The sequence below is a fragment of the Pempheris klunzingeri genome, chromosome 17, assembly GCF_042242105.1.
Source record: "Pempheris klunzingeri isolate RE-2024b chromosome 17, fPemKlu1.hap1, whole genome shotgun sequence".
NCBI lineage: Eukaryota > Metazoa > Chordata > Actinopteri > Acropomatiformes > Pempheridae > Pempheris > Pempheris klunzingeri.
In genome coordinates this window covers 8,559,902-8,680,663 of record NC_092028.1, presented here as the reverse complement: position 1 = coordinate 8,680,663, position 120,762 = coordinate 8,559,902, and the positions used below count along the sequence as shown (strand labels likewise).

At 41.5% G+C, this 120,762-nt stretch overlaps 10 protein-coding genes across 14 annotated transcripts; 6 read left to right on the top strand and 4 right to left on the bottom strand.

The window, feature by feature from the left end:
- Positions 1–1,341: 1,341 nt before the first annotated feature.
- LOC139217001 (phosphoribosyl pyrophosphate synthase-associated protein 2) lies at positions 1,342–11,684 on the top strand. The gene is made up of 11 exons (XM_070848257.1): positions 1,342–1,429; positions 2,996–3,156; positions 4,729–4,781; positions 6,455–6,521; positions 6,622–6,794; positions 6,968–7,083; positions 7,788–7,843; positions 8,743–8,891; positions 9,054–9,124; positions 9,893–10,039; positions 10,135–11,684. Exons 2-11 carry the CDS (start codon positions 3,074–3,076, stop codon positions 10,291–10,293), a joined length of 1,074 nt encoding a protein of 357 aa, XP_070704358.1. The 5' UTR covers positions 1,342–1,429; positions 2,996–3,073; the 3' UTR covers positions 10,294–11,684.
- A 4,589-nt stretch (positions 11,685–16,273) lies between these two features.
- LOC139216406 (neurabin-2-like) lies at positions 16,274–38,878 on the bottom strand. Its single transcript, XM_070847504.1, has 15 exons — positions 38,832–38,878; positions 32,395–32,796; positions 31,980–32,188; positions 31,495–31,899; positions 30,640–31,365; positions 23,995–24,127; positions 23,393–23,513; positions 22,504–22,608; positions 21,932–22,067; positions 19,921–20,064; positions 19,730–19,783; positions 19,413–19,544; positions 19,139–19,236; positions 18,954–19,050; positions 16,274–17,758 (listed from the first exon to the last, which is right to left on the bottom strand). Exons 2-15 carry the CDS (start codon positions 32,711–32,713, stop codon positions 17,705–17,707), a joined length of 2,733 nt encoding a protein of 910 aa, XP_070703605.1. The 5' UTR covers positions 32,714–32,796; positions 38,832–38,878; the 3' UTR covers positions 16,274–17,704.
- A 2,928-nt stretch (positions 38,879–41,806) lies between these two features.
- On the bottom strand, positions 41,807–64,741 carry carhsp1 (calcium regulated heat stable protein 1). The gene is made up of 5 exons (XM_070847850.1): positions 64,587–64,741; positions 47,528–47,673; positions 45,891–45,999; positions 44,376–44,498; positions 41,807–42,651 (listed from the first exon to the last, which is right to left on the bottom strand). The coding sequence occupies exons 2-5, from the start codon at positions 47,616–47,618 to the stop codon at positions 42,489–42,491; spliced, it is 486 nt and encodes a 161-aa protein (XP_070703951.1). The 5' UTR covers positions 47,619–47,673; positions 64,587–64,741; the 3' UTR covers positions 41,807–42,488.
- A 3,995-nt stretch (positions 64,742–68,736) lies between these two features.
- Positions 68,737–75,511, bottom strand: naa60 (N-alpha-acetyltransferase 60, NatF catalytic subunit). Its single transcript, XM_070848406.1, has 7 exons — positions 75,315–75,511; positions 73,617–73,732; positions 72,147–72,276; positions 70,982–71,078; positions 69,653–69,887; positions 69,238–69,403; positions 68,737–69,132 (listed from the first exon to the last, which is right to left on the bottom strand). The coding sequence occupies exons 2-6, from the start codon at positions 73,724–73,726 to the stop codon at positions 69,247–69,249; spliced, it is 729 nt and encodes a 242-aa protein (XP_070704507.1). The 5' UTR covers positions 73,727–73,732; positions 75,315–75,511; the 3' UTR covers positions 68,737–69,132; positions 69,238–69,246.
- Positions 75,512–78,024: 2,513 nt separating this feature from the next.
- On the top strand, positions 78,025–82,746 carry dnase1 (deoxyribonuclease I). Its single transcript, XM_070848063.1, has 9 exons — positions 78,025–78,156; positions 78,874–79,012; positions 79,638–79,726; positions 79,879–79,965; positions 80,774–80,889; positions 81,468–81,580; positions 81,720–81,874; positions 81,967–82,060; positions 82,503–82,746. The coding sequence occupies exons 2-9, from the start codon at positions 78,875–78,877 to the stop codon at positions 82,560–82,562; spliced, it is 852 nt and encodes a 283-aa protein (XP_070704164.1). The 5' UTR covers positions 78,025–78,156; position 78,874; the 3' UTR covers positions 82,563–82,746.
- Positions 82,747–82,788: 42 nt separating this feature from the next.
- Positions 82,789–87,307, bottom strand: eci1 (enoyl-CoA delta isomerase 1). Its single transcript, XM_070848060.1, has 7 exons — positions 87,108–87,307; positions 86,376–86,501; positions 85,933–86,060; positions 85,677–85,823; positions 85,398–85,519; positions 85,027–85,205; positions 82,789–84,194 (listed from the first exon to the last, which is right to left on the bottom strand). The coding sequence occupies exons 1-7, from the start codon at positions 87,148–87,150 to the stop codon at positions 84,028–84,030; spliced, it is 912 nt and encodes a 303-aa protein (XP_070704161.1). The 5' UTR covers positions 87,151–87,307; the 3' UTR covers positions 82,789–84,027.
- Positions 87,308–88,500: 1,193 nt separating this feature from the next.
- LOC139216317 (growth hormone secretagogue receptor type 1-like) lies at positions 88,501–93,528 on the top strand. Its single transcript, XM_070847410.1, has 7 exons — positions 88,501–88,627; positions 89,782–89,957; positions 91,439–91,967; positions 92,001–92,276; positions 92,513–92,594; positions 93,081–93,192; positions 93,520–93,528. Exons 1-7 carry the CDS (start codon positions 88,501–88,503, stop codon positions 93,526–93,528), a joined length of 1,311 nt encoding a protein of 436 aa, XP_070703511.1.
- A 2,962-nt stretch (positions 93,529–96,490) lies between these two features.
- LOC139216189 (uncharacterized) lies at positions 96,491–99,889 on the top strand. 3 transcript variants are annotated; one of them, XM_070847255.1, is made up of 6 exons: positions 96,491–96,572; positions 96,727–96,901; positions 97,214–97,408; positions 98,352–98,486; positions 98,860–99,015; positions 99,517–99,889. In XM_070847255.1, the coding sequence occupies exons 1-6, from the start codon at positions 96,514–96,516 to the stop codon at positions 99,757–99,759; spliced, it is 963 nt and encodes a 320-aa protein (XP_070703356.1). In that variant the 5' UTR covers positions 96,491–96,513; the 3' UTR covers positions 99,760–99,889. The 3 variants fall into 3 exon arrangements, with proteins under 3 accessions (XP_070703356.1, XP_070703358.1, XP_070703357.1); XM_070847257.1 differs by lacking the exon at positions 97,214–97,408; XM_070847256.1 differs by lacking the exon at positions 98,352–98,486.
- A 1,863-nt stretch (positions 99,890–101,752) lies between these two features.
- Positions 101,753–108,249, top strand: LOC139216191 (NACHT, LRR and PYD domains-containing protein 3-like). Its single transcript, XM_070847258.1, has 10 exons — positions 101,753–101,770; positions 102,031–102,336; positions 102,438–102,471; positions 102,882–104,759; positions 104,862–105,035; positions 105,889–106,062; positions 106,222–106,395; positions 106,673–106,846; positions 106,960–107,006; positions 107,167–108,249. The coding sequence occupies exons 2-10, from the start codon at positions 102,036–102,038 to the stop codon at positions 107,727–107,729; spliced, it is 3,519 nt and encodes a 1,172-aa protein (XP_070703359.1). The 5' UTR covers positions 101,753–101,770; positions 102,031–102,035; the 3' UTR covers positions 107,730–108,249.
- A 2,371-nt stretch (positions 108,250–110,620) lies between these two features.
- LOC139216188 (NACHT, LRR and PYD domains-containing protein 3-like) lies at positions 110,621–116,669 on the top strand. 3 transcript variants are annotated; one of them, XM_070847254.1, is made up of 10 exons: positions 110,621–110,638; positions 110,899–111,204; positions 111,306–111,339; positions 111,750–113,627; positions 113,730–113,903; positions 114,671–114,844; positions 115,004–115,177; positions 115,422–115,595; positions 115,709–115,755; positions 115,916–116,669. In XM_070847254.1, exons 2-10 carry the CDS (start codon positions 110,904–110,906, stop codon positions 116,476–116,478), a joined length of 3,519 nt encoding a protein of 1,172 aa, XP_070703355.1. In that variant the 5' UTR covers positions 110,621–110,638; positions 110,899–110,903; the 3' UTR covers positions 116,479–116,669. The 3 variants fall into 3 exon arrangements, with proteins under 3 accessions (XP_070703355.1, XP_070703353.1, XP_070703354.1); XM_070847252.1 differs by lacking the exon at positions 111,306–111,339 and having other exon boundaries at positions 111,758–113,627; XM_070847253.1 differs by lacking the exon at positions 111,306–111,339 and having other exon boundaries at positions 111,758–113,627; positions 115,472–115,595; positions 115,916–116,040.
- Positions 116,670–120,762: the final 4,093 nt, after the last annotated feature.

Below are 120,762 nucleotides of genomic sequence, written 5' to 3'. Positions count from 1 at the left end.
TCCACTCTCCTCTCTATTGTGTGTGTGTGGGCAGTGTGCAGTGCTTGGATGCTGCTCTCTGCCTCCTCCACATATCCAGTGAGTTATGTAAGAACATTGAAGAGCTGCCCATATGGTAGTGAGAGCATATTTATAAATCTGTCTCTGTTAATGCGAATGTAGCTCACCGCCCTGGAGCTGTGTTATAACTAATGCTCGATATACAAAAGCTTTGTCTTCAAGAGTTTACCTGCACCGCTCCACCACCTTCTTCCTCTTTCTGTGGGTCTTTCCTGCGGTATTATTAAACGGGAGCAGCTGATCTGAGATCATGAGCCATTTATCTGTATCTGCTACATCCAAAGAGACTCTTGCTCTCTCTCGCTCTTGCTCGTGTGTGTGTGTGTGTGTGAAGGATGCTCAGATTCACATTTTAGCTCAGTTTTCCCACTGAATTTAAATTCTCATAACTAAATGAGATTTGTATATACCGTCTCTTTTCCTGTCCTCTATTACTGCAGTGACTCACCCTGCCTACGTGCTGTTCTCTAATTGATAAGGGATTAGAATAGCTTGTTTTATGTGTAGCTAAAGGGAAAAGTCACATTTTACGAATGACAGCATGCTTATCTGAGACTTGACAGTCACTTCATTTAACAAAGACTGAAGCAGGGATGTTGTGTGAAGCATCCACAAAAACACACTGCCCTCAAGTGGCGTGTCACAGAGCATACACCTGCCAGGAAGGCTTTCAGTGTTAAGTCTGGGTGTTAAAATAATTAAGTCACTGAGAGAATGAACATAGGTTAGTAAAAACATTTGTCTTTTGTGCCTATTTTGATATATTCAATGGCTGAAATATGGATCTATGTTTACATATAATTGTAGGTAAATAGACTGTCACAGTCAGCACGTCGACATGAACACATAATAAAAGACAAAAAAGAAAATTAACTAATCGACATAATAACACTTTATTGCACAACAATGTGCAATTGGTGCCTTTTCACTTTTGAAACACCAGAAGGTTGAGTTCAGGGTCTTCGGAAATTGGACGAACTAGCCAACATGAAGACAATAGCAGACTGCGTTTGTGATTTAAAACTACATTTATTGGCTAAATGCTGATAGGGAGAACTACACTTGCACAAAATTAGAAAAAATAGCGTTTTGCGATTTAAAAGTGAGGTGACATTAGTAATGACTATAATGAGTTGCTTCTGTCTGAAAGATCTAGTCGTTTACGGGTTTGCAAAGGTCCCTGAATGCATCTTAAGTGCGTCCCTTTCTATTTTCTAGCCTGTGATTGGTCGAGCTGGCGCGTCCATCACAACTGAACATCGCAGGCACTCGAGAGTCGAAGTGAGGGGAACAGGTTGAAAAGAGCAGGAGGCTTGAACATTCAAATACTGTTGGTTGCTGATTGTAACCGGATCTAACACACAAGCTGGTGAGAAGCATTATTGTGCTTTGTTTTAATCAGTATTCGCTGTCTATTTTTTTTACTCGGTGCGTAGAAAGACGTGCTTTCCGGTGCATGAAAAATCAATTCGCGCATTCAAGAGCTAACGTTATGCCATGACAAGATTATTTCATGTGAGCTATCGCGTTAGTACTGGCGGGTCACCGTTAGCTAGCGCTATCTCATGATGCTACAGCCAAACATTTAATATTTGCTGACGTTAAATTGACTTTTATTTGTCTAAATGCTTTTATACATTAGTCATAGCAACCACAACTTCAGCACACGTCTTAACTTCTTAATACATTAATTACTGAATAATATATGGCACCGTAAACGGCTAAATCCCGTGTTGTCCTGCTAGCTTAGCAAGAGGAAGCTAATGTCGTGACTGTTGATAGTTGGGATGAAAGATACACGCGATACAATTGACCTATTAAATGCACGAGCGAGGCCGTTACACGTCACTGATCCGCTGAAGGAAACTCATCATGTTAGGATATACATTAAATGTAATAATTACTCATCCAGTTATTTTAAGTCGTGCATAGTCTGGTTGCACATGGTTGCATATGGCACTTGGGCTGCAGCCCAGCCTTTGTGTTTGCTCAGTGTATGCATGTGCAAGCAGATTCACTAAAACCAATGCGTCCTGTAAACAGTACACAAACTATATGACTGTATAATAAGATGCAGAGTAACCTAGAATTCAAAGAAGAGAGTCAAAATCGTGGCAGTAAAATAACAAACTGAGTAAGAAATGTGTCAATCAGTACAGAGAGAAGTAGCATGCATGAAAAGGAAAGTTTGTGAAAGATCAGTAACTATCCTATGATCGGTGTAAGTGGGTAAATAAAGTCTTTACCAAATCTAACTATTGCAAATCCCTGGTCCTACTTTTAGGCTCAGGAGATCAAGCATTTTTATGAGTTCTCTTGAATCTCCTGCAGGACTTAGGACACACATTATATTAGCTGTGGAAATATATAACCCCTTAACTGTCGATTTATTATAATGCAAAGCTTCCTCAAAGATTGTCAAGATTTTTGGATTGTCGCTTTAGTGAAAAAGAGAAGAAATGGCTGCCAAAGTGTGTAGTCAGACAATGCTGTCATTCAGTCTAAAAGGAGACCTCCTCCTTGCTGTTTGCACGAGGTTCATAAATAACTCAGTGCTCAGATATGAAGTCCTGGTCAAACTTGTAGATGGAGGTTCATCCCATGTGAATAGAAATTTTGATTAAACAGGTAATTGCTTTCCACCTCCACACGCATACCAGTGAACTGTACGTTCATTAGGTTCGTCAGCTGTGGTTTAGTTTTATTACACTCAAGTTTTATGCTTTAACTTTTATGATTACGTGTTAAAAGAAAACAGAGGTCTTACAGTATTGACTAAGCCTTCCCTGAACGGCTGATTTTTAAGAAAATAAATTCTGTTCAGGGGCTTATGACAAGTCTTCCATGACTAAGTGAGACCTGTTTCCTGTTCTTGAGTTATTGGAGCTGACACATTGACATAAAGGAAGTAATCGCTCTCCCCTCTTCTCTGCAGGAAGGGCTCAGCGCAGCGTGGGTGCCCAGGGAACCACTGCCAGAGTGTGGGGAGAGCAGCGGCCGAGATCCCAGAGACATGAACCACACCAAGGGTGGCCTGGTCATCTTCACCGCCAACTCACACCCCTCCAGCCGCGAGCTGGGAAAGAGGATTGCAGAGTGAGTACAGGAGGCATGGATGACGTATTACACACACAGACAAATGGAGCATAGTACTGCCTGCAAAACTGGTTATTTTAAAATAAACAACCCATACAAGTTCTTCCAGAACAGATCTGTCATCATCTTTTTCTCACATGAAAGTTTTTTTTTTGTTTAAACTGTTTACTGTACCAGGAATGTGTTAAGACACATGCTTTTCATTTGTGCTTCCAGAAAACTAAATTTGGATGTGCAGTGTTTCCCTCTGAATCGATGGTTATGCACGCGTTAACACGTGCAATATTTACAATATGACCGACTGCAATCTAAAGCATGGCTAAGCTACAGGAAAGACACTAATAACACAGCAAAATCTCTTTGCAAAAATAATTTTGTGCAAAGGAGCAGTCTCTTTCGCAATGACAAAGTATTTCCTGCAGCTTGGTTCCAGAATGCACAATGTTTTTTTAAATTTTTTTTTTTATCTTAGTCAAATTATTTTTGCGAAAAGATGGCTCGTTGGCTCTGCAACTGTAAGTTTGTCTGTGCATGTTTGGGAGGAAACATTTTAAAGGATTGCTGCAAGACCTATGGAAACCTCCTAACTCCAGTTTTGGAAATGGAGATGCCACGGTCATTTCAGTAGCAGGGTTACTTTGAATTCTGCTCTCTATACTACTACACATATTTTTTTACATAAATATTTTTGTTGGAAATATGAATATTTAGTTTATACTTAAGCACTATATGCAGTACAAATACACATTTTACTTATTATTTTCTGCCATTATTCACCTACATTTAAACACAAAACCATTTGACTCAGCCACCCTCACCATCCCCCGCTGAACCATCACATGTAACCCAACAGCTGTGTGACTCTCCTCCCTCAGAAGATATACGCCTTAAGATAAAAAGTCAACAAATAAAAGGATAATTAAATACAAATATATTATAAATATATACAAAATAAGGGAGTAAAATAACAATTATAATTTTTCTGTAAATGTGACACAATGTGAAATAATGTCTTCACCATTTAGTGGCAACTGCAAATTTGAAAAAAAATTGTCCTTGCAGCTAAAAAATAGGAATTCAATGTAACTGCTTCACTGAAAGGACCATCTGTAGTAGCTGGATGGTGTGTTGCAGCACTGTTTCTTGTTATGTGTAAACAACACTCGACTGCAAAACCTAGTTGAAATGCACATGATGCATTCCTGGATTCCACAACGACATAGCAGTCTGTGCATGTTTCTAAAACAAACAGAGGCGGCCTGGCTTATCTGACTGGAAATTCCACGCTCTGTGTGTGAGAGAAGAAATAAAACCCAGCATGATAAGAGTGAGCAGGTCAGGTTGTCTCAAGATAATGTAACAACAGATGCTAGTGTATTATCACGTGTGTGTTCCCTTGTTATTGAGAAAATAATACAGTTGTTGTTGGGTTTTTTTAGCATTCCTTTGTATGAATGTGAACAAACATCCAACTCTATTAGTTGTAACAGCAGTTTTATTCCTGTCATGGCAATAAAAGTCGTCTGATTTTTAAAATACAAGCTGAATTTGTCTTCTTCCTTTCTCTCCCAGGCGGCTAGGGGTGGAGCTTGGCAAAGTGCAGGTGTATCAGGAGGCTAACAGAGGTAAGATGATGTCTGAGAGGGAACGACTTCTTGTTATTACCTCTGACAAGGCGGTTATGTTGTGTGTCTGTTTGACAGCAGGATTACAGAAAAACCCACTGGCCTGATTTTCATTCAACATGATAGAGGATTGTAGAATGGGAAGGAAGAACCCGTTTAATTTTGGAGCAGATCTGGATCTCACTTATCAACAAGCAATAATATTGACCAAATTGTATGATCAGTGACTGGTGTGGTGCAGCTAAACACACAGCAAAACATTAATGACATAATTCCTATAGTTAATATATCCAGACATATATATACAGGTTGCATGTACAGATTTGCATATCATAGAAGATTGGACTGTTGGCCTTGTAGGAGGTCTGCTGTCTCACAGTGCCCTTCTAGTTACACAGCTGTCACACGCTGTCAATTAACAGTTCAATCAAAACATCGCCCAGGCCTACAGGGCAGGACTGCACAGAACACTACAGGCTGCCAGACTGATGGCGGTGGAGTGGTCTGAAGACACATGGACAACAAGGCCCACAGATAAATGATTAACATCGCTGTCTCACTGTGTATTTCACCGGGTTAACAGTTTGATGGTTAATGTGAAAGTATGTCGCTGTAATGAGAGCACAGGCTGAGCGTGTAAAAAAATGTGTTGCATAACAAGTCAGTTTGATGGTTCTGTGTTTGTACATGTCCAGGGACTTTTCATTCTTCTGCATAGTTTTGACTTATTTATGAGTTTGTTGCATTAATATTGTCAACAAACTGTGCACAAGTCCGTGTCGAGTAAATATCATGGAGCACCCGCTGCTTTAAGAGAGCCTGATTAAAACCAAGTGTTACATAAGCTTTCAGGTTGATGTCCTACCTGTCACCATGGCAACAAACAACTACTCCTATCCAGGAAACTGGACGTCATCTTTTCCACAAAGTCCATACGTGTTTATGGTTTGTTTCGCAGACCTGACGTTGTTGCAGTATAGCTGCCTGTACAATGCGTTTGCCAGCAGACTGCCTATTCATTGGAAGGCTTTTTAGGCTCTGCTTGCACCTGCTGGAACACACAATGCTGATGCAAGTTGGACAAAACAAAGAGCAAATATTCAGCGTGGTAAATTACATATCGCAGGCAATTCTAAGCACATGCAAGATGACTCTCATGGTGTACTGTGAAATTTGAAAATCTATCTAAAATCCCATGCTTGGGAAAATGGCTAGAATATTCAGTAGAATATACACATGAGCAAAATTGCAGAGATTAATATTCCACATCATGAATATTCAGAGCTAGCCAAAGTTTCTTGGCTCCAAAACTGCTGCTTGCATTAACTGTCAAACTCAAACCCACACAAAACACATTTGGATCGATGTCAGTTCTGACTGCGTCTCCTCTGTTTCTGCTGGACATTTGGCTCCGCATAGGAAGGATTTTGTTTTCTAATGTCTTTTCCGTGGGAGGCACATTTTTGAATGCTAGTATCTACAATTTCCCACAGTGGGGGGGTGAGGGGGTAGGGGGTTGTGTGAGAGGCACAAAGGGCTCAGATAGCCCTCTAATGATGCTGACATGCCATGTAGGCTTTGCTACAAGGTAGGAGTGCACGTGTGAATGTGTGTTTAATGCGCGCACACTCTCTCGCTGCTCCCTCGTTCTCACATCCTGTTTGTTTCCATAGAAACGCGGGTACAGATCCAAGAGTCAGTGCGAGGCAAAGATGTCTTTGTGATCCAGACAGTATCCAAGTAAGAATGATCACACACACACATAATAGAAAGTTTCAGCACAATTGTCCCCGACACATCTCACTCATTATGTTTTCTCTCCATCCCTCGACTGCATCAGAGATGTGAACACCACCATAATGGAGATGCTGATCTTGGTGTACGCATGCAGGACCTCGTGTGCCAGAAGCATCACAGGCGTCCTCCCCTACTTCCCCTACAGCAAGCAGTGCAAGATGAGGAAGAGAGGCTCCATTGTCTCGAAGCTTATTGCCTCTATGATGTGTAAAGCTGGTAAGAGAGGATTGGTGTGCGGCTCAAAACAGGAAGTGAGAAACTAGAAAGAGTCACTTTTGTGTGTCTCTATCAGAGTGAAACATCACAAATCATAACATTTTATTAATAGAATGTTGTCAATTGCTGCAAAACTGTAAGCATTCACGTTCTCAAACTGACTGTGTGTGTAGGTCTCACGCACCTGATCACCATGGATCTCCATCAGAAAGAAATTCAAGGGTTCTTCAACATCCCAGTGGACAATCTGAGAGCCTCCCCCTTCCTGCTGCAGTACATACAGGAAGAAGTAAGAACACACGCACATGCAACACTGTGATCACATCACTACATTGTAAAGTTTGCTATCATGTGCTAGGCTATAATAAAATTAGCATTGGTTGTCTAATACCAGCCAGGAGTGTTGCTACTTCGCCATAACAGACAGTAAGGCGCTAGTAGGAGCTTGTATCGTGTCTCACAGTGCCTGAGATTGCTTCTCATTTGTGCAGAGAAGATAATCCTCTGGTCTAAAATGAACACCACAAAGAAACACAGTTTTCCTAACGGATGAAGCAGTGGAGTCCCGTTTCCTCTCCTGCACTGAACGCACACATGCACAAAGCCAGCAGCTCTTTTTCCTGCTGGGAAAACTGTGGACCATGATGATATGTGGTGAAAATACCACTAAAACCTACTGAAAACACACCAACTCACTGTAACAGATCGCTCAGACTCACTACCTCCTCCTACTGCAGCACGCAGCGACTCCCTTATGTTACGTCTTATGATGCGTTTCTGGGGAAAAAATTTTTAGGAGCTTTGTGGAAAATGGACACTTTGTCCTACGAGTTTCTGCATTATAGTGTTGTAAAACATATTAAATCCTGCATTACTCTTAAGGTAATGCTTAGCTATATTTAGACAATGGCTGTTCAGGAGAGGGGTTTAGCGAAGTGTTGTTGTCTGCAAATCTGATAAAAAAAAAATCTTTATTTTCCATGAATCCGTCAGATTCCTGACTACAGAAATGCTGTGATTGTGGCCAAATCTCCAGCCTCTGCCAAAAGGTAAGCTCTCCTCACTCGCTATACTCACCAACACAAATGTGCCGAGCCTGAGAGCTGTGACTCATTATATTATAGAATTAACGACCATGTTAATCATGAACCCATGTTGTTCTCCCCTCACCACTCTTTCCTTCCCTGGGGAAGTTAAATGGTAACTGGTATTTTTAAACCTGGGCCCTATTTTTACATATTTTGGGTTTGAAGTGACTGATGGGTACAAAAAGTGTTGGAATTGGTCCAGTAAATCACCTTGACAGCAGCCGGCAAACGGGCTGCGATGGCTGCAGCGTAATCCCTTGGGGCAAGTGCTCAAAGTAGGTCCACTAAAAGTGCTTATTTTTGCCACTGACAGGCTCAGATTGTTATTCTAAGTGTCCCCCACAGAAAAAGACCTCTATATAATCGTTCTCTTCAAAGCCACCACAGTCCACTGACAAAAACAGCATTTTACCTCGAAGAACACAGCAGTTGCTGCCTTGATTGCTTATTTTGTTTGTGTTATTGTGTGTAACACAAATATCATGTCGGGTCCAAATGAACCCTTTTAAAACACCAAAGTCATAAAATAAAATAACATCTGTTTCTCAGCTGCTGGCTGCGGCAACCTGCTGGACCAGTTCCACTTCCTTTTTGTATCTACCAGTCATTTCAAGCCCAAAACATCAAAGATTCAGGGTTAAAAATGGCAAAGTCACTCAGACACAGGCGGACCATTTATAATGTACAAAGAGTTAAGGTCTATAATTGTATTCATGTAGCAGCATGCATTGCTGTCAGTGTCATGTTTTGTACAGTGACTGTTAAACTTGAATGGTTCTGTATACGCACCACTTGGTCCTTACTTGTAAGTGCTTATGCACTGCCGTCGCATTTGATTTTTCCTCTGTCTGCGTGCGCAGGGCTCAGTCATTTGCAGAGCGTCTCCGTCTGGGTATAGCAGTGATCCACGGGGAAGCTCAGGACGCAGAGTCAGACCAGGTAGACGGACGACACTCCCCACCCACTGTGAAGACCACCGGAGCCATTCATCCCAGCATGGAGATACCATGTAATGCAAGCACACACACTAGCAATGCACAGGAACTCCCATGTAACACAACATGCTGTGTTTGGGCGTAGCATAAAGAAGTATTGCTGGGTAATAATGATTTCAGATACAGCACTTCTCACCATTTCTCCATGTGTGTCCTTTTTTCCTTTCTGTTTCCAGTGTTGATCCCCAAAGAGAAGCCACCTATCACTGTGGTCGGAGATGTAGGAGGACGCATCGCCATCATAGTGGTGAGAGCATACAGAGTGATTAGTTTTAAGACACCGTGTAAATGTACATGTATGGGTGGAAGTGACAAATTACAATTACTCTTGTTACTGTACAACATGTTTCTTTTTTGGGGGGACACTTCTGCTTAAAGTATTTTTAAGAATCAAAACTATTTAAGTAGAATTTTAACTCGCATCAATTACTGAGTCACACGAGAAAGTCACAATAAACTAGAAGAACAAAAGAAAGGTACCAGATCAGCAGCGGCAGCAGAGAAGCTGCTGGTGTGTCTGCAGCTGCAGCAGTGACAAAAAAAAGGAAATCCATTGTGTGAAAAGGCCGAAGACAATAGCTCATTCTTTTACAATATTTTGTTGTGGCTTTTGGTAGTTTCAGTAATGACTGTTACTATAAAAGCAGCTGGATCATGATTTAACATCCATTATAAGAAATAAAATAACCTCATTCCCTGTGCTCTATGTAGGTTACTATACAGGTAACTCCATTCAACATTTAGTTCAAGTTAAAATCGTGGAGCATTGTTTATCATTCTCTTGTATGTGCTCTGTCATGTATACATTGACACGTTAATGCTGTACATGTGAGCTGTGCTATTTTATACTGAAATCTATTCCAAGTGAACAGCATGTTTACTCGAGTGAAATATTCCCATCAGTAACAAAAGACTAAATGTTTGTGGTGGCATGTTCACACTAGAGGGTGCCATGTTGCCTTTACTATGCTGAGAGTTGATTTTCCTGACTGAGATGGGTCCGTTCGTCCCACAGGACGACATCATCGACGATGTTGACAGTTTTGTGGCAGCAGCGGAGACTCTGAAGGAAAGGGGGGCCTACAAGATCTTCGTCATGGCAACACACGGCATCCTCTCCTCCGATGCCCCCAGGTTCATAGAGGAGTCGGCTATTGATGAGGTGAGTGCGTACTCCGAGATCCTCTCTTCAACATTAACTGTGCTCAGTTACGTCACACCTCACACACGTCACCCACATCTCTTTTCCTCCCCCAGGTGGTGGTGACCAACACGATCCCCCACGAGCTCCAGAAGCTCCAGTGTCCAAAGATCAAGACAGTGGACATCAGCATGATCCTGTCGGAGGCCATCCGCCGCATCCACAACGGGGAGTCCATGTCCTACCTGTTCCGTAACATAGGAGTGGATGACTGAACACCCTGTCACACACACACACACACACACACACACACACACACACACACACAGAAACATACATACTATTTGCCTTTTCAGATCTCTCCAGAAACACAGGGGTGAATGTTAAACACTGAAATTTACGCACACAAAAATATCTATTTTCCGACTTGTATCATAACATACAAATAGCAATGCTAACACTTTCCTTTGAGTGCAGCTTAACGTAGACGATGACCGAATGCACACACACACTTGCACATAGATGACTGAACACACACCTCGTTCCATAGCTGTGACGGAACACTGATCTGTCCTTACTGGGTGTTAATGGACTACTGCTCACCTCTCCAACGGCTGCCCTCCCGTCAACAAAACTTCAGCTTTTTGTTTTGTGTGTTTTCTCTCTTTCTGACTACCGTCTTTACTCACCTCTCCGTCTCGTCTGTAATCATTTCCATCTTTCCATAATGGACGCGTCTGCGTGTAGGAACATGATGTTAGTTTGCATTGAAAGTCTCTTGCAGTACCATCTCCTTTACTTATAATACAAGAAAGAGTGCCAGTGCCTTCTGCAGGACATGCTCACAACACACAGGCCTTCGTTAGTCCGCCTCACAACTGTGTCTCAGCTCATAGAACTAATTAATCATTAATCCAGGAATATGCAGGTTCCCAGCTAATTAACTTGTGTAGAGTATCGGCGTGCATGTTTAACCCTCTGTCAGATTTTTGTTTGTTTATGTGGTGTCTGAATGTGCTGCTAATATAGTTAGTTTAGACTCCCATCAGTTAGCCATGTCTGTGTGGTAGCCATAACACTTAGATACTAACCTGGTGTCAAATCTACTAATTGCTAAAGATGAACTGGAATTAACACAGGAAATGTTTTCTCAGTCTGGTTAATTGGACGTTACAAACATTTTATGGCGGTGCACTTGTGAAGCATGTATTCATGAGTCATCCATTGTAACATTGGGTGCCATCATTTCAATGCTTGCTCATATTTTATATTTTGTCCACGCGCAAAGGAGCAGTTCCCTTCAAGCTGCAGGGCTCTGGATCTGGAAACTCACAAAGAAACCGTTTTCCTAAGCTAGCAGGTCCAGGCCTGAAGTTACTGGAGCCAGAAGGCTGCTCTTAATCATTTGGAAATGGGTACGCGAATCCTTGCTCCTTTAGGTCATTATGAAAGAGAACGATGAAGTTTGCTTCAACACAATCTACCTGAGATTCCAAAAAAAAAAAAGTTACAAACTGCAGCTAAAGCTGGAAAAGTAGATCGAAACTTTTTCTGACTAGCAAAACTTGACTGAAGCAGGTCTTTGTCACTTTACCAGATGTGTTCCAAAAATGTTTTGTATTTATTTTCAGCACTTAATATGAATAAATATGACCTATGAAAGTAACCAATGTCTTGTTTTGTGGTGTTTGCTAGCTTCAGGTTTAGATATCTTGTAAGCATGCTGATGTTTCAGCAATTCAAATGTTTACTGCATCTTAGTTTAGACTGTTGACACATTTAGCAGACAGCTGAAGTAACTTATGATACTAAACTTATGACATTAAAATACACATTCTTAAAGGTTTAACGTGGCTAAGCAGTATGTAGTGTGGGTCACATTCTCCACAGTTTCATTGAAGCAATTGTTTAATTCTCAAAGAGGGGAAATGTACAGTTTATGCAAAAAAGTAAAAAACAAAATAAATACAATTTTGCACAACACAACTTTGTTTTTTCTTCTTTCCCACCTCATTAATCATCTCCTATGTTGGGACTAAAATCACCTTGATGTTAAAACACTGATTACACATTGATGCATCAGTATTAATCAGTATGATCATGTCCTAGAAAATATCAGCCAGGAGTAGTTTTTCTGCTCACTTATACTTTGAATTTGGAATGAAGGTGTTTCATTTATGGAATATTTTTACATGAATGTTTAAGTAAAAAATGTCAGTACTTCTTCCATCACTGCATGTAGCTATCCTGTCCTGGATACAGGTGTTTCTGTTGAAGACAGCAGGCTGAGATCACTGTATTGCATCTCTTTCTCCTCCAGTGCTCTCTATAAGACAGTTGGTTAGGCTAGGTTAATAAACACACACACACACACACAGTAAGAAAATAGTACATTTGCCTTGTTAAATCAAGCGTCCCCTCTTGTTTCTTCGACATATTTCATGTTTATTTATTAATGCTGACAGACAGGTATTGGTTCAGACAAACGTGGTGGCATCGACTAAAGAACAGAACCAGGCTGAGAAGGAAATCTGTTTCAGACCCAAGACACACTCAAAGGTCAGCTTATACGCTGTCAGATTGTCCTGCTCACACTGTTTGGCACCGCTCCGTCCGCGATCATTCACCTAGCATACCACATGACGCCTCTCTCTAATTTCATGAATGTATTGGAAGAAGTTAAGCCAAGGGTTAATTATTATTATTAATTCATATTATAAAAAAAGGACTGAAATTGCTCCAAAATGCCATGAAATGTGTGTAATAGAACACAGCAGATGGTACCACAAATACTGCCACGTTTGCAGTAGTACTTTTGTTTGCAGTTTAAACCTCTTCCCTGTTTCTTAAAAGTTTCTGTGCTACACATTATGCGATCTATGCAACAGGCATCTGTTCTACAAGTTCTATGTGTGTTTAAAGATTGGTTACCAATGGTTACAGGACAGAATTTGCCAGTTAGTTTTCCCCCCCTGAGCATCTTAAATGGTATCCGCATCAGGCTAAAAATCAAGGTCAGATTTGACCTGCAGACATGTTTAATAGGGCCCAAACACCTCGTGCAATTCAGACCCGGAGAGGTCATCGATCCAATGCAACTGGAAAGTGGACAGCATCAGTGAAAACGAGCTAAAGAGGCGTTGGAACAAGAGTTTGTATGTTTGGGTTCGCTAGGACGCCCCCACATGGTGCACGGTGCTGGGAGCTCAGATGCGGAGAGCCGTTGAGTCTGCACGCACCAAAACTTTTCTCAGTGAATCAGTTTTCATCACAAGTGATGAAGTGTCAAAGACCGCTTAAAAGGTGGCCTGTGGGGCTTGAGTGGCCCACCTGGAGAAAGTCGGGCAGCTCGCCCCACTCTCAGCCACCATTACTGTCAACCCTTAAGCAAGGCACTACACCCCGTACACCCCAGAGCTGCTCAGAGATCCCCAATGGGGTAATGGATTTGAAGTTCGGCTCCCAGAATGTGAAGCAACGGGAAAGAGCTCATTTTGATTACGATTTAATATAAGAGGAATAATGACAAAACACTTATGGAGAAAGGCATCCGTCTACAATCTGGAACAATACTTAAATGCTGTACTATTACAATCTGTTTGTCTTCCAACAGGGCAGTTTGTCTGTGCTGTGCTCATTGGCAAACACTCTTTAAACACTGGGAACAGCACAGTTTTGTTTTTTTTTTGGTTTTTTTTTTTTAATGCAGGCATTAAGTGGCGGGCAGACAGGATGGGTAACAACTGTGATAGTCAGCTACAGCTAGCACACATCTGAAGGCTTTGTAAAGGCAAAAGCAGCATGTTAACTAATACGAACAAGTCATACCAAGGCAAAGTGATCACTTCCTGCGTTTAGACTTCAAACCCAAAGTGACCACGACTTGATTTGATGATAAAACAGCAACTGTACAGCTCACATTGGTTTGACATAGAGATGAAACTGTAATAAAAATATTTAGAAAATAAAAATACTCAAGTGAGTTGCTTATGGCTGATTTTCATTCCTTTAAAAGGGGCTCTCTAGCTCGAGGACCCTTGTTCCTGTCCAACAGGACTACAATGTAAATATACTGCGGGTTCTGAACAAATACTTGGTGCCTTTAAAAAAAAATGATTGTACATGAAAACATCAACCTTATACTGTGAGTATGGAGGCGCTCCCCCTTGTCCAAATACTTCCATCATGATATCCAATCAATCCATCATTCAAACAGTTGTTGTGGGTCTTCAGTTGCTAGTACAGCACAAGATGACACACGTCACCATATATCAGAGCAAAAATGAAAATGTCAGTGTCAGTTAAAGTTTCTCATACTCCTTTTTGACTGAATAATTCTTGAGCACGACTTGGCTCCCACATGTCACTGAATATGTTAAAATTATTTCTTGTAGGTCAGAGGTCAAGGTAGGACGCTGGCACGGACTGTAATGCTCCGGTTTAAACACAATCTAGCCAGGGGGACTTGCCATTTGAGTGGGTGTAAAGAATACAGGGACAAAGTGGTCAACACAAAGCAAGTTTTAAGAGCAGACAAATGATTTAAAGGCGGTGAACCAGAGGATGTTGGTCTCCTCTGCTCTTTTGGAGCTGTTCTAATGGGCCACCGTGACATGCATCTTTGAATAACAATTAGCAGTTTGGAGGGTTGGAAGTGCTACATTAGATTTTAATTTGCATGACAAGCAGGACTGCTTTGTCCAAATATCTGTGATTCTGTGTTTGCAAGAGGGAAAACAAAATATTTTTCATATTTTAGAACAAGACGAAGAGCCAACAGCCACAACGGTGGCTCTGTTAAGGCTGTTCTTTTGAGTTAAATGCTAATGGTAACATGCTAACACATTCACAGTGACTATGTTAATATGCAGATGTAATGTTTCACATGTTCATCATTTTAGTTTAGTATGATAGCATGCTAACATTAGCTAATTAGCAGTAAATATTAAGTATAGCTGAGGCTGATGGGAAACGTTAGTTAATTTCATAAATCAGTAAGTTTTTGACAAATTAAGATTTTGGCAGGAAGATGGCGCCAGAGGAAAGACGAGGGATCATCAGAGTTATTACAGTTCATCCACTGGGGAGCATGAATGTGTGTGCCAAATGTCATGGCAGCCCAGCTGATAGTTGTTGAGACATTTCACCGGAAGCCACAAACATCAACCACGTGGTGGCACTGGAGAAAAGTCAAGAGATCATCAAATCAGTAGGATTCATCCTCTGGGGACCGTGAATGTTTAAAAAAAAAAAAAAAAAAAAAAATCCATCGAATAGTTATCAAGACATCTCACTGGAGAATTTGAATTTGAACCACTTGTCTTTTTTTTTTTTTTTCTTCTAATTCCATGTTTTCAATTAATCCAACCTAATCAGAGCTTGCCAGCAAGCTGTATGATCTATATAGACACATACATGAACTCATAGTAATCACCATGACAACATTAGAGCAGCAAAACACACAATCTGCCCTCTCACGTGCGAACGCTGTCTTACTGAGCGTTCGCAACCCACACACAAATATGAACCTCATGTTTGGAACATAAAACGGTCATCATCAGCCACTGGAAAATAGTCAAATCAGAAAAGTTAAATATATAATCATTCAACAAACAGTCATGTAACCAGTGTCACAGGTTAAATACTTGACAGCCAATTACTCAATTTTTATCCAAATATCTTAATTTGTTCTTTTATGATCCTGATGCACCTCCAGTGGTTCTTGGGTTCCATTTTTGGACGATGTCAGGCACGTATCACTAACCGAAGTTCATTCTAACGTCATAATACTGGCACCGGGACCTTCTACTCCTCTAATTCAAGAGATGTGCGTTTACATGCACACAGTCTTGTTAAATACGACTGCAGCTCATATCCAGGTGAAGGTCTAGTTTCACAAACATTTCTCAGAGGCAAATCATATCAATAAAACAATGTAAATTAAAACTTGATTTTAAGTTTTGCCATTTTTGCCATTAATATGTTTGAGGTGATTTGAAAAGAGTAAAATGTTCAACACATATCTTGGTCACTATGCCGTAACCAAATTTAAATGTCTTCAATGGATATACTTGTCTTAGTTTTATATTTATGTAAAAAAAAAAGAATATTGGCTAATGTATTATTCACATTTTAAAAATAAAAAAAACCCCTGAACAATAAAAAAAAATAATAATATTGACTCTATTATCTATCTGCCTCAAAAAACTGTCACTTTAGCTCCACTCACTTAGGTTAACATTAAACATATTTGTAGAGCAGGTTTGCCTCCAAGAAATGAACAACTGACAAGTGCAATCTCAGTTTCCCATGCATGAAACTATGCAGTGAGTGCAAGTGGAAGATGTACACAAAATAGCCTCAGAATACTAGCTTATAGCAGCATATTCCGGTTTTCTGTGACCCTGGATACGATATCTGACCCTGCACCAACACACCAAATCAAGACTATAGCAGATGATCATCATGACTGCCAGGATAGTTGGTGTGCATGTAAACCCACAGATACTGTAGTAAACACCGACAAATATACACCATTAGACGCTCTATAAGCACATATAAGACTATTCACACCCTGTTTGCCATTGATGTTGGTAAAAAAGAGATGAAACAGACTGAATCTGGAACCTTTCCACCCTCCATGGCGAGACGTCACCGTTCGCTCATTGCGCTGTCTTACTCTCAGATGTTAGACCCATGTAATTGCTTAAGCCATTTAAACACTTTTAAATACACGTATAGAATATATACAAACTTTATGCCACCACAGTTCAGACCTGAAATGCACGCTTCTGCCTGATCCCTTCCATCGCTTGCAGAGAGTTTACGCTAGAAAAAAAAAAACTAGGCTAGGGTGGGCGTTATTTCACAGTTTTTGTCACAGATCAGATATTTGTTGGCCATTTTGTTTTATAGTTTTTATTACTTAACGATCAGCAGGAGGTCTCTTTTCAGAGTTTGATGTGTGTTACTACCAAGGTTCCCCTCCAGAGTTTGTCGAGGTGAAAAACGAGGTGAACATTTCTCCTTGTAGTTTTTGTTTCCAATGATCAACGGCAAACGACAGAAAACATGTTTTTCCTCTTCATTAGAATTCAGTCCGGTCCCAAACAAAAACAGGGAATGGTTCAGCAACCACCTAGATCAATAGTAATGACAATCCAATCATCTTTGTCCTTTCTTGTTTGTTCTGTTTTATTCTGCATTTTTGCCCTCTGTCACTCAATAAAGCACTTTGTGACGAGCTTGTTTAATTAAAATAAATTTGATTCAATAGAATCCTGGTAAGATACTGTTTATGAAGGGAGGAGAAGCCAAAACAGCTCATCCACAAATAAAAGTACAGGTTTGTTGAATGTCGTTTCCGTGTTGATTGCCAAGCTGGTTGCCAGGAAGACACACGAGGAGGAGTGAGGGTGTTATAGAGGGAGCATTCTGGGATTGGTTATTGACTGACAGAGCTCTAAGCTGCTGGAAGATGTCAGATGAGAGGTTGCTTCTTTCCTCTTTGTATGTTGCCCTCCTCGTCCTCTCTTTTAAAATTGTCATCCCTGTTATTCTTTTTTTCCCCCGTACTACCTGCCCGTGCAGTAAATGGTTGATTGGAATAAAATACAGCCCAGGTCAGTATGAAAGCAGAGCTCCTCCACTTCCAGTCACAGACAGGAGGTAGGAAGTAGCAGCAGTCTAAGAGGGTTTGGGGGTCTTCAGGGCATCCACTTTGGTCTCCAAGTCTGTAATCTGTGGAAACAACAACAAAGTGAGGGACAACTAAATACATTACACTATACAATTAAAAAAAATAATTTAACAATTAGGATTATTTCATAATCAAAAGTTCTTTTTCTGTCAGAGCACATTTGGTCATTTCGAGGCCGGGCTCGCCTGGCACACCTCTGGCACACTTGAATACAAGATGAGATCAGAAAGAATACATTATCATACATTATACGTGGGCATGTTGGAGGTTATGAAAATCATGGTCAGTTGCTTTCAGCCACTTTAAGCACAGAGGTCTCCCCATTAAGGCACACTGACACTTGGGAATCTGGTGGAGATTTTTTTTCTCAGAGGAAATTCTTAATTATTTGGGACGTGCAGAGTTTCACAAATAAACATACATTCAGCAGCTCACATCTACTGCCTAATACTATTTGAAAGTTACCTTCACATTACGGGCATGCTGAGGTTTCCTGTGCTTAGTAGTGAATGATTTTATTTGTCATCACAGAGATCCGTGCAATTACCATCTGCAGTTAAATACCACCATACCGCCATTAACAAAATAGCAATTAAGTTTAAAAATGTGGTCTCATGTTTTTCATGCTGATTTTTTTTATTTCTGGAATAACATATTTAAGACTCGACTATTAAATGAACCCAAACAATCTCTATCACATTATCCCCATTGCACATTACAGCCACACTTCTACCTGTATTTTAAATAAAAATGCAGAGCTTCAGACCAGGCTGATCAAAAAGAACATGACGCACGTTGTTGTCCCGGTTACACTGTTTTGCAATGGAGACACTGGGGGCGGGCTGGCAGGAACAGACAGTCTTGAGGGAGTTATCAGCAGAGATAGAAGTTCTGCTTGGCCTACGATTTGTCGTGGGACAGTCTCCAATACGCTTGTGAATTTATGATGTATAAAGATATTTGCAATGTGCAAAAATAAGTGTGCTGAGGATGGAGCCCTGGGGAACACCAGGGCCACAGAAGGGCCACTAAAGATGAAGCATCACCAGCGACTACTGAAAGTTCTTTTGACCAGTGTAATGCAGTATCCTTTTACTTGTGAAAATGCAAATATAAGCAGATTAAAATGAAATGTGAAAACATGGCAGAAAACATATTTTCTGCATGAAGAGCTGACACACAGACAGACAGCTCATCACTTGAGACCAAATGTGATTACAGTGAGATTTTGCTAACCTTTTCCTGCAGGTTGTCCGTCTCCTCTTTGTGTGTTGCCTCACTCTCCTCTTGTGCTCGACGCTGAGCTGTCTCCTTCTTCAGGTACTCGATCTCCCTAAACACACAAAAATGCACACACACATTAACATTTTGGTGTCTTTTACTACTTCTTTTAAACCTTTAGTGCGTCCATACTTCCTTACTTCTGCTGGTACTCTTTAATCAGTCTCTTGGCTTTGCTGTATTTCCTCTCTAGGGTTTGGTACTGTGCCTGGGTTTCCTTCAGATGTTCATCCACTGCCTGAAAAAACACAAAAACACACCCAAACATGTTTAGTAAATGGAAAAAAACTAGTAGGGGAGACTATAAGCCAATTAGTCAATTAACGTGTGAAGTGACAAGAAAAAAGTACTTCATCCATTTGTGACCGATACTTTCCTCCTTGCTTTTAATGTTAATTCTCTCTAATCGTTTACCTTACACAGGGACTGTGCCTCCATCCAATAGCCCTCCAGTTTCTCCATCCTCTCTTTACTGTCCCGGATGTTTTGCTCCAACTGAGCACGCTCCATCCGCCAACGCAACTTGTCCTGCTCCGCATGAGCCAGCTGGAGGTGAGGGGTGGGAGTGTGGCAGGAGGAGGTGGTATGTGGGAGGTAGAGCCAGCATTAAGTCATCATTCAGCCAGCGAAGGAACTGATGTTATGTTGCTGTATACTGCAGTGTAAGCTGGATATTGCATCTATTTCATTTCTGCATGCGGAAGAAGAGACTGAAAGTTAAGTGGTCTCACCTTCCTCTTTAGGAGCTGGATCTCCGCCTGGGTTACTGCATGTTTAATCTGGAGCTACAGAGACACATAGACTGGGTATTAAAAAAAAACACAATACAACAATACCTGATAAAATTGGGGGACAGATTCATGAATAAAAGTATTACTATTATTATTATTATTTGTATCCAAATGATTGAAATCACATATACCTCCTTGAATTTGTGGGCCAGCTTCTCAGGGTCCAGCTCCACTGGAGACAACATGTCCTGGTTCTCCGCCAGGTCAAATACCTCAATAGAGTTTGGGAACACTGGACTCATCTCCTCCTCTTCATCTGTTGCATATTCACCTGTCTGTGGTCAACAGAGATATAAAGAGATATAATATTTACAATATCATGTTGCTCTGTTGAGCGAAAACATGCTTATCTGTTTTGGGGCTGGTTGGCTTAGCTCAGCCCAGCCTGAAGACTGAAAACAGCTCGTCTGGCTCTGTCCAAAGGTTAATGTCCACCTACCAGCACCCCTGAAGTTCCAACTCATACAACTTATTTGTTTAATCTCTGCAAAAACCAAAATGTTAACAACAGGTTGTGCTTTTATGGGGGGTTGTTGTGGCTTTTGAGGTGCTGGTAGGCATACACTGTTACCTTTGCACAGAGCTGAGGTAGCTCTTTTACCCTTCATTTCCCCTCTTTGTGCTAAGCTAGGTTCAACTACTATGATAGGCCTGTCATATTTACCGTAAGGCTACAGGAGTGTTATTGAGACAGCCAAAGCAAAGTTCCCACAATGTTCCCAAAACAATATAATGTTACTGGCGTTCACAATGATACCACAGTTCCCAGTTCCACCTTCTTGTTGCTGTATAATTTCATTCGGAGGAGTTGCGGGTGATATAAAATGGTATAAATCGCAACTAGCCTGGGGCAGGCCGCATAAGTATGAAATTACAAATTAAGTGAATAAAGTGATCCCTCTGACACTGACAGCAGCCGCTGCCTGTAACAGTCTCCCACTAATAGGATTCAAATAATCAATGGCAGGATGGCTAAGCATTTGTCTTCTCTTTTATTACATTGCAAAGTAAGTTAGCTTCACATCAGCTTATGACTATCATGTCTTTACTTTAAATGTGTATATGCATCCTTCAAGATACACAGTGGTTTATAATGACTTATTACCTACTGTGCATCTGACTGAAAACAGATGACTCTGCAAACGATCCAAGTCCTCCCCCTGGCAGAATCCCAAACCCATATATATTATTCACAAGCCACCAACCAAACCCTGTAGTATTTTCTGCGGATTTAACATATATATATACATTTATCTAACAATTAGCTGTCATTTCGACCTCCCCACATAATGGTCTGATGTAAGATATGTAATTCGGGTGAGAAATTAATTTGATTTGAATTTTTTTGCCCTTAAAACTTACATCAGAATCAGCCACAAAAAAAAACTAATAACCTTAATAACCAGCAGATATATACAGTATAACTCCTATTTATGTTATTATCATACCCTACATTTCCTGATATGTTACCAAGAGCATGATCTTGACATCTTTAATGGTAGCTTTGGCCCTAGTGATGAGTAATGGAAATTTTCAGTCATCAACGTAATCAAACTAGACAACCTAATTTACTGTCTGGTTATGGTGTAATTACAGAGAGAATTTCCAATCGGCCCACTGACCCCAATGTTACAGAGAATGGAGCGTGCCACTGGAATAATTAAATACATTTTTCATGGTTGATTCTAATTTGATTTATTGACACCGTTTTGATACACAGTTGTTGTGAGTGCCAAACTGGATGTTACCATCTCTGACCACAAGGTGGAGAGGCTGGACTAGCACTGAAACAGGCCACGTGGTGATGGCACTGAGAAGACATTTTGTCGCGCACACACACGCACACACACACCACAAAGTAACAGTCCTCTTTCTCTTGATCTCACTGGTGTTGTCTTTTTCTCTCTCCCTCCTCCTCCTCCTCCTCCTCTCTCTTTTGATTTCCTGCAGCTAACAAAGGCTCATAAGCTGACAAAGCAACATTAGCTGAAGAGCTAATAAATGTGGCTATAGAAATCCAGCTTTATGCGTATCAGGGCACATGGGGAAGTAGTTGGAGTGATCATATGCAGATGCACTTCTTCAATTCTAGTCTTGTTGTAAAAATGTCTTTTCTATATTTGTGATGTTCCTGGCACGTACCTCTTCATCGTCATCCATGTACTGTTTGTATCTCTGCTCCATCATCTCTCTCTGCCATCTCTCCTGTTCCAGAGTCTGCTGGATAAGCTGAGCCACCTCACTCTGCTCCCCCGGCTTCTCCCGACCAATTATAAACCTGGAAAGCATTCAGGATCCATCAGTCGAGCTAATGATCTCAAAGACAGACGATCATAAATGTGAGAGATTCAAACACACATCAACTGCAAACCTGTAAACATTTCACACACACACACACACACACACACACACAAACGTGAAAACGTTCAAATGCACAAAACATGAATCAGCAAAGTTCACACCACACCAATTGCAAACCTGAAAACATAGGCTAGTAAAACGCATCCATCACAAACCTGAGAATTTTAGCACATACCGACCAAAAACCTGAACAATATTTATATCACAAATCTGCAGGAAAAAAATAAGCAGAATAAGCAAATCCACAAATATTGTGTGAGTTAAGCAGAACAAGAATCTAAATTTGTTCTAATAGAGTGTGTGTGCACAGGATGGACAGAGTGTGTGTGCATGTGTGCGTGTGTGTGCCTGACCTGACGGTGCCACTGGTGTTGCGGAGGACGGAGGCAGCGAGGCTCTGAGTGACGCCGACCAGACTGGTCCCGTCAACCTCCACTATCAGATCATTTACCTGGATCCTAAACACACACAGAATATACTGCAAGTGTGAAAATGAACAGAGACAAAGGACAAAACCCACCCGCACCCCCACCCCAACCCCCAGCCCCAGCTGTGCTTTCCATCTGTGCTACTGTACTATCATTTCACTGTTTTTTTTCTTACTCTACCGTCTTCTATTTCATTTAACTTGTCATTCTGTCTTACTCTAGCTCTTATTCTATCTTCCTATCCATTACAGTGGAGCCAATTACACGTCACACTGACAATGAAAGCACAGATAACATACTGTAACCCTGTAACATACTGCTTCTGTCAGGGCAGTGTTAGCTGATTAAGCCTGGCTGGAATGTCTTGCCATGTTGTGATTTAGCGAGCCGCTCTTACTGCAATCGGAACATGAGGATTTGGAGTGAATGGAGATTTATCAAAGTAAAATTGATGTCATGGAGATGTGGCACAGACCAGCAAAGTGTCTAGCCATCTGATAAAGCTGGACTGAATATTGTTGAAAAGTTTTGTTATCTAAATCTTATTTGACGGCTATATTTTCACCATATAACCAACTCTATAGGACCTACTGGACAGTTTTCTCAGCCGAAGCGCTTAGACAGTGAAAAACCTTTATATATATTTACATATTTTGTTAAAACTAGAATTTTATATTTGTGCTTGGGGCGAGGAGCCTCCGACACAGTGGAGAGGTCTTGAAACAGATAACAGAGCGTGAGCAGCACCTCTATCACATATTATAAATGAGACACAGATGAGGACAGATGCATAAAGAACAAGTGGACAGGATACCTGCCGTCTCTCTGCGCAGCTCCGCCTTCAGTGACCGTCTTAACAAAGATCCCCAGTTTCTCCAGACCCATATCAGCTCCTGCACCCATGCCTATGATACTGATACCCAGACCATCACTGTCTGAGACACACACACACACACACACACAAACATAATGTAAATATCATCAAAATACTGACATATATCTTAAGAATCTTCATAGACACGAGTGTTGGCATATGCAGCCATAAAGTTACATCAACTAATCTGAAGTATGAGGTGACCCCATAAAAGATTTAAATGTAACATCCACTGCATATACTGTATGACAGCTTTATGGTTATTGTACAGTGGTGAGAGCAGCTGTCACGCATGGTTGCTGGTTCAAACCCATTACCTCCATAATTACTAGCTGCTAATTAGGCTAATCTGCGCTAAATTTAATCCCATTATGGGATAATGGAGCTGCTAGCAGACAGTGTATGCCCACTAACAGCAGCACACTGTCACTTATCGTGTGCATGTGTGTGAGTGTGTGTGTAGTTACATAAGCGGATTGACTGAGTGACTCTCAATGATTGTAAAGATGTGTGTACGTATGCACGTGTGTGTGTGTGCGCACCTTTCTCCAGCTCGACAGGAAATAAGTCCAGCTTCTCAACCCTTTTCTCCAGCTCGTACTCAGCCGAGGCTGCCATGGGGTCAACATCATCATTGCGGCGATCGTAGTCCTCGTTAGAGTATGTGGTGAAGACCTGCACACAGAGCAGAGGTCAAAGGTCAGACAGCCTCCTCCTCTGGCTGAATGCCACGTCAGTCTTCAATAACAGTCTGACACAGGGGGGCTTCCCTGAAGACTTGTGCTTGCTTTTAACATGTTCTGATTGAGATTTCACTCGTTTTCTGTGTTTTTCTAGGTGAGGACCTGAGGAGGAGCAGCTGCTACCACGGTGGCAGCTAATGGGGATAAATGAACAAATGTTTTCATAAAAGTGTCAGCAGCTATTTTTGTCTTAAAACTTCTAACTCTGTTAAAATTTAGAAACTTGTGAAATCATGACATCATGAAATCATGAAATCTTTGAAAGATTTGTGGGGGTATGACAATAGCTTGGAAGTATCCACACCGACTATTTGCTACTGTAAAGCAGCATTAATTGATATTTCATACCAGTTGGGGCAGAAGAGCAACCTATAATATGGTCCACTGCACTTTAGGTTTTTGCTGCTCACACAGCAACTGCAGCAAGCTATGACACAGGGTGCCGGCTAACCATCGGTGTCATGCCCAAGGACAGTTTGGTATGCGGACAAGAGGACGAGCTGCCACAAACGTTTACACATTCAGGAGACGTGGAGAAACATTAGCATGTATTTGGAGTCATGTTCCTGTCCAAAATTCACTCTCCTCTTAACTCTGGTCTTGTCTTGACTAACTCCTGAGGGAAATACTCGGCTCTTTGGCTGCGAAACATGCCACAGTGGAAACAATAGTGGAGCTGAACAGTGAGAGTGTATCAAAACAGTAAAGTTGTGGAAAGAAAAACAGTGAGCTGAACAGCACTGAACACATCTACAGCGCTGAGGGGAACTGTAGAGTCAAGTGATAATTCTGTGTGGGCTACAAGCAACTTCTTTCACATTGGAGTCATCTGATCCATCGTTAATATGAAAACACTGATTAGTGCAGCTTCAATTGCTCTACTTGTGTCTATTCTGGGACTGTGGGGTTATGCAGGTATTAGGGACATATGGGGCACATGGGTACTGACATTAGGTCTTACTGAAATTTAAGCGTGATTGTATAATTTTTACTTTGAGAGTGAATATGTAGGTTGATCACACACGCACACCCACTGATGATGATGATTAACCAGCTCTGTACGTGCTCCAGTCCCAGCACTGTCACTGATTGGACAACAGGAACATTCAGGCTCCATCCGATTCGAACCATGGCACCTTTGAGAGGGTAGCACTGAACACAAAAAAAATAATCTTCCAGCAGCCGCTCTGCACCAGTGCTGACTCATATTCCTCTCTTCTTAGAAAGAAGCTAGCAGGAGAACTCAGGAAACGCTTCCCCTTCTCTTTCACAGAAGGGAAATCATAAAATCCACGCGAACATGCTCTCACTTTTCCCTCTCCATATATTTTGCTAGCCCTTCCTCCACACTCTATCACGCCCCTCCCCCCTCCTCTAAAAGGTCAGCAGCATCTGTCTCCCTGGTGACCATCTCCCTGATCATGTGGCTTCGTTACCGTGGCAACCACAGGCTTGCCCAGCACGAGTTTGGCACCGGCAGTGACCCGCTCTCTCTCTCTCTCCCTGTCTGGCAGATATGCTAATGTGTTTGTGTGTGAGACGACATACAGAGATAGACACAGCCGAAGGCCTTCATGTGTAGGAGGTGCTTGTTACAGTATTATTTACATTCCGCTGAATGTAGATGACTGAGGAACACACAGACACACACACACACACACTTTCTGACACAAACAGGGTCAGAGGGAGTGATTGTTAAACTGTTTCCTGTAGTCACATTTCCTTCCTGTTGAGTAACTTTAAAGCTGTGTGTGTACATGAAGCCTCAGAGTGATCCCTGAACACATCAGTGTCTACTTTGCCACAGAAATAAGACACACACACACAACAGTCAACGTGTGGAACGACGACAACAAAACGTAACATGCAACCAACACTGAAACCTGTGTAGCAACAATGTCTTTGGCATGAGAAGCTTGACAACAATAGAAATGATCAAAAGATTAACCAATGAAACACACAAAACAAATCTCTACCTTAAAGACTACCTGCTTCACTTTAAACTGAGCGGCTGTGTGATGATTGTTCAATCTTAAAGATTACCTTCAAAACAGGTATGGAACCTTGTTTAGAGGCATTAAAGTGACAAATGTAAGACAAAGTAGGTTTCTGTGGGTCAATGCAGAGTTATTAATGTATCTGTGGGTCACTAATGCCACAAACGATCACAGTATTGTATCAATGGGTAAGAAGTTACAGGCATTATCAAGAAAAAGGCATCCAGCCGCAATACTGATAATCCTTTATCTTATATATAGCAGATGCTTATAAGAAATACATACAGAAATGTTGTTTCAGTAACTAATAACCCTTATTTATATCTACTTCTTGCTGCTTTAAGGCTTCTATTTTCCTATGTGAGATCAATAAAGTTGGTCTTATCTTGAAACAAAGAGTCTACAGTCAGGCTAATGGCACTGTGAGGATGTACTTAGCAGCTATGCTTTGAGCTAAATCACAGCACTTGACGGTAGGATATGTTAAATTAGAACCAATCAAGCACTCAGCAATAAATATCCAGGACATCACATCAATAGCTGGAGTGTGGTCAAGAGTTAAAGTGTTGTCCGTTGTCTGTTAGGTACACCTGTACACTCTCTGAGCAACATTCAAATGACTGAGCAGATTTTAGCACCTACTACCATATTAAGTCCAATAGTATAAATAGGATTTAATGACAGATTAACCCACACGGCATGGCTATGCACAATGACAGCGACCAATTTCTGCCACATTACACACGCTCGACAGTGAACATAACATAACATAACTAACTAAATGAAATGAAACACTCTGAAGCTCAAAGCAGAAGCAGACTCGCTGATAATCTGTGTGGTCTGCACAGTGAATTATCCCGAGTCACTTGAGTCAGCTACATGTCACGCAGGTAACGTGGATGTCAGGCGAGGACACTACTCTTATCTCTCAGGCTTAACTAACACAGGACAGCAAACAATGGGGACACTGATACACTGCAATAGAGTTCTGAATTGCATTATAGACTAAATTATAATACATAAAACAATAGTTCAACATTTTGTGGATATACGCTGTCACATCTCTGAGGTAAACATGTAACTGGAGCCGGCCGCCAGTTGCATGCTGGGGGTTTGGATGGATTTAAGGAGATATAATGATAAGAACAATTATATAATAAGTGAGCTTTAGCGGTGCTGGTAGGTATGCTAACTAATGTCCAGCCGAGCTAACCGGCTGCTGGCAAATAACAAGTAACAAATAACCTTATTTCCAAACATAAAAATCTATTGCTTTACATAAATTCTGGGATGTAAGTCATGCTAACTTTTAATAATGTGTGGAGTTACAGCAATTACTGGATTAATCAACCAATGGAAAACATAATAACTATTAATAACTATAATAATAAGTATTGTGTGAATAAATCATTCAAATCATCCTGTTTCTCAAATGTGAGGATATTCTGCCTCATAATAAATGTCATAATAAACCGAGCCATGTTAGGTTTAACAAACAGAACAAGCTATTTGATGACATCAGCTTGGGTGTTAGGTAATAGTGGTGGACTTTTTTTTTATTTTTACAATTTCCTAGCATTTTATAGAGCAGGTGGAAGGAGGCCAAACCTGTAAGCTTCCTGCCACGATTACCGCCGTCTCTCCTCTGCATCACATCAGTGATTTCAATCAGGATCGGGTGCATCCCTAAACTCTGTAAAAAGGATGACTTTTTTTTTTTACACAAAGACACACACCAGGTGTCTTCTCTTCCAAACAAAGCTCCACTTTGTAGTTCGCATTAAACAGCTTCCCCTACCTTTGTGTACATGTGTACACGTGTGCGTTTTCAAGGAAAACAAACACACCCAGCCACATTCCAACTGCTTTTTACAGACATACAGAGGTAGCTCTGTACACAACTCAGCACAGACGAACCCTGTTAAAGTGAGATGCGGGACAACCTCGCTACATCAAAAGGTTTTCTGCAACCTGTGATTAATTATCTATCACCATTTACATTACATCATTATGCTCCAGGAGTGGACAACACGCCTCTAAACAGTGTTGTAATCACATGGCTTTTCTCTCTGAGCTTTTACGAAACGACGTGCTGCCGAGGTAAGCCGGAGACTAGAGGAGGCTTGAGCTCTCCTGGCTGAGTTTCATTCCATGAAGTAACTCATGATGTCAGAACAACAACAAGCAACCAGTTTGGAAACTGAGTAACAACACCCGACATGTCCGGGCAGTGAGAGTCTTGGCCAACGTCTGTGAACATGTAGGACAAGTTACTGGTTCTAATCCCAACAAGGCAGGACGGTCATAGTGTCGCCTCCTCTCGTAGGGCTTCATGTACACAACGTTTCATCTGAATAGTCTGGTTTTGACTGCAGATGTCTTCAGTATTCATTTCCTTTACTGACTTGAAGAGTAGAATAAAGCTTCAGCATCAGTTATTCTTTATTGTCATACAAATGATATCTATAATAATAATAATAATAATAATAATTATGTATTTTATTAGTAGAGCACTTTTCAGGTTACTCAAAGACATCACACATTAAACAGTTGACTTTTCAATAGTGATTTGAATTCATTTGTTAGTAGTATAATATCCAGAGTGAGGGGCTTCTCTGTACTTAACTTTTTCCTACTGTTACTCTTTTATGTTAATGTTACTTGTGTGAGGTAGTAGGACTAAGATTTTAACCCGTGCTGTTTTTTGGGGGCAGAGAGGCAGCTAAAGGACCTAAAGTAGGGGTTACGGTTAAATACAGGCTCTGTATCTTTTGTTACAGCTGAAATTAAGCATGCTTTATAGGCTGCACGTAGCCTACAATAATCTTTATAGGTGTTTGCTGTGTATAAGTTTGTCAGGCCGAGTGTGTGGTAGGTAAGCTGTATTAAAATGCGAGACTGAGACAACTGTGGTGTTTTGTGGCTTTTTTATAGTAGTGAACAAAAAGGTTTTCTGACTCTGAGAACAGGTGTTTGCACATCAGTAGCAGATGCTGGTTCCACATGATTCACCAGGCAGCTGACTGCAGCAGTTACCTCAGTACTAAACCACGCTGCCTCTAGCCACAACTCCACTTTTAGCTGCACTGTGGCTGAAGAGGTCAGTGGTTAAACGTTTTAAAGTCCAAGAAAATGTAAAGAATTTCTTTTTGACCTGATGCCTGACCTGAAATCTTTTTTTTTTTTTTTTTTAAACGCTCCTCTTCATGAGCCTCTATCGCCTGCATACTGTAAGGGGACAAGACCAAGCAGGAAAAGGGATCCCAAGCAAACACCATTCGTGTCGAATGACACTACATTCCACCTAAAACACTTTGCTTCAACACCAAAACTGTTCCATCTTATCTCTTCTGTTGCACGATATATCATCAAGTGCCATCGTGATACGTTATTCAACTGCATCTCCCACAGAGGAAGTATGGTGTTAACGTGACAGCGTTGAGGCTTGTTTCGCAATCCACACAGCTCAAGCAGCTGACCGTCGCAGTGAAGGGGGGGGGTTAGCGAGTGGTGGGAGAAACGAGTACTTCAGTATAGAAAAGAGCTTCTGTTCAATCAAGATCTACGTTCAAACTCACATACAGGCACAGAGTTTGAGCTAGAGTCAGCAGGAAACACTGTGGTGAAATGAAAGAGAAAATACCCCAGCAACCCGTGTGTGTGTGTGTGTGTGTGTGTGTGTGTGTGTGTGTGTGTGTGTGTGTGTGTGTGTGTGTGTGTGTGTGTGTGTGGTGTTAAAGAGGGAGGAAGTCAGTGAGTCTTTTCAATCATTACCTTATTCTCTTCTTTTCTTCTCTTTTACTTTCCATGGTCCAATAGATACAAGCATGAGCACATCTTTATGATGGCCTTCCACTAAATCCATTCAGCTTTTTTTCTCCCTCACATGCTATTATTTAATGCCAACTTAGTTACAAAATAGTAACCGAACAACTAAAACCAACTGATTTGACTTGGCTGTGGTGAAACAAGCTGTCAACACTGCATAATATCACCTTATAAAGTAGACATAGGGCAAAATTAGCATTCCATGAGAGTCCTTTTTCTGGCTACCATGTAAATGTAAGTCCAATATTTATGTGTCTTTTGGGTCTGTTTTGGTCTCCACCGACTCCTGTGAAACACATTTGGTTCTTTCTAAGCTAAATGCTAACAACCTCGCTGCTGTTTTGGTGCTTGGCAGGCAGCACACAGCAGGTGCATCCGAGCTGAAAGCAGCTGAGATTGGTGAGAGTGAAAAACTTGCAAAGTTGGGTGATAATTTCAGTGGGTTTGTCAAAGTCGATGTTGTTAATTTTAAAATAGGCAAATACAGTATTTCCGCCTTATGGTTGACACCACTTGTTCTGATGTGACAGGTGTGATCACTTTAAAAGTGACTGCTCTACTGACATATTAAGGCTTTAAGAGTGTTGAAAAATAATAATAAGGTACAACAAAAACTCACCTTGATTGGTCCAGTGCTGAATTTAATCTTCCTATTGGCTGGCGGGGGCTCCTCTTCCTCAGGAAGGCCCGGTATCTCAGAGCAGCTGGTCTCTGGCTGATACGCCTCCTCATCTTCCTCGTCCTCCTCATCATCTAGCTGGCTTCCCCCAGAGTCCTCCTCCCCAAGCCCGCTGTAAGCACTGATATCTATCAGATCCCCCTCCGAGTAATCATCCTTCCTCGAGCCATCCTCATCATTCTCCTCCTCCCTCTCCTCCTCGCCCCTCCTCTCAGAGTCGGCTCCTTTCTCCTCTGAGGATGGAGAGGAACCTGGAGGCTCCTTTTGTCCATTTTCCAGTGAGGCATGAACCTCGGCCTGCACCAGCCTAGCTCCAGCCTCAGACTCCTCGGTGGAGCCTTCCAGCTCATCAGCTTGTGGCCCCGCCTCTGGGGCCACTGTACTCGAACCCCTGGCTTCAGTCGCTGTTGGCTGGGCCTCAGACTCTGGTTTGACCTCCGAGGAGGCCGAGGACGAGGAAGAAGTGACGGCCACTGAGGACGATGAGGAGTTGGAGGAGTTAGAGAGCTGGTCTCCTGATTGTCCAGATCCCTCCCTCTCCTCGCTAGCCATCACTCCTCGTATGCTCCGCTGCAGAGAATCTGTTGTTTCTGTAAGCTCTGCTGCCTCGGTGCTCACAACTCCTGCTGCCACCTCCTCGTGATCCACCTTACTTGGAGGGAACGCCTAGAAGGGGGAGACAAGGAGGGATCATTTGATCACTTAATCATAATCTATGGTGTACGCACTTTCCTTCAACCTGCTTCCTTTACTTCTACCACAGTTTGTGATTTCCTGCATTTTACAAATACTCACCTTCCTTTCAGCAACCTCCACTCTGGCTGGAGGTTTGGGCTTTGGTGCTAAGGCAGGGCCTGTCCGACGTTGGGGGGTAGAGGTTGGGAGGTAGAGAGTGTTTTGCGTTTCGCTCTTCTCAAACACGGCACTGAGCTGGCTCACCGTGGGACTGACAGCCTCACCGGGCTCAACCGAAACTGCAGCAGCGGGAGAAGGAGAAGGAGCAGGAACAGAAGCAGGAGCAGGAGCAGGAGCAGGAGCAGGAGAAGGAGTAGGAGCGGGAGCAGGAGCAGGGGGATCATCCAACCGGTCCAAAGCCTCGGTTGAGCCGTTAAAGCGAGCAACAACATCTAGACGGCCGTCCTGGAAGCCCGACGCCCGCTCCTTCTTCAGCAAGATCCGGTTGGTGGCAGCTTGCTTCTCCTGGAGGAGAGACAATAATCAGTTAGACAGATGGTCTTGAATCAGAGCTCTTGATGAAATAAAACAAAGAGCCCTCTGACCTGTAGAGTCCGCTGTTCGAAGATCCTCCTCGTCTCCTGGAGCTTGGAAAAGCCTGCAGAGGAACCCGCACCCTCCCCGCCTGGTTTGGAGTCAAAACGGTTGACCCTCTCTGAGACTGTGGCCCCAAGTTTGAGCAGGGCGCTGTGGTCCACGTTCTCGTTGAGGCTGGACGCCCTCGGCAACGACAGTTTTACCGCCTGGTCTTTACCTGCCAAGGCAATAGTTTAGGCCGGTTTGCTGTCACACAATCACCATACAAAGATTAATACAAAGAAAATGTTACACAAATCACCTTTAAAAACACACAGGCATTAATTAAAGCAACAAAGGTTGATTAATTATAACTAAATACTCTTCACACTATCGATGTTCAATGCTTTGACAAAAATCGAGTTGAACAGTGAGTTGAATTACCGATCATTTTAGACCCGTCCTCCTCATCACCAGGAGACTGCATCTGCATGAACATGTTCTTGATGCGGTGAACATTTGATCCATATCTCCGGCCCCTCCCAGTTGGACGGGGGAGAGGAGCGGGCTTTGAGCCAGGGTCTGAGCCTCCGTTGGCAGCATTGTTGAGGTGGTCAGTGGCCTTCTTGAGCGCCGCCAGCCCCGCCTCATAGGCGTTGCGGTGAGGCGAGGGACTTCGCAGATTCGAGCTCCCGCTTCCTCCACTGCTCCCACCGGAGGCCCCGTTGCCCCCCGTGGCCGACGGGGGCTCAGTCTTCATCATGTTTGGTAAGTCAAATGCCCCCTGGTGAACAGCAGGTTAGCAGGGATGAAGACAGCAGCATCCTGGAGCTGTTTGACTTTCACCTGCTGAATCACAAAGACAGAGACGGACGGATCGTTCGTTTATCTTTGTGATGAATCATTCTCTATCGGTCAATAATAACAGATACCTCAGATGAGTCGCCTCCTCAACCCACCATTATCTTAAGAAATGTTCCTTCGTCTGATGTGCAGCAAACAGTAAAAAGTATTCTATTCTTAATGACAAGAAAAATGAATAAACATGTAAATTCTTTGTAGGTTTTGGTCTCTTCTGCAATATTTCCATTATTTTTTGATTAAAATAATTAATCCATTAATCACATAAATATTTGTCAGAATAAGATATCATAAAAACAACTGTTAGCTTCTGCAGTATCTCATTAGAGAGATCACACTTACACATGCCCACAGACTGAAACTCCTACTCCTACAATGACTGACATCACTCATTTCACTTTTTGGATCATTATGTTCTGCTGGCAGTCAGGAGAAAGGATATCCATTTGCTCATTGTAATTTAAAAAGTATGAAGTATATAAAAATGCCCATCACAGTTCCAAGAGTTCAAGGTCGTGTTCAAAAAGTCCAGTCGCCCAAAATAATAATGTTTTGTCAATTACTTGTTAAATTTGTTCAATCAACAAAGTGATTATTATTTATGCTCCAGTAGAGGAGAACATGAGTGTTTGTGTCTCTGTGCGCTTTGTTTGCACGATCAATGTTAAAATGGACAATTTATGTATTGAGGCTATTTATTTAGCCAGCTGACAGCAGAGGAGAGGAGCAAGGGGGGGGGGGGGGGGGCACGGCCACATCACACCCATGGGCCTTGCCACCAGGCTGTCTCACTAAAAGGGGCAGTCCACCAATTTTACACATGACAGTCTGATTATTTATCACGAGGATTACTGCTCAGCCTGTGAAAACAGTATATATATACTTTAAGAATACTGTCTTTTGTGGCTCTGGAGCAGCTTTCTCAGCTCTAAGAAAAGAACCCCGATGATGCACGTGATGATACCTAACCTAACAACAAACCCTACAGCATTGAGCAGAGTATTGGGTAGAGGATGAGCATTGCATTATGAGAAGTGTATCTTTGGATCAAAAATCACTGCATCTCCAAATCTGCTGCTTCAATTTGTATCTTTGTTTTTTATTCTAACTGGAGAACCACTTTTAGTGGGATTTTCATTGAAAATGCTAAAACTTCAAACTCAAATCTCATATGTGAATATTTGCTAGTGAAAAGCTGCACATTAGGAGATTGTGGAAGGCATTTTTTTGTGTTTTCTGGCAATTTCCTTTGATTAACGGAACAAACAAAATAACTGCTCCATAATGAGCCCAATTGTTAAAACCTAAAAAATAGTTGGCTTAATATTTAAAACTCAAAAATACTTGAAAAATAATAGTATACAAGCAGAAAATGGCCGACCCTATTGCCAAACATGACATCAAATAGCACAACAACTGCCTCGCTCTGTTTTTCATAACGCCCACATGGCGCTCCAGGAACCGTCAAAGTAATCCAATTAAACTGATGACGCATTGTGACCTCACGTGTCATGTTTGTCTTTACGTTGCTGCTGCGAATGCCAAACTTACTTTGTGACAAAGTCAGTGCATGCATACAAGAACACACCCGTGGTCCCCAGATGTCTGACTGTTTGCTCATGATCACTATCCAATTTGCTGGCTGATTGGGTCTGCGCTGTCAGATCTGAGCTGCAATAACGTCTCATTTCATCGGGGTGGATTTCTCGTTCTACGTTTTGACAACAACGGCAATGAAGTTATGAAACACGCACACAATTATTAATGAAGCTATGATCATAAAAAAAAAAAAAAATCCAAATTTCAAAAACATACATGAGCAACAACTTTTAAAAAAGTTCGGTCAAATAACACAGAGGACTTACAAACCAACCCTAAGTTCACAAAAAAACTGTAAAAAAAAAATGTTTTAATTTGAGCTTAATTCATCATGATTGATGATGATGATAATAATATGATTATTATAAAAAAAATATCAGTAAACTACATGCTTTCATCTTTCTGAACATGTTGGTGCTCTAATTAATCAACCGTCCATCAAAATGACTTTGTCTTCTTTGCTAGCTGCCTTGCTTTCAATCATCTGACGTCACGCTAGCAGTTTTGGAACTAGCTTAAAAAAGTCAAGAAAGCAAACGGAGTGAACCAAACACATTAAAAGGATAGTTCGACGTTTTAGAAAATAAACTTATTTGTTTTCCTGCCGGGAGTTAGATGAGAAAATTGATACCACTCAGTGCGGTGCCATAAATATGGAGCAACAGCAAGTAGCCAGTTAGCTTAGCTTAGCATTAAGAGTGGAGACAGGGAAAAGCTAGCCTAGCGCTGTCTAAATGTTAAAAAAAACAAACTGTCCAAATGTAAAAACTTCTATATCTTGTTGATTAATGAGCTTTCAAAGTGATGGTAGGCGAGTTATGTTACTGTATGGCAAAGCTAGTTTCAGCATTTCCAGCCCGTATTAGCTTCATATTTAGCATACGAGTGGTATCACACCTCTAGGTAAGAAACTTATTTACCAAAATGTTTAACCATTCCATTACTGGTATGCTAACCCGACACTGGCAATGGTATTAATGGTAATGGGTTAAAGGTAAAGAAATAAATCATTCAAATGCAAATATGCAAAAATGGGAGAGTTTTTCCTTGTCATTGTCGCCTGATGCTTGATCATGTGAGGATTCTTGAATCGACGGCTCTCTCTTAATTACAGAGCTAGAACTGCTCCTTGATGAGAAGTGTCTTGAGATAACGTCGGCTATGAATCAGTGCTATATAAATAAAGAAAACCTGCAGGAACACAAACTTTATCAAAAAGAAATTCACCGCAGAGCATCGCAGCAAGGAGAGCCACTACGAATAAAACAAGCTGTTTACCACTTTAAAGGTTAAATGAAAAATAAATGGGCTTTGCAACCCAGACGATTACTTAATCATATGTGGACTGGGCCAGAGACACGTCTCATTCTTCCATCAGACTGTGGGATCTGTGTGAAGATTCACAGCTGAGGTGTGAAGATTCATACTGACGTTTAAGTTACATTCTCAAAATGATACAACATGCACTCCCGCTGCGAACGCAATCGGGACTAGTGCAGCCTTGCCACGTTACTTGTGTCTAATTGGACAAATTAACAGTGAAGTCCTGAAGGGATGAACGTACCAAATTTCACTGCAATTTACCTCAAAAGCATAAACGTCAAACTCATGGTGGCATGAGGGGAGAAGTCAGGGGGATGACCACAGTTACTACAAACACTGCTTGTTCTGCCCGACCAAAAGATAAGCAAAGAAAGCAAACCCTCATAATTTACAGGCTGAAACCAGGAAAGTGTTTGACATTTTTGCTAGGAAAAAAAAATCAATTATCAGAATAGATCACACTGAACTTTCCAGTCAATCGACTTAACATTTCAGCTCTAAAAGAAGCCCTCAATGCTTCCTCAGAACCCCTGCGAGGCTTGTGTTGACACAGAAGACTCCTCTCATCCATCGCAGTGACTGCACACTGTGCAACAATGCGCTGCTGCGTGCATCCGCACTCAAACAGGGTATAACATGTTGGATCACGTTGCTGTTTGTATGGATGGTCCTTTTCCATGGTAACGCCAACAAAGTGGATGCTGATAGGACGCTGTGTTGTTACAGAATGAAACTTTAAAGAGGTAAAGCTTGAGGGGAAAATCACCACTGTTGTTAACGTTGCTCACAGGCACCAATGTAGGAAAGAGACCGTTTATGTTCCTGCTGCCACACACGGACTCCAGATGGCACAGCTGACCACGATGGGACCAACACACACACACACACACACATACACACAAACACACACAGCGCCCACAGCATGTCTTGTGACACTGTCTTGCCAAATAGTAGATGCTCACATACTGATCATGTGAACTTAAGTGAGCAAATCCAATGTAAAGCCAATAACCTTTACAGTCGCCTCGGGAAATACACACACACACACAAACACAAACACACACACACACACACCTAATACTGCTCCTGGCCTTTTTCCTGTTATTGTTAAGACCAGCCGGGTGGCTCCTGGATCTTACCGATAAACACACGTCTGACATACAAAATCTGACTGCATTCTCCTCAACTCTTTCTTAGCACGACGGACTAACTGTCCCTTCTTCTTCTGTGTTCCTATCAGATAAGAAAAAAAACTGCTAAATACAGCATTTTACACCCCCACCCCACCCCCCCACTCGGCCTTCAAAGAATACCTTCATCTGTCTCCTGCTACCCCTAATCCTTTGCGGCTTGGGTTCGCTTCCTCTCATTTGATCTGGCTTCTCCTCACTCCTAACTTGCACTTAAACTGCCCTTTTCGACCACGGGGGGACACTTTCAAGCATTTTTGATGACATTATTTGATGAGTGGCATCTCATCTGGCAAAAAAACCTAACTTAACTACGGATGACGCATGACTCGATGCCGAGTTAAAGGACAATTCCGGTTTGGGTCTCTAATCTGATTAGATTAGATCAAAGCAGCATGTGCAAAAACAGCCACCACACGTCTGTACTGACTTATCTATTTTGCCACAAGGCACTGTGTTTAGTACAGCTACCTTTCCTCCTCCCATGATTGTTACACACATGGTTTTTTGACACATCAATACATCTGCATGCACCAGTGATCCTCAGCATATTGAGGTAAATGACTATTGACTAGTGAATTTGCCCCCAGGGTATGAATAAAACATCCATCTATCCATCTACTTGTAATCTATTGAAGGGAAGTCCCTGAACAGCCCCTCCCTTCACTAAATATAGGCAACACAACACACAAACGGCCCAGCCTGTGTTTTTCTAAATGATATGTGTGAGGTGTTCAGTGGTTAGTGAGGGGAAATGACCTTGTATCATCCTGTTCTGTAACACTGAGGAATGGAGCTCAGTCTGTGAGACAGACACTGCAGCCACTGATGCTTCTGCACTGGCTTGGTAGCATGCTGCCCATTCAGACATGTCCAGTAAGTCCTTAAGTCTCCATGCCTGCACACCATCTCTGTCTCCCTGCGTGTCAATGTGCGTCACGCAGACATGCACACAATGTTCAACAGAAGGCACATTATGGCAACTACAATGACTCCATCTATTCACACCACAATCCGTGCATCTGTGGAGGAGACTAACAGGCATGGCCTAGTGCAACGGCTCATTCTGGCAGACACACACTGCGTGCTCCTGCTGTTGCTGCTGGCTAGAGAGGGGCTTTGTTGGCATACCCGACATATGCTGCTAGCTCCGAACCTCCATCCAAAAGCGTCGTCTTTATTACGGCGTTGCCTCTGGAGCACAAACGTAGGATAATCAAGTAAAATCTAACACGTACTGCGAATCACTAGGAGCCATCCATCAATTCGGCGTCTATGTTAATGCACTTAGAAGCTTACTACAGTTAAAAAGTCAACTATTATTTGTAGTGTGCGTGTTTTCCCCGTAATCCTCTCCGTCAAAACACACCTTAGCGGAAGACGACGCGCACTGTGCTCGCACATCAAGATTGGATTTTTATTCAAATCTAACGATGTCTGATGAATCACTCGTACGCCGAATTCACCAGAGGACCACGGGGTATCCAAAGAAATCTTACTTCACACCCTGAGGGGTGTTTAACGAGGCGTGCGACCAAGGCAATTTAAAACATACGGTTTGTAATGGGGTTCGGTGAGGCGTCCTTTCTGGAGACCGGAGAGCGCGGCTCGGACATTCCGGATGTGATTTTTTTTCCCTGCCTTGATTTACCACGTCGCAAAAGTCAAACACATGCAGACACACAGTGAGCAGTTATAGTTGTGTGTGTGTTATAACGTGTCACCGACCGGTTTAGGACCCGGAGGCGGACGGCCGACGGGCCCTGCTGGGTGTCTGTCTGCTGCGCTGCGTCGCTTCCTTCCTGCAGCCTCTCTCCTCTCACAGACTAACGGCTTTTTTTTTTCTAACTCGGGTTAAACCGCGTTAACTCCGAGCCTCCGTGCAGCGGCTAGCCCCGTCAGTCATACCTTATGTTCCGGTGTGTCGGGGACAGCCCGGTGCCCGTTAGGATCCCTGCTGGAAACAGTCCATTGTCCTGCCGCCGCTGCTGATTCCTCTTGCGAGCGAACAGACTGAACGCCAGCCTCCCCTCTGCTCCTCCCTCTCCTCCTCCTCCTCCTCCTCCCTCCCTCCTCCCATCATTTTCCTCCATCCCGCTCTCCTCCGCACCCCTCCTTTCCTGCGTCCTCTCCCTCATCCTCACCTCATCCTCCCCATCCCTCTCTCACCCACTTCATGCCCTGTTGATCTCTTCTCTCCCACCTCTCTTTTTTTACCTCCTTTCCCCTTTTCTCTCTCTGTCTTCCCCATCAGGTGTATCAGAACCCCCCCACTACACCTTCAGGAGATGCAGATCAACATCATTTGAATGCTTTATGTCGGTGCTGAGTCCTCTGACAGGCTGCAGGAAGTCCTTTCCTGTCATTAAAAAATGTGAGCAGCAAGCAGCCAAAAGGCCTCACCTAACGGGGATCCTGTGACTCACTGTTTGCACTGACTGGTTCCCTGTTTTGGTGGCTGGCTGACTTTTTACAAGCTGTTTGGCAAAGATGACAGCTGAGTGCGAGCAGCATTGCAAATACAATAAGGATATTCAGCGCCCTCTGCTGACCAAATCAGCGAAGGGCAACGTAGAACCACACCGTCCTGCTGTGCAGCCAATATTCACATCTGTCTCAGTGCCAGTGAGTTATTATCAGCTCTACCAGAGACACATGGATTCTCTAACCATCCCACATTGTTTGCCACAAACAGGTGAAACGACCCAGCATTTCACAGGAAAGAAAAGTTGTGAGAAAAGTCAAAAAGAAAACTTTCCTTTTTGTTTTCACCTCATGAATAATCCCAAGATCAACGTGATCACATTCATGCTGTGACTCTTAGGAAGGAACCCAAACCCCACTGGATGAGGCTACCTGTCCATAATGAAGGTAAAACGAGCTCCACAGCAATAAAATACTGCTAAAGCAATGATGCATTAGTGTTATTTGATTATTCCGTCTGTACTTTTACTACATTTTATTAGTATTTCTAGTTAAGTAAGAGATGTTGATACTTCTTATTGTCCTGTTAGTTACTCCATCTCTGGACAGGCCTGAACATTTAACATCCTGGTCACAGTACTTTATATTTTGTCTTCAATTCAAATAAATTGTGTTTGTTGTTTCTGCTTTTCTCACACGTTTAATTTGACAGACAGAACTGGTACACTATGTCAACATGACTGCATAACAATTCTCTAGGGTCAATACAAACAAACAGCCGAGATGCTTAGTTTTACCTGCCACCAACCACACTGCCAGCAGCAAACAGAGGAAGAAAAATAGTCGTCACTTTTGTTTTATTTTGAAAAGCATCACCGGAACAGGTAGTGTCGTCTATCGTGGTATTGTGTCTGCTTTGACGTTACGCGGCTTTGACTGTTGACCTGATGAATGTGTTAACAACCTTGTTCACTGCCTCCCAGTGGTCACAGTGAGGAACTGCAACACTAATTTAAATTCATGGTGAGTTCACAGATATCAGAAAAGTTCTCATTAATATCACATTTACAGCTAATTAATGTAATTATTACAGTTTCCCACAGATCTACAAATCTAAAGAGCTGTGTACGGAGTGGAATCCGCTATTGATGCCCTTACCATTGATAGCATTTGTATATCCGGTGATATCATTTCAAAATAAAACAATTTTAAAAAAGCAGGCTAATGGTTCTGTAAAGCATTTGAATGTGAATACAGATAGGTATTCTTATTCTTCTTATGATTATTGAAATATAAATAATGATATTAATAGTCAGGTTAGTTAATTAACTAATTCATAATTATTCATATATTTAGGCTTTTTGTTCAGACAATATAAACTCCTACAGCATGTGATGCTTTCCAATGAATAGCTTCTGTATATTGTTTCATCAGTTTCCCATTTCTTTTTAACATTTAATATGGGCTGATTATCCCTAGTATTGCAGATTAACAGTAATAGTGATATACTATTAACTTAATTGCCAGTTCACTTTAAGTTTTCTATTCTAACTATGAACCTGGGTAAAATGATCCTCCACAGGTGAGATGATGGCTGTGAGCAGGAGATACAGTATGACCTATGACCTTTGGACTGTGTGTCAAGCTGTAGTAGACATACATGGACAGAGGAGGGCAGTAGAAGAGGCTTATCTGTTCTGCTGAGGACAAACTCAGCACATAAAAGGTAAAACAGTGAATTTTGGAAAAGAAAACGTGTTAATGTGACCACAGTTTTGTAACAAGATGCCATGAGATGCTCATCTTACCTGCGTTCATGCGTCCACTCTCACATCAACGATCTGGGCTGGAATCTGTGGAGCTGCTCGGATTCAAAGTTTGGAAGAATTCTGGAGGCATTAAGAATATGTGCTGTGCACTGCTGATCCAACATGAAAAGGTTCATGACATGACATGGATTCAAAATGATTACAAGCAAATGATCACACCTTTGTGTTTGATTGTTGTAAATGTTCACATCCAGCACAGATTGATCATAAAATGTGCAATATGTAATATACAGCTTGTAAGGGAATGAACAAAAGAACAAAAACAAAACAGAAATGACAAAAATGGGGAAGGAGAACTGGACTTGGAATTGTTTGTGTGAGGACAGTATCTCTACCTTACGATGTTAAACCAGTGGTGCCTTCTTTCAATGAAAGGTTTCATTTTTAGGTCAAACCCCAGTTATGCATAACTGAGTATCACAATCACAATAAATGATGAGCAGTACGTCAGCCATGACACGTCACTTTTGGAGGCCCACTATTGGCTGATTCTATGCTTTAGGGAGGGGAAGCCATTATTGTAGTCTTTATTTTAGAACAAAGGGAGTCACTGTTGTCAGTATGGAGGAATCACACTTAGACTTTATCCAAAAAACTAAGTTTTAAAAAGACACTCAATCCACTAAGATGTACCAGTTGAAAATGCTTTAATCCACACATGATCAAACACAGATGATAGATTGGTATAAGTAGGCACAAACAGAGCTGTAAGTTCTCTGGGTAGATGTAGGCACACACTGTATGTATGCCAGGAAAATAACCCCATGCTGCTGCACAATGTAACATGGAGAGCTCATACACCAGATCACTGCCACCCTGCATCTGTTAACACTTCCCATGTTAGTGATAACTGCAGCTGAAATCAATTTCCTCATCAAACCAAGTACGATTTCAAACAATTCACCATCAAATTTCAACGCAGCGCATCTAAAAATCTAAACAAAAAAAATCTAAAGTGAGAAAATCTCCTCCACTGTAATCTTCAATGTATTCATTTACCAAACCTATTGCATGTTTTCCAAAAATATAGTTCACTCATTTTCCAGGAAGGCCAGAGGAAGTCTCCCACATTTCATGAGATCATTCAGATTTCCCTTAAACCTTTACTAGTCTAAGGACGTCGTCCATGTTTCCTGTGACGTGTTTGAGGTGTCTTGAAGTGTCAAACAGGCACATCTAATAACATGACCTCGGTGTCCTCCCCATCCCATCATCTAATACTCCCCTGTAACCCTTCTATCTCTCTTTTTCTTTTATAGCTCCCCCTCCCACCCGCCTCGACCACGCCCGCCCCCCCCGTCGGTGTCAGCGTTCAGCTGCTGATGACGTGTCCTGCCCAGGTCTCGTGTTTGGTTCCGGGGTTCAGATGGGTTATGGTCACCTCCACCGCCTGGACCTTCTCGTATTTGGGAGGGATGGAGCAGATTTTGTAGCTCACCTCGTCGCCTTCCACTGGCACGTACTCACCCTCGATGCTGGAGGAGAGGGAGGGAAAGGGATTCAGAGGTTACAAATGATGGAACAGTGGAAGTTATTCGCCTGCTTTACGTGACATGTACACATCTGCGGAGGAAATGCTCCACTAACAGCTTGTCAAAGTGCTGAACTGCCACTACATTTAACCAGAGTTCCAAAAATGACACGGACCACGGATGGAAAAACAAGGGAAATGGTTCTACTCTCCTGCCAGTCAGGTGCCAAGCAGCCGAGCTTTAAAATCTGTTCATGGAACATAGAATCTGTGGTTCAGCTGTTAATATTTGTACAGCTACAGCACTGAATGTGCAGCGGTGGCTTTGCCAGTTAATTTACCCCAGTTTGGGCCTCTGGTGTATTACATGACCAACACAATACCCAAGGGTATTCTTTATGAGGAAAAAAATACAAAAATGACATACATGGGCTATATAAAATCACCAATCAGAGGACACCAGCAACACATTAAGGTCAAGGTCATCACATATGGAAACAAAGTGATTGAGTGAGTTCCCTCAACCGCAAACAGACATAGTAAACTTATAGAATCTAGGATCATATCACAGAATAAGGCTCTGTGGGGGCATTAGATGAGAATATTTAACATTGTAAGAACATTACAAACCAGTTCTATATTTCACCAGGTAACCTGTAGTCTGCAAAAGGTAGAAAAATGCACTTGGGGAAATGTAAAGATGGGAAAAAAGCCTAATAATTACAATACTCTAGAACAGCAGTAAGTGTTTTAAACATGGATTTGATTTCCTGTGACTGCGATGGTGATGTACAAGCTGGGGCTAGGCTGCTGTGACACTTCATACATCTGAGAACACATCGCTTTTCCTGCTGCTCAGGCCCTCCAGCAGGTTTCCACTTCAGAAAACACAGCTTTTCAAAAACTATATCCAGAGTGGATTAACCTGAAAGCACCACTACACACACACACACACACACACACTTCTATTTTTGTGAGGACATTCATTGACATAATGCATTCCCTAGCCGCTAGACCTCACCTTAACCATCACAACCTAAGCCCAACCCTCATACTAACCTTAACCTAATTCTAACCTTAAGACCAAGTCTGAACCCTCAAATGACCCTTTGGCGTTGTGAGGACCAGGAAAAATGTTCTCCAACCAGGGTGGAAAAGCAACATTTGTTCTCATAACAATACACACACACACACACACACACACACACACACACAGAGGATGCAAACAGACTCTTAGTGGAAAGAAGAGAGAAACTGACTTTGTGAACTATGTATTGTCCTCTATACATTGTGCTGCTGTATTTTATGTGCTTGTTGGTGTTTAAAAGTGTGTGTGTGAGTGTGTACTGCTGACGTCTTTGTGTTTTAAGCCCTGTGGGTGATAACAAAGGGACCATGGTGAAGGTCATCAGCTATTGTGTTGTCCTCCTACACAATCCTGTAGCTACTGTCATTCCTGTGTGGATGTGTGTGTGTGTTTCTCTCTACTCATAGTGTGATGTCAGTGATTAAAACCAAAGCAGCCCTCTCACTCACCTCATCGGAAACAATGAGGAAAAACACACACTCATCCTCACGCTTCGCTCGAATCCCACTGAACCACTGTGCATAGAAATATGTATACGGGGCAGGAATACAAGAACACAGTATATATCCAACCCCGTAAGCCTGCGAGAACACACACTCTCCGGGATGCTTCCAACATCAACCTACCGCACACACACTTACTCTGAGATGTGGACAAAGATGTCATTGCCTCCATCGGATGGCGTGATGAAGCCGTGGCCTTTGGAGCGTGAAAAACATTTACACACACCAGTAAAGACGGGACCCTCTGATGCACGAGCCGTCCTGCACAGAGAGAGAGAGAGAGAGAGAGAGAGAGAGAGATGTGGCTAACACAAGCATCCAGCAGACACTCCAACATTAGCACTGAGTTGGATTTATGTTTTTGAATGCTGAAAAAATGCAGTCAAATATTCATTCTCCTTTTAGCTCTATGCTCGTCTCCAGAAACTTTAATATCTGACACTTTGCCAGCTAGTCGCTAACTGTTTATCAGAGAAACAATGGGCTTATTAGAGCTTTTTGAATTCAGCATGTATTCAGCAATATGCACAGGGTCAAACATGTAGCATGTCTGAATTACGTGAAATGGGGAGATGGAAACGGGCCGCGCTTTGCCCGCTGCAATCACATCAAATACATGAATACATGAATGGCTTCCTATGAATCCCTTTGTGCGCAATTTAAATCTTACATGAGAAAGACGGAGTCTGCCAGTCATGGTTAAAGCAAGTACAAGTACGGTACAAGAGGCAGTTACAGAATGCAAATAGGCCTGCCACAGTGACTCCTTTTGTTGGATGATATATTGTTAAGAAATAATTGCAATAAATGACATCATTATCATGTTAAGAACCACTGATAATGAGAATATAATAACATAACAATGTAAGTGCACCCTTTCAAGAACACGCTGCTATTCTTCAGAGAGTTTACCTACATCATTATGCAAAGAGTGAGAAAGAACTTTTTAATTATTAAGAATATTATATCTTCCTTAGAATGTTCCTTTGCTTGGAGTATCTTCACTATCCCCACAGCAACACCCACGTGTGTGTGTGTACATATATACATGTATGTATCCCCTCGCTTCTCGCCCAGTGTCAGCCAGGATTGGCTCCAGCTGCGGTACAAACAATGGATGGATGGATGGATGTCCATATATCGTACAATACATCGATAAAATCATCGTGACAGGCCTTAATGCAACTATGTGAAATGGCTATTACCGAAAAAAAGTCAAAACTCTTGAAAAACTCAAAGCAAAGCTTAATAAATATTCTTCCAACTAAGTGCTGAAAAGCCTACAACTGTCTGCAATAGCAAGGAATGATAAGGTAGATGTATTGTATCGTACTGAAGCCAGGGAGCAAAAAGGAACCCTCTAAAAAAAAAAGAAAAGACACTTGGCTTTTCAGCGTGATGGATGATAGACAGTACTGTTCACCCTGGTTGCAGTGTCGAGTAGACACAAATGATATGAGACAAGTGGAACTTAAGTGAGTGGGCTTAGGTTAGCTTCTGTTCTCTCTTTCACTACATTCAAGATTTACTACCAGTGACTAATGAATTGAGCGAGCTGTACTAACATTACACTCGCTTCACTGGCTCATGAGGCCACCTCGTGTGCCTCTACAGTGAGAGTGTGTGTGTGTGTGTGTGTGTGTGTGTCCTCACGCTGAGCAGGTCCTGTTTCTGCGTGTGGGCAGAGGGCTGGGGATGAGGTAGCCTCTCATGGGGGAAGGTGAGCGGTCTCTGTGTCTGCAGGCTGGAGGCTGCAGGGACTCTGTGGGGACAAAAAAACAGTGCGTTACATCATGACAGCCAACACACAGAATGGCGCATCTCTGTTTGATGTCAGCGTCTGCTTCAACACCTCCAGGTAACATGGCAGACATCACCACTAAAATGACTAAGCAGGTGCTGTTGTTAAAAAAAAAAAAAAACGGACCCTTTATTCTTCTCTCTGCAGTGCACTCCTTGTTGCTGCCATTTCACCTCTGGCACACATGGTGTCGCCAGCTGCTTCTTCACACCCACCTGCAAGGGGCCCCCTCCACCCCCTCCCTCCACTGTTTCACCCTGTCAGAGCTGACACATGATCAGGTGCAGCAACAAGGACATGATCCCTCAGTGGTTTTCCACCCACAAGCACAAAATGCCCAGACAAGATCAGCCAGGGTTTCCGCTGTGGTGGCCATGTGCTTTTATCCTTGACCTCCCTGGACACCTCTTGTTGCCTTCCCCAGGAATACAATAGTGTAACTCTTTTATACAGAATTATGCTCAGAAAAAATACATCAAAGAAAGCTGCTTTGCCTTTGGCTAATTGTTCCGGCACAATAGAGTTGAAAGAGGAGGCTGGATGCTTTGATAAGTGAAGTCACTCTGTAAAGACCTGCTTTTTAAATTCTTAATCACAAAAGTGAAACAAGGCATGGCCATTTTTCACATCCTTTAACAGCATTACAGCGAGCAGAGAGCAGCCACAGGGAGCTGTCGGATAAAAAGTCCTCAGCAAGATGACAAACATATTTTACTCTGCCTGTTGGGTGGAAAACTACTCGCACCACTTGCAGCACGAAATCCAATCATGGTTACTCGTGGTATGATGGAAAAATACAAAGATCAAAAGTGATGCCTTGTACTGATGACTGTAAACAGATACACCAACTGCTCTTCTGTTGGATTTCTGATGAGGTAGCTGCTCAAGAGTTTGCTGTGGTATTACACCACACACGCTGTTACCTCTGTGAGCGTCGGTACAAGGAGTGAAACCTTATTTTGAAGGGATGATTCAGTGGTTTAGTATTGTTGGGGAACTTACAAGAGGCAGAAGAAGAAGAATAGTCAAAGTCGAAGCAGCAGTGGCCACAATATCCTGCCCACATTTTTCAAATGCCATGCCCCAGTTTGTAATGCAGGCTTTAGACATTATTGTACAATGGTTTTCACAGACTCAGTAGTAAACTGATCTGAACACTGTCAAGTTTATGATCACAATCACTAGTTTCGACCCTTCTTCAATACAGCATGATATACATTTCAGAAATGATGGTACAATTTGGAGTAAAATAGATGATAAAGCAGAGTCTGCTTCAGGGTTACTGGTGCCTATCCAATCAGACACGGGGGTCTCCACCAAATAAACATTACTATTGGTTCCCAAACCAAGATGGTGATGGCCAAAATGCGAAAATCGAGGCTTTAAAATGGCAGGGAATAAACCAATGGGTGATGTCCCAGTGGCGACATCCACTTCTTTTATACTTCTTTATAGTTTTCTTAACAGTACTTTAAAAATATGTCGTTACCTGGTGACTGTGGAGAACGCAGGGATCCTGCAGAGGTCAGGGGAGGGGTCATTGGTCGTGACCCCTGGATGGGCGTGGCCTGAGAGGACATCACGGAAGGAGAGGGGGGACACTCAAGAGGGGGTGCAGCAGAGGATATCAAACACCTGGGGAGAGGAGGACCGCAGGAGAGATGAAGTATTTGACACGCAAACATTCAGTCAGTCTGTGCAAAATATCATTTAAAAACATGCATTTCCAGTCTCTAACTCACCCCTTACCCACCCACCCCCCAAAAAAAAAACAATGAATCAATGACCTGCTGGTGGCATTCGCAGAACCCCCCTCACCATAGGAACACTAATTTGAGGACAGATCAATGTTGCTGAGACCTGACAGCGGCCGCCAAGGACAACAGTCCCCTCATTCACCTCCGCACAGGACTTACATCATCACTCATTACATCACAAGCTATGTCAACCAATTAAGGAAGTGCAGAAAAGAAAACTTCCATTGATTTCAACTTTCCATTAGTCATACATTGGTCAAAGAGAGCCACGGAGGAAAAAGATGGGAGGGGGGAGAGAGGGCTGTTAGACAAATATAATGAAAGGAAACAATGACACAGGCAACGGGAGCTTCTGAACTCACGTCAGCATTTCAATAGTTGTTGACAGAGAGGGGTTAACAGATTTTCCATTTTCCGGGTTTCCAAAAGCACTATTTAAGACTATTTATTAGATACAGGCTGTGATTTCAAGACCAATATTAAAAAAAAAATGTAAGAATGCTAGTCTACCACCGCTGCCTCGATTAGTTAGTTTATGGTATTGTATGCTACACAAAATATTGTGTTGGAACAAAACTAACCCTTGAAAACACCAGACCCCCACAGTGACACAAACAAACTAACAGATTGAGGCTGTGGTAGACCAGCAACTGTGTTCTGCAAAACAAAATGACTGTTTTTGTCAGTGGAGTTGATGATGATCTTACAGGTCTATTTATGGGGTGGAGGTGGGTTCTTTCTGTAATATCGTCAGACACTTAGAATAGTAGTAGCAGTGGCGAAATATGCACAAGCGGATGTATTTTGATCGGTTGTAGTTGCCCACAGAGCAAGTTCCAAAACTTTTTGTACCTACCAGTCATTTTGCCAAAATATGGGTGTGTATCCAGATTTGAAAATACAAAAGTTACCCTTTAACAATAGGTCAAATGTCTATGCGAAACATAAACGGTGTTGCTCACAGTGACAAACCTACAGCAAATGATCACATTCTCTAGTGTACATCGCTACAGAATGTTTTAACTTCCTTAAGCTTATTGTTTTGGTTATCCAGCCCATAAACTGCGCTCTAAGAAAACTCCTTGTAAATTAGATTGTGATCACTCACTGTGCGTTGCCTGCATAGCACCAAACACCAGGCAAACTATGCTGGTGCCTGGCCGGTGAAGAAGTGGAGCACTTAGCGGCTAAAGGGCCAAAAAAGCAGCACTGATAAGGAAACATTCAGTCAGGCACAATTCCGTGCTGATAAAATGGAACAAAGGCAGACATTGTGTTTGCTGTGATGGATTATCTAGCTCTGTAGAATCTGGTTTTCATACTGGACAGGGATGGATACTGGCAATGAAGGGAAGAAAACAAACATCGGTATCATCCATTTTGGCAGATGACAAATGATGACAAAAACCGTAGCGCCATTCTTGCAGATGCTGGCAGACTCTTTACAAGTTACGTTTACATTCATCCAAGAAGGTTTGCTTGACATTAATAAAATTTGCACAGCTGCACACTCTGGCGACATCGGCCTGAATGCATTTTATAGTTTCCAAGCACAGAGCAGAGCGAGCAGAGCATCTGATCCATCCTAACTCAATATACATGAGGCTAATGTAATCACAGCCTCTCTGGACAGCACGCTTCCTGCTTTAGGAAGGCAGGGTTATGACTGACAATCCATACACACATTCTCACTGAGGTACACACTCAAACACTCATCATTTATTTACAGAGGTGACAAGCGCCCCCCCCTGTGAATCAACTTAAACACACATACTTATTATTATTATTATTATTACTTAGTATTTCTATTTGTCACATGGCTAAAATTAATGACGAGATCAAAGTTAAACAGGAAATAGAAATCATTAAAAGGCATGGAGAGAGGGTCTGTGGAAGGAGCACAGAGTGAGGAGGAGAATGAAACGGAAAAGTAGCAGATAAGCAAGAGATAATGTCTTAGGGAGGCTCGCACAACATGATAAGGTGAGTACAGATTTAGCCCGTGAAGTTACTCTTTACTGCATGCTCCTTTCAAAGGGCCATAATGGTGGTCTGCCATGTTTAGGCCGCCTATCTACAAAATCCAAACACTGTACTTTTTACTTGTACATTTTCCCAAGCACAGTGCAACCTTTTCCTGCCTTTCAGGCTGCAGTTGTTTTCATTTGAGGTCGGTAATCTGCTACTTTTTATCCAGTTACTAATGTTTTTTCTTTTGTGGTATGGGGATGCAAGGCACGGGATGCTTTGCAAACTTATCCTTGGTGGTGTATTCAAGGATTCAAGGATTCATGATGGTTCATATGGTTTTCAGAATCTCATCACAATCAAACACAGAGGACTAGGGCAGCAACTAACTATTATTTTCATGATAGATAGATAGATCAACCCTTTATTTTCTGGATTAACTGATGCATCATTTTGTCTATTAATTAAGACAAAATGCATCATTTCCCAAAGCCCACAATGTCACCTTCAATTTCCTTTTTTTTTGTCTGAGCAATAGTCCAAGACTCAAAGATATTCTCCTCCCTTATGGGAAATATGTAACTTTGCTGTGTGAGTTGGGGGAGGAGGGGGATGATGCTGGAGGCCATTATGTTTTCGCAATTGAACAATTACAGCTGGCTGCCAGCTCACCGATTATTTCATACGTAGTATTTACAGTGCATCTGCTGCCATTATTCATTGTCAGAGTTACATCATTTTGACAATGACAAGGCTAACATACTGATATTAAAGGGGCACTTCACTGATTATACACATAAGAGTTTAAAATCGGTGATGTTAGGTGATGAGTACTACTGCATATGTGCAAAAAGTCGTATAAAGCCTTTGGCGTCTCCAAAGGGAACTGTGTGAAGTCTGATAAACTGCCTCGAGTGATGTCACTTGAATCAACATTGGTGTGGAATCAGAAAGAAGTGAGCTTACCAGACCTCTGGCCCGCTACTTATCTCCACTACTTATACATTAACCACTACCTGCACAACACACCTGAATCTCTAACTGAAGCATCAGCAGTTCAGTTGTATTGTGGCTAATGTACGGAATTTCAAAGGCATATAATAAGGACAATTTTCTTGTTGTATTTTATGGTTTTGTATTTTCTGTGCACTTGTGAAGCATCTTGTTACTGTTTGTCAAAGGAGCTATAGAGACCAAGTTTACTGACACTGAAAGTGTTACCTTTCAAAATAAAAGTTGCTACTGAATCAACGTAGGTATTGAGGAATTCATACTCTGCTGTTCATTATTTGGGGCAGCATGGTGGTGCAGTGGTTAGCACTATTGCCTCACAGCAAAAAGGTTCCAGGTTTGTTCCAGGTGTACCCCGCCCTTCAGCCCCCCCATGACCCTTAAGGATATCCAGAATAGACAATGGATGGATGGATGTTCATTATTTAGAGCAAGAGCATACACAGAACTACATTGGCACTACTGGAAGAGTCAGGATCTCCAAAAGTCATTAAGATTCATCATGAATGTCTATACAAAAAGTCATGGCAATCAATCCAACAGTTGTTGAGATAGTGGACCAACCTACCGATAGACCAACATTGCCATCCATAAAGCTGCTAGCCTGCCTAAAAACCATGATGATTAATGAGAGACCAGACAAGTTAGAGCCAAGAGGAATTCAAGACAAACTTATTATCTTTACAGTATAAACTGAGAAATGAAGCTAAGTAAAAAATGTAGGACAACAGCACATTATGGTGCTTTTGGTAGTCCACATCAAAGTATGTGATGAAAAGGCAGCAGCTTGAAAAGCGAGACAGAAGATCCATGCAAAGATAGATAAGAAAAGTTGAGTCATTACAGGTGCAAAACAGGGAGATAAATAAATAGCGGGAGAGTGAGGAGTTGAAGATAAGGACAGAGAGATTGTGAAAGGAGGTCAGAACTTGCCACCTGAATTGTATCCATACATAACCACGCACACGCACACACACGCACACGCACACACTAATCTATTCGGGAAACTCATAGAGAAAGATTTCAACCACAAGTGCACTGTTGATGTAAGCACTGTGGTCTAAGTTTCCTCTTGAGGAACATCTGCCCCCCTCAAGGCTTTCAGCGGTGTTCAACTTTCATGCCTCCTCTCAGAACTACAGGTCATGTCTGGATTGAATGTATTTCAATTATTAATTCAGAATGAGCTCTGTGAGCAGATGGGGCAGTATTTTGACCAACATTAATGTGTGATCATAAGTAGGGTTTTTTATATAAATTCAGGTAAATTCTATTAGAATTTGTATATAATATTGGACGACAGAAATCTATGGAGAGCAGGATGGTTAAGTATGTAGGGAAATGTGTTTATGTGTACAAAATATAATACTGTGTCTTATATAAATTTTGTATTTGCCAAAATCTTCTCTACAAACATCCGTAATTTAAATAACACCCACATTCTCGAAAATGCAAACATAACCACAGAGGCAATGCTATCATTCTGACTTTTATCAGGTAAGCCCATTCGCATAAGGCAGATGGGAGCGTCACTTAGTATGAATTATCAAAGTAATGAGAATGTATCCCCTCAGGATAGTCCATCCAGCATCATATTGCCAAGATGTGTCACATATTTCAAGCGACAAAGAAAGTAATTTCGATTCATCCTCAGGCCGGCATAAATGTTTGTAGGAAATTTCACAGCAATCCATCCAATAGTTGTTGAGATAATTCAGTCTGAACCAAAGTGGTTCTACGCAGGCAACCAAACTGATGCAAACATCGTAAGCTCATATAGAAAGTATATTAATTATAACTACATATTTGAGATTTGATCCACACTGAGATTTATGAAATTTCTTATTGATATTCATTATTCACTTTTAAAAATAAATAAGATAAAAATTGATCTTATATCTGAATTAAACAATGAGGAAAATAAAATGAGGGATGTAAAGTGTTTGGAAAATTAAGTCCTTACAACCTCAGATGAATGGCTTCTTTTCTTTTTAATACCTTCTGGATAAACATCTCTCTCTCTCTCTGTCTCTCTCAGCCCTGGACTAAACCTGTGTCCTATGGAATTTTCCATGATAGTGCTCTCCAACTAAATCGCCACGCTCAGACCCTGCTGATACAGCAAATACCAGCCAAGTGGGGCACACACGCGCACATCACGGTCACACGCATGTATACATGCATACAGTAGCTCTCAGGCCAGCGCACCTGCACTCACACACACACACACACGCACGCTGAAACAAACACTACCCATGCGGTGAGGCCATTATACTGTATGACCATGGGTTTACAGTTTCAGTCTGGCACTCTCTATAAGATCGGATCCATTCATCTAATGGATCATTCAGCTGCATTCACAGAGAAAACTAATCTCATTTGCAAAGGGACTGTCCTTGACATTTCTGTCAGTGACTGTATGTGTTGGTACTTTGCATTATGGATGTGTGAAACATGGTAAAGTAATAGCAATTGATCTGCTGCCAGTTTATAAAATCTACATCATAGGATTAGTGTTGCATGTAGCAGCTGTAAGAGCTGGTGGCATAAGCAGTGAGAAAGACTGTTAAATTCTAACACTGTCTTTCCATGTGCCGGTGTTAATTTTCTTTAAAAGGATTTAAAAGGATTTTTTTTTCATTTTTGCTTTCTTGCTGAGTTACATGAGACTGATACATTACCCCTTTCGTGTCTATGGTTTATATGAGGCAGGTTCGCTTAGCTTAGCATGGGGAGTGATAACAGGGCAAAACAGCAATCCTAGCTCAGTCCCTCTACCAGTGTGCAGAAAGATGCAGAGATCGACAGAGTTGATTCAACCACAAGTTTGAATTCAACTCACAGAAAACTTTTAAGGCAACATTCAGCCACTTACGAGTGGCAGCTGACCACATTTAATCTAACCACTGTTAAACCAATCAGGATATAAGAAAACTAAATAGAAGAAGGGTAAGAAAAATGCTATGGTGGGTAAGTTACTGGTGAGCAGGAAGGCACCTTGTGCAGATATGAATTGAAATGAAACACGAATGATTCAGACAGTGATACGAGCAGCACAACACGGCTGCTGTTTGTGCTAACTTGCTTCACAGTAAAGTAGAAATAAAATCTAGAATCAAATAACATCAAGTAATTTTTTTCAGAATTTAACAGGCAGTCTAACTTCCTGGCTGACTTTTTCCCCTTTGTCCGGTATCATAAAGTAGTATTGCAGAGCTCAATCTGCCCACAGACACCGGCTCAGCTACTCAATTTTAATTCAACATCACGACAACTTATCAGCACTGAGATTCCCCTGGAGGATACATTCACTGACGTGGTCTCTCTGGGATACTGGAGCTCTCTGCCAGGCAAATTATTTCTCAAGTTGAATATTTTCAACTCGCAAGGTACACGTCTTTCGCATTTCCTGCTGTGATTTTGCCTCTTCTCGCGTCCAACACACCTTTACAGCACTGGACTACTATGCACATATACAAACATCAGGTCACACCAATGCAGACTAGAAATACAGTCTGTATTTTAAAAAGCCAGGACAAAAAATTAAAAAAAAGAAGAAAAAAAACAAAGAAAAAAGGCAAGAGGAAGGAGAGCAGCATGACCTTGCGAGGAACTGAAACTTTTAACACAATTGTCTTAATCGCTCCCTTTTCCTCCAGCCTTTTCTTATTCTCCATCCTCTGCCTCTCTCAGTAGTTTTCTCACACGGTCATTCAGTTCTTTTTTCACTTATGGTGAAAACAGAAATGCCAACAAGGACAAGATGACATAAAGGTGTCGTGAGGAACGAGGTGTGTAATATGTCAGACGAAGTTCTTCTGTTTATTACTGCAGTGGAAACTTGTGGGCGACAACCTTCTCGAAACAGTCGTCGTTTCTACACTCAGTGTCAATTATTGTACCTTAAGGTTTGACCTAAGGCTCCCCTTGGCCATAAGAAGTAGCTGTTTAAAGGAATAGTTGGACAATTTTTGTGACTTAATAGTTAATCATACAGCTAATTCTATGTAATTTGTTGGGTAAATACTGAACATTTCATTTGCTTTTTTGTAACTGTGTCATATGTTAACATCAAAAATACCCTACATATATAAAAATCTGGTATGGTTTTTCAAAGTAAAAGGGGCACGGCAATTGAATACGTTAAGTAGCCCTTTAATCTCCATCTTAATCAGAGATGAGTCTATGTGGCACTCTCACTTCTGACCCTTTTTAAAGTAGTATATAAAAAATGCATTGGAGAAGAATTACAGTATATTCTAATATAACACTAAAGTGTGGCGGTACTAATTATCTATCTATTTATCTGATCTATCTATGATTAATCATTGGATATATAAAATGTCAGAAAATAGTGGAAAAAGTCATTGTGAGGTGAAAAACATGAAGTGGGCCAGAGATGTTCACAGCCCCAGGCAGGTTATTGAGGCCTTGTTCGGACTGACACAAAGAATCCGAGAGAGCTGCTTTAAACACATTATGCAGCTCTGAAGGCAGAGAGCATTAACCTTAAATAGAGACAGCCTATTATATTGAGCTCTTTGTGCGCTTGGAAGTCAGCGTGGGTGGGTGTGCGTATGGTCCTGTGTATGCAAGTGCAAGGCCTAATGTTATGCATGTGTGCGTGTGACAGTAAGAGATGGTCCTGATCCTACAATTTGATGACTCACTCTCAGATGTGCGTCAATGTTTCATCTCCCGTATTTCACTCACGCACACATTCAAGAAGGCTGCAATGTACACACACTGTGACTCACAGCAGCAGCCTCTTGTCTTGGACACATTTCTATCTGAAGAACTTGTGTCATGTCCCTTTGCATGCATCCTCCCTGAAATCTGAGATAGATCCCACTCTTACCAACTGTAAATCACTCTGAAGGAAATTACTGTATGGCTTTCCTGCTTTGAATGTCATGTGCTGGAAGAGTTGTGTCACTGACTCCCACTGAAAGTAACTATTATCTGCTCATGAAGTTGTCTGAGGGCATCAGATTACATCATACACTCCTAATGGGGATGCTAAGCAGGTTAATTACACAGCTTTGTTGAATACTCGATTCTGATTGGTCATTTACTACATTCTACGGTCTGTTATTATTATTATATTGTTATATAGCAGCCATGTATAACAGGCCGTTGCTATGGACGTAGTTCTGATAGTGAAAGTAATAAAAAGAATTTTTAAATTAATAAAATTTTTAAGTCTTTTTAATTGTCTCTTAAGTATGAAGCCGCGTAATAAGCTGCTGGGTCCGGCATCGCTCTGTCGGCGGTTCGCTTTGCAGTAATGAGTGGCTCCCTTACATAATGTTTGCCATGCCAATGTCCAAAAAGAGACATAAAATATACATGTGCTCAATGACTATGGATGAGGATGATTTATTTCATACATGTTGCTATCTTTTCTGTAGTTTAACGGCTTTCCTATCCATTTGTCTCTCTCAGTTTGACAGTGTGAGCCTCTCCTCAGGGTGTCACACCCAAACTCTTCCTGTTGCAGCAGGAAAAAGGAAGCAGCCAGGTTTTATTCTCTGCAATCACCAGGGAGGGGGACATGCTCCAACTGCTGAGGAAATGACTTGGTTGTTTGGGGCTCGCTTAAAGCTCTTATGAGTACAAGGTTTGTATCACTTTTCAAACTCTTCTGATGGCATAAGTTTCTGTTGAGACGTAAGCAGGAAAGTTCACCCGAGGGTTCAGGAACCTGTGACCTTGTGATGTGCTCCATCATAGGACAACTGAGGCAGCCATCTCAGTCTCAGTACCAAGCAGTTGACCGAGGAACAATATGGGAGAAAGGTTCAATGGGACATTTTGGGGTAAACCTGGCCTCTTCAGTAGCCTGCATGTGTAGAACAGCCTGCTCTGAAAGGACAGGCTTTGGCGGCATGGTGGAGAGGGAGTGGAAGTAGTAAAGCAAAGTCCACTCTCTTCTCAGTCTTAGTAACTGCAGCTTTAAGAATGAGGTGTTTTCAAACTATGACTTCCCCGGGAGGCACTGGAGAGTTGCAGGAGGGGGGGGGGTAATGTAAAAGGATATCTGGTCACGAGAAAAGGTACTTTGCAACTGATGCCACAATACATTCTGGAAAATGTTTAGGTTTCTCTCTGGGTGTCATAATATCACACAGCATTACATGGTGAGTGGTTACAGAGCCATTACAGCACTGTCTACACTACATCAGACAAACAAGACACTCCCACTCTTGTTATGCCTGCAATGAGGTGAGTGAATCCCACAATTACAAGAAAATTGCATCTTCTGGCCCGCTTACACTGCCATCTCAAGTGCTGAAATGAACTTTTTAGTGAACCCATTTTCCCACATCTACCCCATCTACCTCCACTTCCATCAGTCAAATTTCTCTCTACTTGCTCACCGCTTCATTAAAACAAGTTTTCATCAGCTCTCATTTGCATTCTCTTCTTATCAGTGTGCTGACTTCTTCTTCTTCCAATCTCAGCCAAGTGTATAAACTGGAGCTGTAAGGATTAGTTGATTTAACGATTAGTCAGTTGTCAACTGTTAAAATTGTAAAAATTGTCATTTTTCAAGAAACAATTGTTAAAAATTCTCTGGTTCCAACCTCACAAATATGATGTATGCTGTTTGCTATTGGTTTATGTCCTTGTACATTCCATATTGTTCGGTTTAGGACTCCTGGTCAGAAAAAAAACAAGCTTTTTACTTCTTAGTGACTCATTGTACATAAAATGATTAATCAGTTCACCAAGAAATAAATTGATGGAGAATATAATCGTTAGTTATAGCTCTAATAAAAACGTCTTTGGGATAATTCATTTTTGGCATTTCCACTCTAAATTTTAAATATGCAATTTAAAATGTCCATAAAAACAGGTAAATGGAAACCTTTATTTGTAAACTTCTTGTGAGCTTCATTCGTCAAATGGAGAGAAAAAAAAAGGTTTCCTAGATGTGTTTAAGAATAAGACACAAAGAGAAAAGATGACAGAGAGACAGAGATCCTTTCATTTGCTAGTCAATGGTGCACTTGTTACAGCGGCATCAATAACAGAGCTTCCCATCAAGCTCTGGACTGACAAAAACAACAATGGCTCCTCTCTTCTCCTCAGTATTGTGCTCGCCAAACATGACACAAGAAACTAATGTCCCTAACTGGACCATGAATGGTAGATAAGCATCATTTGTGGTTATTTCTTAAGTACAGAGGTGTTAAAACGCAGATTTTGAACAAATGACCAAAAGCAATGTGTCATTCTAACCTTTTATTTTCAAAACTTGCCTTGCTAAATTTCACAAGCCCCATTTGCACTTTCCCACAGTGGTGATGGGTTGTGAAATGATGGAACTTTTCCCTACATGGACTCTTGTCAAGCTTGGGTCAGGGTGACCTGTTAGTTCCTCACTGTGCTGATGGGAGTAATGGAACACATTTGCTTTCATAAAACGGCAATTGAGTTAAAGGTGATATCTCAGTATGAGATACACACTTTGTGACAAGTTTGAGAGAAGCAACAATTCTATATATGATCCTCATACAATAAACCGTAGAAAAAAGTAAAAACACTTGACTTGCACACTTACTCCTGCTACAGACTTAGAGAGAGACAACATAGCTTGCTCAGCAATGGCCACTGCAAACCTGGCGAGCCAGATGGCTTGTTACACAGAGCCATCTGAGAAGTGTTTCTTGGAATCTGTTTGGAAAAGGGGAGGCACTTTCCAAAAACTACCTGTCAGGTTATTGGATGAATCGCCTGTCTCTCATCATCTATCAGGGGCTCACTGGAGCCAGCTGGGATAAGAATGGAAACATCTTTTCCATCGAGTGCCTTCAGTGCCGTTCTTTGCTCACCTTTCAATGAGGAACTGCCACTTGAATGAACATGCTTGTTGCTGTCATCGCACCTAAACCCCACCTTTAGCTGCCTTTGAACATTACTGTTCGCCTACAGGCGCATAACTTGAGGTCTGGCAAGCAGGATTCTGAGTGATTATGAGTATGCAGTCTGCAGCTGTAATTAGGAAAATTAAATCATTTATCCTATAAACAGTTACATAGTCTCGCTTCTCGATTTCTCTGATTTTCCTCGTCTACCAGCAGCAGAATTTCTTTCCTGTTCATGTCTGAGGTTTTTTTTATTTCTTCATCAGCTATTTTCACCGCTATTTTTAAAAAAAATATCATTAGCATGTTAGACTGGTTACATTCAAATGTATATAAAATGTATATTACATATGCTTTGCAGGGTTAAAGTGAACATGCCTTAGGCTATCACCTTGAATGAATGAGTGAGATCGAATAACGTTGAGTGCAGCTTGCTCTGAGCGGAGCACACACTGACATCTAAACCGTCTCCTAAACAGCGGTAAACTGGTTGGGAGACAGTTTGGATTTCAGTCACAAGTTTTGACAGGTGAAGACTTCCCAATAACTGTAACCACCAAAACATGAATTGAGAAACTATAGCAATTCAGTTCATGGATATGATGCTTTTTGTGATCCAAAAGATCTTAAGTACAACTTTAAAACAAGACGGATCAACACTGCCTTTATAAAAAAGCATTGTTGTACCCCATACAACAAACAGTGAAACTTGACCTTATGTGTCCTGCCTTGTCTTGTGCAGCACCACCATCCGGCTCTGTTCTACTTTACTACATGTAGGTATGTTTACACAGTTGCTGTGCAGGAGAGCACCTCTTTCCCACACTGTAATATGACTCCTCTAATGATAATACGCCTTAGAGCTACAAGTGAGGAACTGTTACACTGGACAAGTGTGACGGGAAAATTTGCAAAATGCAAAGTTGAAAATAAAATACGAGAATCCACTCAGATAATCACGGTGTCTCAACTTAAGACTTTCAGTTTGTATCAGAAAAGCAGAAAACATTCAGTACCACTGAGAAAGGGTTTAAGCAATCCTGGAACGAATGCAGATTCAAAGGGCAAGGCTCGATGACTGATGACTACCGAGGACTAAAATGGCCAATCAATTAAATCGACTAACCACATGGTATTGTGAAATAACCTTTGAAAAAGCTGATCTGACTGATATACAACTGGTTTGACAGTGAAACTGGTGAACTGCTCTCCCTTGTTTATGGGAGACGAGATATTAATACATTAATTCATTTATCTCATCTCGCAGTAAATTATCTCTCAATTCCTACTTAGTTACTATTATAACTGCTTTTGTTGGATGATATATTGTCCCAGTAATAACCACAATAAACAATATCATTGCCAATTTTAATCGGATAAGAAATCCTTCGGCAAGTTATGTCCCTGCATGTCCTTGAAGTTGCTAAACATGGCACGAGCACTGTGGCTCCATTCCGTGGCCATGTACTGTACATGCCATGTGTACAGGTTTTATAACACTTATCTACATTTACTTTATTTTATTTATTTATGCTATGCAGGTAAACAGCTTTTGGATCTATTAAATTCATACAGATTTCCACTGTGCTCCCTCACCACTTCATCAGTCCAAATGATACAATAGATCATGTCACTAATAGTTGGTTGTACAAAAAAAAAACATGGGACGGAGTCGAGGACAAATCTCATTACTGACCAGCTGCGTGTAAACACAGCCTTTGAGAGCCACTGAGGCGCTGAGTTGATGCTAAAGCGTGTTTTCACAGCAGAGCAAATATTTCTTTACATGTAAAGACGGACTGCAGAGGATTATCGTTTTACAATACGGGTTTAACAAGGTGCGACCTTGTTTGGTAATGTCTCCTCACACGCATGTTTCCGGAAGTATACCGTGAAGTGATGCTAAGATAAGCATGGAGAAGCCTCCAATGCCATTCCAGTCATATTACAGAGTGGAATTTGCCCTGGAGGAAAACAGTAGGTACATATCCACACACACACAGTTTACAGAGGTGAATGAATTCAGATAGCCCACAACAACATAACTCACTCCCTTTCATCCGGTTTTATCTCCTTGCTTCATCTATGCATTTTCTCTCCAAACAATCATTTACATAAGGAGGAAGGAAAGAAGAAGAAAAACACCTTTTACTGTGGAGTGGTTTCACGTCCTGCACAAACACACACCATCAAATTGCAATGTGCTTTTGGCTATCGTAGCTTTTAGAGCTGAAATAATGAGTCTGTTAATTGACATAAAATTGATTGCCAACTATTTCCATGTTCATTTTCAAGCAAAAATGTTCTAAATTACCTACTTGTGAGGATTGGATGCTCTTCTCTGGACAGTCTGATGGGTATTTCAGATGGCAAATGATCGATGAAGAAAAAAACAAATGCGAATGAAAAAAATATGTTAGTTGCAGTCATAGTTGCTTTGAAATACACTTTTGAGGCTCGTCTAAAAGGAATATCATTTTAGGAAATACACTTTACACATAAGATGAAAATACAGATACCACTCTCACATCTGTACAGTACATATGAAGTGACAGCCAGCAGCTGCCTAGCTTACTGTAGCTTAGCGTAAAGCCTGGAAACAGGAGGAAACAGCTAGACTGGCTCTGTCCCAAGGTAACAAAAGCCACCTAAAGCTTACTTATTGCCATATTATATCTTCGTTTAATTCATATAAAATCCAGCGTGTAAACATAGGAGAAATTGTATTGCTACAGCATACCATAATGTTTTCAACAGTATGCTTCCAGCTGGGGAAGATCCTTTCCTGTTTTAACAGGACAGGTCCATAAACAAACTTTTGAGGAGGATCTTCACTGCCCTGCACAGAGCCAGGAAGTCAACACCTCTAAAATGAAGCGGAGCTCCTGACAGCGAGTCCGGCCTTATCGCCCCAGGTCAGTGGCTGACCTCACCACTGCTCATGGGGCTGAATGGGAGAAAAGCCTTCTTCTGCCAAAGCTTTCCCAGAAGAGTGGAAGCAGTCACACCCGCAGATTATTTCCCCCTTGCTTTTGAAACGAGGTGCTCATAAGTCAACATGCATGGGTGCCCAGAAACTTTTGGCCATGTAGTTCATTTTCAATAAAGCAACGGACCTGCTATCTCCTCTCCTCCTCACTCCTCTAAAATCTAAATCTCTTTGCTTACATGTTCACTTGTTTATGCTCAATCTACTTTTCCAATTCAGCAGCTCTCACTCCTCCTCCCCTCCTCCTCATTATCATTGCTTTATTGCCTTCAGTCGGCACTCACAGGGGACTATTACAGCAGATCATATTGCACAACAAGTAGGGCCCTCACAACAAGCTCCATCTCCTGATTTCATGGGCTGTGAAAGGTACAAACATATAAAAAAAACACAGTGACATAACAGCGTAGCTAACTACAAGCATTTATGGTGGAGTGGACAAATGTGAGGACAGTGCTTTTGCCTAGTAAAGATACCAGGAACTCATCTGAATTTTTTGCACCGTCATGCAGGCTAGAGGAAATTATGGCATGTAGTGCATGAGCATCCTGAAAATTAATATTTTCACGTAGGGATGCATGTTTTAAGACATTATTAAAGATCATCATTAAACTCGGCTTCTCTTTTGGTTCAGCTGGTAAGGAGAAGACCATGGCATTCAAACTGCCGTCTAAAAAACACAGTACTAACATGGCTGACGTCTCTGAGCAGCCAGCAGCTAAAATACATTTTTATGAGTAAAAAAATACATCTAGACTGATAAAAAACCAGGCTGCTATTAGTTAATACTGGTATCAGTGTATATATGTGCTGATAACTGATAAGAAATTGCAATAAACCCCAACTACACCAATACACTGTTATCACATGTTTAAAACTTTTACGCTATTGTAAAAAGTGGTGGATCAAAGGAGCAAATCCATCTCAGACATTCAATATATCTCTACATTTGACAGAATGGACACAGTAAAACTTGCCCAAAAAGGAAGAGTGGGTGCAGCCCAAAACTAGCTGTGACTGGGCGCTGAGATTAGATTCCTGGTAGATTATCTTGTGACATGAGTGCTATATTTCTGCTTTTAACTTCACACCCGTTGTGACAAAAGATTAATGACTTTCGGGAGTTGTAAAATCCTGTCTGTGAGTATTACAAACCATTGCACAGTGTTTTGGTGTCTTTAACCGTTTCAATCTGTTACTGGACTTCCTGGATCAGTTTTCATTGTCTCACCGGTGCTTGCCTCCACTACTAAAGCCCCCTGTGTTGTTTAAATGCTGTCCGAATCCCCACTTAATCCTTGGTCGGCAACATTAGTGCTTTGTCCTATTCCAGACTAACTGGGCTGGGCTGTTGACATATGTTCTTCTCTCACAATGCAGTGCTAAAAGGAAAATGGGGGAGAAACATTTAAACCAGACAAAATTAAAACTGTATTTCATGTCAAGTGGACCACCACCAAATACAATGTTTATGGTTGTTATTTCAAATGCTTAAATCCATTTCTGTTACCAAACTCCAGACTGAGTTGGAAATGTTTAAACATGTCACGTTGTCTCGATTTGAGAAGTTATTAGTGTGAATAAGAAGAATACAGCACTGAGATACAAAAAAGGGACCAAGGCCAAGGTCTGCATCATTGCAAGCTTAGATTTCACTCAGTTTGTATGAGAAGCCTCCACGCTGGATGTGAAAGAAATTCTTGTCAGCCCCTCAACAAGTTAAAACATGCAGTAATATACCGTAGATGCAGGTTTTTGACAACAACCTAGTTAAGCCCCAGTAAAACTGTTCAGTAAGAAACCGAACAGAAGCCATCTGATAAAGTTCAGACCTGTAAACCTGTCTAATCTGTGCAGATCTGAGGAGGGAGGGGGCACCTCAACCCTCTCGAGCAAGCCACATCATGATGAAACTGTCACGACATCCAGCCATAAACCACACACACACACACACACACACACACACACACACACACACACACACACACACACACACACACACACACACACACACACACACACACACACACACACACACACACAGAAAACTGTTATGCATCCCCTCGCCCACCTCATAAAATGATGCTTTTTTTTTTGTTTCAACCAACAACAGGTTTGAAAAAGGGCTCAAAAACAGGCCTCCCCCCTCTGAGCTCCTCTGTGTGATTAATGCACACAACACACACCCCATCATAACCTGCTGATAGATGCTGGCCACGTTCAAGCAGCTCTCAACTCTCAGTCTAGCTCATCTACCACAACTTCATTTACTCAGAATGAGGTTTGTATTGAGGGGAAACCTTTTCAAGTCTGTGAACGAAAGCTTCTGTCTTTTACACACACACACACACACACACACACACACACACACACACACCACTGGCTCAGACTTGTGTGAAGAGGTAATAGGATGGCACACACACACACACACACACACACACACACACACACACACACACACACACACACACACACACACACACACACACACACACACACACACACACACACACACACACACACACCACTGGCTCAGACTTGTGTGAAGAGGTAATAGGATGGCACACACACACGCACGCACACTCTTTATTTCTGTCGTTGACCGGTGTTCCCTGGCTTGCTTGTTTGCACCCACCTCCCAGGGAAATGGAGGAAAACACAGCCCTTAATGGAAAGGAAACGGTGTGCAAATCAGTGGACTTGAACGCCTCTAACAAGTTGAAAAGAGCGACCAGTAAATGACAAACTCGACAGCTTTTCCACGTTTACTCTGATTCTTAACGTTATATAAAACAAATTCATTACTTCTGTAACTTCCCCCGAAAACTTGAGAACTGGCTTATGATAAAAATAAAAAATAAAAAAAGAGAACGGATGCTTCAATTATCTCGGTGGCGTTCACGGGGTAAAACACTTTCAGCTTGTTTGTGGGTACTGAAACGCACCACTCACCTTGTCTGGTCCAACTTCACGACTGAAGAAGACGCGACCAACAAGACGAAAAAACTACTTTTGAGTGTAGTTTCGTAGAGTACGTTTACTTTGTTTCTCCGCTGTGCAGGACGTGACAGTGATACGGTTCACTGTGCAAGACTGGAGGCAGCGTAAATACTTACTCCGTCCTCCCTACCTCTCTCTACCTCTCTCTGTTTCTGAATGGGCGTGACAGGTTCCAAACTGACGTCACATGAGAGTTCTTTACCGTAATGGACGCTATAGTGCGACCACAAAAAACCCGCAACTGGTGTTGGAAGTGATTTTTATGGAAGCCTAGTTCTGCCAGGAAAGCTAAGTAAATGTGTATAAGTAACTGCACAGCCTATAATGTTTTATTCTATTTCGTCTTATTCTATTCTGAATTTAATTACTTGTATATATATGTAGTAGTGGTATTATTTGTATCATTATTATTACTTTCGTGTTTGAAGTTTATTCTTATTCTTTTGGAGCTGTGTGTAACAAAAAGCAATTTCCCCCTGGGGATTATTAAAGTAATTCTGATTCTGATTCTGATTCTGATATGTTTCCTGTAGTGGTGAAGTATTCAGATACTTCACTTAATCATTAAATACAATTATTGAATAAAATTACGAATCTCATGGTAAGTTGGTGCTCGTGTAATACCATTAAATAAGTAAGGGGATATAGTGTCTGCTGATGTTTGAAATACAACAAAAATCATATTCATTGTGCAGCACATGGAATATTTTTTCCTCCAGATGGTTAAGAGTCTCTAAGAATTCTGGAAATACCTTCAAAACAGTAGTATATGACTTTAGATAGAGATAGAGATAGATATGAATGATCAGGTCAAAATTTTGACTTACTATGAGTTTTGTTATTCCTGACATCATCTTTCTTGGGACTTTCATACAGCGCTGAAGGCTCTGAATAGAAAATATAAATCAAATAATTAGATTGAAAAACATGAACACATCAGTAGTTTCCCCTGATATATCCAGGGGAAAACAAGCATCAATTACATTTTAGCTTAATATATTTATTGGTTTTCATTTAAATGTATATACACACACACTCAAACAATTACTTTAAGATGTCTTTATTGACAAATATTTTAAATAATGGGTCTTGAACAAAAATTGAACCCTGTGTACAAAATTGACAGGAATAAATTAGCATTATTGAAAAGCATGTGAAACTTAAGAGAATGGGCAATGAGAAATAAACATGGCAAACATTCACATGAAGCACCTCCTCACATTCAGCAGAGGGAGACAGAACTGCAATTCTATTTAACCTGAAAGAAATGGGAACACTAATTCGTTCTACGTTTACCTAATGAACTCTGCTTCTGTGAAGCACTTTTATCACCATCCGATCTCTGTGTATAACCCATGAGGGAAAACCAAAGAGAGCAGAGAATACAAACTGGCGTCGCCTAAGGAATGAGACGGTGGGAATATGGAGGAGTTTGTTCAGATTAGACATGGGGGGAGGTTGAGATATGACTGTCTTCCATTTGCCCTTGAGATGTACAGTAGTAACCTAGATGTATTGATAAAAAAAAAAAATTAAAAAAAACCCACACAACTCATGAAAAATGACTTTAAGGAAAAGCTACTTATTCATCATAAAAACACTGCCACAAAGGAGGACATCTACACAAATCATTCAGATTCATCACAAAGTAGAGATCTTAATTCTATTTCTGTGTTTTAGGAAAGAATCTTCCTCTTTGGGCTGTCCAACACGCCAAACTGGAACAGAAGCCTAAATCTGATGGTGTTTTATCTCACAAAGACACTAAAAGGTTTCAGCATCATAGAACAAACGAGTCCTTCTGAATTATCCTTCAGCTACCAACACTCTTCCTCTTGCACCCGACAAGAGCATCAGGCTTAAATAACAGCAAAATGTACAAGGTTGAGAAGGCAGGTAGGATACAAGAACATGAGCCTGCTGCTGAAATACAACACAAAATACCTGCATATTTTCTTTTACCCATTACTCTATTAACTATGTCATATTCAGAAAAACCTTTGTGGTCCTGGGCCAAGCACATCCACACATCACTTCCACATGAGCCATGTGCGCTCAATATTAAAAATGAATGAGGCCTAATGAGAAAATCAAGTCATTTTTATCTATTTCCTGCAAGTGCTTAAGTTCTCTAGATGCATTATTTGATTATTTTGACAGGATGTTGATGCTGCTATTGCGCCTGTGTGGCACCAGATGTTTTGGGTGATAAAGACATAATGGAAGCCTTTATAATGTATTTAAAGGGGCACTCCACTAATTTTACACATCAATTCATCATGGGGAGTACTATCCAGCCTGCGACAGAAGTTGTATATCATCTTCTGCGGCTCAGGAGGAGCTTTCCAAAGTATAGATTACCCTGATGATATCATTGCTTGCATTATGGGAGTGTATGATCAAGTGCTGATGGAGCTCTTCAGCTTTGATTTGACTGGAATGCCCCTTTAACACAGTTGAAACAGTGGCATAATGTGAATGAAAACAAGACTTACGTTAATGACATTGTAATTGACAATCCCAATCATGTAAAATAGTCCTGTAGCAGGGGTAGTCACACTGACTCAGTCTTGACAATCAATCAAATGAAACAAGTTTATTGCATACACAATGTCTGAAAGTTTCCTCAGATTTACCTGCCTGGGGCCAGTAAACTGTAAACTCACCTTTTAAAAAGAAATGCACATTTTTCACAGATATCCATAGCTTTTCAATGCCATGTCACGTATAAAATCTAAGATTTGTTCACTGATAAACCTTTGCTGATACATTGGATCAGGTTTGTAATTCATTACGAAGTGCAACATAATGCAATAAAATTGAGAAACTAAATGTTACTCACTGACAAATTTACCAGTCAACATGTTGGGTGAACTTTACTCATCGCTGACAATCAGACCAACATTTGGCACTTGCTCGGTGTTAATTTCTGACCCTGTGTACATATATACACACACACGCCAATCACCTGCATGCACGTAAGCATAGGTGTATGACGTGTGTGTGTCTGGGAGAATTATTTCCTTTTCCTTATCTCTTCTACAGGCCAACATAAAAATCTAATCTGGGCCATAGTTTAAAATCTGGACAAACAAATAGACATTTCTCTACATCAGCAGCAATTTTACAGCCATAGAGCAGACAGACAGGGCTGCAGCCGTTTAAAACCCTCCAAAATAACAACCCAAAGAAAACCCCTTCTTGCGTTTGTATGAATCATACATGGGCAACATCTGGAAACAATGTGGAAAGGTCATTTTGCTCAATGTTCATATTTTAAGAAGGTAAGACTGCATATGTGAGGTGTCCGTAAACTTTGTGTTGCAGTAAGTACCGAGTAACATACAATATATACAATATATTCATATGTTTCTGAGCTGATGTCACTAGCACAGTTTCCAGTACAGTTACTGCACACAGGGCATCAAGACAATATCATGAATTTTCAGAAGGGATAAATCCTTTTTTAAAACTCCAGTTGCTACTAAAATCTCACCTATCTACATTGTGTCTCAAAGTTTCCCACGCATAATTACCTTTACTCTACTCCACTAGCCTATTAACATTGCTAAGATTCACAGTCCGATTAAATTTAACTTGTTCATGAGTCTCTATTATACAAACTGGAACTGACTCTGGGTTCTGTCTATACTCAAAAACGGGACAGAGTGGGTTATCTTCCAACTAGGTCTACCAACAGCATAGAATAGACATAAATATTAAGAGAAATTTATATATTAGCTTAGTATATATAATATACAAACAGTATACATAGTCTCTGTGACAGTGGTGGACAGGATGAAGGGAGACAGAAAGATAGGCAAGGTTGAACCTTTAGTCTCTGTAGGGTTCCCAGTGTGAGTGTGTGCCTGTGTGTATGCATTACACCCCTTTCACACCAAAACTATAGCCTGTGTTTGACGTACGTGTGTGTGTGTGTGTGTGTGTGTGTGTGTGTGTGTGTGTGTGTGTGTGTGTGTGTGTGTGTGTGTGTGTGTGTGTGTGTGTGTGTGTGTGTGTGTGTGTGTGTGTGTGTGTGTGTGTGTGTGTGTGTGTGTGTCTGGGTCAGCATGGTTTATCAGAACCAGGTCTTCTGCTTTGGTCTGCTTCCCGGGTTGAAAGCAGGTCTGACACTGCTCGGCTGTGGTAGCACTGGGTAAACAGATGTTACTATAGTAACTTTGGGATAGTGTAGTATATATATGGAATAGTATAGTAACTGAATAATAACAGGAAATCCCATGCTTGTACCAGATCACACTGTCTGTGAGTGTAAGGTGTTTAGCAGTGGGCACAGAACAACAGCTGCAAACCTGGATCTTGTGTGAACGGTGCCAAAAGTGTACTGAGTCAGAAGTGATATTCGAGTTAAATGCAGGTTGAACCTGAGTCCTGTGTCATACACAGAGTGCGGAAAGCCGTACGAGATGGAGAATGTGAGAGTGCGTGTACATCTTGGTGTGTCCAGGGGAAGACTGATGGGGAAACAATTGTGCTCCTGAAAAAAAAGAAAAGAAAAGAAAAACATAAACTCAGATATCCGTTAATAGACATAAGAAGGCATGTTATTAGATATGCTCTTGTCTGCGCATCTTCCACCCACCATGTTGTGTCACATTGTTCTGCTGTACTGTATGCCTGTCTTGGAGGCAATGTTGGACCAGGGCAGCAGAGAGCGCAACAGGGACTGGGCCTGTCGGTACAACCTCTGAGGGATGGAGCAGGGACTCAAGCTGGCCAGGGTAGAACCAATGTGCTGGATATAGTCAGTGGGGCAGGAAGTCAAGAAAAAAAGACCACATTTGTGCTACTTTTGTCTACTTGATATGTGTGTGTGTGTGTGTGTGTGTGTGTGTGTGTGTGTGTGTGTGATTTCCTAAACAAAGACAGATCTGAGCATGACACCTCCTAGTCATTAAAGCAAGTAAAGTTCTGGCATATTACTTAAATATAAATACTAATTGTCCATAAAACAATAGTGAGCAAGTGTCTCATTTCCTGCTTCTAAAAAAGGATATAATATTGTCCAGGGTGGATGACCCCCATTGATGTAGAGCACATATGTGAATCCATCTTTGAGGACGCCTCGTATGGAGTAGTAGTAGGGCAGGTAGTGGTGCTGCCTGAAGTCCCTGTTCTCATAGAAGTAGATGGCAGTGTTGTTGGTGGTGAGGACGTGTAGGTAGATTGCCTTACAATGGTCCTGGGCTGTTGTTGAGATGTGCTCCTTCAAACTGTCCAGCAGTAGGGAGCCTGAGTGGTGGAAAAGAGAAGGAGCTCAGTCAGTGAGAGGGAGAGAGAAACGGAGAAAAGTAGTTGGGTGGTTGAAATTATGTTCTCGACTCTAAAGTCTGCAGCTCAGCACCAAACTACACTAAATGCAATGACAATAACAGTAAAAACACACATAACACAGTAAAAGTAACATATCCATTACTTACACACATACATACTTACAAGGACAATGTTTTAAAAACACAATTCTGCATGATATTCTTAGATGATATCAGAATTAAAATGGATTACATATACGTTTGTCATTTAGAGATCATTATTACTAGCAGGAGTGATGTGCATCGCGAATGAACGTCTATAAAATCGCTCAGAAGTCACTGAAAAGATGCTCCGCATACCTTGCCAGAGAGTCTTGACGATTTCAGTTTTCAGTATCATAATAAACCAGTGAAAGTTGCCTGTACATCCAGAGATTCATTGTAGGCAGGAACTGCTAATAGCTAATTTGGCATAATTGTAATGGAGCCAATTTGCAAAATATATGCTAAAGAAATTATTTTAATTAGTCCACAAGACAAAGACGCTTTTTAGACACAAGATTCTAAAACAGCACTGTATGTTCATTCCTCTACCAGGTGATGACATTTGAATTCAGTGTGAAGTGTGGATAAAGACCTGATAACACTAGCTCGCATTGGACCAGGGCACTGTAAAACATCAATCAATTCAAATCATCATTTGATTCATTTGTTGACAACTTCAGCAACACGTTTTAGCATATATTTTGCAGATTGGCTCCATTAAAATGATCCTGAATTAGCTATTACTTCCTGCCTACAATTAATCTCTGAATGTACAGACCGTCACTGGTTTATTATGATGCTGAAGAAAACTTAAATGCCCAGAAAGTGTTAGCAGCACTGAATCTTAAAATACGTGTTTTATAAGTGTTCAGATTTGACTGAGTTGTGGCTCAGAGAATGTGTGTGTGTGTGTGTGTGTGTGTGTGTGTGTGTGTGACAGTGAGTGAGTGAGTGAGTGAGTGAGTGAGTGAGTGAGTGAGTGAGTGAGTGAGTGAGTGAGGTAGGGCTAGTGGGAAAGAGGAACAATACCTATGCCATGTTTCCTGAACTCTTTCACCACTCCCAGACTGAGGATGTAGGCTACCTGTGTGTCCACAGGGAAACTGGACGCCAGGATGTCTCCATCCTAACACACACACACACACACACACACACACACACACACACACACACACACACACACACACACACACACACACACACACACACACACACACACACACACACACACACACACACACACACACACACACACACACACAAACGCAGAAACACACAGATAAAGACTGAGAGAAACATACGGATTAAGCCCCACCACTCTCTATGATAATCTATGAAGAAAAATTATTATAACATCCACAATGGATTTTGGAACTAAAACTTCATTTGAGTCACTATTGCATTAAAACATATTACTTAAAATCATCTTGGTGTCACTCTGACCACTTTGTATGCTCTCTCTGGGCGCTGCCACTGACGTCATCTTTGTCTAGGCAAATTTCATACTGCAAAGGCAGATTACAAAATGCAAATACCATTGCAAAGGGAAATTAGGTTTTGACAGCAGACGCTCCACTGAGTGAGCAGTTCGTAAAACTATTGCCTAAAGTGAGTTGATCTTATTTCTGATACCAATTCCAGCATATCATTATTGTACATCTCCGAAATATCCTATTGTTTTAAGACACAAGCCAGTAACTTCTACTTCCACTTTACACTGTGTGTTGCATAATACAGTATGATAGTCATACACTTTAAACTTCAGAAATGTTAGACAGCTTAGACATTTATATAATGCCATGTCCAAAACACAATACCTAGTAGTCCAAAGTCATTTAAGCAAGAGAACATTTGTGAAAAAATTAAACAGAAACGTTGATACTTTAATGTTCATCATTAAAATCAAATGCCAAATTAGCCAGTTGCAGCCTCTCTTTCATCATCGCTTCTCATCATCTTATTCTTATGTCATGACAGACTCAATCAAGGGCATCTGGTTCATCTAATTAACAGGCTAAAAAGAGACTCTACTATATCTATGTGTTCCACTTTAGACATTTCCAAATGGCAGCTGAATGGTAAACTGACCTAACACACTCAGTGAAGCCATCTCTACCAGAGTACATCATCAAATAATCCACTTCATATAAGCCTTGTGTTCTGTGTGAGCAGCTGTACAACAATATACTCGTACCTCTTTGTGTACTTTGGTCCGGCCTTTGATCTCAGCCACGATCATTCCCACGATGCCTCCTCTGTAGGTGGCAGCGAGGGAGAAGAACTTCTTGTTGGAGGTGATGTCCTGATACCATGAGTCTGGGTACCTGCAGGCAAAGGTCAGAAAGGTTTGCATTCCTGTATGGGCATGTAAAGGAATCTGTTACCCTGCCCTGAAAAGTTGGCTAAAGTAACAGCAGCAACAGTGCAAAAACACAAATCAGGAAATTCAGAGGGTAAAAGTGTGGAAAGTATTTGTTTTTGCTTAGTATGTTACATTAGTGAAAATATATATTTGGATTTTTTCTTGATAATTTATGTGTGGGTGGGTTCTTCTTAGAGCCTGTTAAGATCTCTATAGTGAACTACAGTGTGTGACTGGCACATTAGGGTTCAATCAATACAAAATTAAAGACTCTGTACAGAATAGAGCTATTCAGTGTTTTCTAAGTGTTTATTGATTTGCTTCAATTTGCTGGTAATTCATCAAGACATGGACTGAGCACCAGGGCCAGTACATTTGATGAAAATGATCCAAATATAGAGTTGCCTGATTAAAATGGCAGAGGATAGAAGATGGAAAATTCATGTGGAGTAAATTACTCAGTTTTTCCTTGGCTAAAGAGCTCTGCTTAATCTGTGAGGAAGCTGATATACTGTAAATCTAAAAGGAATGATTAGCGTAATGGTAGCACTGGCACAGACTACAGGTGTCCTGTGTGTATTCTACATGTGGGACACGCATGATGGCGACATAGTCAGGAACTAAATGGAGGGACTGCTGCTTGAACCTTCCATCTTGACTCAACACTGTTCTTTCATCCCCTGTCACACCATTTAAAAGTTGTCATATTTTTAAGAGGTAATCATTAGTTTAATTAAATAATCGAGCAATAATCTCATTGGAAATGTTTTCAAATGTAATCTCAGCTGATTATATTTACTCATTTTCTGATTACGCCATCACATGTAATCTGTTACTGACCAACCCTAACTATGATGATTTAAGAGAGTAAAGATGGTCTGTCAGTGATTTATTAATTTTGTGGTGGAAAATGTGAACGCTCAGCTTGGTGTGCAGTTTTCTAACTGTTTGAAAATGTATACACAATTCTCCGGATCTGTCTTATATAAATTTGTGTTGTGCAGTGAGCCCATGCAGTCTGTGTGCATGACACAATAATAAAAACAATTTATTCATTCCTCCCCTCACGTCCCCTGTGAACTAATTCCCGGTCTCCTCAAAAGTGATTTTGAATGCAAGACAGTGCTATCAATATTTATCCTACAGTCTACTAAAGGGTGCTCACGGGTGCAATGAACAGTGCTTATCAATGCACATCAGAAAAAGGCAGATGTTGATAGTTCCCAATGTTCAATGATAGATTTGGAGGGAGAGTGTTATAATAAACGCATTTCATACTGCCAAGCTAAATATGATTCTTACTCGATGGGGAACCAATCACCACAGAGCAGCTTGACGTTCTCTATGTCATCGTGGCAGAGGAAGCGGAGCTGGACTTCACTGAGAGCTGTGGGAGGCACCACGTCACTCATTCACCCCTGCACGGACCGACAGAAAACACAGACAGGTTTGGTGAGACACAGTTACAGGAACAAACAAGAGATCAGAGATTGTGCTGAACAAAACCTCAGTTTCAAAAACAACAGCCCAAGAGTTTAATATAACTTCAGCGAAGAGCGGTTCTTCACTCCCAAAGGTAACAAATGTAGATAAAACTTTAAGTAAATCTTTGTTTACAGTATATACATGGTTGAGAAACACACTTTTGGAACCATGCGAGGGCTTTGTAGCAGCTCTGTGAATTTAATTTAAACCAATCTAACAACGAAACTTGGAGTTAAAGGTGTCTAAAGAATCAGGAGTCACACCAGATAACACACTCCAGAAACAAAGCTTTAAACAGATGAAAATGAGGTGCAGTAGTTTGGATCTCTCTCGAAAAATATGACATAGAATAACCTTTTGCATTTGTTAGTTTGTGGTTTGAAGAAGGCTACAAGTCAGTGTGTGTATGTCTGTGTAAACACTTTAACGCCTGCCATTCAAGCACGTATGTTTGCATTTTCATTTTCAAACTTGAAACATCTAAGTGCTTTGCGTTAGATCATGAAATTGAATTCTTAAGCAAACACACCAAAACTTCACTGGTTCTTGCATCTCAGACATTATTATTTGACTATATGTTTGGGATTTGGACTGATGATCATACAAAACCAAAAAAGCCAATTTTAAGTCATCACCTTTCTAGGAAGTTGTGGTGGGCAATCTTAGTCATTAGTTTCGGTCTTATTCTGGACTGACAACTCCACCTTGAAGTAATATATTAATAACACTTCAATTAATTACTCTTTTCTTCATCAAACATTCTTCTGCCTATATTTTTTGATCATTTGATCAAACAACTAAAAAATGTCTCCGATGTCTCATGACATTTTGGCTTTTTAACACTCTCACCATTTATTTCATGGCCTGACATCTCACTCATGGTGTTGAGCAGCTTTATAGACAACTTTAAGTTATCTAATGACAAGTGCTTGCTGTGCAAAACAGACACCACCACAGGACTGACTGAGCTCCTCCTCAGGTTTTCAGCTGCACATGAATTAATAAATACCTACTGGCATCACAGTGAAAACTACAAACACAGTGAAACAGTGAAAAGACGTATAGTGTCCAACTCGTTGTGGTCAACAGACTCAAACAACTCTTAAACATAGAGTCTGAGTATTTGTGTGACAATATGTTTGTCTTAGTAACGAACTGGCAATCCATAGCAACAAAATGTATAATTCATTATTATTGATTAGACACCATACATATACAAAAGCATCAGGAGTTATTGAACCATCCATGTAACTAACAGTAACCGTTAACAATAATGGTCAGTGTTGTTGCCACTGTTTATGTCAACGACACCGCTTCCATATCTGCAGATTTCACCATCTTGAAGCGCACAGTAAAAACGGTACAGAAACAACATTCAAAGACTCCAAAGACAACAGACGAAAACGCAGTGACCTGATGAAGTAGATTCTCACAAGTACAACAGCTGCCTGTTAATTAGCATACAGGCTAACCTTAGCTAGTGCTAGCTAACGCTCTTCTGCCAAGCTAACGTACCTTGTTTCAACACTCGGACCGGAGGAAAGTCGAAGGGAATTATATTCCTTGGGTATCAATGGATATAGTCCCTACTCCGGACACAGCATGATAAAACACCACTGTATTCCCGACTCTCAAGACCGTTTCATTACTGTGCCAATGCTACACAGGCTACTAAGCTAGCCGGAGCTCTCGCCGCTTGAATAACCGCTGGATGTTTTCTTCCTGTTTGTGGCTGCTACACGAATGACGTCACTCTAAAGCGTTTTCTTCTGATTGGTCGGCGGGTATGAGATGTGCCAGTGCTTTATCGCCACCTGCTGGTCTGAAGTGTGGACTGGGAAACTTGACAGTAACTGATAATACTCAGTACTCACAACAGTCTCCTTTGAGTGATAATTTGTTTCTGATTTTAGCTTTTCTTCAAAAAAATGCAACTGCCTCATTAAAAAGATTTAAAATTCATATGCAATAATTACACTAAACACTAACAGTAAAGCAGTAGGCCCAGACTTGTGTGTGTGTGTGTGTATTTATTTATTTCTATAAGCTATTTCCTCACTTTTACTTTATACAGGCTAATTTTATATTTTCAGGTCTAAAAGGCCAAAGTCCAAATCTGCAATTTCATTCTTGGATTTAACTGGCCACCATACACAGATATCTGTGATGATGGAGCACCGGTAGACAAAGCTTTATTCATATGGTCACAAGCTAAAAAGGCTGCCAATAACATAAAGCACTAGACTGTATTTGACCTAAATTTTGTCTGAACTTAAAATAACATTTCAGAAAACCCCAAAACACAGCTGACTATGCTGAATTTCATTCATTCATTTCATTTCATTTTGTGAGAATGTCATCAGGACATTCCATGAAGAAATCTTTATATTTTTGAGACTTGCATTTGACTTGATTCTCATCTGCATTATTGGTGGAGCTGATGATAATGACACCGAGCTCCCACACAAACTGTGCACATCACAGAATGATGTTACTGCAGAAAACATGTGGCAGGAGAAAAGAGTGCGATGCAGCGATGGTTGTGGCAGGAAAGGATTCTGTATTTTGTAAGTTGTAAATAATGTATAAATAATTTGCGGAAAACAATGGTAACCATTGGTTCCCTTGTTTTTCTGAAATTCTCTACCTCCCATAGAGTAAGAACCGCTGGAATACGTTTTATCACACAGTTCGGACATTCTGAACACTCCACCTGACTTACCTCCATATGCCCTGCAGAGTGTTTGCTGTTTCCCCTGCACCACAAACTGCACAAACCTGCTGTGGGTTTTGAAGAAAGGTTATTAATTACATTTGCATACAAAAGACAAACATGAATGAGACAAAAATATATAAATAATGAAAATCAGTAGTACCTTATAGCACATATCATATGTACATTTTTTTGAAATGTGAAACAATGTGGTTGTACACTCATCAACTACTTCTGTCCAAAACAGCTTGGACATTCCTTTATATATTATAAAATAAATGTGTTATACATGACAAATGACTGACCATTAAAACACTAACCTTTACTTACTCACTACAATATTTAGGGGCCAGAGCTACTTCTCTCCCTAAACAAATACAAGTGCATGATTGCATGTTATTATCAGGCTTCACCTGCAAATATTGTTTTGGAGAGATATCACATTTTGGCATAAAAACCAGGAAAACATGGCTTAATGCAGCCAAAAGTTTCCATTACAAATGACCTCAAATCAACTCTGTTTATCATGTATTCAAGCCATCTGTTGCCTTCCCATTGCTACTGCAAATACTGCAGGTAAAAGCATTTGATCTGTTGATCTATTGATCAGCTGCACGCTCTTCACGCTCTTGAGTTTGCTTTGACCAGTTGAAACAATAAATATACTACTACTACAATTTTGAAAACTAATACTAATACTAATTCTAATAATGATAATAACAAGATTTTAAGATAGAACTTATGTTCAGTATGTAATACAGTATCTATTTCTACATGAAAGCATATGGCAAAATATGCAAACAATATTTTTACACAATTTAATTTTTACACAAACTAAGTTCCATGAAGTGTGTTAGTATGATTATTATCATTATTGCAAATCTTATGCATTTTCTAAATGCACCTATATATATATTGGGGTAAGTCTGTTTTTAAATTCCATTCATAAAATATATTGCTGATATTTTCATGCTGTATTGGGAATTGCTTCATTTTTGTTTCATAATATTTCGCAAAAAAAGACACATCTTACTCTTGAAACACTACACTTCCAAATAGATCACAGCAGCAGACACTAAATACAACACAGCATTACTGTTACCATATGTATATTTGAGAATATCTCACCATGCTTTATTGTGTGTGTTGTCCAATAAACCTCAGTACAGTTTGCTTGTGAATGAAAGGAAAGTTGGCTCCTTCATTGCTTTTGATCTGGTGATATTACAGGAAATAATAAGTACAAGTACACTTATTTTTGGGGGGATTTCTGGCAGGACAACGGCCGTGCAAATGTTGCAAATCAAATGCTACTCGCACATTATGTCACCAGCTGAATTTAGACAGCCACAGTGTAGCCTCCACATCAACATCAAACTATCTTCACAGTAAATTTGACCAACCTGCCATGTTACATCACCTGAAAATCACACACCCCATCCACAACACACACCTCCTCTCCTCACCCCTCCCCAGCCTGACCCAGTTACATGCACTTCAGGTAAATAAAAACCTCACAAGAGACACTACCTGTGGTTCTGTTCCGAAGTTGTAGCGGAGCGTCCAGCGATTCACACAAGCAAGCCTCTGTGCTCTGCTCACAACAGGCCTTCTCCTCCCTCCCCCACAGACTCACAGACACAGGTAGATATGCACCTCTCACTCTTTTCTTTTTTTTAAAAGCAAAAACGGCAGATGCAACCTGAGGCTTACACTGTGAGTGTATAGACTTAACATTAAAGCCACACATCAATGCTTTAAACCTGACTGTTGTTTAGAGTTACAATTTTTGCAGGCTATGTAACATTACACGCAGTAACTGTAATCTAGTATGACTGGGTCGACCTTATTTTTCATTCCAAAATGAAAATATGGCACTTAATGTTACTATAACACAATATGCAGTTTTACTCAAACAGTTTTTGCAAGATAAGTGTACCAAACAGTCAACACATTAGAGCCGCTGCGACTAATGTCCATATTTTACAACCTTTGCCCAGAATTCTCCTCCACAGGAACCAGGTTAACAGGACTAATATTTTACTCAGCATTCCAACATGAATCATGCCTCTGCAGAAAGCAGCACATCAAACATTAAGTTAGAGACTAGCAGTAAGATAAGCTGCCAGGAATAGAGATCATGTTGTCATGTGTCCAGGGGTGCAGGTGTTGCATCTGTCTCTCTCTCCCACAGTTAGGCTTAAGGGAGAAGAGGCATTCAGGGTCATGTGACATGCAGTGTAACAGCACGCATTCCCTGCAATCTATTACATGCCAACCATATGTGTCTTATACAGTCAAGATTTGGAATTATGAATATAAATTGCTATACTTTTTGAATATCTGACCTTTTTGGTGTAGGATGCGTTTGGTGTGTGCTTTGGGTCTCTTTTTGGCCCTCCTGCACCTGTCCTCCTCTCTGTTGCTGGGAGCCTTCAACATCAAGTCATTTGGGGACAAGAAAGCCTCCAATACGACTCTGATGAACATCATCAGCACGGTCTGAAACGGAATTCTGTGTTATTCCTTTTTTCCTTAAATGGTATCTCTTCAGCATTTGAAACACAAGGACAATATATTTTGAAGGGTGTCGAGTAACTAAAACAGCACAAAGTTCAGCCTACATTTGGCCCTTCCTTCAATTGTAATAAATTGGTAGCACATTAGAAATAGGAGAATTAAAAAATAAATAAAATAAATTAAGTTGGGGGAGTCACAAGAGATTATAAAAATCACTGCTAAGACACATTGAATTTTAGCCTCTAGCATGGGGCAAACTCCACACACTGGTTCCTACATTTCCCATAATGCAATCATTAGCGTTTCATTATTTCTTTAAAGCCTCTAAACCTGTCAATGACATTCATGTTCTCCATTCCCAGTTTGCAAAGCAAGTTTATAGATTTGTATAGTCCAATGCCAAGCTTATATAATACTGCTGACATCACTATGACATCTTTGGGCTTTTTGCCTCCTCAACAATAATGGACCCAGATTTTGGAATTATACAGGAAAAGCAGAAGTTTTGTCGATTCATCTCCTGTTGGTTTTAGGAGAATTATATTCATAGTGGCTCTTTAATACCACCATCATAAAAGAAATCAGATATGTGCTGTCTTTTTCAGATTGTCCACCGCTATGACATCATTCTGATCCAGGAGGTCAGAGACAGCGATCTGTCAGCGACCAAAAAACTCATGGAGCATGTCAACAAGTTAGACTGACCACACACACCTTATACAGAGAGCATGTGTCACAGTATTACTACACACATTGGACAGCTAAACACACATCATAGGCTATAGTGTGTATGATAAACAATATGATTCTCTTCATCTATATCTGTCTGTGTGTGTGTTTTCCCAGAGGTGCTCCTGAGTTCAGGTACAGTCACATCGTCAGTGAGCCACTGGGTCGCAGCACCTATAAGGAGAGATACCTCTTCCTCTACAGGTACACACAAAGGCAAACAACAAAGCCATGACTGTTAAACTATGTGTAGAAGCTCTGCTGAGACCCCACATCAGTGAACAGCAATGGAAATATATATATATATGCATTGTTTGAGCTTTCTTTATGTCAACTCTGCAATATCTTTGTCTCTGTCCTTAGTGTGAGCAATGGATGCCAGGAAATTAAAGGATCGTATATGTAGATCTATGTAAAAGTAGCCATACAACATTGTTGAAATCCTGCATTTGACTTAAGTAATGGAACAAAAGTATTCTCAGCACCATGTACTATACTTATACATTACACATTACTAGATTATTACTCCTGATGCATAAACATGTAAGAGGTATTTTAATGCTGTGGCCGGTCTTGGTGGAGCTAATCTGGACAATCTGATACACAGTGGGACAGATCATATTATAATAACTATTATATTATATTATTATATAACCAGTAACTATAGCTGTCATATAACGTACATATTTATTGAACATGTTTACCTCTGAAATAGTAGCAGAGAATGGTAGTAGTAGTAATGGATAATGGAAATATGTATGTAAAGTTCAAGTACCACAAAATTGTCCATTGATGTAGTTCAGTAAGTTGCATGCAGTACTTACGACTTTTGGAAAAGCTTCAGTGGTGGTGTGAATGGCTGACTGAGCTAGAGATGATAGACCTTACCTGCTGTTGGGAAACTTCTTCAAAAGTAAGCTTTTATAGGCAATAACTCCACCAGGGAAGAAGTGAAAAAGCACATTCTACCACAGTAAAACACATGTTCTGAAGTAGTATCTTTCCCCTCCAGGGAGCAGACGGTGTCTGTGGTCAAAAACTACACCTATGATGACGGCTGTGAGTCCTGTGGGACAGACTCCTTCAACAGAGAGCCCTTCGTCGTCATGTTCTCCTCCAAATATACCGGTATGCCCTGGAAGAGTCGGGCAAGCACCAAGGGTGATAGATTTATAGATATTCTCATTCATTAGGTGATCAACTGAGGACTAAGATTTGTGTAGGAAGAGATTCTGAGGTAATTAGATCTGTTGTTCACCATAAGCCTGACATCTGGCAAATTCAGATTAGTCCAGAACCTCTCAGTTCATTTTTGATCTCCAAACGGTGTTTTCGACAGAGCAAAATGCTTCCGGACACAACGGGACGCCTCAACAGCACTCCTCATGTCAGTCATCATGTAAAACCCACCTCATTCTAGATAAACTGCTATGATTAGTGTGATCTTGGCCAGGTCAGCTGGAGATCTGAATAGGAACCCATCTGGCACTGCTAATAACTCGTGAACTTGTCTGGTTCCCAGGCTGGGTAACCATAGCACGTTTAAAAATCTTATTACCATGTAAGATTTAAGTCCTCCAAATGATTGTTAACTCTGTCCGGCCAAATTTAAAAGGCAGTAGGCTAACTATTTGTAATATGATTTACATCTACCATATTAAGAACTCTCCATTTGTGTCTTCTCCTCCCTCCCTCCTGTTTTCTAGCTGTAAAGAACTTTGTTCTGATCCCCCAGCACACCTCTCCAGACTACGCAGTGCAGGAAGTGAATTCTCTCTATGATGTGGTGACTGATGTCGACACCCGCTGGAAAACCAACGTGAATACTCTCGTCAACTCAACAAACACACCCACACACACAGTCAATTATGTAGTGGAACTGCACATAAGAAGGTGGAGTGCAAAGGGTAATTAATTTGTATGACATGGGGCTGAGAACCGTTCCGTTCTCCCTGCAGGACATCGTGCTGCTGGGCGACTTCAACACAGGCTGTAATTATGTATCAGGCTCCGACTGGCAGAAGATCCGCCTCTTCACCGACAAGACTTTCCACTGGCTGATCACCAATGAGGCCGACACTACAGTGTCGCACACAAACTGCCCTTACGACAGGTTGACACAGACACACACATACAACTGCATGAGCACACACACACACTCTCTCTCTCTCTCTCTCCATCTCATCCCTCTTCCTGTATTTGCAGGATTGTGGTCACTACTGCCATGATGAGGGGAGTGGTGCCTGGCAGTGCCGAGGTCTACAACTACATGGTGGACTTGAATCTCAGCCACAGTCTGGTAAAAAAAGCAACTTTAGCTTTAATTCTCCTCAATAATACAACCTTGCAGCAGTGATATAGAAGTGTACAGTAACATCACTGCTGGGTGTGGTTACAGGTACAACAGACTCTGAACAAGGAGGCCTCAGGTTACTGGTAGACTTAGATGAGAAGGCTGATGCCATTCTCATGTCTGTACAATCAATATGAAGCTACCACAGGCAGCCTGTTAGCTTAGCGTAGCAGAAAGACTGGAAAAAGGTGGAAACAGGAAGGCTGAGTCTGCCTACCAGCACCTCTAAAGCTTTTTTGTACGCATCTACATTTTCTTACAAAACAATCTCAGGCGCCCATGTCCAGCATTTTACAGTACAACTGAAGCAATCATCTGTATGCAAAGCTGAACTAACAAAAAACTGCCACAGGGAAACTTTCCACATTGTTTTCTCTACCTGTCGCAGGCCTTGGCCGTCAGTGACCATTTCCCCGTGGAGGTGAAGCTGAGGGGCCCTGCAGCCTGAATCACATCGCTGGCAACCGATCTGGACCTCCAGGCTGAATCTGAATTATGATCTCTCAGTGGGAGAACACTCCCGAACCATGTGGACATTAATTACAAGGCTGAAGTGAACTAGTCTGTCCAATTATTTAATTGCAAACTTGCCTCTTGGAACAGGCTAAATAAATGTACTGTCAAATATGAAAGTGACAATGACTGTGGAAAAATATGACTCACCACACCAATCGATCTAATGATCACATAAATACACTCATTTATTCAGAAATGTCCAGCTAAAAATAATTAGAAAAATGAAATAAGTGTGTTAGAGATGACAAAGGCTTTGCCCACTGTGGGTTATTTGTTATGGCTCTTGAATGTACAGTAAGTCAGTAAGTCTAGGCACTTTATATGGTGAAGACCTGTCTGTGACACAACTAACCGTTCACTAAAACCTTCCCCAGACCAGCAATTGTCCAATCACGGCTCAGCAACTGTAAACTAGACCCAGCAGGTCTGCCACGCTCTGGGCTTCTCCACGTGGAAAAACGGGCAAAACCCTTTCTATTGTAAAAATGAAGCATGCTGTACAAATATTGAAGCATAAATTTAGCCACTGTTCTGTTGACCCACGTATGCTTTTCTGATCAAATCTCCAAGGGTTATATTGGAGCAAACACCATTTTAATAACATGTTTATTTCAAATAATGTACTAAAACACAAGAGCAAATTACCTGTACAAAGCATGCTTCTTGCAAAGATTCAGATTTTTTGCATTGGAACTGCAGCTTGGGCTCCAGTCTGTTAGAATTATATCATGTATGAGAACATCATGTGCATTTTTAATACTCTTATGGGGTTTTCATTTGAAAAAATGAGCCAGATGGAAACAGTGAGATGTGAGGTAGAGGATAAGGTCACAACTAACAGATTTGGTATTAGCTAGTTCACTGTTGTTTGCAGGACTTCACTGCTAGTTTACAGTTGCCACGTCTGCCAGTTAAGTCCACCGTCCTTGGCCAAAAATTTAAATTGGAATGGCAAAGCTGGCATTGTTGTAGTGAACTGCAAATGAGCAATGCCAGAAAGGACGTTTGAGAGAGAGAGCATTGCAACAGCAGGGGTCAGAGATTAGTGTACGGCCAGTTTAAATAATTTTTTTCTTTCCTCAAACACAGTGTGAAACTAAACTGTAATCAAATTATGTTACTTTTCGACTAAAATACCAGAAACATGTTATTTGACACTGACTCATTGGCATCAAACCTCTCCAAAGCTAGCTTGGTCACTGCCTGGGGAGAGAGGATCACACATGTTTTTTTTGCTGGTTGAATATAATCGTGAAAATGAGCTGAAGAGAGTTGCATTCGAGGAGCACCAACTCAGACCAGCGAACACATGACACTGAAGGCAGGCGTGTTTTCAACTATCGTACAAAGTCCCTCTAATTTGCGCGTGTGCCATGTTACACATTTCCCTCTTTCCTCTAGCTCTTTCTCTTTTTCAGCATCTCCAGGTACATGCGGAGCGACTTCTGAATGGAGTCTTTGGTGATGAAACTGACAAAGTTGTGGATGTCAGCCTCTCTGTTGGAGGTTAGCTTGTCGATGGTGGGCTTCCTCATCATGGACTTGGTGATCTGTCTGGCATGGTCTGTGAAGACAGCAGATGAACAGTGAGCTCGCAGATTCCAAACCTGGAGCCGTTTCACAGTGGCTTGAATAAATCAATAAACACTTGCTGTTATTTTATCACCTGCATTTCAAGCAGGGACAGAACTCATTAAGTATGTCAGCGGTTTCTGGAGTGTACTTCTACATCACCGTAGCAAGGTGACAACATCCATCACTGGAGGTCAGCAAAAACAAAATTCATGCTTCAATTAAAAGACACATAGTTGTGCATAATAATACCACACTAATGTATATCTAACATTGGGCAGATGCTATTTGCACCCGGGTGAAACAGCCAGTGTGGCTATTTACACCTGGGTGTATGTTGAAAAGAAGATATTTTGTGTTTAATTTACACTGCCTTGTATATTTGTATATTTCTATTTTATTTTAAGTAAAATAATTGAATTTATTGGTAGTCTCATAAATTGGTAGTCTTTATACCGCATAACTGGACCAGGTGTAAATAGCCGATGAGCAGCCATTTCCACTTGGGTGCAAAAAGACAATCCATTCAACATTTCAGCATTGCAGTATGAGTACTGCTAAAATACTGAACAAGCAGGAAACAAAATGTTATGCTATTCTTTGTTAAAAGTAGAAAAAAAAAAGCACCCTCAGGAATGCAGCAGATAGCTTTGGGAGAGTCATTATCATCTCTATGTAACCAACATCAGGAAACTTGTTCAGCATTAACGACTAAAGTATCACCTTTAAATTCAAACTGGAACTAAAATTCAATCGTGATCAATGTGATCATATGCTACAACATAAAATGCTGTTTTTAAGTTGCTATATAATGCGTAAACTACCTGGAATAGCCAACCACTTGGTCATGGTCTGTGTAGCTGTGGGGAGGACCTGGTCTTCAGGTACCAGCTGGTCCACAAGTCCTATCTTCAGGGCCTCCGAAGGGTTGTAAAGCAGCCCCAGCTCCAGAGCCAGCTCTGTGGTTCGGTGGCCCACTGTGTTCGCCATGGTGTCCTTAAACCTGCAGACCACAGCAGTAATTGTTGTATAGTCAACAATTACTTATCACTTGTTGGATATATTGTACATATGAACACTATGTGAAAGAGATCTTGATCTCAATGGGTTTTTATCTGGTTAAATAAAATAAAATATCATCCATATGAATATTACCACAACGGTCATGGGTGTTGTCACAATAACAATTCCTTACCAAAAGGGTGCTACGATACCGAGCTGTGTCTCATTAAGGCCGATGCTGTAACGAGGGTTGTCTGCCATTATCCTGTAGTCACATGCTAAAGACATCAGACAGCCACCTGCAGGACTGGAACCCTGAATGGTGTGATGAGGTAAGCGAAGGGTTAATTTTTTTTTTTTGTTAGAATCAAAATACTGTTGCTGCAGCTCTTAATATAAAAAGCCTCACTCCTTGATTGATACAGGACTTTTTTTCAGGGACAGAATGTTGGGGCAGGCATTTCATACGTACGTTGATTGCAGCTATAGTGACCATGTTGGAGCTGTAGAGTTTCAGCCACATCTCCTGAACGGCTTTCCAGAACTCTCCGCAGCGCTCTGGAGTCTTTCCGTACATCTCCATGATGTCCAGGCCGGCCGAGAACACTTTGGGCTGGCTCTGGATCGAAGCAACGCACACACTCAGGATAAACGCTAGTTAATTTGTACTACCATTTGTCACACACACCAGCAGCGAAAACGCTAGCCACAATGAGGTTACACTGTACCGATGTGATGATGACGCCTCGGCAGCTCTTATCCATCTCCAGCTTCTCCACACCGATGCAGAACTCCGTGAGGAAATCCAAACTGAGGCTGTTGACCGGCGGACTCTGCATGTGTATCACTGCCACTCCTATAGAGACAGAGACGCCCATCTTTTGATTGAATACTTTGACATGCACGTTCTACAGATTTATCCTGAAAGGAAATAACAAGGACAATATTTATGCTGGTAACCAGAATTTAAAACAATTCTTCCTTTGCTGTGTCTGACTTGCACAACTCGCTACTCTCCAACTGCCTAACTCTTTGAAATACTCACACCACGTGGAAGCTTTGAAATCCACTCAAATTGTCTTTAACAATAAAATCAGAAAAAGAGAGAGACAGAGAGCTAAAAGAAAGAGGAAGAGAGAGAGGGGATGGTGATGATGCTCAGACTCTTTACCTGTGCCTTTGTCATAGTCCACTTTGATCTTAGGTGAGGTGGAGTTGTTCCTCCGCTGGGCAACGAGGACTGGAGACACATACACTCTGCCATGACTGCTGCAGGAAGACTGCTGGGATAGAAGACCTGCACACACACACACACACACACACACACACACAGCGTAATTGTGAGGAAGTCTGTCCAAAAAGTCACACACACTTTGAAAATCCATCACTCAGCATCTCTACGCAGGTGATTCTTGCTGCCAAAAGGTTATTTTCTTGCAAATCTGAAAGTCAAAACTGCTCTATCACTACATGGCAATCACATTATTACAATACTGAATGTGTTTTTAATGCTTTAGATTATTCTAATAGATCAAGAGTATGCTGTTGCTCGGTGATGGCTTCAATGTTGCCTTATCCCTGCACATATTTGCTAAACTTCTTAGAATTAGAGTGACCTTTAGGCTATGTATAACTTCAGATATTCATTTAACATTATTAATAATAAGTCCAGAACACGTCATTTAAAGCTTTTCAGGTTATTTTCCTGACATAATCTTAGAAGGTTTGTGTAGAAGTAGTGGTAGCTAAAGTTAGGAGCCCAGCAGTGCCCTGCGACCTTTGCTCCACTTTCTGTGGCGCTAACACAAAGCTAACACGGCTAACAGCCGGGATGGCAACTGAAATGTCCATTAAAACGATCAAAAATGGCCTCTCTACAATGTGTGTTCACACGCAGACATACCTATTAAGCCGCACTTGTTCCTCAATGCAGCTCTTAATGCCATCTTTTCTTGCTCAGACTATGGATGAGGGGGGACGGAAAACACAAACTGATACTTCCGTAATGCCAAGATTGGACCAATCCCCGGGCGGGACCTTGAGCTTCTTCTTCTTCTTCTTCTTCGTTTATCCACTAAAGTAGACGGCAGCCAGCGTGTTGAGAGCTCTAGCGCCACGCAGTGCTTTGTGCAAACCAGACATCTTTGTGAAATTAAAGAAAACTTTACTGCATGTGCCACTTAGTGAACTTCACTTTAGCTTATATATTCTTTTTTTTAATTGATGGAAAGTAGACAGACAGGTAGACGGAAAAGATGAAAAGTGCCATAGACACGGAAATAATAGGACAAACAGGACATAAAAACAAAAACAAATATGCATGGGATGCTTAGCAATAATCTAGTGTACATGTGACCAAGTCACCTGAGAACTGGTAGCAGTGTCCCCACAGACACGTTGATGATTTCATTTGAATCAAGGACAAGGACCTAAAAGGTAAAATATTCAAGATTTTATGATATGGAAAATAGTTAGTATGACAAAAAAGCAATAAAAAGACATTTTAAAGGCACTTTAATAAATTAATAAGTAATAAATTGGCTTGGAGGAGATCCTCTTTTCCTATAAAGAGGAAGTGTATTTTGTATAGGGAGGCGCAGGCAGTAAAAGATGAGACAGAGATGAAGAGAGAGAGAGAGAGCGATAAGAGAGGAGAGTGGGTGAGGGGAGAGATAGATCGTGTGAGTCGTGGCCAAAACTCAAGTGTGTAATCGCAGCAGACACATACATTGGACCCTGAAGCTCCTCTGAATCAGTGAGTATATTATATTCTTTTTGTATGTTTGTTTTTTTGTGTGTGACTGAGTGTAATTTTTTCATCTACACATTTAGGTACTGATAGGTTTGTGTGTGGATGCAAAAATCACAAGTTGACTTTCTAAGTGGTTCACTTTCATTGGCATTGATGGTTTCATTGAAAAAAAAAAAATTAACATATGGACTTAAACTGTGGCGATATTGAAGATGTGTGCCCCCATGTGCGTACAGCTGTTTTCTCAGTGTTGAAGGTTGTCTTAAAGTACACATCCCCTATGCATGTGTAACTGTATGTGGGCTGTGTTTATTCACATACATAGAGTATACAGTATATGTATTTTTATGTGTGATTTCTTTTAAATGTACTCATATGTTCTGACTACACAACACTTTTCCACCCTGATCATCCCCTTCAGTGTTAGCTATGATTGAGCGTCATAGGAAATCCATCGGTGTGCGTCACCTCTCCGCCTTGTAACCAGGGGGACACACACCTCTCCCCCACCACTTTCTCTGCTTTGACCCCACCCTGCGTCATCATGGATCTTACGGAGTTGGGCAGTGGCTGTGAAGAAGAAGACTGTGGCCTCGCATCGGGCTTCCCAGAGGACTGCTCGAACCAAGAGTGCCAGTGGAAGGAACCTGTGTTTGGATTGATTGAGTTAGGTGGGTAAAAAGCAATTATTGCACATTTTGTTAATAGAAGTTAAAAGCTGTACCGGGCAAGATCTGAGGGAGCAACAAAACAAGCAAAAAAAAAAATCACAAAGGGGGTTACAACTGATAAAGTTTCCCCTCCCCTTTAACTTTGGCCTTAATCTTGTTTGACTGAAGGAAATTGTGGTGTCTGGATAATTCCTTCTTTCTTTTGATTTAAAGGAATACTTAAAACATTTTGGGAAATACCCTTATTTGCATTCTTGCTGAGAGTTAGATGAGAAGAGCAATACAACTCATGTCCGCATGTGTGAGCTACAGAAAGCAGACAGCTTAGCTTAGTGTTAAAGGCCTTGAGAGAGAGAGAGAGAGAGAGAGCGCAATACATGGTAAATGGTCTGTATTTGTGTAGCGCCCTTATAGTCATTTCAACTACTCAAAGCACTTTTACATCACATCCTCATTCACACATTATTCATTCAGGAGGAATCTAAGTTGGAGGAAACTATTCTTTCACACACATTCTCACACTGAAGCTGCTTCAGGAGCAAGTTGGCGTTCAGTGTCTTGCCCAAGGACACTTCGACATGCTGACTCAAAGCAGCCGGGGATCGAACCAGCGATTGATGGACGACCCACTCTACCATCTGAGCCACAGCCGCCCCAATGTGTGGACATTGCATTGTGTGGAATGAGCCTTAACTCTTAGGCTACTGGGACGCCCAGATATGACAATATCTGAATCAAAATGTGACAACAGATGTTGTCGGGCTACTGTCAATCAACGCTTATCAACCTCACTTACAGTCATGATGAAGCAGATTTCCTGATTTTTCGAGTTACAAATGAATAAGCATGTTGCACAAAATCCAGAGTAAAACAACATATTTTCTACCTTTTGACATGTTTCCAGTCTTTGTGCTAAGCTAAGCTAAGCTAAGCGGCTGCTGGCAGTACCTCCACATTTACCTACATGAGTGTGGTATCAATCTTCTCATCTAACTCTCAGCAAGAAAGCTAATAAGCTTACATCCACAGATGTCAAACTAACAAGTGCATAGTGTAGTAAAATGTAACATTTGTTCATTTATGGCTGACAATCTATACAGTTCTTCAGACAATGCAAAGTGATGCTGATGAAACATCAATATTTCATATTCTAGTGTGTGTGACTGTCATTTACATTTCACTGATGCTCTTCGGCCTTCTGGGAAACACTCTAACAATTCTGGTGGTTTGGCTCCGGCCACACATGAGAAGCTCTACCTACCTCTACCTGAGCAGCATGGCTGTTAGTGATCTGTTGATACTCCTACTGCTGCCTCTGGATCTGTATAAGGTACACACACACACACTCACACACACGCAGAATGAGCTGACCAAGGTGCAGTCACAGGAAAAACTGCAGACCACTGATATGAATGATGGAGAGGGCATGATGCATCTGCTCCTTTCTGAGAATTGTGTTCCAATAGTGGTTTAAACAAGCCCCTGTTACTTCCCCCCTGGGGGTAATCCCTGCTGCCAAATGAAGTTTTCTTCTATTATGTTTAAGGGTTCATAACAGGTCATATCCAGAGTGCCCTTAGATCATTCTTCTAACATATCCTCTGTGCAATCACGATGGATAATCAAATGACATGTGTCAGTAAATACGTAATATTTCCTGGTTCCTTTTTGGGTTGTTGAAAACATCAAAGACGTCTGGGACGTTTAAGAGGTTTAGAACCAAGCTACTCCCCAGATTCTGCCCCCGCAATCTGTAAGTGGCAAGTGGTGATTAGAGTTGCAGCGATGTGAGATTTTAATGGTAAGATCTCATAAAATATGACAGTGTGACAGCTGGTTGAGCTGAATCAAGAAGTGTTTTTGCAGGGGTAGCTTAACCCTGAAGAAGAGAGAGACTGAATTATTAACATGATGAAAAATAGCATGGAATAGCATGGAACTGTAACATGTTATGTAAAGCATGGTAGTTTACGATAGCACCATAGCATGTTGAATTAACTAAAAAATGAAAAATAACATCAGCTGTGAGCTTTTCAAATAATATCCTATGACTATTAACAATTTCAGTTCACTTGCAAAGCAAGATAAATGGCATTGTTAAAGTGAATAAAGCAACACTGGTTTGATTGATATTCCCTTGAGTGCACAAAATAAAAATATAGGAAAATGAAAATAAACTCAAACATCTGTTTTTGCAGTCAGTCTCTCTTCTCTTTGACAATTTCCTCACTGAATGTGTGTGGTGAAATTAGACCAGGAGATGAGGAGAAAAGGGGATAAATATCATGCATGCACAGGTGAGATTCTAATTCAACACTGTACATGAGCAAACGTATGTGGTATGATAACCGTCAATGAAAATGGTATACTGCTGCAACCCCGGTGGTGACACTGGTGCCATATTACAAGTGCACAGGATAGCCAGTGTCATTGGAGTTTATCCTACAAAGACACTGAATATCTGTCGCTAATTTCTTGGACAAAGTGGTAGACTGAATATGATTAATACTGTATCCCTTGAGCCACACTGCAATTATAGCTGAAGCTCAAGTGTGTTTTGCCCATCCAGTTCTGGTCTTAATACAAGTTCACTGTCATTCAGTTTCAATTGGCAGTTGTCAAGATGTCGTCATTCTGCCTCTTTGGTTGACACACAATTGCAGTTGATTTCCAGCTAAATTTTGTCTTGTTGTAAAACTTCACTTTTCTTGTGTTTTTTTTTTTGGTTTGAAAATGTGCTCCTTAAACAAGATCTGCTGCGTTGCCATTAAATGAAATGTCAGGGTTAAATAATTGTTGTGTCTCTCTCAGCTCTGGAGGCCCATACCCTGGCCTTTAGGAGACCTCGCCTGTAAGGTGACAATGTTCCTGTCAGAGTGCTGCACCTTCTGCACCATCCTCCACATCACCTTCCTCTCCCTGGAGCGATACCTGGCGGTCTGCTGGCCAATCACAGCCAAGACCCTGGTGACACGGCGCAGAACCAGGGCTCTCATTGGCTGCCTCTGGCTGGCTGCGGTCGTCAGCGCTGCACCGGTGTTAGTCATGGTTGGAGTGGAAGAAGTTGGGAGAGAGGAGTTAGGGACTGGCGGATGGAGGGAGGACGGAGGTTGGACACGCAGGGAAGGAGAACAGGGAGGATTTATGACGGGTGGAAGGGAAAACGGAAGTGGACACATGGCCTTGATGGATGAAGGATTAGAGGGAATAAAGTGGAGAGAGAAAGCAGAAATGGGATGGGGTGAAAGAGTGAGAGAGTTCAAATGGCTGGGAGAGAAAGGAGAGAGAAAACCAGGAGTAGGAGAAAGAGATGAGAGGAAACAAGCAGATGAGGGAGGAGGTCAAGAAGAGGGGAAGATGGAAGACGAGAGAGAGCAGCAAAACAAAATGAAGGAAGATGAGGGAGGAGGATGGGAAGAGGAGGATTTAGGAGGTCACACAGAAGAGAGTGACGAGACAGAGTGCCGCTGCACCGACTACGCCATCTCCTCCGGTCTCTTGGCGGCCATGATGATTCTCTCCAACCTGTACTTCCTGGTACCCCTCTGCATCCTGGGACTGGTCTACAGCCTTATTGGACGGACACTGTGGCTCCGCCCACAAAGCAGCCGCAGGGACCAGAGTCACCGGCACACTATCAAAATGCTGGGTGAGAACGCCACACACCCTCAGACATTTTTATTTTTACAGTAACTTCGAGGGCTTCTGCTGACACACTTCTAGCAAACTAGAATAGTATTTTGAGACCACTTAATTACAAGGGTAGCATTATTTGAGGAAGAGACATCTTTCACCATCTTTGCTTCAGATATTAATGACTCTATTGTCCTTCTCCTGTGTTTTTCTCTCCACCCTGCTCCTCCTCTGTCTCTTTCCCTCCTCCAGGAGTGATTGTCTTGGCGTTTGTTCTATGCTGGCTGCCGTTCCATGTGGGTCGGACTATTTTCTCCTTTTCCATGGACACCGGTATTTACGGACAGGAAGCATACACTGACACGAATGCACCTTTAGAGATGAACACGCTCTCTGATGGCATAGGCAGAGATAGCAACATACACGCCGTTAGTGAACCCATCAGCTACTCAGACTCAGACCGGGACATGCACTTCAAGACACCCTTTAGGAATGGAAAGATGACACACACAGACAGAGACACCGCTACATATAATGATACGCACAAAACCACACGTATTTTCACACAACTATCACACTTGCACAGCAGTTTCCATACTGACACAAGCACCAACACAGATGCACACACAGCCATTAGCATGCTAAGCAGGACACCCATTATCAACTCACAAAATAACACACACCCCACACTCACAAACACACAACATACACAAACACAAACAACACATGCTGTGACGCCCACCAGCCTATACACTGATAACACACACAACAGCACAGCGTTCAACAATACATACACACACCCTGACCCACACTTGGTTTTTTTATACTATCTCTCTCAGTATATCAACCTGGTGTCCTCTGTCCTCTTCTACCTCAGTGCTGCTATCAACCCGTTACTGTACAATCTGATGTCTGCCAGATACAGACACGCTGTACACAGCCTCATACACACACACACCCACACACAGTCTCACCGCCTGCGCACGCTCACTGCACGGCCCTCCACGACCACTTTGTGAGGGCACATACTGCACGATACAGAAAGAGATGCACACTGCATACAGTGCATGCAACAAAGGGAAACAATCAATTAAAAAAGGAATTAAAAACATATAAATACTAATAATATAGAAATATAAATAATATGAACAAAAAATCATCTTATCATTAGAGGAATGGTAAGAGTTTGATATGTAGATTAAAAAAAGGACATTTTTATGTTTCTCAATTAACTGATGCTTTTCTGATGTGTTTACCAGCATTACTGATCTAAAAAGTACCAGAGAATATGAATAACTATTAGCTTTTGACTACAGCTACTCAAATTATTACAAGACCCGTGAATGAACTTGAAACAGGTTTTGGATTGTGATGTGGGCTCATAGAATGTGTAGAACATCAGCCTTTTTGACCAGTCAAAAACAGGTGTAACCAATATCAGTAATAATGGCTGGATTCCATTAATTTGTCTTAGTGCTAAGGTACCCAATGTTGTGCAGTCGTCAGACACCAATAAATGGAACATTTATATATATTCACCTTATCAAGTCGCTCTGGCTGTGAAGCAATAGGCACAGTGAATGATGGCTGAATGCCATTTAGCTGCTTCTGTTTCAGGTAGGTTGTGTGTGCTGGCTCACTGTCATGGCTTACTGGGCAGCGATGGGCAGTCATGCATTACATGGCATTGCAAGTAACGTGATTACTTCTTTCAGCAGCACTTCAGTCTCTCTCTGTTCAGTAGACACAGTGTTGGCCAGGCACAGGCTCTGTCTGGACATGTGTGGTAAAGAACTAGCTGGCCTGCTAATCATCATCCTACATTCAGGAACCATGTGTATGTGTATGGACCCCCTGGAGCTAGCTATTGGTGGTCAGTATATACTTCCAAACCTTTCAAACAGTATGACGGCTAATATGATATATTTAGCTAATATGAGAATATTTAGCAGTCTGAAATAAACAATTTAACAGAGTATCCTCCAAAGTTAAGGTCTTTTTAGTGTGAAATACCCTCTTAGTGTTTCCCTGATCAGTGTTTCCTTGCTGAGCCACACATAGAGAGATACATCCTGTCAATAAACCAATACTATGCTACTCCCAGGATCAACCCACTTGATGTGGCTAACTGACGTCAATATGTTTTGGTCTAGACCTTTAAAAGTTATGCCAAGTATTAAAGTTCTCAAATATTGGGACGTTGTGCTCCTCTCAGTCCACAAGAGTGCATTCTAACATAATGTGCAGGTCCTGAGTGGATTAATGGCATTATTTTTAATTATCCTCCCAAAATATTAAGCAATGAGCTACATTAAGGTAACAGCTTATGAAATCAATAAGTTTGAGCACTGATTATAGCGATCAGTGACTCTCTCAGTGTATATCTAACACGTGAATGCTGTACTAGGATTAGAAAACAATATGAAATCCAGCCAAACGTCAGCTAAAGATGACCACTGGTTGTATAAACATGCAGTATTACAGTATTTTAGCTCAGTGAGAATATTGTTTCTTAATGTTTGACAGTAGGGCTAACTAACTTTGAGGACATGTGTATTTTAAATGAGATTCTTTCCTAATATGTATTTATACAAAGACATTTTATGTGTATGCAAGTTTAATTACTGTAACTGTGGCCTGCTAGTTCACATCCACAACACACACACACACACACGCAGACTCACACACGGAATAGGGCTATGATGATTTGATTCATTCAGTTTCATACAGGCGGATATGTTCTGATGTTATATATATTACATTACCCATCCTTAAGTGTCAGATACTGATGTGAATGCCTTTGTTTTATTTGAACAGTTAAGGTTTCATCACCTCTGCGGAGGAGGTTATGTCTTCACCTATATAAGTCCCTGTCGCTGTCAGCAGGAAACACAGAATAGATTTCCTGAAGTCTGGTGGACAGATTGGCCTCAGGCTAAGGGACAATTGATTCGATTGCATCGGCTCAGCCTCTTTCCGCCATGAGAACAGGTCTTTTTTGAAAACTATGTGTGTATGAAATATGAAAACACCTGCTTCCAAATCAGAAATGAATTTCGCTTACTCAGACTGTATAATACCTTTAATGAAATATGACCTTTTGCTTTAGTAATTTTGTGTTTCACATCTTCGCTGGCTGACAATATGACTCATATTATGGTTACTGTATGATTGTTGTTACTGTATATTTTGTAAAAATGCAAGGATCTGCCATATTTGTTTCATGTTATGCTTGTATCTGACACATGAGGGATCAGTATCAATATGTGTTAATTATTACTTCACTGTTCTCTGTTCATTTTTTGGTTTGAATCTTTATTCATTACATGTATACAGAAGGCTTTGGTTGCTATGTAAAATGTTTCCCAACGTATCAAATTGTGTCATTGCCTCATGTCTTCTGGTAAAAGTTGCACTTTTGTGATGGATTGTGACATTACCTGTCTTCCTCCTGACAAAACCTAGAACATGCTAGCCTTGTGTGCATGCTAGGTGTCCAAAATACATAAAAAGAGACAGTTTATTAAACATATGAAACAAATATTAGATATAATGTTTTGACAGCAATCCCTATATTTCAAATATTTCAAAATAACTTCAGCACTTTTCACTGCTTCACAGTCTGAGAGCTACCAACTAAAGCCATTATCTTGCTCTGAGCAGCTCTGCTGGAGGAGGTGGGAGGGTTTAAGTCCTTGTTAAAGGTTAAGGATAATGGTAGTTGAGAGCACACTCACTTTTCAGAGGTTTAAAACCAAGTCAGAAGATCAATGCCACTCTCACTCTCCACCAGCAGCCAGTTAGCAAAGACTGGAAGCAGCAGGAAACCGCTATCTCAACTGTTTTACTGAGAGCTGTGCACTGAGAAATGCCACCTGCCAAGACATAGCCGGACATATTACTGCCTGTAAAACCACAATGTGGCAAGCTGGTGTCCCAGCAACATACCTAGAAACCATATGAACAAAATATAATCTTTACCTTTCTAAACTTAAAAAGCAGATGAATTACATTAGATTTCCTATCCTCTGGAGTGTGCCATTCATTGCATGTATGGGTATCTCTGTATTTGAACAGTTTGTTTGCCGTGGGTGTATCCGCACTGGATGGGTCTAGACTTTGCACCCAGCGGCTGAAGCTTGAACACACATTGACGATTTCCTGCTGAATGGTCAGAGACAGCAACTCTGCTGTGGTTTTTCTTTTTTGCACCAGTTAGTGTGCAACCATTTCCAGTCACTCTGGACGCTGAGATGGGAGTAAACTGCAGTGCCTCTCCAAAGACCGTAGACTGTCTGTACGACACCGCCAGGTATGCAAAGAGGTAGCAGTGAAAATGTAACCCTGATGCAACCCCATGGGGCCTAAGATGATCCAAAATTTGGGCTAAAATTGCTGTCTGTTAAATAAAAAGACTAGGTTTGTGAAGCAGCTGAGTGAATGCCCAGAATGCCATAACTTTCCAGCCATGCAGGCCTGGTTCCTGATGCCTCCCTAGATGCCTCACTGGCCTCTCTGCTGTCTCTGAACTCCTCCTGGGCTTTGGAGCGTCAGTACTCCACCCTGCAGAGCGGCATGACTCGGCAGCAGAGAACTTCCTTCAACCGTGACCTCCACACCCTGTTTGGCGGAAACACCACGGTCAGATCATTCTGGTGTCTAGTCTGCATCCATCTTGTGTCACTATCCCTATTGCTATAACTGTGAAAATGCACTTAGTAGGCAGAAACATGAGTTATACAGGACATATCATGGAATTTAGAATGAATGTAGAAAGAAAGCATTCCTGAAACACCAAAATAGGAAATGTAATGAATACATTTATGACAATGGGCGTGAGTTTTGGAGTGATTAACATTTGCCACATTCAACAGGCCTACAGTCTGAAATGCATTACATTTAAATATTTAAACTTTGTCTTAAAGATTTTGATTATTTTTTGTGTATCTATAGGTGAGTTATGGGGGTGTGGGTGTTGTTGCACTCGCACTCTCAGTCCTGTTTGAGATGCTAGCCCATCACCAGTCCATTGGGTCGGGCTCAAAGAGCCCTGTGGCGCCTGCCCCGCCTCCTGATCCCATTCGCAGAATATTTGGGGCTGACTCGGGGTCGGACATCAGCCACATTGCCAGCGAGTTTTTCAAAAAGGTGGCTGGAATTTCTATGTGGTAATCATAGTAATTGTGTTATAAAGGATTAAGCCCATTCATGCCTCAACTTTAAAAGAGTCATAAAGTTGGTTAACTGACTCAGTAGGGTCAGTAACACACCAACATCTACATGAAGTTTGCTAACATTAGTCTTTAAACTGTTAGATTATTAAGACTGATGCTTCAGTTAATAATCTAATGTCATAAAAAATTGTATATTAGGCATAATATATCCATCACAGGGACCAAACCACTACTTCTTCTTTTTAACTACCATACATTTTTACGCTGGCAATAAAATGTAACAACTGAGATAACGGCGCATATTTTGATAATAATGTTTCACTGAGTCAGTGCCATGGGTCTCTTGTTTGTGATTCATTTAGCAGCAACAAAGGGTAACCAGGTCAAGCAAGGTAACAAGCTACCAAGGCTAATCTGATGGCTAGTGTATCCATGGGGATGCTGCAACTGAATGGTGTGCTGCCAAAATATATTGGACATACTTGCGCTCTGGAATTATTGTTCCACAAGTGGGAGTATTTGCATTATTAAACTATTTTGACAGTAATTGCCTCACATAGCGTTAGCATGCAGAAGGAAAGTCGTACCAAACCAAACATCCTGTACCGAACGGTTCAGGATGAACGCATGAACTGTTACACCTCTAGTCACAAGATACCCATGAGCGCATTGTACTGAGAAAGGTTTTTTTTTTATTATGGTATGTACAAATCCAATTCTTTTTTTGTTCTGTTTCATTTAAAATATCCAGCAGTGTTCTACCTGCAGGGGCAGAACTATTCAGAAATGATGGATGAAGTTGTATTGATCTTGTATTGTACAGAGCCTTAGGTAACACAGTACAATATACTTTAAAATAACACAGTCTGTAGTAAGTAGACACCATAATTCAAACTAAACACCATCTTCCACTGCAGATTCCTGGTGCAGCCAATGAGCAGGACAAGATGGCTGCACTGCTGGAGAGCTACGAGAGAAAGCTGAGAATCGAGCTGCTGGATTTCTACAGGAGGATGGTGTTAATGGAGGAGAGCGCTGTCAGCTCTGGCGGGGTTGGCTTTGCCGTTGATACAAGGCAACTGCAGAATCACAAATAATATTAACAATGGTGCTTGTACATCTGTTATTACTGATTCTTTCTAAACTACTATAACGGCTAGAATTATTGGTGTCGCTACTAACAGTATTTGGCTGGATGTCATTTGCTACACTATAACCCTCCAATAAATCGTAAGTAGCTCTTTTGGCCTTGAGGTAATTAATCAGTTAATCTAGAGTTAAGAAGTGTCATAATACTTGTTTTAACCCTGAGTTTGCTGGTCCTGGTCTGCTACATGGGTGGCTCTAATATACAAAATGAAATAAGCCCAGTGTGACAGTTAGATTGAGGGCTTGCAACGACATTCTTGTACCTTTCGTGTGCAGGTGAAGCAATGGATGAATGGAGCTGCTCTCCACATCCACACCTTTCTCCACTGGAAGCGTCTAACCAACCCATCAGATCGAGACGTGTTAAGTCAGGACTACCTGGATCGTGTTGACCGTCTGCTCAAGATCTACAGAAGTTATCTTCTCAAAACGGTACTGCTCTCCCCTTTTATAACGGCATGTTCAGTTTGTTACAGATAGGGGACAACTATTATTCTATTCTTCTAAATACCTCAAATTGACCATCAGAAGTCAGTAAGCTGCTGTGTACCGGAGCAGTGAGGAAATACAGCTACAAGTAATTTAAATGAACATTATTCAGATGGGGAAACAGCAGCAGAGGAAGCCATTCCAATGTATATAGCTGATACACTTTTTGCCATTGTCCATCGTATGTTGACTCATACTGTAAACAAGGGTATCATGAAACGCATTGATATAAATGGGGTGGACAAAAGATTTGGATCACCGATCAGTATAACGCAATACAGTTTAACAGCACCACAAAGTACATCCTCCAAAGTGATCGTACTTCTGAATCAGTACCCTTTTTTAAACCCTTTTTTTTTAAAGAATATTTGGCAATTATGACTGGATAGTTGCAGACTTTACATGGCGTGAGCATCAGCCCATAATCCCTCCCTCTGCCAACAGGTAAAGGTGTTTCCAGCCGTGAGCCCCGGCACCAGCGGATTACTGGTAGTGGAGCCACTGAGAAACGTGAGCCACGGGGTTCAATATAGAGCCTGCGAACATAAGGCCATCCAGCATACTCTGGTGGAGCGCTTCCTGTCTGACCAGCACCTGCAGAGGGCAGAGGAGTTCTTCCAGAGCTCCCACAAGAATCATGATGCTCTGATAGCACAGCTAGGACACTTTCAGCTGGGCGTGGTTTAAGAACAGCTAAGACGGACTGGCTGCTGGTGATGATTTGACCAAAGATATTTAGAATAAATCATAACCGGCTAACCATAACAAGGCATGGCAGGCCTGTCATACTTTAGATTTCTTTATATGTCAAAGCAGTGTGCATGGGGCCGTAATAAAGTTGGTACTCTACATGTAAAAAGTTTGGATGGTGGCTCATTTCTTTACCTTATCCAGAACCATGAAAACACGTATAGGATGTGGATTAACAAGCGTGTTTTTCTGCTCATAAATAAGCTGCAAAAAACCTGGCACTACTTCCAAGGCCAACGAAAAGTCCTTTCACCATGGTCATATCACCAGTTAGAAATGACAAGCCTGCTCTAGTTTACCTTTCATCTGAATCAAGGATCCAAAACTTACAACAACTTACAACTTAAAAACATTTCCAGTGTTAAATCTGTAACTGATATCACCGCCCATGTGTTTCCTACAAGAGAACAGAAAGCGAGACAGACTAGCAATAGCAAGCATGGGAAGTGGGACTTAGCAAACTGTCCCGTCATCTTGTGTTAGGTAATCTTTGTATCCTGTTTGGTAATCTTTAAATGTCAATTGCCAGCTTCCCTTTTAGTTTTTGCCTGTGTCTGTGGCTGAGCTCTATCGTTGGGAAGTAAAACTGATTCTCCAACACACCATCGTCGACACTTTGTGCCGTCACTGCTAGGTGTGTTTTTGACTTTAAAAGTGAAGTTATGAGAACAGCAGCCTCTAATTTTGACTCCTTAATGCGACTTCACCAGGTAAGCCCTCCATCTAAAGCCCCTTTGTTCCAGGAATTGTCGATCTGTTTGGAAACAGGCTGCTCTGTCAATGTCTGACATGACATAAAGTATCATGAATGTACAATCCAGCTGCTACGGCTATGGCTCCCCACAGTATTGTATATAAGTGTATGATGATTTTAGCTTTGGTGACTTTAGGCATTAAACACTCATCTTTAGTGATTCAACACCTGTGAGGACAAGCTTCCTGTTTTGCCCCCTCGGACTCGGATGAGGAAGCTCTGCAACAGGGATAGCTTGTGCAGGGTTTTATACGACCTGGCCTGCACACTGCATACAAGAAGTTGACGTAGCCATGGTGACGTCACCCGTTTTGAAGCCTCAAGTTTCGCTTTACTGGTGTTGCCATCTTGGTTTCATGGCCGTCACCATCTTAGTTTTTTGGAACCAGAAGCATCGTTTTGTCCATGAAGACCACCACTGATTGGTTAGTAACAGTCTAGTCCCACCCTAAAGCGTATCCTGCTTTATCAACTATTATCCTCTAAATTGGACCATAATTTACTAAATGAGAATCATGCTGTGTTAAAGAAGACGTGACACTAGCAGCTGTGACCATAAACTCATTGCTTACTGAGATCAAATCAAGTGAAAAGTAGGGTAATTTCCTCATAGACTTCCATTCAATTGATTACCAAGAGAATCACCCGCCCTCCCTAGCTATTATACGGATTGAGGTTTAAGGCACTTTGGCTTCACTTTCCACACCTGGAAGCAAAGTTCACTTCTTATAAATAGTTTATGGACTTTGGACGCTGACAGCTTCAAAGTTACTGCAGACATGATACTGGAACTACAAATTAACCTTACCCTCTAGCTGAGGGAGTGTTTTCTATTGCTGAGAGTTTGGTGTCATTGTCGGTGCAGTGGAAAGGAATGTTTGTCTGACAGAGCGCTTGTTTCAGGCAAGTGACAGTCCACTGGGATATGCTTGGAGTCGATGGGACTGCTGGTGTGTTAAGGTGGCAGAGGCGAGGTGTGCTGGAGGAGGTGAGGGTGCTGCTAGGTAAAGGTTGGGCAACGTTGGTGTCGTCAGTCGCATGCGCTGTAGAATATGGCCAACCGAGCGCAACCGAGTTTCCTGAAAAGTGTGAATTTTAGGAGATAGAGGAGACTCCAAAACCTCAGGGATTAACTGATCCCTGAAGGGATCGCTGTCTGAAGGGTTGAGAAGGTGCACCTGCTCCACCACTGAAGTGAGTGTTCGCCATCAAAGTTTGTCACAAGTCATGTGAAAACTGAATAAAAGTGGAAAGAAACTGATATGATGAGCTTAGATATTTAGGTCTCTGAGGCTTGATCTTTGCTCCCTAACCTTGTGATAGAACTTCATACATAGATGTCTAAAACTCTTGCATTTAAGAGATGGGATGAGATTCATCATTTGTCTTGGACCCTGAAAATGGAAGCTGTCTAATTGTCTTTTGGATTAAAAAATGATTTTTTTTTTTACCAGTTACAATGGCCTCACTGAAGGAGAAGGTCTGGATAACTCTGGAGGATTTGAGGGAGGAGGAATTCAAGCAGTTAAAATGGCTCCTCCAGCAGGCGGACATCATGCACACAATCATGCCCCATCTGGAAGTCTACCCAGCCATCCCTGTGTCCCGGCTGGAGGGGGCAGACAGGCAGGACACCGTTGTTCACATGGTGCAGGCCTTTGGCCTCCATGGAGCTCTGGAGGTAACCGGGAAGCTTTTAACAAAGATCAACAGAAATGATCTGGTGCAGCGATTACAGAGCCTCGCCCCAGCACCAAAGGGTAAGTTATGGCAAGTTAGAATTATTAGAAAAGTGATGGTTGTTGACAGGTTGACTTGTGTTGAACATTCCTCTTTCTGTCACTCTCTCTTTTTGTTGCAGTAGATGTAAGTGGTGTGGGCACTAGTCCAGAAAAGGGAGCTTCCTCATTTAATACACGGGCCATGTCTCCTCACCTCGTCACTACAGACAGTCAGAGTGAAGGTAAAGCTTTTGTTTGAACAAGATGTTGGTTGTCTTCTAGTCACAATTACGATCGTTTATTTTTTATTTTGCCTTGATAAAGTGCATGGATTGCCCATATCTTAATTGACTCACTTACAATTGTGAAGTACTTCAAAACAAAGGCTTTTTTTGAAGCAGGTGGACTCACTATTGCCTTTAGTCTGCTGTGTTATTTTCTGGTCATAGCTTTTCCTTTTTCAGCAAATGAAACGCAAACGCTTTTAAGGGTTAATTTTGCATCAAACAGTTTGTAATTTGTGAAATTGTCTGAATCTTAACAAGAGTATCCACCGGCTGTCCTACCTCTTGTACTACTTTGTTCCACACAGATGTGATGGTGCCAGTACCAAAGCCTCCGCAGCCAATTACATCGTACCAGCAAGTGCTCCAATCTAATCTTCAGAACCGGTTTATGTGTGTGCAAGAAGGACTGTCAGATGTGGAGGATAAAAAACTCCTGAATGATATTTATACAGAGCTCTATATCACAGACGGAAGTGACATGCAAATTAACAGGCAACATGAGGTCAGGCAGGTTGAGAAGGCAGCAAGAAAGCCAGTAAGAACAGAGAAATCAATCAAACTCAGTGATATCTTCAAGCACCCTTCTGGAAAATACAGACCCATAAGGACCGTGCTGACCAATGGGATTGCAGGAATTGGGAAAACCTTCCTTGTGCACAAGTTCATCCTCAACTGGGCTGAAGGAAGAGCCAATCAAGATGTGCACCTCACATTCCCCTTCACTTTCCGCCAGCTGAATTTACTGAAGGGAAAAAAGTTCCATCTTGCCAAACTAATTCACAAATGTATCAAGGAAACCAAAGACATCAGAGAAGAGGCTCTTAATTACATTTTCACAGCACTACAGATGTCAGGAAACACCAACTATGACAAAAGCAAATTTAAACTTGTGTTTGTGTTAGATGGACTAGATGAGAACCGCCTTCGGCTGGACTTTACTGCCAAAGAGAAAGACACTATTGATGTGACGAAACCAGTTGCGGTAGAAAGACTGCTGATGAACCTCATTAAGGGGACTCTGCTACCCTCTGCTCGTCTCTGGATAACTGCACGACCTGCAGCAGCCAGTCAACTCTCTCGAGACTTTGTCGACATTGTAACAGAAGTGAGAGGGTTCAGCGACCCACAGAAAGAGGAGTATTTCGCCAAGAGAGTCAGTCATGATGAGCATGCTGGCAAAATCATCTCCCACATCAAGACATCACGAAGCCTCCACATTATGTGCCACATCCCAGTCTTCTGTTGGATCACCGCAACAGTCCTAGAGGATGTGTTGAAAACCAGTGTTGCAGTACAGTTGCCCAAAACCCTGACTGAGATGTACACAGAATTCCTGATGTTTCAAATCAGACAGACAAAAGAGAAGTATGACACAAAAAAGAGCATTCAGTATATTCAGTCACTTGCAAAACTGGCTTTTTACCAGCTCGAGAAAGGAAACCTGATCTTCTACGAGAAAGACCTACGAGAGAGTGGAATTTATCTCAATGAAGCCTCTTTGTACTCTGGAGTGTTTACACAGATCTTTAAAAAGGAGAGCTGGAGGAGGAACGACAAGGGAAAGGACAGAATGTTCAGTTTTATTCATCTGAGCATTCAGGAGTTTCTGGCTGCTTTTTATGTGGAGCTGTCCCGCGTTAACAGCCACAAGAATGTGATGGCTGAATCCCAGTCGGCTTTCAAAAATCTGGGGATGCTTTTCAGCAAAACGTCTGCAACAGAGGTCCAGAAGATTGCCATTGACAAGGCCTTAGATAGTCCAGATGGGCACTTGGACTTGTTTCTCCGCTTCCTGTTGGGTCTTTCATCGCAGACCAATCAAGATCTCCTGGCACAACTATTTAAAAAGAAAAAAAACAGCTCGAATAGCAATCAGGAAACAATCCAGTACATTCGGGAGAAGATCAGGTGGATCAGGTCTCCAGAGAGAAGCATCAACTTGCTTCACTGTCTGCTTGAGTTAAATGATCGTTCCCTTGTGGAGGAGGTCCAACAGTACTTGAGTGAAGGAAACATTGCCGAAAGATATCTCTCTCCTGCGCAGTGGTCAGCTCTGGTGTTCATCTTACAGTCATCAGAAAAACAGCATGATGTGTTTGACTTAAAGAAATACTCTGCCTCAGAGGAGGGCTTCCTGAGACTGCTGCCAGTGTTTCAAGCCTCCAGTACATATCTGTAGGTGGATGTATTCCAATAATAACATCACGTGTTGTTTTTTATTGGTAAGAATGAGCTTGTTGTCAAAATTCTTGACTTCCCCATATTAATCCTCACCAGGTTGAGTGGCTGTGATTTGAAAGAGTGCTGCAGTTCAGCTCTGGCCTCAGCTCTCAGCTCCCAACCATCTTATCTGAAAGAGCTGGACCTGAGTAGCAACGACCCTGATGATGGAGGAGTGACGGTGCTCTCTGATGGACTACAGAACCCCAACTGTAGACTGGAATTGCTCAAGTCAGCACACTTTTTTTTATTGTGTTTTCAAAAAGTTGTCTTACTGACTTTTCACTTCTTTTTTTATCATGTCTGTTTTGGGCCTTTGTCTTGTGGCAATCTTCTGTATATTTAAGCTTTAGATAGAGCTGCATGTGTCAACATTCTAGGTTTAAAGATTAAAGTTGGCATTGCTGTCAACAAATCCCATGAAAAGACCAAACCAACAATGTGCTTTATTCTATAGTCAATCAATAAATCTTTATCTATATAGCGCCAACTGATAACAAGTGTTATCTCTAGCCTGCTTTCCATAAAGAGCAAGTTTAAACCCAACTCTTTATTTGAGAGAGAGACCCAATGATTCAAGAATCCCCACATGAGCAAGTATCACTTATTAGGCAACAGTGGTAAGGAAAAACTCCCCTTTAACAGGAAGAAACCTCAAACAGAACCAGGCTCAGAGGTGGGCAGCTTTCTGTCAGGGTCTATGTAGATATAGATGTAGATATATGCACAACAAACAACAATCCTAATAATAAGAGCAACTATATTACTGACAATATGAATATGACGCAATAATGAGAAATATGGTAACAGTGAATAACATGACAATAATAATAATAACACAACTAATATTTGTAAAAAGTGGAGGCAGCAGACGATCTGCAGCAGTCATTCCTGAAAGTCAGAGAACCAGAGTAAGGAGAAACGCAACCACAGGAACCAGATATGCAAATTCAGTACCAGTGCATGGTAGTGAATTTGCAAGAGATCATTAAAATTCTTCCAACTTCCAAACTCGAATTAGCCAACCAAGCAAGCCAAAGCAACTCTTTTAAAAACCGGCATTTGCTTTCATCACCTTCTTCAGGCTTAATGACTGTAACCTGTCGGAGCAGAGCTGTGCACCTCTGGCCTCAGTTCTCAGCTGTGAGACCTCTAATCTGCGAGAGCTGGACCTGAGTAACAATGACCTGCAGGACTCTGGAGTGAAGCTGCTCTCTGCTGGAGTTGGGAGTATACACTGTACACTGGAATCTCTCAGGTCAGAATTCAGTGCTGAAACACCACAAACATAGGCTGCCACTTTTACAAAAAGAAAATATCAAAAGTTCAAACAAATTGAAATTGATGGCTAATTTGTTCAAATGAATGCTGTTGTCGATAAAAGAAATCATCTCAATCTATTCTCATGTTCTTTAAGGCTGAGTTTGTGCAAGCTGTCATGGATGAGCTGTGAAGCACTGGCATCAGTTCTCAGCTCACAGTCATCTTGTCTGAAACAGCTGGACCTGAGTAACAACGACCTGCAGGATTTAGGAGTGAAGGTCCTCTCAGTTGGACTGGAGAGTCCACAATGCAGACTGGAAACCCTCAGGTAAGGTTACTGTTTGTTACCATGGTAACTGCCTCCAGCATGAACAAACTCCCCACTTCTAACCTCTAAGACCTCACCTGAAAAGCCCTTAGATGTAGCCACAACAACCCTTTCTTCACACTGCTTCCATCTGGTCACAGATCCAGATCCCTGGCCTGCAAACAGCCATGCTATGGCAGGAGTTTAGCCACCTTTGCATCTACTGAATTAATTTCATAAATGATGAAAGGTTGTGGTTTAAATCAGTAAAAACAAATTCACAACACTGTGTGTGTAGGTTGTCGGGCTGTCTGGTCACTGAGGAGGGCTGTGCTTTTCTGGCCTCAGCTCTGAGCTCCAACCCCTCCCATTTAAAAGAGCTGGACCTGAGCTACAATCATCCAGGAGACTCAGGAGTAAAGCTGCTCTCAGCTGGACTGAAGGAGCCAAAGTGGAGGTTGGATACTCTCAGGTATGGGGAGCCAGCAGCTGGAAGATGGCTAACAGATCAGAAACACTGCCATTGTGTCACGTTAAGGCTTTTTATTTAAAAAGTATAAATGATAACTCAAATTCTTTTTCCAGGATGGACCCTGGTGGAATGCGCTGGTTGAAATCTGGTCTGAAGAAGTGTAAGTGGATACGCATTACAAAGATCAGATTTCTATTTGAACTGAAAGTTCATGAATGTATGTGTTTATTCGGGTCACGTGAAAACAGTAAAAAGAAAATGTGTCATTAAAGAGAACACCACAGGTCTGAAACTGCTGCTTGACTTGTTCTTTCCATCAGATGCCTGTGAGCTCACACTGGACGTAAACACGGCACACAAAGCCCTCGTTCTGTCTGTTGAAAACAGGACAGTGAGACGGGAGCCTGAGGAGCAGCCATACCCAGATCACCCTGAGCGATTTGACGGCTGGTTTCAGATTCTGTGCAGAGAGGGCCTGAGCGATCGTTGTTACTGGGAGGTGGAGTGGGGTGGAGAGGTTAAGATTGCAGTGACTTACAAAGGAATCAGTAGGAGTGGAGAAGCTAACGACTGCTGTCTTGGGTTGAACGAAAAGTCCTGGTATCTGGATTGTGGTAGTGATGGGTACGGTGCTCAACACAATAAGACCGGAAGATGCCCATATTACCACCCCCTTGACACTACCAGAATAGCAGTGTACCTGGACTGGGCTGCCGGCACCCTGTCCTTTTACAGGCTCCACCCTCAGGTCTGGTGCCCCAATGTTCGCCTCATCACCTTTTACTCCAGGTTCACCGAGCCCCTCTACCCTGGGTTCTGGATTGATTTATACAGCTCAGCGAGCCTGTGTGACATGGAGGAGGAAGAGCTGTCGCCTGTTTGAAGAATTCAACAACAGACTAATGACAGCTGTTTAAGGGGATAATTTGACATTTTGGAAAATACACCTGTCCCCTTACTAGCTGAGAACCTTAATATCACTCTCAACCTGCACAGTAAACATGAAGCTGTGACAACCAGCGGTTCTTGGTAGCTTTGATGGATGATTCAGACCCTGGTCTGTTTTTACCTTGGAATCATGACCTGTTTGCACTTGTAAGGAATTTATATCTTGTCAAAAACTTATCGGCGCGCCCATCACTGCTGGGGACTAAATCTCTCATACATGTACAACATGGTTTTCCACCAGGGCTCATCAGGCTGGCTAAAACTAATACTACCAGCAACTGTGCATTCCAATTGATCCGCTATGGCACTTGAATAAGTGTAAAGTACATTTCTCTGGCAATTTCTCTTTGAACCACAAATGTCAGCCTCATGGTATATGTCAGCATCCTTATTATGTATATTGAAAGAGGTGTTATACTATGAAAATTGCTGTGCTAAAATGCTGCTTGTAGCTGTCAAATCACAATGAAATATATATGTACTGAAGTATAACCTAGACATACTCGTGTAATGAATGATACCATGCAGGAATATATTCTTGCATTTCTCTCTGTCTCTGTGTATAGGTTTGATTGCACAACAACTGTTGCTAAGTGAAGACTGTGTCTCTTCTTCTTTATTCTTTAACCATAGCGGCCACAGCCAGATAATGTCATACTGCTGATAGGGGCATTTGAACAGAAAAAGCTTCTATCAGTCTTTCTAAAAGACATTTTGATACATACAGTGCTCAAAAATGAAGGGAACACTTAAATCCCATATCAGGTCTCAAAGAAAACTAAATATTCAAGATCAAAATCTTCAATCCTGATACTGGTCCTGTTGCTAGGTTGATGCCCTTCTACGGCCCTGCCCAGCTCTCATCATGTAACAGCCCATATCCTGGTATCTCCTTTATACTCTTGACACTGTGCTGGGAAACACAGCAAACCTTCTTGCGACGGCATGTATGCTGATGTAGGACTAACTGGCCATGTACAAAAAAACCCAATATTGTTTTGTTGGTTTAATGTCTTCAACATATCATCAGAGGGAGCTAGTTTTGTGTGCAGCACTGCCAAGTACCTATTTAAGTCCTTTCTTACAGTACTTTAAAAAGTGCCAGCTAATGTTGTTAAACAGTCAGTCAGAGAACTAATTCATGAGATTAGTCGACATTCACCAGCTAGAAATGACAAGCCTGCTTTAGTTTACCTTTCGTCTGAATCAAGGATCCAAAACTTACAACAACTTACAACTTAAAAACATTTCCAGTGTTAAATCTGTTTCTGATATCACCGCCCATGTGTTTCCTACAAGAGAACAGAAAGCGAGACAGACTAGCAATAGCAAGCATGGAGAGTGGGACTTAGCAAACTGTTTCCTTCAGCTTGTGTTTGGTAATCTTTTTATCTTGTTTGGTAATCTTTAAATGTCAATTGCCAGCTTCCCTTTTAGTTTTTGCCTGTGTCTGTGGCTGAGCTCTATCGTTGGGAAGTAAAACTGATTCTCCAACACACCATCGTCAACACTTTGTGCCGTCACTGCTAGGTGTGTTTTTGACTTTAAAAGTGAAGTTATGAGAACAGCAGCCTCTAATTTTGACTCCTTAATGCGACTTCACCAGGTAAGCCCTCCATCTAAAGCCCCTTTGTTCCAGGAATTGTCGATCTGTTTGGAAACAGGCTGCTCTGTCAATGTCTGACATGACATTAAGTATCATGAATGTACAATCCAGCTGCTACGGCTATGGCTCCCCACAGTATTGTGTATAAGTGTATGATGATTTTAGCTTTGGTGACTTTAGGCATTAAACACTCATCTTTAGTGATTCAACATCTGTGAGGACAAGCTTCCTGTTTTGCCCCCTCGGACTCGGATGAGGAAGCTCTGCAACAGGGATAGCTTGTGCAGGGTTTTATACGACCTGGCCTGCACACTGCATACAAGAAGTTGACGTAGCCATGGTGACGTCACCCGTTTTGAAGCCTCAAGTTTCGCTTTACTGGTGTTGCCATCTTGGTTTCATGGCCGTCACCATCTTAGTTTTTTGGAACCAGAAGCATCGTTTTGTGCATGAAGACCACCACTGATTGGTTAGTAACAGTCTAGTCCCACCCTAAAGCGTATCCTGCTTTATCAACTATTATCCTCTAAATTGGACCATAATTTACTAAATGAGAATCATGCTGTGTTAAAGAAGACGTGACACTAGCAGCTGTGACCATAAACTCATTGCTTACTGAGATCAAATCAAGTGAAAAGTAGGGTAATATCCTCATAGACTTCCATTCAATTGATTACCAAGAGAATCACCCGCCCTCCCTAGCTATTATACGGATTGAGGTTTAAGGCACTTTGGCTTCACTTTCCACACCTGGAAGCAAAGTTCACTTCTTATAAATAGTTTATGGACTTTGGACGCTGACAGCTTCAAAGTTACTGCAGACATGATACTGGAACTACAAATTAACCTTACCCTCTAGCTGAGGGAGTGTTTTCTATTGCTGAGAGTTTGGTGTCATTGTCGGTGCAGTGGAAAGGAATGTTTGTCTGACAGAGCGCTTGTTTCAGGCAAGTGACAGTCCACTGGGATATGCTTGGAGTCGATGGGACTGCTGGTGTGTTAAGGTGGCAGAGGCGAGGTGTGCTGGAGGAGGTGAGGGTGCTGCTAGGTAAAGGTTGGGCAACGTTGGCGTCGTCAGTCGCATGCGCTGTAGAATATGGCCAACCGAGCGCAACCGAGTTTCCTGAAAAGTGTGAATTTTAGGAGATAGAGGAGACTCCAAAACCTCAGGGATTAACTGATCCCTGAAGGGATCGCTGTCTGAAGGGTTGAGAAGGTGCACCTGCTCCACCACTGAAGTGAGTGTTCGCCATCAAAGTTTGTCACAAGTCATGTGAAAACTGAATAAAAGTGGAAAGAAACTGATATGATGAGCTTAGATATTTAGGTCTCTGAGGCTTGATCTTTGCTCCCTAACCTTGTGATAGAACTTCATACATAGATGTCTAAAACTCTTGCATTTAAGAGATGGGATGAGATTCATCATTTGTCTTGGACCCTGAAAATGGAAGCTGTCTAATTGTCTTTTGGATTAAAAAATGATTTTTTTTTTTACCAGTTACAATGGCCTCACTGAAGGAGAAGGTCTGGATAACTCTGGAGGATTTGAGGGAGGAGGAATTCAAGCAGTTAAAATGGCTCCTCCAGCAGGCGGACATCATGCACACAATCATGCCCCATCTGGAAGTCTACCCAGCCATCCCTGTGTCCCGGCTGGAGGGGGCAGACAGGCAGGACACCGTTGTTCACATGGTGCAGGCCTTTGGCCTCCATGGAGCTCTGGAGGTAACCGGGAAGCTTTTAACAAAGATCAACAGAAATGATCTGGTGCAGCGATTACAGAGCCTCGCCCCAGCACCAAAGGGTAAGTTATGGCAAGTTAGAATTATTGGAAAAGTGATGGTTGTTGACAGGTTGACTTGTGTTGAACATTCCTCTTTCTGTCACTCTCTCTTTTTGTTGCAGTAGATGTAAGTGGTGTGGGCACTAGTCCAGAAAAGGGAGCTTCCTCATTTAATACACGGGCCATGTCTCCTCACCTCGTCACTACAGACAGTCAGAGTGAAGGTAAAGCTTTTGTTTGAACAAGATGTTGGTTGTCTTCTAGTCACAATTACGATCGTTTATTTTTTATTTTGCCTTGATAAAGTGCATGGATTGCCCATATCTTAATTGACTCACTTACAATTGTGAAGTACTTCAAAACAAAGGCTTTTTTTGAAGCAGGTGGACTCACTATTGCCTTTAGTCTGCTGTGTTATTTTCTGGTCATAGCTTTTCCTTTTTCAGCAAATGAAACGCAAACGCTTTTAAGGGTTAATTTTGCATCAAACAGTTTGTAATTTGTGAAATTGTCTGAATCTTAACAAGAGTATCCACCGGCTGTCCTACCTCTTGTACTACTTTGTTCCACACAGATGTGATGGTGCCAGTACCAAAGCCTCCGCAGCCAATTACATCGTACCAGCAAGTGCTCCAATCTAATCTTCAGAACCGGTTTATGTGTGTGCAAGAAGATGTGTCAGATGTGGAGGATAAAAAACTCCTGAATGATATTTATACAGAGCTCTATATCACAGACGGAAGTGACATGCAAATTAACAGGCAACATGAGGTCAGGCAGGTTGAGAAGGCAGCAAGAAAGCCAGTAAGAACAGAGAAATCAATCAAACTCTGTGATATCTTCAAGCACCCTTCTGGAAAATACAGACCCATAAGGACCGTGCTGACCAATGGGATTGCAGGAATTGGGAAAACCTTCCTTGTGCACAAGTTCATCCTCAACTGGGCTGAAGGAAGAGCCAATCAAGATGTGCACCTCACATTCCCCTTCACTTTCCGCCAGCTGAATTTACTGAAGGGAAAAAAGTTCCATCTTGCCAAACTAATTCACAAATGTATCAAGGAAACCAAAGACATCAGAGAAGAGGCTCTTAATTACATTTTCACAGCACTACAGATGTCAGGAAACACCAACTATGACAAAAGCAAATTTAAACTTGTGTTTGTGTTAGATGGACTAGATGAGAACCGCCTTCGGCTGGACTTTACTGCCAAAGAGAAAGACAATATTGATGTGACGAAACCAGTTGCGGTAGAAAGACTGCTGATGAACCTCATTAAGGGGACTCTGCTACCCTCTGCTCGTCTCTGGATAACTGCACGACCTGCAGCAGCCAGTCAACTCTCTCGAGACTTTGTCGACATTGTAACAGAAGTGAGAGGGTTCAGTGACCCACAGAAAGAGGAGTATTTCGCCAAGAGATTCAGTCATGATGAGCATGCTGGCAAAATAATCTCCCACATGAAGACATCACAATGCCTCCACATTATGTGCCACATCCCAGTCTTCTGTTGGATCACCGCAACAGTCCTAGAGGATGTGTTGAAAACCAGTGTTGCAGTACAGTTGCCCAAAACCCTGACTGAGATGTACACAGAATTCCTGATGTTTCAAATCAGACAGACAAAAGAGAAGTATGACACAAAAAAGAGCATTCAGTATATTCAGTCACTTGCAAAACTGGCTTTTTACCAGCTCGAGAAAGGAAACCTGATCTTCTACGAGAAAGACCTACGAGAGAGTGGAATTTATCTCAATGAAGCCTCTTTGTACTCTGGAGTGTTTACACAGATCTTTAAAAAGGAGAGCTGGAGGAGGAACGGCAAGGGAAAGGACAGAATGTTCAGTTTTATTCATCTGAGCATTCAGGAGTTTCTGGCTGCTTTTTATGTGGAGCTGTCCCGCGTTAACAGCCACAAGAATGTGATGGCTGAATCCCAGTCGGCTTTCAAAAATCTGGGGATGCTTTTCAGCAAAACGTCTGCAACAGAGGTCCAGAAGATTGCCATTGACAAGGCCTTAGATAGTCCAGATGGACACTTGGACTTGTTTCTCCGCTTCCTGTTGGGTCTTTCATCGCAGACCAATCAAGATCTCCTGGCACAACTATTTAAAAAGAAAAAAAACAGCTCGAATAGCAATCAGGAAACAATCCAGTACATTCGGGAGAAGATCAGGTGGATCAGGTCTCCAGAGAGAAGCATCAACTTGCTTCACTGTCTGCATGAGTTAAATGATCGTTCCCTTGTGGAGGAGATCCAACAGTACTTGAGTGAAGGAAACATTGCCAAAAGATATCTCTCTCCTGCGCAGTGGTCAGCTCTGGTGTTCATCTTACAGTCATCAGAAAAACAGCATGACGTGTTTGACTTAAAGAAATACTCTGCCTCAGAGGAGGGCTTTCTGAGACTGCTGCCAGCGTTTCAAGCCTCCAGTACATATCTGTAGGTGGATGTATTCCAATAATAACATCACGTGTTGTTTTTTATGGGCAAGAATGGGATTGTTTTCAAAATTCTTGACTTCCCCATATTAATCCTCACCAGGTTGAGTTGCTGTGATTTGACAGGGTGCTGCAGTTCAGCTCTGGCCTCAGCTCTCAGCTCCCAACCATCTTATCTTAAAGAGCTGGACCTGAGTAGCAACGACCCTGATGATGGAGGAGTGACGGTGCTCTCTGATGGACTACAGAGCCCCAACTGTAGACTGGAAACGCTCAAGTCAGCACACTTTTTTTTTATTGTGTTTTAAAAAAGTTGTCTTAATGACTTTTTTTTTATCATGTCTGTTTTGGGTTTAAAGATTAAAGTTGGCATTGCTGTCAACAAATCACATGAAAAGACCAAAGACCAAAATTCAACAATGTGCTTTACTCTATAGTCAATCAATAAATCTTTATCTATATAGCGCCAACTGATAACAAGTGTTATCTCTTGCCTGCTTTCCATAAAGAGCAAGTTTAAACCCAACTCTTTATTTGAGAGAGAGACCCAACGATTTAAGAATTCAGTGGTAAGGAAAAACTCCCCCTTAACAGGAAGAAACCTCAAACAGAACCAGGCTCAGAGGTGGGCAGCTTTCTGTCAGGGTCTATGTAGATATAGATGTAGATATATGCACAACAAACAACAACCATAATGATAAGAGCAACTATATTACTGGCAATATGAATATGACTAATAATGAGAAATATGGTAACAGTGAATAACATGACAATAGTTAATATATGAATAATAATAACACAACTAATATTTGTAAAAAGTGGAGGCAGCAGACGATCTGCAGCAGTCATTCCTGAAAGTCAGAGAACCAGAGTAAGGAGAAACGCAACCACAGGAACCAGATATGCAAATTCAGTACCAGTGCATGGTAGTGAATTTGCGAGAGATCATTAAAATCCTTCCAACTTCCAAACTCGAATTAGCCAACCAAGCAAGCCAAAGCAACTCTTTTAAAAACCGGCATTTGTTTTCATCACCTTCTTCAGGCTTAATGACTGTAACCTGTCAGAGCAGAGCTGTGCACCTCTGGCCTCAGTTCTCAGCTGTGAGACCTCTAATCTGCGAGAGCTGGACCTGAGTAACAATGACCTGCAGGACTCTGGAGTGAAGCTGCTCTCTGCTGGAGTTGGGAGTATACACTGTACACTGGAATCTCTCAGGTCAGAATTCAGTGCTGAAACACCGCAAATATAGGCTGCCACTTTTACAAAAAGAAAATATCAAAAGTTCAAACAAATTGAAATTGATGGCTAATTTGTTCAAATGAATGCTGTTGTCGATAAAAGAAATCATCTCAATCTATTCTCATGTTCTTTAAGGCTGAGTTTGTGCAAGCTGTCATGGATGAGCTGTGAAGCACTGGCATCAGTTCTCAGCTCACAGTCATCTTGTCTGAAACAGCTGGACCTGAGTAACAACGACCTGCAGGATTTAGGAGTGAAGGTCCTCTCAGTTGGACTGGAGAGTCCACAATGCAGACTGGAAACCCTCAGGTAAGGTTACTGTTTGTTCACCATGGTAACTGCCTCCAGCATGAACAAACTCCCCACTTCTAACCTCTAAGACCTCACCTGAAAAGCCCTTAGATGTAGCCACAACAACCCTTTCTTCACACTGCTTCCATCTGGTCACAGATCCCAATCCCTGCCACCTTTGCATCCACTGAATTAATTTCATAAATGATGAAAGGTTGTGGTTTAAATCAGTAAAAACAAATTCACAACACTGTGTGTGTAGGTTGTCGGGCTGTCTGGTCACTGAGGAGGGCTGTGCTTTTCTGGCCTCAGCTCTGAGCTCCAACCCCTCCCATTTAAAAGAGCTGGACCTGAGCTACAATCATCCAGGAGACTCAGGAGTAAAGCTGCTCTCAGCTGGACTGAAGGAGCCAAAGTGGAGGTTGGATACTCTCAGGTATGGGGAGCCAGCAGCTGGAAGATGGCTAACAGATTAGAAACACTGCCATTGTGTCACGTTAAGGCTTTTTATTTAAAAAGTATAAATGATAACTCAAATTCTTTTTCCAGGATGGACCCTGGTGGAATGCGCTGGTTGAAATCTGGTCTGAAGAAGTGTAAGTGGATACGCATTACAAAGATCAGATTTCTATTTGAACTGAAAGTTCATGAATGTATGTGTTTATTCGGGTCACGTGAAAACAGTAAAAAGAAAATGTGTCATTAAAGAGAACACCACAGGTCTGAAACTGCTGTTTGACTTGTTCTTTCCATCAGATGCCTGTGAGCTCACACTGGACGTAAACACGACACACAAAGCCCTCGTTCTGTCTGATGAAAACAGGACAGTGAGACGGGAGCCTGAGGAGCAGCCATACCCAGATCACCCTGAGCGATTTGACGGCTGGTTTCAGATTCTGTGCAGAGAGGGCCTGAGCGATCGTTGTTACTGGGAGGTGGAGTGGGGTGGAGAGGTTCAGATTGCAGTGACTTACAAAGGAATCAGTAGGAGTGGAGAAGCTAATGACTGCTGTCTTGGGTTGAACGAAAAGTCCTGGTATCTGGATTGTGGTAGTGATGGGTACGGTGCTCGACACAATAAGACCGGAAGATGCCTAAATTACCACAATCTTAACACTACCAGAATAGCAGTGTACCTGGACTGGGCTGCCGGCACCCTGTCCTTTTACAGTCTCTACAGTCAGGTCTGGTGCCCCAAAGTTTGCCTCGTCACCTTTTACTCCAGGTTCACCGAGCCCCTCTACCCTGGGTTCTGGATTGATTTATACAGCTCAGCGAGCCTGTGTGACATGGAGGAGGAAGAGCTGACGCCTCTTTGAAGAATTCAACAACAGACTAATGACAGCTGTTTAAGGGGATAATTTGACATTTTGGAAAATACACCTGTCCCCTTACTAGCTGAGAACCTTAATATCACTCTCAACCTGCACAGTAAACATGAAGCTGTGACAACCAGCGGTTCTTGGAGCTTTGATGGATGATTCAGCTATGGCACTTGAATAAGTGTAAATTTCTCTTTGATCCACAAATCAGCATCCTTATTATGTATATTCAAAGAGGTGTTATACTATGAAAATTGCTGTGTTAAAATGCTGCTTGTAGCTGTCAAATCACAATGAAATATATACATACTGAAGTATAACCTAGACATACTCGTGTAATGAATGATACCATGCAGGAACATATTCTTGCGTTTCTCTCTGTCTCTGTGTATAGGTTCGATTGCACAACAACTGTTGCCAAGTGAAGACTGTGTCTCTTCTTCTTTATTCTTTAGCCATAGCGGCCACAGTCAGATGATGTCATACTGCTGATAGGGGCATTAGAACAGAAAAAGCTTCTATCAGTCTTTCTAAAATACATTTTGATGTTTTAAAACAATTAAAACAATAAATAAAATAAAATAAATGATAGTAATAATTTGCATCCCCGACTGGCGCCCTTTCCTCGTGCTCTATCTTGAAAATAAAAGTACAGAATAAAATACAGAAAAAAACATGTATTCTGTTTTTATATTATATCGCACTGTTTTGTATTGTTGGAACATAGCACCTTTTTATTATTCATATTGTGGGAGCTGTCAGGACTTTCTAAATATTCGCACAAAACCTGATCAGGAACTCTTATTTATGTTATTTCATTTAATTCTTTTTTCATTGTTATTTATGTTATTTTAGTGTGTTTTTGTTTGTGTGTTTGATTAACAATGAAACCTTTAAGGTCTGTCCTATGGCTGTTGTCCATTAATCACTGGGGTGGTGTGTGCGCGTGGAGGGGTGGGGGTTGCCAAACCCATAATTTCGCCTAGGGCACCAAAATGGCTAGAGCCGGCTCTGGCCCTGCTCATCATGTAACAGCCCATATCCTGGTATCTCCTTTATACTGTGCTGGGAGACACAGCAAACCTTCTTGCGACGGCACGTATGGATGTGCCATCCTGGAGGAGCTGGACCACCTCTGAATGGGCTGCAGGTACCGCCTCATGCTACCAGTTGTGACAAGGACACCAGCAAAACTTTATGTGACTGGTTCTAAGGATGTAATTGATGCTGTCCATCAACAGATGGCGCTGTGGTCCAAAGATCTGGAAGGTGTTGTTGATGTCAGCTGGGCACAAAGTTTATGAATTATTCATATACTTGTGAATTTTCAGGTTGAGATGTTTTTAAGTGGTGCAACTTTGTCAAACAAGCATTTGTGAATAAATATGAAGTCATTAAAACAATTATTATTATCATATTATATCATATATACATTAAGAGCATCTTCCCATGTCTGCATTTCATCAGTTTGACATGACTCGTTGGGTTTCTGGGTCAGTGACCAGTATATGTGGAGTGAAACTAAATAAAGATGAATAAAATTTGGAAGAGAAGCTATTTAATGACCTTCCAGTCTGCTACTGCATTGTAGTGTGCATTCACCCTATACAGGTAGAGGCTGGTGAAGCAAGCATGCTGATTTCACTGCATGATGATCATTAGCGTTTTTAAACTAGTCCAGTTGTGGTTCTGGTTGAAAAGTTAATGTTTGCAATAAAGATTTGTCTTATTTTCTTACAACATGCGCCTCATCTGGCAGTTTTAACAACAGCATACAGCAACGTCTTGATCTTTCAACAATAACAACTTCAGTCACATTTGGTGTCTACATTAGAACATGATACCATCCAGCTCAGACGTCAAAACTGAACTAAGCACACTGAAAAAAGGGGAAAAGGGGAATGTTCAATTTACAAATATGTCACAATTCATTTATGTTCCTTTTCTAAACATATGTCAGTCTTGTAGGATTCTTGTAATCTAGAGGGATGTAAAATCAACAAGTCTCAGTCATGTTAACAAAGAAAGAATTAGTTTTGCTTTGTCTGGGAACATGCATGCTCCATGGGAGGGAAAACTTTACCAGTGAAGCAGTTAGCCGTTTTCAGTGTTGGACGAAGTTTCTTGAATTAGTCCACTGTTAAAGTTGACAAAATACAGCTGTTGTAAAAGAAATGTTTTTCTTCATGCCTACTGGCAAGCACCTAGGCCCACTAAAGCTTCTGTTACGTAGACCAAAAGTACTGCTCTCACTACAAATACTCTTTTTAGATATCTCCAGTGCATCTAATAACCCTGCTGCTGCTACTATTAGGGCAAGAGTTTTGTTTAGATGGAGACAAAAAAATGTCCTTGTCTTCACAACACTGCATTATTTCCCAGACATTTCATTTTGTTGTCTGGTGACATGATTAGCCAGTCTGTTGTGTGTGTGTGTATGTGTGTATATAAGACATCATAAAACACACATCATATAATTCCCAAATAAAGAACACTTCCATCCCCCTCCAGAGCCTTTTGTGAATGTGACCCAGTAAACACAATCAATCACATGATGTCAGCCTGAACTTTTTCATTCATTAGAAATAATTGTAATGACAACATGTAGAGCAGATGCTCACCAGCAGTCTCTCACCAAACAGTCATGAGGCTAATACAAAGACTATCATTTAGCACAGGCTGAATGGGATACTCTGCAGGGCATGAACTCGGGGATGTGTGTATATGTGTGTGTGTTCACAGTGTGTTGAGGGAGGTCCAGCTCAAACTTCTTAGAAAAAGAAAAAAAAGGAATAGTTCAACATTTCAGGAATTCCTGAAATAGTCCTTTTTATTTGCTTAACTGATTCCACTCTCTAATTTGTACATTGATATGAAGCCATCGCCAGGTAGGTTAGCTTAGCACAAAGACTGTCTCTGTCCAAAGATGACGAAATTTGCCCAGTGGCACCTCCAAACTCCTCACTTATTCCAGCAGATTATTTTTTGCCATATTAAACCGTGTAAAAACTAAAGCGTAAAAACAACAGACTGATGTGGCAACAGACTGAGGTTAGTGTTCCTAGCCAGGAACACTAACCTCCTATAGTCTCTGCTGGGTCCCCCATAAGTCCTACAAGCCGTTTGTGTACAAAGGAAGTAAACAAGACATAGCATGCTAATTAGTAAGCTGGTAGGTGGGTTTTGATAACTTTTGGCAAAGCTAAGCGAAGCTTCGCCAGAGAGCAAAAGTGTATTCCCAAAATGTCCGACTATGTCTTTAATGTTTAACATTGGTGAAGCTGATCATTGGGCAGATCATCCAAAGTGCAACAGAAGTGAAGAGAATAATGTATGTAATTACACATTCATTTACTCTCAGCCTCTGAGTGAAAACAAAGTAGCATTTGCTTCACTGAAGTGATCCCAAGCCATGATACATTGGGGAAATTAGCAGGATGTATCTCTCCATTGGATACAAACTCAACACACACATTTTGATACATTTCAGTGGTCCTATGCTACATTTAGCAATCCAGTATCCAAATAGGATTAATTCCTGTTTTCAGTCCAGTAACACATGGGCGTAAACTCCCATCATATATACACAGGCATTAATAAATGATGTGCAAGCTTGCACATGCAATCATCCAAACACTTTCACAGAAGCATGTTAAACACACACACAGTCACTAGTTGCAGCCTTATGTGTGCAAACAGACATTAAAATACATCTCTCTCTCTCTGTCTCTCTCTCTCTCTCTGCAAGCCTCAAGCAAGGCAAAGGTTTCTGCAGCAAATGATTGAATGATCTAATTATGAAGTGGGGGAAAGCATCCAGTTGTATTTACTACCAGTATTCATTACCTGTAGTGGTGCTGCTCAGCAGGAGGGATTTCAGCAGAGACCTGTAACATATGGAGCAAATTAATGTAGTATAGATTCAAGGCTTCTGGGCTAAAAAAAAACCAAAAAAAAAACAGGATGACAAGTTTGAGAAAGATATGTTTACGCATTATCAAACACATGCACAAACATACATACAGTTGCATTCTCTCTTAAGGGAGCAATAGCAAAAGCTGTTTTTGCTGCTGTTTCATAGCCTGAGAGCCACCTCCTGTGGTTTTGCAGTTTACCTTTTTAATGAATCTTTAACTATAAGGATACATTTCTCACCAGAGGGGAACTAGAAAGAATATATAAAATACTTAAATACAAAAAACAGCATCAAGATGTAAGGAAAGGTTACACAACGGCTGATTCATAATAGTAAATTATCATCAACAAATTACTTCTACTTAT

Coding starts and splice junctions, on each gene's coding strand:
- naa60 (XM_070848406.1), bottom strand. CDS start 73,726: ATGAGTGACGTGGTGCCTCCCACAGCTCTCAGTGAAGTCCAGCTCCGC. Junction 69,888..70,981: donor GTTCAGGAAACATGGCATAG/GTATTGTTCCTC, acceptor TCCACCACTCAG/GCTCCCTACTGCTGGACAGT. Junction 69,404..69,652: donor CATCCACCCTGGACAATATT/ATATCCTTTTTT, acceptor TTCCTGCCCCAC/TGACTATATCCAGCACATTG.
- LOC139216191 (XM_070847258.1), top strand. CDS start 102,036: ATGGCCTCACTGAAGGAGAAGGTCTGGATAACTCTGGAGGATTTGAGG. Junction 106,063..106,221: donor TGTACACTGGAATCTCTCAG/GTCAGAATTCAG, acceptor ATGTTCTTTAAG/GCTGAGTTTGTGCAAGCTGT. Junction 106,847..106,959: donor TGGAGGTTGGATACTCTCAG/GTATGGGGAGCC, acceptor TTCTTTTTCCAG/GATGGACCCTGGTGGAATGC.
- LOC139216317 (XM_070847410.1), top strand. CDS start 88,501: ATGGATCTTACGGAGTTGGGCAGTGGCTGTGAAGAAGAAGACTGTGGC. Junction 88,628..89,781: donor GTTTGGATTGATTGAGTTAG/GTGGGTAAAAAG, acceptor TTCATATTCTAG/TGTGTGTGACTGTCATTTAC. Junction 89,958..91,438: donor TGCCTCTGGATCTGTATAAG/GTACACACACAC, acceptor TGTCTCTCTCAG/CTCTGGAGGCCCATACCCTG.
- LOC139216189 (XM_070847255.1), top strand. CDS start 96,514: ATGGGAGTAAACTGCAGTGCCTCTCCAAAGACCGTAGACTGTCTGTAC. Junction 97,409..98,351: donor CCAGCGAGTTTTTCAAAAAG/GTGGCTGGAATT, acceptor CTTCCACTGCAG/ATTCCTGGTGCAGCCAATGA. Junction 99,016..99,516: donor GAAGTTATCTTCTCAAAACG/GTACTGCTCTCC, acceptor CTCTGCCAACAG/GTAAAGGTGTTTCCAGCCGT.
- dnase1 (XM_070848063.1), top strand. CDS start 78,875: ATGCGTTTGGTGTGTGCTTTGGGTCTCTTTTTGGCCCTCCTGCACCTG. Junction 80,890..81,467: donor GTTCTCCTCCAAATATACCG/GTATGCCCTGGA, acceptor CCTGTTTTCTAG/CTGTAAAGAACTTTGTTCTG. Junction 81,581..81,719: donor ACACCCGCTGGAAAACCAAC/GTGAATACTCTC, acceptor TTCTCCCTGCAG/GACATCGTGCTGCTGGGCGA.
- LOC139217001 (XM_070848257.1), top strand. CDS start 3,074: ATGAACCACACCAAGGGTGGCCTGGTCATCTTCACCGCCAACTCACAC. Junction 3,157..4,728: donor CTGGGAAAGAGGATTGCAGA/GTGAGTACAGGA, acceptor TTTCTCTCCCAG/GCGGCTAGGGGTGGAGCTTG. Junction 4,782..6,454: donor GTATCAGGAGGCTAACAGAG/GTAAGATGATGT, acceptor TTGTTTCCATAG/AAACGCGGGTACAGATCCAA.
- carhsp1 (XM_070847850.1), bottom strand. CDS start 47,618: ATGTCCTCTCAGGCCACGCCCATCCAGGGGTCACGACCAATGACCCCT. Junction 46,000..47,527: donor GCGTTCTCCACAGTCACCAG/GTAACGACATAT, acceptor TTGTCCCCACAG/AGTCCCTGCAGCCTCCAGCC. Junction 44,499..45,890: donor AGAAACAGGACCTGCTCAGC/GTGAGGACACAC, acceptor CTCTCTGTGCAG/GACGGCTCGTGCATCAGAGG.
- eci1 (XM_070848060.1), bottom strand. CDS start 87,150: ATGGCATTAAGAGCTGCATTGAGGAACAAGTGCGGCTTAATAG. Junction 85,520..85,676: donor TCACTATAGCTGCAATCAAC/GTACGTATGAAA, acceptor CACACCATTCAG/GGTTCCAGTCCTGCAGGTGG. Junction 84,195..85,026: donor CAAGTGGTTGGCTATTCCAG/GTAGTTTACGCA, acceptor CTGTCTTCACAG/ACCATGCCAGACAGATCACC.
- LOC139216406 (XM_070847504.1), bottom strand. CDS start 32,713: ATGATGAAGACTGAGCCCCCGTCGGCCACGGGGGGCAACGGGGCCTCC. Junction 32,189..32,394: donor GGACGGGTCTAAAATGATCG/GTAATTCAACTC, acceptor TTGCCTTGGCAG/GTAAAGACCAGGCGGTAAAA. Junction 19,545..19,729: donor TCCAGCTCCTAAAGAGGAAG/GTGAGACCACTT, acceptor CCTCACCTCCAG/CTGGCTCATGCGGAGCAGGA.
- LOC139216188 (XM_070847254.1), top strand. CDS start 110,904: ATGGCCTCACTGAAGGAGAAGGTCTGGATAACTCTGGAGGATTTGAGG. Junction 111,340..111,749: donor GTGGGCACTAGTCCAGAAAA/GGGAGCTTCCTC, acceptor TACTACTTTGTT/CCACACAGATGTGATGGTGC. Junction 113,628..113,729: donor CAAGCCTCCAGTACATATCT/GTAGGTGGATGT, acceptor AATCCTCACCAG/GTTGAGTTGCTGTGATTTGA.